This window comes from Ptiloglossa arizonensis, chromosome 6 (genome assembly GCF_051014685.1).
Source record: "Ptiloglossa arizonensis isolate GNS036 chromosome 6, iyPtiAriz1_principal, whole genome shotgun sequence".
Lineage (NCBI taxonomy): Eukaryota > Metazoa > Arthropoda > Insecta > Hymenoptera > Colletidae > Ptiloglossa > Ptiloglossa arizonensis.
The window spans coordinates 20,980,197-21,124,375 of record NC_135053.1 but is presented as its reverse complement, the minus strand read 5'-3'; the positions used below and the strand labels follow the sequence as shown (position 1 = coordinate 21,124,375).

At 44.1% G+C, this 144,179-nt stretch overlaps 1 protein-coding gene across 1 annotated transcript; it reads left to right on the top strand.

Annotated features, from left to right (window-relative positions):
- Positions 1 to 46,510: 46,510 nt before the first annotated feature.
- Mirr (iroquois-class homeodomain protein mirror) lies at positions 46,511 to 137,374 on the top strand. The gene is made up of 5 exons (XM_076314108.1): positions 46,511 to 48,444; positions 91,963 to 92,457; positions 103,189 to 103,301; positions 134,108 to 134,412; positions 135,610 to 137,374. Exons 1-5 carry the CDS (start codon positions 48,406 to 48,408, stop codon positions 136,542 to 136,544), a joined length of 1,887 nt encoding a protein of 628 aa, XP_076170223.1. The 5' UTR covers positions 46,511 to 48,405; the 3' UTR covers positions 136,545 to 137,374.
- Positions 137,375 to 144,179: the final 6,805 nt, after the last annotated feature.

The window sequence follows — 144,179 nt, the reverse complement described above, 5'->3', positions numbered from 1 at the left end:
ATTTAACCGGCGATGAAAAAAAAGATAAGCTACTTACCACCTACTCGACCGGTTCGTTCGTTACTCTCATTCCTCGAGCTAAATTTTCTCTCTTCGACACGAGTGATCGTGAGAGAACCCGTCTGGGTCAAAAGTGACCCGTAACGCGACCTTCCACACTTCGATCAAACATTCCATCATCGTGCCTTCCTGAACTTACCAACTGTGTAATCAATCCAAAAAGCCTGTATGGGTCACAGAAGACCCACGCGCGCGATCCAAGCATCGAAACGTACCCAAATGACGAGAACGCAAACTCGTCAGGTTTCCAAGTGACGATTCCTTTTGCAAATACAAAATTGTTGAATAAATATCATCGTTGTTTCCATCGTAAGAAAACAAAATACTAGGAGTTTGAACCTCGAACCTCGAACGCATGTTCGCGAAACGATTATCCTTGGAAAACCGAAACGACCCAACAGCTCCGTTTCTTATCGCGAAGACGAAACTTATCGAGCAACCCATTAGATACTCGCTCCTCGTTTGAATTCCAACGCTGCACACGCCACCGTTTAATCCTGCCCGCGAGAGGACACACCACCACCACCTCCACCCCCACTCTTCGATTTTCCGTCGCGCGACAACGAGGAACCGAACGGAAGGGATGAAACGACAACGAGGCGGGGGTGGTGGGTGTGCGCGCAGGAACCGGCGCACATTAAATTAAGTCGGCTTTACGAGGCCGGAGTGGAAACGAATACACCGCTCCATGACCGCACGACCCGTGACTACCTCGGTACGCGATACCATAAACTCTCTCTCTCTCCGCTCCGTATCACCGTAACGCGCCTATACGACCACCGGCCACGAAACCGAGCGGTTTCGCGCGTATCTACGTGCCTCCACGCAGCCACGATACTCTGCTCCTTGAACGCGAGGGTACCCGATTTATCGCGGGGACCCCCTTGGAAACATCGCCTCGCGAACCAAGACTACCCCCCATTACCATTTTCCTTATTTTAATCACGATCGTTGACCAGGTTCAAACCCCCTTTTGGTTCGCCGGTGAGTCAAGTTCCAGGTCCGTCGAGTGACACCCGACTCCGTGTCATCGATTTGTTAAGTAACACGTGTCTGTTTCCAGACAATGAACATTGTCAATAGCCGCGTACACTGGTGTCAACGACGAGAGTATTAAGGAGACTTAAAATGTTGTACGGCTTGCGTTGGTTAAACTCTGAGCGTATCGTGTCAGGAGAAAATTGTGCTACTTGGTGTCCATCGAGCGCGTAACAGCTACTTTCTTTTAACGAGATCGAACGAGATTGGCTTTACCTAGGTGTACTTGGGAAAAGATGAAGCGAGTTTATCGGTGTGTTTGTAACTGTTTGGCTGAAGTTTGAAGGATTTTATAGGTTGCTCCGTGGGTGATTTCAATACGACGGTGAAACATGGAGGTTCGATTATAAGCACGAGTCGAAATGTTACTTTTCCTTGGTTCGAAGGAACGAAGAGTTAACCATGCTCGTGTAGGTTCCCTCGTCGCTCGTGTTTCGAATTGACGATACGACGAGGGGGTTCGAAATTAATTCCCGCGCGAAGGTGCTACTCCGAGGGCGCCCTAACCTCGAAACGAAGGCTCGAACCCATCGTCTGTGCCACATTGTCGCTTTCAGGCGTAACGCTCCACGGGAAATATACACGAGCGGGACATACAATATACAAATGTACAATAATGCGAACGAGTGACTATTCTTTCGGAGTTCTGGAGTCGTGACGTGGCATTGAATGGCGCGTTCGTACGGTTCAAGGTTATGTCACGTGCTCGAGATATATATATATAATTTTTTTTGTAATTAATACCTTTGAAATACGTATCCAGTGTTTCTTCGATATTATTGTATCGCGAAACGAGTTCCAGATGTTTTCATCCGAAGACCTTGAGAGTACAAATGTAAGAAAGAAACCCTCTGCGTTTACTTACACGGTTTATTACGTAATAATTGTAGTTTCTAGGGGTACGTTAGGTTGAATAAAGAGGTAAACGATCTTATAGAATTTATTACGAAGTATACAAAGTTTACGTACATTCTATTTCACTCGAGCATCCAGATCTAGATCAATAATGTTACCACTGCTGGAGTGTATCCCAGTGGGGCAATTAACACGTTCCGTGCAGCGTGGCTCGTATACGACTCGTTGTGAAGTTTTCGTTTGAAATTTTCGCTATTAAAAATTTTTCTCGTTTTGCGTGGATTACGCGAGCAATGGTATTGTACACGGTCGGATGTAGACGGTGATGTATTGGATAGAGTGCAAGGAAGATGGTTGTGAATCTATGGTACCGAGAAGAAAACTCGCGAAGTGAAAAGGATGGAAGGGAAATTTGATTTTACGAGGAACTATGTGAAAATGTTTGATGCATAATTGACGAGGAATTTTAACATGGAAGTATCGATATTTTGCGATGATTGTTCCGAGAAGTCGTATTTATGTTTACCATGTTTGAATCAATGGATGTAGGTATATTTTTGCAATTGTAAAAAATGTATAATGCGAATAATATTATTGACGGTATTCGAAACAAAATGTTTTATTTAAATATGTATTCGAACACCGTTAAACAGTGTTACGCAAGAACATAACCTCAAAATTGAGACGGCGCACCTTGAATCGAGAATCTTTTGTTTCAGAATTGGAGGTGCTACACATATTCATAGTTTTTTAATACGAAGTTTATATTCTCGTGTATATTACGGTATTAAATGTAATTACTGTCCCGAAAGAGTTGATTCACAAAATTTGTCGTTTCACATTTACACATTTTGTACAATTAATTATAAGAACAAGCTTAATACTACTATTATATAAACGTATCTTCGAAGTTGATTGGGGAAAGAGAAAATTAATTTACGAGTATCGTTAGTTGTCTGTTTCAACAATTCTCCACGAATATTGTAGGCAAACATAAGTAATTGGAAAAAAAATGTTTGTGACAGGTCAAATTGGCCCCTTGAGTAGTTCTAGTGTTAAAGAAATTTCAAAATTCTAAAAACAAATGTAGAAATATTGTAAGAATTCTAGAAATACAATTATCACTTTCTCTTAGAGAAATCTACGACAAAATTGGAATTTTTTATGATTTTTCTCAAAATCGACGTCTTTGAGTTAAAAAATGTCTAAAAATACAATTATCACTTTTTCTTAGGAAAATCCCTTTATAACTAATGCAAGGTCGACACTAGCTGCAATTTTCTTCAATTTTTCGTAAAATGTTCGTATTGAAAACAAAAATTTCTAGAAATACAATTATCGTTTTCTCTTAATAAAATCCCTTTGTAACTAATGCGAAGTCGACACTAGCTGGAATTTTCCTTAATTTTTTGTAAAGTGTTTGTCTAGGGAAACCAAAATTTCTAGAAATACAATTATCACTTCTTCTTAGTAAAATCCCTTAGTAACAAATGCAAGATCGACACAACCTGGAATTTTCCTCAATTTTCCGTAAAGTGTTCCTCTAGGGAAACAAAAATATCTAGAAATACAATTATCACTTTTTCTTAGAGGAATCTACGACAGAACTGGAAATTTTTATGATTTTTCTCAAAATCGACGTCTTTGAGTTAAAAAATTCTAGAAATACAATTATTATTTTGTCTTAATGAACTCTCTTTGTAACTAGTACAAGGTCGACACCACCTGAAATTTTCCTCAATTTTCCCTAAAGTGTTCGTCTAGGAAAACAAAAATTTCCAGAAATACAATTATCACTTCTTCTTAGTAAAATCCCTTAGTAACAAATGCAAGATCGACACCACCTGGAATTTTCCTCAATTTTCCGTAAAGTGTTCCTCCAGGAAAACAAAAATGTCTAAAAACACAATAATCGCATTCTTTTAATAAAATCCCTTACTAACAAATACAAGATCACCACCCCCATCAATTTCCCCCAATTCTCCTTAAAATCATCCTCTCCGATCCAAAACTGTCTAAAACCACAATTATCGCTTCCTCTTACCAAAATCCCTCCGTACCTAAATCAAGGTATTCACCGTAAAAAAATTTCTTACAAACCTCGCACAAACATCAAAAAATCGTAAAAACGTCGAGATTTTCCGCGAGGAGCTTCGAACCGACGGGAAGAATCGACTCTGGTGGTTCCGAGCGTGTTAACCCCGTGGTCCATCGGGCGGTTACCGGTCCCCGTCGGAGGGGGCAGGGTCTCGCGGTACCCGGGTTACTTAGAGGTGCCGCGGTCGTATACTTACGGGGCATGCGGCACATAAAACGCGGGTTTCGGGTCCCGGGTTAATGCGCCGTGGAAGAGCGGCTCTCGACGGCGTGTTCTGTATCTCGCGGGCATGTTTTGGCCGGCTTATGAATTTATTGGGGGCCATTCGTTAGACATTAGGGACAGCCCGTGTGCGCGTAGGAGTCGGGAAAAAGGGATAGTCCTCTCCCTGCGGGACCCCCGGTTACCAGCGTGCTAGCTACGCGCGCGCTAGCACGCGTATTCCGCCGGCGCGGCTTCGCGGCCCGTATCTGCATATCGTCGTTGGAACTCGCGGCCCGGTATCGCGCCGCGAGAACAAAACGCGCGAACACGCGAGCTCGTTAGAAACCGATCGTCGTCGTTGAACCCTCCCGTGCGCGAGAAAACGCGGCAGCGAGTGAACGAGCCGAGCCGAGCGAGCCGAGTCGAGCCAGCGAGTTTGTACGCTACGATAGCGAGAACCGACCCTAGCGGATCGCTCGCGGATCGGCGCTGATTTATCCTCGCCGACGATGCTCGCCGGCCGCCTTTTTCGTTCGTTCGGGCTTCGTCCCGACGCGTAGATCGCGGTGATTAAGTGCCGTGGTACCGCGGGACCGTTCGATAAATAAATAAACCGCGGTGGGAATTAATTGGCGCACTCGCCGGGACCCGGTCCGTGTCGAGCGTGTTCCACCGGGGGAACTCAAAGCGCGCTCTTTATTTTTCCCGTAATCGATCGACGATCCACCTTGCCCCCACGGCTTGATAAGCCTGAAATCGAATAAACAAGATCCGAGAGCGTACCAGGCAGCGCCGAGGCCCCCCCGACCCAACCCCCTATCGCCCTCCGCCCCTCATAATTTCAGCCTCGTTTTTTCTCGAGGAAGTCGTACCTTTCGGGAGGCAAGGCCTCTACGCCTTCTTTTCTCCAACGATTTCGACCGGAATGATAGTCTTTCAGACGTTTCGACTTTGCGGGCTTTCAGCTAGTTTGTTTGTGTGTGTGTTTGTGTGTTTTTGTGGAAATTGTGACCTTTGACACGGTTGCAAAATTTTGTATTCTACGGGATCGCTTTTGCGACGGTGTTCGATGATTGTGAGAGATTCGTCAAGAGTATTGCTGGATGTGTTTATCGCAATTATCGAATACCATTGCGAGAGCAACTACTGTGCAATGTATCTTTTACCGAATTTTGGATTAATTTACATCCATTGAAAATTTATACGAAATTTTGCACTGTACGGAATTGTTCTTGCGACGGTGTTCGATAATTGTGAAAGATTCGTCAAGAGTATTGCTGGATGTGTTTATCGCAATTATCGAATACCATTGCAAGAGCAACTACTGTGCAATGTATCTTTTACCGAATTTTGGATTAATTTACATTCATTGAAAATTTATACGAAATTTTGCACTGTACGGAATTGTTCTTGCGACGGTGTTCGATAATTGTGAAAGATTCGTCAAGAGTATTGCTGGATGTGTTTATCGCAATTATCGAATACCATTGCAAGAGCAACTACTGTGCAATGTATCTTTTACCGAATTTTGGATTAATTTACATTCATTGAAAATTTATACGAAATTTTGCACTGTACGGAATTGTTCTTGCGACGGTGTTCGATAATTGTGAAAGATTCGTCAAGAGTATCGTTACATTTATGGAAGCGTTTATCGCAATTATCGAACACCATTGCGAGAGCAACTTCTGTGTAATGTATCTTGTATTTTTTGGTCTAATTTACAACCATCGAAAATTTATGCAAAATTTTATACTGTACGGGATCGCTCTTGCGACGGTGTTCAATAATTGTGAAAGATTCGTCAAGAGTATTGCTGGATGTGTTTATCGCAATTATCGAACACCATTGCGAGAGCAATTTATGTGTAATGTATCTTTTAGTGAATATTGGATTAATTTATGTGCATTGAAAATTTATGTTGCTCTTGCGACGGTGTTCAATAATTGTGAGAGATTCTTCAAGAGTATCGCTACATTTATGGAAGCGTTTATCGCAATTATCGAACACCATAGCGAGAGCAATTTCTGTATAGTGTATCTTTTACCGAATTTTTGATTAATATACGACCATTGAAAATTTATGCAAAATTTCACACCGTACGGAGTAGCTCTTGCAACGATGTTCGATAATTGTGAAAAATTTCTTAAGAGTATCCCTGAGTCTTTGCAGAGGGACTATCCGGTCTACGACCGAAGAAATTATTAATTTATCACTATAATCAAACACCGACAATTGCATAATACCTATTCAACTACCAATCCCAACATAACGGATTAATCAATGTCAAATTACGGTTTAACTTCGATTTTCCGATAAAAAGTAACGTACCTCGAGAAGCTTTCGTACGAAACATATCGGACGCGTCGCTTTGAAGTCCGAATTTCTTCCTCGAAGGTTTTCAGTCTCCAAAAATGAAGTTCCACTCGCGAACGGAAGAGAACGTTCTCGTGAGAGAGCGCGCAGGCGCGAGAAATTTGAAAAAGAATAATTAGCTCGCGGCTCGGTCCGACTCCCTCGATAATGGTCTCTACGCGTGCCACGGACTCGTGTTTCCTCGCGCGAGGAATGACAAGTAGATGTCTCGAGTACCGGTAAAATTTCAGGAGTCATCCCCCACCATTGTTCGCGTTCTTTCAAAAGTACACAGCTACGAAAACAAAACCCATTGTATCCCATTCATTGTCCCCTTCGGCCGGTTTCGACGATAAATTCTCCAGCCATGCCTCGCATATTGATAATCGGCGGCCTCGATTCCCGTGCGTCGCGCGAGTCATCGCCGTATAAGCAGCTATTTTGTATTGCGTATCGAGCGGAATTATTAAGACGTAAAATCGTGAAACGTGTCTTCCGTCGCCGATGGAAATACACCTGTAACCATCCGAACGTGTTCCAAGCTTCTTACTAGATTTTTCGTACCGTTACAGGCGTTATTAACGACTCGGTTAGTTTCGAGCGCGAATCAAGTCCCGAGCGATTCTAATTAACATCCGATTGGCTCGCGAGTCGCGTGACCGCGAAGTTCCCTATTATATTCATCGGGGCGTTGATTCGTCGGGAAACCGAAACTTCGTTAACATTCAAAGCGACGCGCATCGTTGCTTAATAGAGGCTGTAATTCGCTCGCGGATGGAATAGATCGTTGGAAGCGATCCGAACGGGGCGTACGCTGCTTGTTAATGACGAAAGTTGTCTTTTAACGGCGCGCATTAAATACGAAGAGCCCCGGGCACCTCGGGAAGTACGAACGAAACGACGAGCGGCCCGATCTCGTTACTCGAGTCGCTTCCTTGTCGCGCTTTTACGGCGGAACTTTCGCAGTTCGCGCATATTAAGACAACGCGACGCGAGGGAAGACTCGAGAATGCTTGCCGGTACCAGCGCGATACAAGTCCCTCGTCGACTCGTTCCTTTGAATTTCCAACGTGAACCACGAACAAAAGAAACTCCCCCTGCGACCACGGAAAAAAGAAACAAAGAGCGTTATCGTTCAACTAGACAGCGATTCGAACGCGGATTATTCGCGTAACTCTACCGGATAATCCGTTTACCCGTGTGTAACGATAGGGATTCAAATTTCCAAGAGAAATAGCCGTGATCGCGATAACAATTTTCAGAGAACGCCCCCTCCGTGACGATCGACGCGTGGGCGGTGTTTCGTCGTGGCGAGTGGTGGGGGTAACCCTTCGGTGGCCTTGAGCGGCCAATTTTGTACGGCTAGACTCACGTGTCCGTCGCTACGTGTTCGGTGCTCTCGAAACGGTCTCGACCCGTTCACCGGCGCGTTGTAACGTCGAGAAAAATGATTTTACGGACAAACCGAAAGTTCCCGATCGCGTCCCGAGTACAACGCCGCGCGCAGGAAATTATTAATAATTAATACGTTCGTTATGAACGTTACAGTCCTATAAATATCGCTCGTTACCATTACACGCATTACGCTCGCTTATTACCACAAGTTTTTCAATTAAAAAAAGGTGTACAAGCACGGCGTACACGGTTCCGAGTCAAACCGGCGGGTACGCTCGGCTTTGAGTACGAGCGATTTATTTCAATCCTAATCGCGAGTCTCGCCCGCCGCGGTTAGCAACGATTTTTCGATCGTTCCCGAGAATCTAGCTCGCGTTCACTGGAGCAGAATAACGCGCGTGTAGCTTTCTGTTCGGGAAATCCACTTAACACAGTGACCGCCAATCCGATCGTCGAAAACATTTCCACGAGTTCGAGCCCTGTCGAATTTTCCGTAACAACGATTTCCCCCGCGACCGCGGAACTCGGTTTTCGGATCGATACTTTCGCGCGTCGTAATCGATCGTTTCGTGATAAGAGAACGACCTCGCCGAGTGGATCGTTCGCTTGTAAATCGTGACTACGTCGGTAAATAAATATTTCCACGACGTTTGCGAGCGAAAGACCGACTCCGTCGGCGAGTAAATATTTCCACGACGTTCCCGAGCGACAGACACGGCTCTGACAGTGAATAAATATTTCCATGACGTTCGTAAACGGCGACTCGCGAGACAACTCGACCCTACTTTTCTCGGATTTTCGTAAATTCTTCCTTCCCGAGTTGAAAAATATCGCACTTTGCAATGGTGCCAATTCTTTTCGTCAAACTCGCTCGGTGTGAGTTCATCTGGGTCCGAACGGACCCATGATTCGATCTCACGGAAACACTTCGAACAAAAATTGTACTTTCACTTAACTTTCTCAATTTTTATGAAAAATCGTAGTTAATAATTTCGATCAACTGCGCACGATTTTAGACAATTCCACCAGTTTCCAAACTGACGCGAAAATGCATTATTCGTGATCAGTGGAAATTTTCAATTTAATCCTAGGATGAGATTCTCCGGGTCTGAGATGACCCACGCGCGGCAATTACCTCGATTCTAACTCGCTCAGCTTGTGAATTTTTTCCACGCGAGGTGGTTGCGTAATTTAACTTTACAGAAATACTTGGAATAAAAATTCTGTTTCTTAATTTTTAAGAAAAATCAGAAAAACTAAATAAGATTTTATAAAATTTCTCCAATTTCCAAACTGACATAAAAACACATTATCGGTAAATTTTCAATGGAACCCAATAATGAGTCATCCGACGTGACAATATTAATTTCTAGCAGAAAGTCGTACTAACCTAAATAAGGGGAATGGATTCTCCGGGTCTGAGAAGACCCACGCGCGACAATTACCTCGATTCTAACTCGTTCAGCTTGTCTCTCGCGAATCTTTTCCATTCGAAATAATTACGTAATTCAACCTTAGAGAAATACATCGAACAGAAATTCTATTTCTCAATTTTAAAAAAAAATCCTAGTTACTAATTTCGATTAACTGCGCACAATTTTATAAAATTCCTCTAATTTCCAAGCTGACACAAAAACGCTTTACTGGTAAATTTTCAATTGAACCCAACGATGAGTCATCAGAAATGACAATGTTGATTTCCTAAATACGGTGAAGGACTCTCCGGGTCCGAGAAGACCCACGCGCGGCAACTACCTCGATTCAAACTCGTTCGGTTTGCCTCTCGCGAACCTTTTCGATCGCGGCCACGTTGTCGAAACAAAGAATAATTCCCGACGCGTCAGGGATGAGGTCAGGACGAACTTAATCCGAGATAAAGTTTCCCGTTGTACACGGAGGTGGGATGGGGTGGGTACAGACCAAAGTTGCGAGGCGCGAACTCGCGCAGTTCGGGGCTGTTTCAGCCACTTCACCCTTCGCGAGCACGACACGTGCACCGCACCTCCGATTTCTTCCTTCTTCCAGCTCTGCCTTACGCCCCTGTTTCCGTGCTCTCGCGAGCGACGTTATGTTTCCGTCGAAGCTGAGTTTCCGGGCGCGTATATTCGCGCAGCCGGTAGACTCTCCGCTCTTTTCCCTCAGGAAAGTTTCGTGTAAGTTTTGCTGCGTTACGACGTTATATATCCCATCCCCGTACCCATCCACCCTCGTACCGCGCATACCTACTCAGTCGCTGTCGAAACGTCCTGTACGGTACAGTTTGTACAAGTACCCGAACTTTCCTCGCGATGTGTGACGTATGCGTCCTCGTCTATGCGCGAACAGACGTGGAAAAAGGAGCAAGTTTATCGCCCTCACCAGACGTCTCGGGGATCGTCTCTGACGTTTATTCGGATATTTTTTCGTCGGGTTACGAGTAATAAATAAATCGCCGATAACGAAGACGAGAATGTAGTGGAACCGGGCTACATAGATTGCGATTTTTACGGAGTCGAGTATGTTTCAGAAACGGGAGTGATTCTTTTGCTGTTGGAATAAGAGTGCTCTTAGATACTCTTCGCGATTGTTGCACGTCGATAGAATTGTATTTTAATGGTGATAGAATTTTTGGAATTGGAGGAAGATAGAATCGAATTTTAATGGTGATAGAATTTTTGGAATTAGAGGAAGATTGTCGATATCGAATTTAGTAGTCGATTATCTGATAAGTTTGTTCCGAATGAAAGAATTCTGCTCGCAAGTGCACTCGTTGCCAACCGATTGCTTCCATTCGTTGACGCTAGGCGGCGCTCGAGGCTCGCGCGCAAGTATCGAGGTCTAGCAAGATTCCATTCGGAATGGATCTGAATATTTTAGACAGTTTTTTAGATCCTTTGGAAATTTTCCAATACTTTGGAAGCTGATGATTCAGATGCAGAGACACTGGATGCATTTTCATACCCCAAATAAAATCTCCTGGTCTTCGAAATTCTTCGAAGTAGACTCAAGACTAAAAAATCCTATTTCGATTCACGAGTCATTGGCAACTTAAAATTCCACCTTGAATACATTCCTACGTCCCAAATCAAAATTGAAAAGAATCATACTCCGATTTGCGAATTGTCAACAACTCAAAATTTCATCTTGAATGCATTTCTACGCCCCAAATCGAAATAAAAAAGAATCACAACTGGTGTATTCCCACTTGCGAATCGTCAGCAACCCAAGACTCCACTTTGGATACATACATACACCCCAAATAGTAATCGTCTGATCTTCCCAATTCTTCAGTTTCCTCACGGACTCTCCCACTCAAAACAAAAGAATCCTCTTTTGACTCTTGACTGGTCAGCAACTCAATATTCCACCTTGCACGCATTCCTATGCCCCAAATCAAAATAAACAAGAATCCTAATCCCACTTGCGAATCGTCAGCAACCCAAGACCCCACTTTGGATACATACTCACACCCCAAATAGAATCTCCCGATCCTCCCAATTCTTCGAAGTAGACTCAAGACTAAAAAATCCTATTTCGATTCGCGAATCGTCAGCAACTAAAGATTCCATTTTGAACGTATTCCTACGCCCCAAATTAAAATAAACAATAATCCTAATCCCACTCGCGAGTCGTCAGCAACCCAAGACTCCACTTTGGATACATACTCACACCCCAAATAGAATCTCCCGATCCTCCCAATTCTTCGAAGTAGACTCAAGACTAAAAAATCCTATTTCGATTCGCGAATCGTCAGCAACTAAAGATTCCATTTTGAACGTATTCCTACGCCCCAAATCGAAATAAAAAAGAACCACAACTGGTCTACTATATTCCCACTTGCGAATCATCAGCAACCCAAGACTCCACTTTAGATACATTCCCACACCCCGAATAGAATCTCCCGCTCCTCCCAATTCTTCGATCTCCTCACGGGGACTCCCACTCCGACCTAACTCCAAACAAAACCTTCCTCTCTGGAACACTCGACTGGTCGGTTCGCACCTCTCGTGAAAACTCTCGACTCTCGGCGTGAATATTTCCTTGAAAGACCATCCAGCCGGAAGGGCTGACTGTCGAGGAAAGTTGCCCGGTCAAGGGTTAATCCCCGCGTATCTCCCATCGGGCGAGAATCGGGGAGCGTGCGGGGTCGGTGCGGGCACGTTGGTTCCCTCGAGATTTCCACCGTCCTTGAGGATGCGTTTCGTCGGCCGTAGATCAGGATCAGGCGCGGGGCAGCGCTGAGGGCTGAGGGGTGTGTGTGTGTACGCGGCGGCGCAGGGATCGCTCGCGTCCTGCTCGGCGCGGCAATAATTATTCCGATGTAGATAGGGCCGCGTAACTCGAGCGTTAATGCTCGCTCGCCGACGGTGCAAGTCGCCGTGAGTGCAACGCCGCGGCCAGGAGAGCGAAACGGGGAGACAGATCACGAGGCCCGATTGGCTCTCGGCTATAACCCGGCTCCTGAACGATATTCATGCCGGTCAACGGTAATAACGATAAATTGCCGGCCCCGTAATGCTCGTACCGCCGTCGACCACGAGTCTCGGAGAGGATGCGCCCGGAACGATGCACCCTCCACGGGTGAACCATTTTTTTACCCCCCCTTCTTCTCTTACTCGTCCACCGAGCCGAGCCTACGAACCGCGGACTTTCACGGAGCCGTCGCTCGACGTTGATGGCGACCGCGGAAAAGAAGAGGATCTACCGACGCCAGTCGTCCAGCCGCGATTAACACGTTTCACCAGTGTGGTGGTCACTGGGTGACCGAGAAGTTACGACACACGTTTCTATGGTCGTCACGCAGGCATTGTGATTAATTGGAAATTTTGCGATTAATCGAAAATCAGTTTTGATGATTAATTGGAAAGTGAAGGTTACTATTTATCGAATAAACTGTTTACTGGTAGTACATTTACTACTAATTATTATTTATTTTAAGAAACTGAATGTTATTATTGTTTTTAGTGGAAAGTAACGAGAATGGTGTGTTTTTATTTTTTGGAGAGGAATTTGGGAAACTGGACGAAGGAGTTTTATATATGATAGCGAAGGTGTTCGTTTTTTGAGGTTATGGGTGGAAGGAGTGGGTTGTAAGCGGGGGGAGTATTGATTTTGTAAGGGAAAGGGGAAAGTGTCTTGGTTTGGTAAGCGATAGAATCTTTTAGAGGAGTGTACGCGAAGTTTTGAGAAATATTTCCGTGTTGGTCGCGTCGTTGAGAAATGTGTAACGTTACGGTAGAAGTGTTCCGGGGAAACCGTAGTCGCGATTAATTTCGCGAACGGAACGCGAAATCCGTGGTCTTTTCTTGTAAACGGGGTCCCGGTGGGAAATTTGCTAAGCGATGGTGAGTCGTGTATAGGATTTTTTCAGTTTGAAAATTATTAATTTCACGGAACGGGGAAATCGAGAGTGTCTCTTGAGCTACGGTGAGCGGATGGTAATAGGTATCGTTCTGTTGCAAAAGCGTACAAGTTGTTTCGAGTAACATTCACACGGGCGATGTTGCACGTGTTACAGCGTGCGTCGACAAAGCGTTAAGAAACGTGTTACGCACGTTACGGTAAAACTGTTCCACGAAAACTCGAGACGCATACGTAGAAATTCCCGCGGAAACGCGTTCAAATACGCCATTATCCGCGCGATAAACTATTTGTAGGTTATGTCGATGTTGGCTCCGGATTAGATTGCAACCGGCGTATACACGAAGTTGAAATGCCATTTCGTGCAATTCCTCGCCGCTTTGTAAAGCGAGAAGGAAAGAGAAGGGAGAAAAAGAAAAACGGAAACGCGAGATAGCGTGGAATTGGAGTATTTCTAGGTTATGTTTACGTTGGGCCTCGATCGAACTACACCGGCGAGTACACGAAGTTCAACTGGTTTTTTTATTCGGATTCTAACCACCTTACCGAGTCAAAAGCACGAGCTACGTTAAAATTAGTTCCGGATTGCTTCTAGTTCACGATTGAACACTGTACGCGATTGGAATATATCGTCGAAAACGAGGATTCGATTCTTTCGAAGAGATCCTGTTGCGATTTAATTAACGACTCGTGAAGAGTGGAAGAAATTTAGATTTAGCTCGTAGTTTTCGACAATACGGAATAGGTTAGAAAATATAAGTAAATGAAAAACAGATGGCGCTATCGTTATTTGGAAACACAGATATACTATTGATGGGAGATTACACTCGCGAAGGGAGGAAAGTAGTTTAGATAATAAAGTGGCTTGGATTATTTTTAGCAACACGAAGTAAGTTACAGAGTATAAATAGAAAAAAGAAACTTAGATGGCACGACCATCACCTGGAAATACACAAATACACAATTTGTGGAAAATTACACTCGCGAAGAGAGAAAAGTAATTTAGATAATAATGTAGTTCGGGTAGTTTTCAATGATACAAAGTACGTTATAAAATATAAATAGAAAAAAGAATCTCAGGTGGCGCCACCGTCATCCGGAAACACTCAAATACACAACTTCTGAAAGATTACACTCGTGAAGAGTGTATTCAGATAACACTCGTGAAGAGAAAAAGAAACTCAGATAATAAAATATCTCGGATAATTTTCTACACAAACTAAGTTACGTAAATATAAATAAAAAAAAAGAAACTCAGATGGCGCCACCGTCGCCCGGAAACACTCAAATACACAACTTCTGAAAGATTACACTCGTGAAAAGAGAAAGAAACTCGGATAATAAAATACCTCGGATAATTTTCTACACAAACTAAGTTACGTAAATATAAATAAAAAAAAGAACCTCAGGTGGCGCCACGGTCGCCCGATGGTACAATTGCACTGAACCAGCTCGCAAGACCCCACTCACGATCTCGAAGCGGCTCGCGATCCCGGATAGTCCCGAAAGCGGAAAAAGAAGTTCCACTCGGTCTCTTCCATTCCGTTCCTCCTCGGTTAATGACAGACTCGGTTAAAGAACGTGAAAATTGCGTTCACAGGTAACGACCCGACGCCACGCTTCTCACCTTTCGTCGCCTCGCTGAACGACAGCTGTAATTACCACGGATACCCGCAACCCGGTATTTTCTGCACGTGATCGTTTCGTTCCGCTTTTTATCGGATTCGTCGATCCGAAATCGGACCGAGGCTCGATCCACGTATCCTCCTAGGGACAATAATTCCATCCCCACCCCCCCTCTACTCACCCTCTACCAGTTTACCTAATTTCGTTCCCGTTATACGTTTCCACCGTGTTCATAGCTCGCCGATAAATTTCGCGGTTTCCTCTGTTCGCGTTCCGCGGTTTCTGGCCGACTCGGCGCGTAACGCTCCGCGCGGAACGTTCCCGCTCAGCCGTGGCCGGGAACGCGCGGCGTAATTTCGCGCGATTAACACGAATCGTTTCTGAAATATTCCCCGGGGGAACGGGCCGCTCCGCTCGTCGTTCATTAGCGCGGGTTTATCGCTGGATCTCGGCCGTGGCAACCCAGACCCGTGTACGGGGCAGTCATTCATCGCCGATAAGACGCACGGGTTTATCGGTCCGAACGGGCAATGGCAGGTTTCGCGTTCGTTATCGCGGCTGCTCGAATGGCAGCCCGTGGCGTGCTCGAGTCTCCGATTCTATGATCTATCCTCGCGCGTAGTCGCGCCCTCTCGAGGTTACCCGCTCGCTTCGATCTACCTACCAGCTCGAGCGTGGAACCGTCCTGTGAAATTCGCTAACGCGTTCGTCAAGTCAATCGGTACGGTCTTTTGTTTTCTTTTGTTTTATTTTATTATCGGTTAAGCGATGGTAACAGTGTAGGATAGGCCGAGAGCGATGCGTTTTCGCGGTTCAGAGCAGGTACTGTCCGCGCGAGAGAAGAAGGCCGAGTGTTTACACCCCCACTCCGGAGTACCGCCCCACTGTCGCGCGTGACGTCGCTGTTGGGCGAGGGGCGTGGCCGGTGATCGACGGAGAGTGGAGCGGGGAGGTGGATACGCGATCGGGAGGCGAGAGTGGGGATGGAAAGACTCGTTTGCGTTCTTCTCGCGCGGAGACAGTAGCGTTTGTGTACGAGGGGATCGGATTGTTTCGTGATCGATGTTGTTAAGTCTTTAGAGCTTCGATTGCAGTCGTTTCATGGTATCGGTGTCTGGGAGCACCTAGGTAGTCGATGATAGTTCTCGATAAGAGGGTAGAACCTTGGAATGTACACCAAGATCGTAATACACTCTCGATTGTTCTCGAGTGCGATGGACCGATTAAAAACGTGTGTAAAGAGCAACGAGCTGCGACAGGAGCGGGTTTACATCGTGCGAACGATAATTGCGAGACGCATATTGGTATTATCGTGACATCGGATCCCTTGTCGTTGCTCGCTGCAACGCTGTCACATCGTCGGTCTTCCCGAGGGACGCGGTCGACGGTTGTCTCGAAACGTGTCGCGAAAGTTTGAAAAATTCGTAGGTAGTTCGTCGAATGAAAGAAAGGAGAAGAGAAATTATAGCGCGTGCTGGAAATGGGGCCGTGTACGATAAATGGTGGAGGAAGTTCGAATAAATAGTGATAAAAGGTCGATACGATCGTCGTTGCACTTTGTTGCACGACCGATCGTAAAATAAATCGTACGACTGATCGATAATCGTAACGATACTGTAGTTGCACTTTGTTGCACGACCGATCGCAAAATAAATCGTACGACTGATCGATAATCGTAACGATACGCGTGTAGTTGCACTTTAATCGTATCCACGATGCATCGTGCGAACTTGCTCGACGCGATAATCGTAATGTAGCGTACGCGAACGAACGAAAGAATCCCACGAGTCGATGCGACAGTCAAGCTTTAATCGCGCGACTTCCACGGATAATCGTAACGGTACAAGCGTCGTTCTACTGTAATCGTACTTATGATTAATCGTACAACATTTGGATACGATAATTGTAATCGTACGTGTGCGAGAAAAACCGCCGCACAAGTCGACGCGACGGTCGTTACGAGTCGACGTACGACTAGTTCTACGATAATTCGTGTGATATTTATCGGTATGTATTACTGGGAGTGTTTGCAATTTTTGAAACAATTGGTTGGTTATAAGTGTACGTCGATTGTTCGATTCTATAGGGTGTCTAGCAACGATTCAACAATTCCACAATTTTTCCTCGAATTAACTAGTATGATACAACGATGGAGCACTCGAAAGTCAGGATTTTTCTATTTGTGCTTTTATAGGGAGTCTCTCAACGAGGAGATAATTCTACAATCTCGTCGAATTAGTCAGATTTGAAATTTGCAACGCTCAAAAGTTATAGTACAATGGGAAAATCCACCATTTGTATTCTACAGAGTATCGATTCTACCTCTTTGGGAACTAATCTGGTTTGAAATCTTACAAAACTCGAAAGTTTACAATCTCTAGTTCTACTTCTACAGGGGGTCTCTCTACGAGTAAACAATTCTACAATCTGTTATCGAACTAACCGAATTTGGTTTGCCCGAAAGTCACAATAAGATCAGAAGTCCACTATCTCGATCGCCACGACCGGACAGTTCTCTTATCTCGATCGTTACGATCGAGCAATTCTACAATCTCTTGTCGCTACGATCGGGCAATTCTACAATCTCTTATCGCACTAGATCTAGATTATGCAACGACAAAATGTCACAACACGATCCAAACTCCACCAGCTCTATTTTCCAGGGTGTCTCTCGACGAATAAATATAATAGTTCTATAATTTCTCATCGAACCAGCTCTAGATTACACCACGATCAAAAATCACAATACGATCCAAACTCCATCAACTCTATAGAGTTACTCTATTCTCTAGAGCGTGTCTCAACAAGTAAACAATTCTGAAACCTCTCATTAAACTAGCTTTAGATTATACAACGTCCAGAAGTCTCAATAGGATCGCAACTTTATCAACTCTATAAAGTTACTCTATTCTCTAGGGTGTCTTTCAAGAAGTAAACGATTCTGGAAGCTCTCATTAAACTAGCTCTAGATTATACAGTTTCCAAATATCCCAATACGATTGAAACTAACAATCTTTATATTGTAGGATGTCTCTCGATAAATAAATAATTATACAACCTCTCATCGAACGAGCTCTAGATTATACAACGTCCAAAAGTCCCAATACGATCGCAACTCTATCAACTCTATAAAGTTACTCTATTCTCTAGAGTGTGTTTCAACGAGTAAACAATTTTACAACCTCCCATTAAACTAGCTCTAGATTACACAATGTTCAAAGATCCCAATACGAACGCGACTCTATCGACTCTATAAAGTTACTCTATTCTCCAAAGTGTCTCTCAACAGGTAAACAATTCCGAAACCCCTCGTTAAACTAGCTCTAGATCAACTTCCAAAAGTCCCAATACAATCTAAACTCTATCAACTCTATTCTCCAGGATGTCTCTCAACGAGTAAACAATGTCTCAACCTCTCATCGAACTAGCTCTAGATCACACAATTTCCAAAAGTCCCAATACAATCATAACTCTATTAGCTCTATAAAGTTACTCTATTCTCCAAAGTGCCTCTCAACAGGTAAACAATTCCTCAACCTCTCTTTAAACCAGCTCTAGATCACACAACTCCCAAAAGTCCCAATACAATCCAAACTCTATCGACTCTATAAAGTTACTCTATTCTCCAAAGTGGCTCTCAACAGGTAAACAATTCATCAACCCCTCGTTAAACCAGCTCTAGATCATACAACTTCCAAATGTCCCAATACAATCCAAACTCTATCGACTCTATAAAGTTACTCTATTCTCCAAAGTGCCTCTCAACAGGTAAACAACTCCTCAACCTCTCTTTAAACCAGCTCTAGATCACACAACTTCCGAAACTCCATCAGCTCTGTTCTCCGAGGTGTCACTCGACGAATCAACGATCCCTCGACCTATTTACCAACGAAATCCAGTACTCGTACCTCCCGAAAGTAACCATGTCCATCGTCTCGATCCCAATGGTCACTTTCTACGAACGAAATCCCTGTTATCGTCCGCTCCGTACCACCGGTACCGCTTCGCGTAGATCGTGGCGAGCGGCGACGGTCACCGGGACGATTCGTCGCGCCATTCATCTTCGTCCCGCGAGTAGGTGCCCCGTGCCGCGTTCCATTACGCGATAAATCATTTCGGGGTAGCCGGGGGATCATTCTCGCGGTGACTTCTCGCCGGGTAGTCGGCCCGCGTACGGCTCTCTCGGCGAAATTTCCGCGCGGGCCGCGTCACACGCGCGAGGGACACACACGTACGGTGAGAGCGACGGGCACGCACACTCGCGACACGACCGAGCGGATCCGAGCGGGTTCGGGACCGAGCGTTGCAACGAGCGTAAAAACGCTTAGTTCCCGCAAGTAGCAGATGGCAGCACCGCACTGCGCGCCGCGTCGGAATTAAAAAGCCGCCGTAGCGGCCGGAGGAACGGCCGCGCGGACGGGGAGGAGGAATGAATGGAGCGAGAATCTCCGCTCGAGCGGAGTAGAAGCGCGATAGGGAGAATCGAACACCGAGAGAGAGAGAGAGAGAGAGAGATCGCTGGATCGGAACCGAACGGAGATAGACCGTAACGAGAGCTAGACAGAGAAAGAGAGAAAGAAAGAGAGAGAAAGAGAGTGAGAGAAAGAAAGAAGAGACAGTGGAAGGGGTAGTAGTCGGAGCGAAAAAAGAACCACCGCCGCGGTGGGTGAGCGGGGTGAGGTGAAGCGGAGCGAACCGTGGAGGGGAGTAAGTGTACGTCCGTGTATACGTGCACACGCTCGCTGGCGTCCTCAGTGTTCAGGTGTGCGCGTGTATACGCGGCCAGTTTAATCTCCTCCACGGTGGAGGAGTAGGAGGAGGGCTGACGGGAGTCCAGTCCGCGCCTCTTAGGAGGGAGATGACTCGGCCGGGCTTAATGATTCCGGGGGAAAATAATGAAACATGACCAGGTATCAGAAAGGGGCGTTACTCTTGGAGCGTAGAGCGAGAGAGGCGAGGTTTCGGTAGGGGCACGCTCGCCCTTTTCCTACGCGTCGTTGATATAAGGACCAGGATACGACGTCTCGTCGCCCGGTGGTAGGTAGGAGGCACTAATGAGGACCACGGTGGAGCGGAGGAGAGCCGCGCCGCGACGCAAAGCGGAGAGACCCGTAACGAGCAGGACGGACGCACCGGTCCGTTCCCGAGCGGAACGGAGAGGGAAAACGAAAGGAGGCTGTGGCTCTGGACCTGGCGCGATCATCACCACGGGGATTGGCCCGTGGGCCCGAGCAACGCCGCGACCTGGTTGGACGAACGGACCCCTCGTTGCACCAGGTGAGAAAAACTCACCTGGTGTAACCGTGCCTCCATCGCGGCCGGAGGTGGTGTCGAAGAAACGGGACGAGAACGGGGTTGCGAGCTACGGAGTCCACGAGGGCTACGCTCAGCGCGGCAACGCGGAACGACGAGAGCGTCGTCGACCATGCTGCTGGATCACCGTGCTACCTGACGCTACCATGTTACGACCAGGGCTCGGGTACGCGCCGCGACGCCGCCCGTTTCGACGTTCCGAGCAATTTATGGAAAGCTGCTCGTGAGAACCGTGTGGGTCTTCATGCTCTAGCCGGTGAACCCCGATACGACCTCGATGGGAAACGGACGATGCTTCGGAGACGGTGGAACGTATCGTCGCGGTTCACGGGAGCTTGATTTTTCATCGATCGTGGGAACACGTCGCGGGATATCGACGTATACAACGGGACACAGTTTTGCTTGATGATCACTTGCAGGAGATTTCGTCGATACCAGGTGTCCGATGAGGGACATCGACGAGTATGCAAAACATGGCGACTACGATGCTGTCGAGTGATTTTACGAATGCCTTGGTCGAGTGACGATGGTGGTAAAGGGTATTTGGTAACGGGCGGATCAATTTATTAATCCGACTGCGATTGACTAACATGGATGATCGAGGTTCCTTTTGTCGATCTTAGAACCGATCGTGCAGCTGTCGATGCATCTCTGGTTTAGCTAATTGGCTACCTGACGAGTAAATAAATTTATTCTCAGTGACACCGGTCGGCTGGGTAAATCAGATGATAAACACCGGTCGACGAATGTCGATGAACAATAAGAGTCGAGTGATTCTAGTTTTTAGACTCGAGCAGGTACCGATGTAATGTTGGTTCAGCTGGTTAATGTTATATCGAGAAAATTAATTTACTTTCGTTCATTCCGGAGCAATCTGACGAGGACTTGTTCCAGTCGAGTAATATCGATGTCTGTAACCGGTCAAAGAAGTTTTGACTGGCTTTCAATTTTCTTATCGCACAGGTGTCAACGCATTCTGGGATCCTACGAGTCGTTAGACGGTTCGTGTGGAAAATTATGGAGTCTATGATTAATTGAAACAGACCTGACGTTGCTAGCTTTCGTCCACTTACCAATTGTCTCAACATGCAGGTGTTAATGCATCCTAGGGTCTTACAATTCGCTAGATGGTTCGTGTGGAAAATTGTAGAGAGTCTATAGTTAATTAAAACACAGCACCTAACGCTACTAACTATTGTCCAGCTACCAATCATCTGACTATGTAAGTATCAACGCATCCTAAGATTCTATCATCCGCTATAGTATTCGTACGAAAAAGTAAACTATGACTAATAAAAATATAGCACATAGGGCTACTATGTGCTATATAGCAAATAGAGTACATAGAGATACTGTGTGCTATATAGCAAATAGAGTACATAGAAAGCTACTGTGTGCTATATAGCAAATAGAGTACATAGAAAGCTACTGTGTGCTATATAGCAAATAGAGTACATAGAAAGCTACTGTGTGCTATATAGCAAATAGAGTACATAGAAAGCTACTGTGTGCTATATAGCAAATAGAGTACATAGAAAGCTACTGTGTGCTATATAGCAAATAGAGTACATAGAAAGCTACTAACTTTCATCCACCTACCAAGTGTCTCAACATGCAGGTGTTAACACATCCTAGCATTACAATACACTATTTTTTCATACGAACGGTACACTAATTTATAGGACGATGCGTTAACACTTGCTCGATGAGACAATTGAAAGACAAAAGCTAGCAGCATCAGGTGTCAAAATTCCTGGTTCCAACTGCTTTTACAGAGAAATTTACGTTAAATTACATAGCATATTTTCAGAAGACGTTATGACGTTTTCTATTGTATACATATAATCAATTTCACAAGTTCCTCTTTTTCCTCGATCGTCGATTTTCCTAAGATACATACGAGGAACATTTTAACCCTCGTAGGAGGAATGTGGGTCACTCGAGACCCAGGTATTACGACAAAATTTCTGTCGATTCTGTACTTGAACCTCCAGGTCGGCGAAAAGGAATTTATGATCATTCGACGAAAAAGTCACTTATTTGACAGACGTTAGCTGTTTTTCAGATCTCACGTTAATTATCTTTCAAACATTCAACAGATTAGTCGAAGTATTACAAGAGTTTTACCATACCTTCAGAATGGCCAGATTCATTTGAACAACGATAATTTTGCGTAGAAATTTTGCAGAAAATTAATAAATATTTCCTATTTCCTAAATATACTGAGTCTCCTTTTCTCTATAATAAATCTATTTCTTCAAAATAATTCGTAAATTTTTATAAACCTATATTTTTCCTCTATAACAAGTGTGGAGACTTGTCACTCCATTGGACTCTACTCTTCCCTAGAATTCGTAAAATTCAAGGGAAAAGATTACACTTTGGAATCTGTTTGTACGCAATTTTGACGTGGGTCGGAAATGACCCAGATTCGACCTCTACAAGGTCCGTCCTCGGAGGGTCAATATACTGGAATCTATCAGTAGTTCAGATTACTCTGGAATGAAAGAAAGTAATATTTATTTGCTCGCCATAATGGTAAATAGCTAAATTAACAATAGACACCTGCTTAACGAGTCACTTGGAAGGTAGACGAAAACACATCCTAGCGTTATCGCGAAGAATTGAAAAGACACTCAGTCAGTAATATTCGAACAAGTGCACTTTTCAACCATAGGGTTAGGTCTGGGTTAGGTTCTTCTATAATGGTAACTAACTAAACTAGCAATATACACCTGCTTAACGAGTCACTTGAAAGATAGCCAAAAACCACATCCTAGCGTTGTTACGAATTAAAAAGACACCAAATTAACGATACTCCAACGAGTACACTTTCCAACCAAGAGTTATAAGGAGGGCAATTGTGATTCCTTCCACAATGATAAATACTTAAACTAGCAATAGACACCTGCTTAACGAATCATTTAAAGATAGCCAAAATCTTTAGCAATCGATGGATCAGTACCCGTACAGGTGGTCGGTTAGGTCTGGGTCATTTATGACCCACGCCAAAATCACGTACAAACAGATTCCAAAGTGTAATCTTTTCCCTTGAATTTTACGAATTTTCGGGAGGAGTGGAGTCCAACGAAGTGACATATCTCCAGACTTATCACAGAGGAAAAATGTAGGTTATAAAAATTTACGAATTATTTTGAAAAAGATAGCCACATCCTACCGTAATCACGAATTAAAAAAACCACCAAATTAACGACACTCCAACGAGAACACTTTCCAACGATAAGGTTAAATGGGTGGGAGGACCAACGATCGTGATTCCCTTGAATAAGAAACGCTCGCGATTTCAGCGTGTACCTTGCGAACGCGGAACGTTGTTTACCGCTGTTGCGGCATCGTATCCGCGGATCGGGGGCCTCCCGGCCGGAAACGATTGTTACTTTGTTATCGAGCGGATGCAAACTCGCGCAATTACCTTTTAATTACCGTTTAATGGCGAGTGGAAACGGCCGGAATGGTAGCGCAGCTGTCTCTCATCGTCTCGGGTACTGATCCATCGACACGGCTGCCGCGATGTGGCTATTTAATTGCTTTGATTATTTGAGAAGATCCCCGAGATACGGATTTATACGCCGCGCGGCGGTTGCGAGCTAAGTAAGTAACCGTGCTCGCTCGTTCGCTTAATTCCGCAAAATGCTCCCCGCTAACGTTAATCGTCTTCTACCGCAATTAATATTAACCGTATGATTATTTGACTCGTTGAAACGCCCGGCGGGCTCCAGTCGTTCGTTTTTAAACCCGTCGATTCGCTCTCTCCCCATCGCGATTGCCCGCGGGGCTAATTGCCCAGCGATGGGGGAACGGGGTTAGAGGAGGGGGGGAGAGACGGAAGAATTCGTCGAGCTCTCTAGAAACGACGAGATTACGTCGCTGTGCGATTTCGCTCCGATTGAGCCATAAATTATCCCGATTCGCACGAACCGCGTCTTCTCGAGGCGAATACCGAATATTTCGCGTTGTTCGTTATAAAAGTTCCCGTAAAGGACGCTTCTACGCGATAAGAGTGAATGAGAGGGGAGATGTGTCCCCCTCTTCTTCGAGTAACCGAAAAGAAAATCGTTCAACGTTGTGTCCGATGTCGCTTTAATCTCGAGGCAATATCCACGCTAATTCGTGTACAAGACGCGACACGCGCGTTCCTCGATAAAAGTCCGGCTTTAATAATTAACGCGTGCATAATTCACGATTAAAGGCGACGCTTATCGGCGTTCGTTCTGGAGACTCACGGTTACGCGTACTCCGAGCCCGATTCGTTCACCGTCACCGATCTCCAGTCGATGTTGTACCACCGAAACGATAAAACAATGTCCTTTTCAATAACGTGAACACGATTAAAAAAATAAAAAAGATACATACACGTTTATCGTTTCTCGCGATGTAACGCTTCCGTGACAATAAACGACGCGTACGTACACGTTGTAATATCATGGATGTTTTAATATAATCGCGATAAAAATTAATTTAATGCTATCATTGGTCACCTAAGAAGCATCTAGGTGAGATATGGTAACGATCGTAACGATTCTCGTGCACGATAAATGCTTCTCGGTGTTCGCGCGCGCGCTCGTACGAATTTACAGGTTTGTCGTTGCGTTTGAAAATCGATACGAATTTTTCCAACAGATCTTGACGTCGTACGCGAGGTAGCGATTCTCGTGCACGATAAATGCTTCTCGGTGTTCGCGCGCGCGCTCGTATGTCGAATACGTGACGAAGCTGGACGAATGTACAGGTTTCTTGTTGCGTTTGAAAATCGATACGAATTTTTCCAACAGATCTTGACGTCGTACGCGAGGTAGCGATTCTCGTGCACGATAAATGCTTCTCGGTGTTCGCGCGCGCGCTCGTATGTCGAATACGTGACGAAGCTGGACGAATGTACAGGTTTCTTGTTGCGTTTGAAAATCGATACGAATTTTTCCAACAGATCTTGACGTCGTACGCGAGGTAGCGATTCTCGTGCACGATAAATGCTTCTCGGTGTTCGCGCGCGCGCTCGTATGTCGAATACGTGACGAAGCTGGACGAATGTACAGGTTTCTTGTTGCGTTTGAAAATCGATACGAATTTTTCCAACAGATCTTGACGTCGTACGCGAGGTAGCGATTCTTGTGCACGATAAATGCTTCTCGGTGTTCGCGCGCGCGCTCGTATGTCGAATACGTGACGAAGCTGGACGAATGTACAGGTTTCTTGTTGCGTTTGAAAATCGATACGAATTTTTCCAACAGATCTTGACGTCGTACGCGAGGTAGCGATTCTCGTGCACGATAAACGCTTCTCGGTGTTCGCGCGCGCGCTCGTATGTCGAATACGTGACGAAGCTGGACGAATATACAGGTTTCTTGTTGCGTTTGAAAATCGATAGAAATTTTGCCAACAGATCTTGACGTCGTACGCGAGGTAGCGATTCTCGTGCACGATAAATGCTTCTCGGTGTTCGCGCGCGCGCTCGTATGTCGAATACGTGACGAAGCTGGACGAATGTACAGGTTTCTTGTTGCGTTTGAAAATCGATAGGAATTTTTCCAACAGATCTTGACGTCGTACGCGATGTAGCGATTCTCGTGCACGATAAATGCTTCTCGGTGTTCGCGCGCGCGCTCGTATGTCGAATACGTGACGAAGCTGGACGAATGTACAGGTTTCTTGTTGCGTTTGAAAATCGATACGAATATTTCCAACAGATTTTGACGTCGTACACGAGGTAGATGCTCGAATCGTTGCGTTTGAAAATCGATACGAATTTTTCCAACAGATCCTGACGTCGTACGCTAGGTAAGTGCTCGAGTCGTTGTTCGAAGAAATGTGGAGAACGCTTCGAACTAGCTGGATTTAAGAGGATCCACTCCTTGGAAGATCGTAGGCAAATGGATGAGCTCGTCTTGTAACTAAAAGTGTCCAGATTTCAACCGGATGACGTACCATCGCGTACCTATTTCCGTTTCCATCGAGTCTCCATTGAATCTTTTAGTATAAAAAAAGTGGGAGTCGAAGTGTCACATATCTATGCAGGTGTGTGATTTAAATAATTAATATTGATAATATTGATACACAAATGATTTAAATAACGATTAGTCGGAATTGAATTGTTTCGTTACTTTTGGAGATTAATTGCAGAATAATTTTTCAGAACTTTTTTCATAAAGTCTCGGGAGATCTCGAGGAATGCGACCGAGTTGTGTTCACAATGCGAGAAAAATCCGTCTTTACGGCCATGAATCGTATTTTCACGGCAGTAACGATGTTAATAATTAAATCTCGGCCAATAGTGGAATCGCGTTTATCAAAAATTCTGATCGCTGAATGTGGATTACATCCAGTGGCGTTCTCTTTATGGATTCTTCGTTCCAGACGAAGTGAAGGGTGTTTCGTTCACGGACTCTTGAAAGTACGTTTGTTGAAAGTTTAACGATGTCGTTGGAAATCTTCGACGAAATCGTTCGAGGGAATATCATTCGAATTTATATCGTCTCGCCTCGAAATTCGACGATCTCTTCTTTTGGGAATACGTTGGTCGAAAATCGCGTGTTAACGATCCACGAACGAGCGAGCAAGTTAGAAACAGTGTTTTAATTGTTATTATTATTGCACGGTTAAAGACACGTTAGTAATAATACATACGTAGATCGTATACAGCGAGGGGAAGTCGGTGTACGAATAAATGTAACAAGTATAACACGAATATGTGAGATTAGACAGTGAGCGTAATTATTGGTATACGTTTTCTTAACAAGTTTCGTAATCTGCACGTATGATCTCTACAGTTCTTTTCACCAGTTGTTGGCGTGTCTGGCTGGTTAGAAAAAAGGAGAAATCTCTCAAGTGTCCTAGGGGGAGCATTAAGTTTAAAAGGTTTCAAAATTCCAGGGTAGTCGATACGTTTAGCGAACAAACTTTAAATGCAAATGTCAAGGTAGCTGTACGTTTGTCCTGTTCGAGTGTATATAGACTTCTAGACATGTCTAGATTCTGGAAATACGCGCGGGGTCTTTGAAACAGTTGGATAGAATCGATGAGTCGAAGTACGGAATTGATCGGTTTTAAATAATCACGAAATTATGCGTAAGATCGAGAACAGTGCGAAAAAAGTATTCTATATTCGTGTTTAGCGAAGTTTATCGACATTGATAGACTGTTTGATAAAATATCTCAAAATATGGTTCTTGGACTTGTACCTGTCTCTCGACTGCACGATGCAATTTAAATGCATCGTTGTGCAAGGGGCACGTACAAAATTGGAGTAAATCGACCCATGGATCGAGAAAGGTTTAAGTGGTCATTCAAAGTGTTTTATAAGGAAGGAAAAATTTCAGATTTCTCGGGTCAGTGCACCGAATCTAAATAAACAATAAAGCACCATGTTGTCCACGTTTCTTTGAGCGTTTCATTTGACTAAAAATTAAAAGTTAAAATAGTTTTCGAAAGGATAGATTTCTACGTCAGTGTACCGAGTCGCGAATCGTGAAACATTGTATCGTTTATACTTTGTTACTTTTTGTGTTATTTAAATAAAAGAATCGATTTTATCGAAACACTCTTTGGAAGAACTCCTTTCTATACCAGTTTACTAAATTGTAAATTGTCGAAAAGGGTTTACACTTTCTCTAAGAAAAATGTGTTTGTTACTCTCTGTTTTATTTAAATAAAGAAATCGATTTCATCGAAACACTCTTTGGAAGAACTCCTTTCTATACCAGTTTATTAAATTGTAAATTGTCGAAAAGGGTTTACACTTTCTCTAAAAAACATGTGTTCATTATTTTCTGTTTTATTTAAATAAAGAAATCGATTTCATCGAAACACTCTTTGGAAGAACTTCTTTCTACACTAGCTTGTTAAATTGTAAATCATTGAAAAGGGTCTACACTTTCTCTAAGAAAAATGTGTTTGTTATTCTCTGTTTTATTTAAATAAAAGATCAATTTCATTGAAACACACTTTAGACGAATTCCTTTTTACACAAGCCTACTAAATTGTAAATCATCAAATATCTATACATTCTCGAAAGAAAAATACCATCGTTACTTTCTGTTTCATTTAAATAAAAAATCGATTTCATAAAAAACACCCTTTGGACGAAGAAGGGTGTCTCCTTTCTACATCACTCTACCGAATCATCAAACATGATCTACACTTCGTCTAACAATAATATCATCGTTACTTTCTATTCTGTGTAACTAAGAAAATCAATTTCATCGAAACACACTTTGGACGAACTCTTTGTTATACAAGCCTTCTAAATTATAAATCATCAAACATCTATATCACATAACATCCTCCAAAAAGAAAAAAATACCTTCGTTACTCTCCCTTTTATTCAAATAAAACATCTATCTCATTAAAACACCCCTTGGACGAAAAAGGGTTTTTCCTACATCACTCCACCGAATAGCAAATCATCAAACATGATCTACACTTCGTCTAACAAAAACATCATCGTTACTTTCTGTTCTGTGAAACTAAAAAAATCAATTTCATCGAAACACCCTTTGGACGAACACTTTTTTACACCAGCCTACTAAATTATAAATCATCAAACATCCATATCATATAAAATCCTCCAAAAAGAAAAAAATACCTTTGTTACTTTCTGTTTTATTTAAATAAAAAAATCAATTTCATCGAAACACCCTTTTGACAAACTCCTTCCTACACCAGCCTCCTAAATTGTAAATCATCAAATATTTATACATCCTCCAAAAAGAAAAAAATACCTTTGTTACTTTTTATTTGATTTAAATAAAAAAATCAATTTCATCGAAACACCCTTTAGACAAACTCCTTCCTACACCAGCCTACAAAATTATAAATCATCAAATATCCATATCACACAAAATCCTCCAAAAAGAAAAAAATACCTTCGTTACTCTCTCTATTACTCAAATAAAAAATCTATCTCATTAAAACACCCCTTGAACAAAAAAAAAGTGTCTCCTTTCTACATCACTCCACCGAATTTCAACTCATCGAACACAGTCTACACTTCGTCGACCAGAAGTATCTCCTCGCACTTTTGTTTTAATTCAACCCCAAAAAAAAACAAGAAAAAGAAAAAAAAAACCCAGAAAAATCCATCACTCTCGTGGAGACCATCCTCGAGCGTTCCCGTCGGTGCAGCGAATCGTAAACAACAAATCACCGTATCGTGTTTATGCACATCCAACAAGCTTCGCGTTTCCTCGTCTGGAGACGATTATCCCGGCGGTGAAATACCTCGCCTCGAGCGGTAGCTCCCCCTTGAAAATTGCCTGCCCCCTTCCGTGTAATTACGGCCTCGAAGCGAACGATATCCGCGAACGTCCTCGGCCGATAAAGCAAACAGCGTTATCGTACTTCCTATAAACGCGTGTACGCGCGGTCCGTGTGTTACCACGTTCAACTAGAGGGGGACGAGGATGGTGCCTAAGGGGGATGATGGTGATGGTGATGGTGATGGTGATGGTGTTGACGAAAATAAAAACTCCCCCCGGTATCGCAAGGAACCTCGTGTCCCGGTGAAAATGGTATCGCACAACGGCCAGTTATCGGCCCCCCTGGACGTTACATTGTTAAGGCAAAGTGGCGTCATTAACGACGATGACGGTGCTCTCGTCGTGGTTTCATTCACTCGGTGGAGCGGTGAAAAAAAAAAAAAAACTGAAGAAAAATAACGAAGGGGCCCCCGTGCGTCAATATACCCCCCGATATATGGGGGAAGTATCACTTTGGGGAAGTATTTCTAGGTTCGTTTTTAATTTTCTTTAATTTCTATTTGTGCTTCCGATTTTGGAGATTAGAAATCATTCTTTGTCGATTTGGAAGATTAGAAACAGTTTGAAGACGATGTTTTCGTGGAAAATTGCACTTTGGAACTTTCCTGTTTTGAATACCGAAGAGAACATTTCTTTCGAAAAGTAGATGACGGGTGAGATCACTTCGGGGAAGTATTTCTACTTTCGTTCATAATTTTCTTTAATTTCTATCTGTGCTTCCGTTTTCGAAGATTAGAAATCATTGTTCGTTAATTTGTAAGAAAGAAAAGTGTAATCACGGGGATGCACCGTGCCCCACGATCGAAACGCGCGTCGATTAGCCCTGTTTCGCGTTCGATCCGCTCGGTCGATTCGAATCGCGATAAATAAACACGATCGTGAAACTCTCCCGTTTCTCGAGCAGCGGGTCAGATTGTAGTTTCTGTCCGGTTTTCGTGTAGCCCCGATACGTTTCCGGCGCGGATGATCCGCGTGGATTATTGCCGCGAGCGAGCTGGCAATCGGGGACCGATTTCTCGTGCTCACGGAAGTGTCTTCTCGAGCGTGACCAGGCGGGGGCCCCCTCCGTGCCCCACTCGCCACCTCGACGGGATACCTGTGCATCGATCATGGCCGTTATCGGCGCGGAGTCAGGAGGAAATTTTCAGTGATGCTTCTCTCTACCCGTGCACGGATAATTTAACGTCCGCCCCGATAACCGAACGACGTTCTCGCGTTGTCGCGCGATAATCGGAGGAGGAAGCTACCCTTGTTCGAGGCCGACGGCCTCCAGAATACGATAATTTAGGGATACACGCTTTCACGTACGATCGTCGCAACCTGGGTACCGTGGAACTTGTCAATCAGAGCGTGGATCGCGATCCATCAGGCGGACGGATCGAACAAATTCGGAAGAAACTCGGGGCTGTCCCGATCGCTGAAATGATGAATCGTCGATGAATACGTGCCCACGCAACGACGGTTCAATCAGCGTCGATACACGCAGCGACGCTCGCGTCTTATCCCGTCGCGAATTCGACGCTTGGGTTCTCGTCCAATCGGATCAAAATCTGGGCGGGAAGGGTTGCTCCGATTCGAGACACAGGAATATTCTTCGAGTAATTTTTCTTTGGTTTTCTTTTTTTTTTTTCGTCTTGTTTTCTTTGTTTCTTCTTTTCTTTCTTTTTTTAGTAGTCGAGAAATCGCCCCGAATTTAATATGCAGGTATTTAGTTCCACTCAGCCGGGGACAGCCGTATTAGAACCATGACGAATCGGTTATCCTCGACGGAGGCGTGTACCCTTACGACCGCTCGGCCAATTCGAGCAACACGAAAAGTCCATCTCTCGTTTGGTTCGTTCCGACGAATTCTCGTATCTTTTACGACCGCCTATCAGCGGTTGTAACGCGTCGCGCCTTGCCGTGTAGAGATTTAAATCCTCCGCTTCGGCGTAGGTGCAACGCGACGCGGGGCATTTTTTGCCCGATCTGAAAGAAAGGAGATTGTGGCGATCGGGAACTGTTCGAGGACGATCTGTACGCGGAGAATCGCGCTTTGGAACTGTACAGTTTTGGCTACCGAGGAAAATGTTTCTTTCGTAACGTGGATGACTGGTGAGATCACTTTGGGGAAGTATTTTTAGGTTTGTTCTTAATTTTCTTTAAGTTTTATTTGTGTTTCCGATTTTGGAGATTAGAAATCATTTTTTGTCGATTTGGAAGAAAGAAAAATGTGATTGGGAACAATTTGAGGATGATCTTTTCGTGGAAAATTGCACTTTGGAATTATACACTTTTGGCTACCGAGGAAAATGTTTCTTTCGAAACGTAGATGACTGGTGAGATCACTTTGGGGAAGTATTTCTAGGTTTGTTCTTAATTTTCTTTAATTTCTATTTGTGTTTCCGATTTTGGAGATTAGAAATCATTTTTTGTCGATTTGGAAGAAAGAAAAGTGTGATTAGAAACAATTTGAAGACGATTTTTTCGTGGAAAATTGTGCTTTAGAACTCTACAGTTTTGAATACCTAGAAGAAAATTTCTTTCGAAACGTAGATGATTGGTGAGCTCATCTTGGGGAAGTATTTTTAGGTTTGTTATTAATTTTCTTTAAGTTTTATTTGTGCTTCTTTTTTCGAAGATTAGAAATCATTCTTTGTCAATTTGGAAGAAAGGAGAGTGTGATTAGAAACAATTTGAAGACGATCTTTTCACGAAGAATCGTGCTTTAGAACTCTACAGTTTTGAATACCTAAAAGAAAATTTCTTTCGAAATGTAGATGACTGGTGAGATCACTTTGGGGAAGTATTTCTAATTTCGTTCTTAATTTTCTTTAATTTTTATTTATACTTCCGTTTTCGAAGATTACAAATCATTCTTTGTCGATTTGGAAGAAAGAAAAGTGTGATTAGAAACAATTTGAGGATGATCTTTTCACGAAGAATCGATTTTTCGCGCATTGGAATTCTCGAGTGTTGGCTATGGAAGAAAAAGTTTTTTTTTTAAATGTAAATACGTGGTGAGATCACCTTGGGGAAATATTTTTAGTTTCGTTCTTAATTTTCTTTAATTTTCATTTATACTTCCGTTTTCGAAGATTAGAAATCATTCCTTGTCAATTTGGAAAAAAGAAAAGTGCAATTAGAAACAATTTAAAAACGATCTTTTCACGAAGAATCACGCTTTGGAAGTGTCAAATTTTGACTACCCAAGATAAAGTTTCTTTCTAAATCTATCTAATTTTCTATTATTCTTCTTTATACTTTCCTTTTCGAAGATTTCTAATTATCTCGTTGAAACAAGTATTCTCCTCTGTTAAAATCGTTCCTTACCAATTTGCAAGAAAGAAAAGTGATTAGAAACGATTTGAGGACGATTTTTCTCACAAAGAGTCACTCGTTAAGATTCTCTTCTCGTCTATGCAACGAAGAAAAAGTTTCCTCCGAAACGTATATATTCCAGTCCATCGAAAATTCTATTTATATACTTTGTAAAGTATTCCCAGCAACAAACAGGAAAGTATCGCGATCAAGAACAATATCGAAACGATCTTTTTTACTAAAAAATCACGCTGTGAGAGTACCTTATGAAGTTCTAACTATCTAAAGAAAAGTTTCTTTCGAAATATACATTTCACGAATTTTACTCCACACAGTGTGCAATTCTCATTTTCGATTCTCCACGCTTTTTATTTTCACACATTCTCCCTCTTTTGTCTCTTTTACCCATTTCCCCCCTTAATTTTCTTTAATTTTGATTTGTGCTTCTGTTTTCGAAGATTAGAAATCATTCTTCGTCAATTTGGAAGAAAGAAAAGTGCAATTAGAAACAGTTTGAAGACGATCTTTTCGCGGAAAATTGCGCTTTGAAACTCTCCTGTTTTCCAAGATTCGTGCACCGTAAATCGCTCGATGCATTCGCGAAAATATTCCCCCGTTGGAACAATTACTCTCCCTAGTCGAACCACCGTTAAAACGACATCCTCTTTCCTTCAACCCTTCCCACGTCCCTCGCGAATCCCTCCCGCGAGTTACCGAGTAACCATTATTAAACTCACGCGGTCCCAGGCCCCTCGCGAGTACCGTAATACCACGATACGTAAGCACTTACCGGGACTAATGATTTCTATCGAATCATCGAGATAGTCGGATTGTCTCGAATCGCATCAGAGATAAATGAAACGTTCGAAAACACAAATATGGAAGAAAACGTCGATTTAGTAATACTTTTATCTCGAAATTAAAATGTAACGTAGAAAATATTCTATTTCGTTTGAATATTCAAGGAAGAGTTCTGAAAGAATTAATAAAAATAATCGCTCCGTGTTATTTCATCGCGTTCTTCGTATCGTTCGATTTTCATATCGTGGAATTTGAATTTATTAATATTATCTCGAAATTAAAGTGTAATACGGAAAATATTCGATTCGCTGAAATATTCAAGCAATAGTTGTAATAGAATTAACTGTGCGTTAAAATGAAGATAATTTCTCCGAATTATACATTGCGTTCTTTCTACCGTTCGATTTTCATATCGTGGAATTAGAATTTATGAATATTATCTCGAAATTGAAATATAACGCAGACAATATTTGATTCGCTCAAGTATTCATAGTAAGAATAACAAAAGTATAAACTGTACGTTAAAGATAACTTTTCCGTGTTATTCATCGCGTTCTTTCCACTGCGCGATTTTCACATCGTCCGATTAGAACTTCAGTCGCAAATATCGGTCACGATTTTACTTTCTCGCGAGTCTCAGACGTCTTACGCAATTTTTGTCTATCCTAGTATACAGGCGAAAATATATCGAGTATACAGAATGTATAGTCTTTAGAGTAAGTCCATAGAGTATACAGAGTTATAGTTTATGGAGTAAGTGTATAGATTATAAAGAGTATATAGTCTTTAGAGTAAGTCCATCGAGTATATGGAGAATATAGTATATAGAGTAAGTTTATAGAGTGAGTTTGTAGAGTATATAGAGTATGTAGTTTATAGAGTAAGTTCATAGAGTAAGTTTATATAGTAAGTTCATGGAATAAGTTCATAGAGTTAGTTTATAGAGTAAGATTATGGAGTAAGTTCATAGAGTAAGTTTATAGAGTAAGTTAATAGAGTAAGTTCATAGAGTAAGTTTATGGAGTAAGTTCATAGAGTAAGTTCATAGAGTAAGTTTATGGAGTAAGTTTATAGAGTAAGTTCATAGAGTAAGTTCATAGAGTAAGTTTATACAGTCAGTTTATAGAGTACGTTTATAGAGTAAGTTCATGGAGTAAGTTTATACACCAGGTTTATAGAGCAAGTTCATAGAGTAAGTTTATAGAGTAAGTTTATAGAATAAGTTTATAGACTAAGTTCATAGAGTAAGTTTATACAGTAAGTTTATAGAGTATACAGTCTATAGAGTAAGTTTACAGAGTTTATAGAGTAAGTTCATAGAGTAAGTTTATAGATTATATACAGTATATAGTTTATAGAGTAAGTGTTTATAGTATACACAGTATATAGTCACTAGAGTAAGTCTATAGTACGAAGAATATATAGTCACTAGAGTAAGTGTCTATAGTACAAAGAATATATAGTCAATAGAGTAATTCTAGAGTACAAAGAATACATAGTCAATAGAGTAAGTCTATACTACAAAGAATATATAGTCAATAGAGTAAGTCTATAGAGTCAGTACAGTCTACCTCGTAAATAACCTATGTACACCCTAGAATTTCGTTTTCAACCCGTGTACCCGAGTGTCTCGCAAGAGCCTAGTACTTACCGTTCCCCGCACCGGCTCCGAAAAGCAAGAGCGGCGGATGCCTCGTCCCGAAGATCCTCGCGAGCAGTCTCGGGGAACCTTTCGCGTACCTCGACCGTCGACCCTTTGTTCCAGGTCTCGAACTGTCCCGACAATTTAAAGCGGAAGGACGAAGAGGGACGCAAACCGGGACCGATTTACGAATCGGTCGATCGACTTTCTGGCGGATGATCGGCCGTGAGCGGTTCCTTCGTATCGCGGGGGTTGACCGGCTTGGAACAAAGGAGAACGAAAGGCATCGGGGGGGAATAGAAGGAGGAAGAGAAGAAGGGGGAGGTAGAGAGAGGCTGGGACCAGGTCCGGAGAGGGTTGGGAATCTCACGCTTCGTTTAATTAACGAACGGCGGCACCTCTCCTCTCTTCTCCTTTATAAGGTCCGCCGGTTGATCCTCGGGTCCGCGGGCCTCGCGTTGGATTCTTCTCACGATTACACGCGCGGCGTCGCGCATGTGGATACAACGATGACGCTGTTTATGGACCGCCTAGGACCGCGGCGATGTATGGGGTTGCGAAGCGAAACACGAACGAATCCCCGAGCGTGGCTTTTCTAAACCACGGTGAATCTTTCATGTTCGCCGCTCGACGACGGTGACCACCTTTCTCGACGAACCGGACACCGACGTCGGCTGGAGACGTCGTTCGTATGTTGACGTTGCTTACATCGAAGCGTTTCTGGTCGCTGAGTTTCGCCTAGATTCGTCTCGATGTCGATGCAACGGAACGGTGTACGAGAATACCCTCCCTCGCTACCATCCACTTAACTATCGTCGCGCAAAAGCGTTCCGTGTTTTTCAGTTTATCGTTGTCCACGAATATACCCGTTCGGTTACTCGACTCGCGACACGGTCGATCGTTCTCGAGTATCGACCATGACCGGATGAAAAACGCGACAATTCGCGATTGTTGCCCCATCGACCGGTCTACTAGCTCAGAGTAGACTCGTGACGCGTCGTCGTCGTCGTCGTGGACGTACGTACGTATTTGCTCGGACCAGATTTCCGATTTATCAGCGATACGTTGACAAAGGGGCGGCCGAAATCCTTTGAAGATATCGCGTATCGGGCGATTCGTTGTTTGATCTGCGTCGAAACATGGACGTGCACTCCGTCTGTCATTGATAACGCACACGGACCGTGATCGGGCCGTGGTTCCGGCGATCGTGCCAGCCGCGCCGCTCGTTCGCCTAACCTTATCGGGCGCGACGTATTTGTACGCGCGTCGCTCAAAGTGTTGCTGAAACGGGTTTCGGTAAACGGACTCGAACGAAAACTCGCGCGTACCTCGCCGGGACGACCTGGCTACAAATGTCGACCTTATCGAAACCAAGGGGACCTGGATACCGCGAAACGAGTAACTATTTCGGTTGTACCGAAACATGGTACACGAGGTTCTCGTCGATACGATTCTCGGATACGAATTTCATCGGATAAGGTTCCAGTTCGGGAAGTAGGCGATTGTGGGAGATTTTGGAGTGTGGATAATTTTGAAACATTGTTTTAGCCCTGTGCCTGGGAGAGAAAGAACATATAGGAAATAGAGTAAGTCTATATTACAAAGAATATATAGTCAATAGAGTAAGTCTAGAGTACAAAGAATATATAGTCAATAGAGTAAGTCTAGAGTACAAAGAATATACAGTCATTAGAGTAAGTCTATAGTACAAAGAATATATAGTCAATAGAGTAATTCTATAGAGTGCATAGAGTAGATAGTCTGTAGAGTAAGTCTATAGAGTCTGTATAGTCTACCTCGTAAATAACCTCGCAAGTTCTTTCGCGAGGACTTTGTAAACTTGGACGTATCGAATTCTAATTTCTCGTGTATTTCGATATTTGTAGAAATTAGATCGGATTGGTAAGGTTACAGCTCGGAAGGTAGGCGATTGTGGAAGAATTTTGGAGTATGAATAGTTTTGGAAAATATTTTAGAGTATCCTGAATGATTCTTTCTTTTGAGAGAACTTTGTAAACGTCGGGTATTTGTAAACTCGGACGTATCGATTTCATCTAGTCTAGAGTATAAAGTATAAAGAATATATAGTCAATAGAGTAAGTCTAGAGTATAAAGAATATATAGTCAGTAGAGTAAGTCTATAGTACAAAGAATATATAGTTAATAGAGTAAGTCTATAGTATAAAGAATATATAGTGAATAGAGTAAGTCTAGAGTACAAAGAATATAGTCAATAGAGTAAGTCTATAGTACAAAGAATATATAGCCTAATTTCTCGTGTATTTCGATGTTTGTCGAAATACAATTGGATTGATAATGTTGTAGATTGAAACGTGAGTAATTGTAGAAGAATTTTGGATTATGAGCAATTTTGAAAAAATATTCCAGCGTACTTTAAGTGATTCTTTGGAAGAAATTTGTAAATCTTGGATATTTGTAAACTCGGACGAGTCGGATTCCAATTTTTCGTGTACTTTGAGTTTTGTGTGTACGGAATCGACGGACCTATAGTGTACGCGATGCGGTTAGGTTTATAGAATTCTACGGTAAAACGCTTTAAAAGTGGATTTCAACTTCCAAGGAAAAATGTACAGAAAGCTGTCAAGTATTTAGGATAAAGTACTTATTACCGAAGCAGTTACGAGAATACTCGATATTGGTATTCTAGTATTCACGAAATCGAACCTATGTGATGCAATCGAATGTACAAAATTCTAAAACCTACTAAAAATAATTCTCATCGTAAAATTCGAAAGTTAGTGAAACATCGAAATTCGCTTATATAGAATTCATTCTAACACCGAAAGATTTCTTACATTCTGATTTTTCTATTCTCGAATTCATCGACCTACGATTCACTCGACGATCTCGAATTTACAAAACTCCCACATGCACCAAGAACAAAAACTTCTAACCTGTTAAGAGAACACGCAAACAGTTAGCAAATGTTTGCAAATTTGTACTACTATCAAAGAAGCCTCTAAGAAGATTCTACATACCCCGATTCTTTAATTTAGAAACGAATTAACCTCATATCTACAAATTGATAAATTCCCTCGTGAAAGAAGAAAGTTTCTTACCTTTCAACGAAACGTCCAAATAACTACCAAATGTTTACAAATTTGTTTTAATTTCAAAGAGGCCTCTAAGAAGATTCTACATGCCCCGGTTCTTTAATTTACAAAAGAACAATCCTAATATCTCGAAATTGATAAATTCCCTCGTGGAATGAGAAAGATTCTTACCTTTCAACGAAACGTCCAAATAATTACTAAATGTTTGAAAATTCGTCCTTAGAGACCAAAGAGGCTCCTAAGAAGATTCTACATACCCCAATTCTTTTATTTTATAAACGAACAAACCTAATGTTTCCAAATTGATAAATTCCCTCGTGGAACGAGAAAGTTTCTTACCTTCCAACGAAACGTCCAAACAACTACCAAATGTTTACAAACTTGTTCTACTATCAAAGAGGCCTCTAAGAAGATTCTCCATACCCAGATTCCTTAATTTACAAACGAATAAACCTATCACAATGTCTCAAAATTGCCAAAAATTCCCTCTTGGAACCCAAAGAATAAGCTTCTCACCTTTCAACGAAACGTCCAAACAACTACCAAATATTCACAAACTAATCCTACTACCAAAGAGTCCCCCAAGAATATCCCCACACCCAATTCCTTAATTTACAAACTTGCAACCCTAAAACGTCACGAAACAGAGAAATTCTAAAACCTAAAATTTTCTTCTTCTAACCTCTCTGAAAACTCCCCCGTACAAAACTAATTTACCTGCAAATCTGATCAACGCAAACTCGAGGAACGCGCGCGACTCCGTTTAACGTCACTCGGTAAACGTCGTGGTCTCGACACGAGCTGGAATCACCCAGTGAAGTGAATCGCGGTGTCGTTAATAACCTACGATGTTTCCTCCAGCGACGATAAGTATACGGCAACGACTCCGTGGTATCTGGTCCCGCGCAAGATCGCGCGCAATCCGCTCGAAATTCGAGCGCTGGATGGATTTCACGGTGAGGCGGTCCCGGACAATGGCGGGCCAGAAACGTCGTCGCGGATCACGTTGTGTCAACCGTGCGCAACAACGGGGCGCGCGCGCTACTGCACGAACGGGGAGGTATTAATTATCCCGGTGCCTCCTTATAACGTAATTTATGGGAGCACGAGGGTAGGACCGAGGGGAGCGTTATCAATCCGGCAAGATTAATCGCTCAAGTTTATACGAGCGTTCCTATCCGCTCTATAAGTAGTACACTTCGCTTTGCTTCCACGGCTTTTCGTATACACGCTGGCTGCGCTACCCCCACTCTAGCGCCACCATTGCGTCTTGATTTATGAACGACCGAGCGTAAGGTCGCCCCGTATCGTTCCTTGACGGACAAACAGTCCCGGTGACAGTTCCCTTTCGAAAAGAAACACCGAACCGGAGTTCTCTCGTTAGGGGGGTTGCGTTGCCTAACTCGTGACACGGGGACACCTCTATGGAGGGGTGGAAAGAATTTTTTCACCGTAGAAGAACGCATCGACGATAATTGGGAGTATACGTATCGGTCGTAAAGGTGCGGCCATGTTGGATAGTATCGAATCAATTGTGGTAAAAAAGAGCTGGTATTTTTTCCTTGGGCTTGTATTTTTGCGATTATTGGAGGAACGTGGAAGAAATATTTATATCAGATTGTTTGGAAAGTCATTTCGTTTTTTTGTTTTAGTGAAAATGAAACACGATTTTTTTAGAGTGTGCGAACATTTTATTAAACCTTTCCACTCGAGAGGCAATCCTCGATTGTTACTTAATTCGGTGCAACGAATCTCTCGAAACTCATACACTTTAATTATTATGTACATAAATTTCCCCCCTGTTATACTATTTAGATCGAAATAAATAATTTTAGAAACATTAATTAAATCAAGAATAAGATTCATACTTATAATAATTACACACCTTTTCGCAAGATTAATTGTATCGTGAGAATACTTAAATATCTCATTAATTAATTTTTTTTCCGAAAATAAAATCAAAAATATACTTCAAGATCGCCACTTTCTCCAATTTGGAAAACCATCGTTTCGAATCGAAATTAAAATTCAATTACTTCTTTCTTGTAAGATGTAAACATACGTATACGAAATGAAAATGCTCCGTTTGAAATTAATTACACAATTTAAAGAATTTCATCGAGGTGCTAGTTTCAGGTAGCAGAAAAGCCTCGAGTGCAAAGTATTAAATTATATATTCTCCATTTTGTAAAACGAAACGACTTTCCGAACAATCCAATAAAATTCGTGTGTATAGACAGTTTGCGTAGAACTTTTCGCGAGAGTCTCTGTGTATATATTACAATTTGTAGCTCGAGGTAGTCCCAATGTTCGACAATCAATGGAAAATACTCACAATGTTCAAGGAGAGTCCACTTGTTTATTTTTTCTCGACAGCAATACGCCTATCGGTCGCGAGATGCCGCTCGGGGAACGTACAGGAGACGATGCACGGGTCGTGGGTACTTGGGGGTCGCTGAGGTCGAAAAGGTGTAAGAAAAAGAAGAAAAAAGAAAAAAAGAAAGAAACGCATAGCCCCGCGACAGGACCCGCACCGATCGCGAGTATTCCATCGGCTGGAGTAACGAGGATTTGGCAGCCGTTCGTAAACGCCAGCGCCGAAGGAGTTTTCGCGGCGAGGGGCAACACTAGAGGTTACACCGGCGCCAATATCCGGCCGTAGAGGAAACCGGCCGTTCCGGAGGAAGGTGCGAGATCGAATTGAAAAGTGCAACGGGCGCGCACTCTGCCGAGTGCAGCCCGAACCCGTCCGCGATTCTTTCCTCGTTGCACCGCGCGGTCCGCGGCGGGCGTTAGAAACGTCTCACTCGTGGCGGAACCTGTCGAAGTGCTGGTACTCAACACGGTGACAACCGTCGCTGCACACACCGTCGGAAAGTATACGCGGACCGTCACCCCACCCCACCACGGCGCCACCCCCCACCCGTCCGTCCCTCCAGGTGCGAGAGGGACGAGCGAGCGCGGAGGGGTGGCCCCCGCGCGAGGCACGGCTACCGCTGGAAAGGGAACCTCCCCCCACCCATACGCCGCCCTACCCTAGACGCGTTCCCCCACCCTAGCGCCGTTTCGCCACGGCGGGCAACGATGCCGCGATGTGCCAACGAGGAGGGTCTATAACCGTCCTTTGTCGAGTCGTGCTGCCACCTGTGCGGGCAGCTTTCGTCGACCTTGCCCGTGACTGGTCGCCGACCGCTTCGGACTGGTCGCGCGACTCCCGAGAGAACTTCTTCACCGTCGATCTTGCGCACGGAAACGTCGCTTCACGGATCTCTCCTCGTCGTCGTCCTCGTCGTCGTCGTCTACCTCGTCCCTTCGTTTTCCCGCAAACGGAGCCGCGCGATTGGTCCGACAGCACCGGTTCTCTCGGATCTCTCGCGCAACTACTCGACGCGTATCACGGTGTGCACGCTGAACGACGCTCGATGCGGACAGAGGTCTCGGATACCTCGTAACGGAGAGCAGTGGATCGAGACCGAGCGTCGATGAAATCACGACCACGGATATGGGGACTTTCGAGGGTGGACGGACCGCGAAGAGGTTAGATGATCAGGTCGGACAGGTGTCGTGCGGACCGTTGACGGTTTTAAAGGACGAACGAAGGACTTCATTGAGGATATTGCGCCCTTCTCGTAGCGTGAGATCCGTAATCGTGGATCTCGACCACCGTGACAGTTTATTTCCTTTTTATATCTACACGTGAGACGATGGTACAGCGCTGCAATGAACTGTTGTCGAGTTTCGGTTCGTCCGAGATTTCTCGGGTGTAACGCGTTCGAGTTGTGTGCCATTTGCTAGCAACCCTTGAGATACGGAACACGAACACGTTCACTCGTGGCGAGCGAAAGAATTGTTCGTCCTTCTTTCAGGTACACGAAGAACACCTCCGATTGCTCACGATAGTACTTCGAGGGTCCGTAGAGGTACTTCGAGGATCCGTAGAGGTACTTCGCTATTAATGTACAATTCGTGGTCGTTGTTCCACGGTCAGCTACATGGTCGAGCAACGCTTACCAAGCTCGCGGCGAAACGCCGAGATACAACCTCGAACAAAATGTCCGTCGGAGGTAGCACTCGCAATCCCGAAAACCGTTCGTGTATCTGTCCCAGCTAGGGCGTCGCGCGTCGTCTTTCGTCGCGGCATTTACATTCAAATTCACGTGGAAGCGGTCGCGCGATTCATCGGTCGAGAGGCGCGACAATGCGTATATACATCCCGATGCATTTAACATGAATCGCATGTACGCGCGCGGCAGACTATAGGGCTACAGAGTGGAACGCATTAACATGTTAATGCCTTGTCTCGCGCCACGGTTAACCGTCTCGTCTCACTACGGGGCTAAACGCGTCGGTTGATCCGCGGCATTAGCGATTCAAAGCCCACTAGGTGGGGAGGAGGACACCCATAGCGAGCGAGCGCGAGCGCACAATCATAATAAAACACCTCCGGCGCGTACCGGGAAACCGATCGGTCGACACTGGAGCGGAATCGTGCTCGAACGGGGTGGGGGCGGGGTAAGGAGCATCGAAATTTCTCGGAAGACGCATCGCCCGATGATGACTAATTCGTCGAGGCGAGTCGATGACGCGGGTTCTCGTGAAAAAAAAAAATGGCCGACCGAGAGACAATCGCGCGTCACGAGGTCGGTTCTCTTCGGCGAACCGTGAACCGTGAGATTCCGTTGACGTACGAGCGATTTCGTCCGCCTGTTTCGCGTACTCTGGTAACAATCGCGCGCACAACAGACCGGGGGAAGACAATCCGAAATCGATGATGCGACGAGACATCGGTCAGCGGCTCGGCTTGGGCGTAGTCGTGGACCGAAACGTCGACGTTGTGTGCCGTCGACAAATTCAGCGTCGCGTTCTCGGAAAGTCACCGATGTAGGGATAGAAGGCGGCTCAGAGGGCGAGCGGTAGGAGGGGGTGGGGGGGGGTTTAAGGTGGAGTCAAAGAGCGGAAGCGAGGACCCGACGGAGACGGACGAAAGACGACGCGTCGAGTCCAAGAGTGGGGATAACCGAGAGAGAGAGAGAGAGAGTGTGAGTGAGAGGGAGGGAGGGAGAGAGAGAGCGAATCCGCGACGAACACACTCGCGCGTGTATCGACTCCGTGCACTCGCACCGCCGAGAGCTTATACAAAGCGTATACGCATGGTAGAGCGCGAGTCGAAGGAGGCGGCGGCGACGACGGAGGAGGGTTTCTCTCTCCGGCGGAGTCGTCGAGGAGAGAGGAAAGGAAAGAAGAGGAGAGGAGAGGAGAGTTCCGCGCGGCTGTGTGTAGACCGCGGTGTTAACAAACGGTACACTAATGTTTCACATCTCGGTGTGCCCTCGGCGTACGATGCGTCCCGTCTCGCTCCAGCCTCGGGCGACCGAGCCATCCAGCCAGCCCGGTTTCGCCTCGTTCCTCCGCGACGCGTTCCTCCGTGGCGTCGCCGTGTGGCGAGCAAGAGCGCGAAGTAGTAGCTCAACGTGCCGCGCACACTGCGGGGTGACGAGAAAGGCGAGCACCGGGGGCTCTTGGTGGTAGTACGGGAGCGTAGAGCCTCCGCGGAGCGACCGGGTGGGGGGCCAGCGCGGAAAGGTGGCACGGGGGCGGGGCGAGAGTTAGTCCGCGCCCACGGAGGGGAAAAAAGCCGAGCTCCGCACCCACCGTGGCGTGTTAGAGGGGAGACGAAAGAAGTGTGGAAGGGGACGATTTATCCGGCTCGTTCTCTCTTTCTCGATCGCTCCGCTCTCTCTCTCCGTTCGTTTCTCCCGCTGGCCGTCGAATCGCACACCACTACCATTCCAGAACGGCGGGGGGGACCGCGTCTCCGCACGGAGGGGTAAAATCGCGCGCGCACGAGTTTCACCGCGAAACGGGAAAAATATTTTCCGCCGTCAGGTAGCACTCGTAGGTGGTAGGTGCGCGTACACACCGTCGATCCGCCGGCCGGCGAAAAATGTCGGTGCGGCTCTTTTTACCCGCCCCGCGTGCCCCGTGGTCGTCCCCTCCGTGAGCCCCCACCACCGTCGGCGTATATCCTCCCCCGCAAACCTCCGTGCTCGCGATCCACCACCTACCAGCCGCCCCTGCCCGCCCCTTTGATCGGCGGTCGTGCCAGGAGGGCGACAAGTAAGCGCGAGGAGGCGAGTTCCCTTGAAAGAACTGCGCAAAACACACTTTCGCGACGCCACGGCCGAAGTCGTTGTCGTCGTCGTATCCGTCGCTCCGCTGTTGTCAACTTGTATATTGTTAGTGATCGTCGGCGCGTTGCCGCAATCGCGCGCCCCACGGTTGTCGATCTGTCCGCGATATTTCGAGGAGAGCGGCCGGATCGCGTGGATCGATTTCTCTCTCTTCTCGTTTTTTCATTTTTTTTTTCCGATCGTTCCGGTACGAACGGTACGATCTCGCGACGAAGCTATTCGCCTACGTCGCGCGGAAGAAGGCAGAGTAGACGCGGTGGTCGTTCGGTTCGTCGGCGACGCGTCCGTGGTAACCGATGACGATCGCCGGCGGCGCGGCGTGATGGGACACCCGCGCAACGTCGACGCGTACCAGCGCCGGGGCGCGTTCATCCCGCGTAAACGTGCTCGCGCGATACGCGTTCGTCGTCGGGCGGTGATCATCGTGCGTTTCGCTGCGTAAGCGTTCGAGCGAGAACGACGTCGCGGCGTTGGATCGGAGCGAGAAGGAAGGAGGATACGGTGGTGAAACCCGGTAGAAAGAGAGAAAGGTTGTGCGTGGTCGAGTGTGTCGCGTTGTGCGCGGAGCGAGGAGGAGGATCTCCGTGGGGGTGGGGGCAGAGGGACAGCGAGAGGTACGAAGTAGTTGACAATCGTCGCGGCGAAGGAGGAGGAGAAGAGAGACGGAGAGAAACGGAGAAAGAGAGATAGAGGGAGAGTGAGAGAGAGAGGTAGAGCGGGAAACCGAACGGGGCGGTGGGGAGACGTCAGAGTGTGCGGTCGTGTCCAAGAAAGAGGTGGAGAAGCGAACAGCGACGGGAGAGAGGGCAGCGAACAAACTACCGGGAAGAAGTCAGCGGCAAGTAAAGCAGCGCCGCCGAGGCTAAACTTCGGGATCTATCGAACTAAAATTGTCGTGTAGTTTCTGCCTCCTCTTCTCGCCCCTCCTAGCGCAACCTACCTCTCCCTTGACCCCACCAGAGCGAACACGCCGGGAACGGCAGCATCTCGGCCCCCTCCGGCTCGAGCACCCATCCCCTCCACGTAAACGAAAGCCCGAACGAAGAGGGAAGAAAGCGAGGCACGGTGGGGCGTCGCGAGGGACGAGGAGCGCGTACCGGCCGAGCGAGAGGAAGAGATCGGAGCACGGTGAGAAAGAGAGCGACGGCGAAACGGAAAGTGGAAAAGGAGAGAAAGAGACACCGGGCGCCGCGGCAACGAGAGGGGGTAGGCAGGGAGCGCGTTAGCTGGCCCCACGGGCGACTCACCATATTTTATTGTCGCGTTTGCCGACGCTAACCGCCGGCGTACGGCTCCGTGCTCGATCTACGAAGATGCCGACCTGACTCGGGAGAAGAGAGAACTACACGGAACATTCGGCCTACTACATAGCGGACCACGGTACGAATTCGCGCGGGTACGAGGTGCCGGTAGTGGCGTCGTTCAGCCACCAGCAGAGGTGGCACCATCACCCCCACCACAACCGCGCGGCGTGCCGGCCTGGACCCTCCCACCCGTCTCGCCGAGGGCAAACCATCTCGCAAAAATCGTCCCCCTTTCCATGGAAGGAAAAGAACTACGGCGACGACTCTGCCACCACCACCGTCGAGCCGACCGTTTCTCGTCACTACCACCACCACCACCGGCGGCACACTACCATCGTTATCGCCAGCGCCACCGTCACTGTACCGCTGCCTCCTCCTACACCGCGATCAACCGTCATCTCGCGGAACGAGGATACCAGAACTTACGGACTCGGATCGCGTTGTTCGGTCCTACGACGAACGCCTCGTCGTCGTCGCCGCCGTCGTCGTCGTGGTCGTGGTCGTCGTCGCCGCCGCCGCCGTCGCCGTCGTCGTCGTCGTCGTCGTTGTCGTCGTTGTAGCTCGCGGCCCATCGAAGCCGGCTCGACCGTAACTCGTTCCCATGTTGTTCGGTGATCGCCGATTGAACGACCCGGCCGTCGGCGGACGATTTACTAAACCAGTGCGCGTAGTGGATCGGTAAATCGGTACATCGAACGGAGAACTCCTATCGTGGTACACGATCAGACTGCCCCCTCGTAGCGCGCGCAAAAGAAGTTTTGCGCCGTGTACGCGCGGACGAGGGAAGAGGAGAGTCGTCGCATGGACGTCGTCGCGCGCTCTCTTTCCCGTGCCCCCTGACCGAGACCACACCGCCGGGAGAACGTTTTACGCGTCCGTACATGTGGACGCGCACACGCGCGTGGTTCCCGCTGAGGACGAAGACAGAAGTGCCGAGACGTTGCACGCGCGTCGACCGTGCCAGTTTGTGGTTGCTTGTTTGAAGAGTGCGCGCGCGCCACCGCGGTATCTCGTGGTCGGGGATCGTTGGATTTCCTGGATCGATAGGAAAAGCGAAAAACAAAAGGGAAAAAACGCTAAAGAAAACAACAGAAGCCGTAGAAGAAGAAGAAGAAGAGGAAGAAGAACAAGAAGAAGAAGAAGAAGAAGAAGGAAGAGCGCCGAGCGCGAGGGGTCGCGATCGGCGCAAAGGGTGCGAAGCGATCCGCCGCGTGGAAGGACTGCCAGCGCCGAGGGAGAGAAAAAAAAAGAAGAGAAAGAAAGGGAAGAGAGAAAGAAAGAAAGGAGAAGGGAAAAAAAGAAGAAAAGAAAGCGGTGCGCGCGACAAGTCGATCCTCGGCTTTCCTTTTTCACGAGCGGCTGTCCTCTCTCTCTCTCTCTCCACCGGTTTCCTCTCCTCTCCGTCACCATCGCTCGAGTTCTCGACCTACCGCTCGCTCCCTCTCTATCGCTCTATCCGCCGCCGCCGGCACGTCCCTCTCGCGGCTCCGGTTCCTCTCGCTCGCTCCTCCCTCTGCCCTCGTCTCCGCTCTCTCCGCGTCGTGCTCTCCTCGTCGCGCTCACGGCCCGTGCACCTCCGCCTTCCTATCCGCCGAGCGGAGGACTGGATTCCGTCGAAAAGAAACGACGATTCGGAGGATAGTCGCGACCGATCATAGCTGGCGCGTCGATCGGATCAACGGGCGCGCGCGAGTTGCCCGCAACGATCGTCCACCCGGGTACGAGCCCGCGTACCAACGCATCGCTGTGTCGTCGAGTGCCAGCCCCCGTGTATCTTCTTTTTTTTTTTCTCACCCCGTGGACCGTGATCGTCATCTCGCGCCACGACCACCGACAATTTCATTTCGCACGGTGGACCGTTTGCGCGTGGGTACGAGTGTTGCTCCCGATCGTGGACGTAAAATCGTCTCACCTATCTCGGACCGCGCTCGCTGCTGGTGTGTGCCCCGCGCCCGCGCCCGCGCGCCTCACCGCAGGTGAGAGCCCTTCGTTGCGTCGGTTGACGCGCGCTTGTCATCGCCTCGTGCCCCGAAACGAAATATACGCGAACGGTGTGCGCGTCCTCCGACGCGACCACAACGTGGTCGGAGATCGGAAAACTGGTCCCACGTCTCTTTGTGCCCGCGTCTGTGACAGTGCGAGTGTATACGACCGGGAGACCGCGTTCAGGGTCGAGCACAGTCTGGACACGCACAGTGCGATAAAAGAAGCGGGTTCGCGCAGTGAAACGAATTTTCTTTCCACCGAGAGAGAGATAGTTAGAGAGAGGGTGGGAGGAAGAAAAAAGTCGTTCCTTTTTTCGTCGGTTTCCCGCTCGCGCGCACCTCGTCGCTTTGTTTTCGTCCGTACGGTCGTGTCACAGTGTATGGAAGAGAGAAATAAATAAACCACCACGGAGAGAGCCGAGAGAAATAAGTGCAACGTTGATACGTCTCTACGAGTGACTCGGTGAGAACCGCGGGACACGGATGCCACGGTCCGAAACGATGATCGCGTAGCGGCGCCCGACCATCACGGCCCTGAGTGGCCGACACATCATGTCACAGTTCTCTTTTCGAGGATCGCCAAATCTACAGGTGAGTCCTCGCGGTGAAACTTTTCCCGTACCTGCCTCGTGATGTCGAAAGAGAGATAGAAAGAGAGAGAGAGGGAGCGGTATCGTACCTCTTTCAGGGAGGATGATGGATGCGTACCGGTCGATGACGATCGATCAAACGCACGAGCGACCGGGCTCGATCTCCGTGGGCCTTTGTTTCGTTCTAAACGACCGATATTTTTCACGCCCCGTGACGAGTCCCGTGGAACCTCGTTCATCGCGAGAACCGGGCGTCTGTGACTCTTATGTTCGCGAGAAAAATATTTAAGAAGACGAAACACAGCTTAGTATTGTTCTCTCGCGCGAGAATCGAAGTAGGTTCGCGTTTTGGAGTAGTCGAGTCAAAAGGGAAGAAACACAGCTTAGTGTTCTTTTCTCGCGCAAAAATCGAAGCAGGTTCGCGTTTCAAAAGAGTAGCTTTGTCAAAAGAGAAGAAACACACCTCAGTATTGTTTTCTCACGCGAGAATCGAAGCAGGTTCACGTTTTGGAGTAACCAAGTTAAAAAAGAAGAAACACAGCTTAGTATTGTTTTCTCGTGCAAAAATCGAAGTAGGTACGCGTTTCGAGGTAGCTGAATTAAAAGAAAAGAATCACACCTTAGTATTCTTTTCTCGCGCGAGAATCGAAGTAGGTTCACGTTTCGGGGTAGCTGAATTAAAAGAAAAGAATCACACCTTAGTATTCTTTTCTCGCGCAAGAATCGAAGCAGGTTCACGTTTCGGGGTAGTCGAGTCAAAAGAGAAGAAACACAGCTTAGTATTGTTTTCTCACGCGAATATCGAAGCAGATACGCAATTCGAAGTAACAGAATATCCTTTGCTCTCTTCCTGGAAGAGAGCTCGCGGTTGCTGTACGATAAGAGTCGCTGGAGTCGCGTTACGAACGATCCCGCGGAACGAAGTAAAAGTGGAAGAACACGTGTGAACGCGTGATCGAGCGAGGCTAACGCGAAAAGAAATCGAATCGCGTGGAAATATCGGTGACGAGTATCCGCGAGAATTTCGAATCGGCGCGATACACGATGAGAGAACTTTCCCGGTCCCGCGCGAATCGTCGGGCCCACGAACGCGTAGGAATCGTCTCGATCTCGTGTTTACGCGATTCGTTTACTCGAGCTACTCGAGATCGTTAAACGGGTCTAAGTGGTGAACGAAATTGGTTGTCTGTTGGTGTTTATTCGATCGTCGCGCGACGATTTCAATCGGTTGCCCCCCAAAATGGCCGCTCGCGTTAGGTGCGATCTTCGAAATCGAACAATATTTAAACGTTCTCGATGCGCGAGATCTCGACGTGTTGTTTCATAGATGCGTGAAGTTTGCATTTAAGTTGTCATGGATTCGGTTATGTTTCTCGTGGATTGCTTTGCAGGGGTTGTCTAGACACGAGGTAACGCGTAAAGTGTTTTTCGATTCGAGAATAATTTATAATATTCTCCCCGTAGTTTTACACGTTAAGTAGAAGAGTATCTTTAGAATTTCTTTTCAACGATCACTCCAATCGAAATTCATTTTTCCCATAGTTTACATCGAACGTGTTTCCAGTAGTTGTACCTGGTAACGAAGAGTGATCGTTTCGGAGTACAAGTAGGTAAAGGTAACGTTTCTTGCCCTACGAAATTGAATTCTTCGCGTGTAAATATACTGTCACCTACACAGCGACAAGAGGGTATCTTTAGAAATTTTTTTTCAAAGATTCTTCCCAAAGAAATCAATTTTCCACTAAGAACGATACATACAAGTTTGGAGATTCAATTCTTCGCGTCTTAAGTTCGTGATTTCCATTAAAATTCAGACTCGAGCAGCGAGAAATTTTGCTCGATGTATCTCGTAACGTATACATTGTAGAGGGTTGGAATAAAACACTTCTATTATTTATCTTCGCGCGTTGATTCCATCGGCCGAGTGCTCGGTATCCCGGGGCGTCGGTGATTTCGCGAACAGCGCGCAAGATTGCAAAATCTATGGCTCGAGCGCAACGGAAGTGTAAAATTTAATTCCAACGAGGTGTAGGGTCAGCTTGACTATAATCGTACATCGACGTGGCGAGGATCGTCGTTTTTCTTGTTCGTTAATTTTTGTCGGCGTAGTCAAAGGAGTCGTGATCGCATTGGAAGCTTTTCACGTTGATTCGCGCCGCCATTTTCCCCGTTGTTGCGTTATTTCTTCGTTGACGGAGAATTTCCACGGTACTCGAGACGAGAAAGATTCTCCTTCGTTCTCACCGTGGAAAGAATTCTGTTCATCGACTCGAGAAACGTTTCCGGGACTTCTCCATTGCGAGTCAAAGCGGTTGGAACTCGAAGTGGTGTGCCTGTGGAAATTCGCCAAGTGTTTTGTCGATTTCTGTAGTGTGGGTCAAAAGATGGTTGAGACTTAAGGTTCGTGCGAGGGAATCGCGAAACTGTACGCGAATTTCTATAGTGTGAAATCGAAGTGGAATTTAAACGATTGTCTGTGGAAATCGCGAAATTTTCTACTGATTTCTACACCTTGAGTTACAGTGGTTTATGTTTAAAAGGTTGCTTGTGAGAATCACGAAACCATCCACCGATTTGTACACCTTGAATCAGAGAGGTTAGAATTCAAATAATTGTTCGTGAAAATTGTGAAACTTTCCACCGATTTCTACACATTGAGTTAAGGTGGTTGGAACGCAAATATTTGTTCGGGAAATTGCACAATTTTTCCTCGTTTTTTACAGTGTGGAACAAAGTGATATAAATTCAAAGGGTTGCTCGAGAAAATCGCGAAACTTTACACCAATTTCTACACCTTGAGTCAAAGTGATTAAAAGTCATATTATTACTCGTGAAAATCGTGAAACTTTCCACCGATTGCTACCTTGAGTCAAAGTGGTTCGAACTCAAATAATTGTTCGTGAAAATTGTACAATTTTCCACCGATTGCTACACCTTGAGTCAAAGTGATTTAAATTCCTAGGGTTGTTCGTGGAAATTTCAAAATATTCCATCCTTTTCCACATCTTGAGTCAAAGTTGTTGGAACTCAAATAAATGTTCGTGAAAATCGCGAAACTTTCTACTAGTTTCCACACCTTGAGTCAAAGCTGTTGGAACTCAAATTGTTCGTAAAAATCGTGAAAATTTCCACTAGTTTCTACAGCTTGAGTCAAAGTTATTGGAAGTCAAATAATTGTTTGTGAAAATCGTGAAATTTTCCACCGATTGCTACACCTTGAGTCAAAGTGATTTAAATCTCTAGGGTTGCTCGTGAAAATTGCGAAAATTTCCACTAGTTTCTACACCTTGGGTCAAAGCGATAGGAACTCAAATAATTGTTCGTGAAAATAACAAAGTTTTCCACCAATTTCTACACCTTGAAACAAAACGATAGGAACTCAAATTGTCGTGAAAATCGTGAAAATTTCCACTAGTTTCTACACCTTGAGTCAAAGTTATTGGAACTCAAATAATTGTTCCGTGAAAATCTCCAAATTTTCGATCGTTTTCCACATCTTGAGTGAAAGTGATTGGAACTCAAATAATTGTTTGTGAAAATCTCAAAATTTTCCACCAATTCCTACACCTTGAGTCAAAGTGATTTAAACTCAAAAGGTTGCTCGTGAAAACTGCGAAATTTTCCACCAATTCTTACACCTTGAGTCAAAGTGATTTAAACTCAAAAGGTTGCTCGTGAAAACTGCGAAATTTTCCACCAATTCCTACACTATGAATCAAAACAATTGGAACTCAAATAATTGTTTGTGAAAATCTCAAAATTTTCCACCAAGTTTTCCTACACCTTGAGTCAAAGCGATAGGAACTCAAATAATTATTAATGAAAATTTCAGAATTTTCCACCAATTCCTACACCTTGAGTCAAAGTAATTGGAACTCAAATTATTCGTGGAAATCGCAAAATTTTCCATCGTTTTCCACACTTTGAATCAAAGCGATAGAAACTCAAAGAATTGTTCGTGAAAATCTCAAAACTTCCCACCAATTCCTACACTTTGAATCAAAGCGATAGAAACTCAAAGAATTGTTCGTGAAAATCTCAAAACTTCCCACCAATTCCTACACCATGAATCAAAAAATTAGACCTCGGAAAATTATCCATGAAAGTCCCGAAACATTTCTCGTATCGCGAACCGAGTGAAACTCGTAACGTCCACCGATGAAAATCTTCGAAATTTCCCGACGATTCGCAACCATCGAATCGAAGTACTCGAAACTGGAATGATTATCCGTGAAAATCGCGGAACAACGGTGGACGGTTCGGTTCGTTTCGGTGTTGCGACCGCAACGGATAATTTGTAGCGTGGGATCTTGTCCGTTGCGAGAATGGATAGCCGTTGGCAAGCCTGAGAGATTCGGTACCACGTGTCCTGACATGTTGCATATAGGTGTACGGCCGCATACCTACGCGGTGTGCATAGCGCCGAGCTGAGAACATGTGTTGCCACGCCTAAAGCAACGTTCCGAAATGATCGAAGAGCTTGCGCGCACGCTAGAATAATTATCTCGTCTTACCATCGACGAGAGCTTTTTGCCGCGACGCGCCGCGTTAAAACCCGTGCCCCGTTTCTGTATACGCGCGCTCTAACCGGAAACAAGTGTGATTCTTTTTTTCTGTTGTCTTCGATTAACTTTGTTCCGTTCGTTGGCCGCCATTGCGCGATCATCGGCCACTCCAAACCCTCCACGACGCTCCTTTGGTCGATTTTTGAGAATTCTCGTTTCGAGAATGGAAACAATTATCAAATAGGAATGGAAGAGTGTCATCTGCGAGAAATTGCGCGCGATTGGGATTCGAAACGAGAGAAAAGTAACAGGGAATTCCCCGAGGGTTTCGTTAAGCGTAGGTGGCCCGATTTAGGAATTTCCACGCGGCGGTATTGTATGGTGATCGGTGTTCGTGTCGCGCGAGCTGGGACAAACGTCTCGACAAAGTGGATATCCTCGCGGAAGGTCGAAGAGGATGTCCCGCGAGTCGGGACTCGCGTGTTGCGTATTTGTAACGCGCGAACCGACAGCTTCTTTTTCCTTTCGAATACTATAGTACCGAGCTGGTGTAAATATCCTTCGGCGTAGGCGCTTACCGTAGAAAGTCGAAGAAACGATTCTGGATGTCCGCGATTCGAGCGAGTAATTATTACCTATTTGTAACGCGCGAAACAACAATTTCTTTTTCCTTTCGAATATTACCGCGCGTTCACCGGGAAGATGCGGAATTTTTCGAGTATTTGGATAGGTTATTTTTTCGAGTAATTGTTTTTTCGTTTTTTCTTTCAAGTGTGTTACAATTTGAGGCAAGAAATGCGTGGGTGGATTTAACGTCGCGGTTGCATCGTCGGTGCATCGTCGGTGCATCGTGCGGTGCAGTGTCATTCGCGAGAAGTTGGAGACGATATTAGGATATGATTTTTTTTTTAATTTAAGTGTCATAATCTGTGACAATTTGACGTGCACATCCCTGATAAATGTGTAAATTTGTGAAATGTTAAGAAAAAGATTATAGAAGTTTCAATTCGAACGAATAAATTTTCTCGTTTGTCATTTTTGTATTCTTTGCAATTCTGAATTCCTTTTTCGGTCAGTAATCGAACAGAGGAACGTTGCAATGACACTTGGGAGGAAGTAGAAACTTTTCGATGGTGTCTACGAAAAATTATTGTACAATATGAATAACTACTACCTTCTTTTAATCATCACAATTCGACACACGTTATAAATATCTGACTCTTATTTAAATTACAATTTCGAGTCCAATTCACCGACACAGACACACATTTCTATTTTAATTTCCTTCTGAAAAATAAAACCACACCAGAGGAAAGTGTAATCTCAGATCGGTGAAAATTTCAGAATAATTCTCGCGCCGCACGGAAACATTTTCCATTTTATTCATAAAAAATACCCGATAGTGTGTCTACTAAAAACTACTGTACAATACGAAGTAACTATTACCTTCTTTTAAACACAATTCGACACGCGTTGCAAATATCTAACCAAATTACAATTTCGAGTCCAATTCACCGACACATACACATTTCTATTTTAATTTCCTTCTGAAAAATAAAACCACACCATAGGAAAGTGTAATCTCAGATCGGGGAAAATTTCAGAATAATTCTCGCGCCGCGCGGAAGCGTTTTCCATTTTTGTCTTATTTATACAAAATACCCGACGGCGTAGACACTCGAATCGGCCATCCTCGACGAAGACTCGCGATCCTCTCTCGCGTTTTTCGCGCGTATCGAACTAACGAACGCGCGAGTGGCAACGATTACTCGATCGCGTGTGATAAACGTGTTGCGTACTTACGAGCGAGTTCCTCTGGTCGATTTTCAACGAAAATTTACCGAGGCGTCGTGCCGTTTTGCAAATTCGTTTGGCGCGAACGATCACGGGGAAATACGCTTTGCACGCGATCCGAGCGCGCTTTCTTTTTTTTTTCTTTTTCTTTTTTTCTTTTCCTTTTTCTTGCTTCTTTGCGAGCGACGAAACGCGTGTCGAAGGTGTTAATATCTATTTCGCGGGACGAGCTCGCTCGACACCGCTTCCAAAGGGGGCCCAATGGAGCACGAGACTCGCCTCGAGGCATACCTCGTGACTAGCGATGGCTTCGAGATCTTTTCGTTTCGTTACTTGTACGTTTATCGCGAGATACTCGCGACGAGAACGATGAAATAACCTAAAACGTGAACACTTGCCGATGAAACGAAGTAAAGTTCAATATTGTCGAAACCACGGTGCGAAGAATGTGTGAAAATCTTTAGTTCGAGGCTGGAACCACCAAAGAGGTTAATTTGAGCTATTTCGAAGTTCTTTTTAAGGTTATGTTTAGGAATGTGTCTTTGCGTAGAATATTCGAGGATAATTAGTGAAATAGAAAAGAAATGGTACTTGTAAATTAATTTGTTTCACTATGTGTTACTGTTAGGATTGTTCTTATAATTAATTGTGTAGGATGTGTCTATGGAGGCACGAGAAGGTTTGAGAATTAACTCTGTTGGGAGAATAATTGTATTCGATACTGTAATATATACGAGAATGTAAACTTTGTAATAAAAAAGATTATGAGACGAGACGAGAAAATATTGGTGTACGTCACCGTTGATTCTGAGACAAAAGTTCTTGAGTTACAGGGCGTCCTCCCAATTTCGAGGTTATGTTTTCGCGTAACATCGTTCAACCCTTTGAACTCGAGAGGAGATCCTCGATCACCACCTAATTCAGTGTACTATTTTCTATCCGGAAGAACTTCGCGGTGTTGGAATTCAAATTAGAATTTAAATATTACGTTCTCGTAGAGTGTAAACGCATGTATGCAAAGTATACAAAAATGTTTCAATCCGGATTAATTTTACGACTTGAAGGATTTTCTCGAGGCGTCGGTTTCCGGTAGTAAAAAAGCCTCGAGTGGAAAGAGTTAAAGTTGTTAGAATACATATTTGTATGAAACGTTTCGTTTCGAGTATCGTTAACGATATTCTTCAATTCTACAATTGAGAAAAGAAAAAGAAAGGAACCGAACGGAGCGGATTGGTTGCAAGTGGTAGCTAGGATCCTCATTGGTCTTTCGGAGCCATTCCTCGAGGTAACTTTCGTAATCTGTGAGCTGTAGGGGAGACACCGACGGGAGACCATTGACGTGGAAATTCGTCTTCCGTTGCGTGTACCGTGGTTACATTGTTCGCGCGATTGATAAAAATTAATGGTCTATTATCTATCGGCCCGTTAATGCTACGCTTATAACGGAGCCGAACAAACAAATAAGCACTTTAGTCACGGTTGTTGTACTATCGTTGACACACTTTTCTTTCGAATTGCGTAGCCCGTCGCAACCTTAAACGCTGATCTCTGTAACGCACCGTGCATCGTTTATTACTCGCGATGCGAGCGAGTATAAGAGAGAGAAAGAGAGAGAGAGAGAGAGAGAGAGAGAGAGAGAGAGAGAGAGAGAGAGAGAGAGAGAGAGAGAGAGGGAGAGAGGAGGGGATGGGGAGCTAGAAAGAGGAGGGGACACGCGGTAGCAGCGTATCGTGTCACCGTAATCGCGGGATTCAATTTCCGAGCACAGCGCCAGTGGGTGACGCGGAGAGGTGGGAGGGAGGGAGGAGGGACCGGTGGGGCGGTGGGGGCGTTGAATCATCGAACGCCACTTTCTCGAAGAGCCGGTGACACTCGTTATCGTAATTATATCATAGTCCGGCTAAAAACGAGCGATAAGAACCGGCGCGCGCTTCGTTCCAACGTCCGTGCGAAGCCTACTTTCCGTGGCGGTACAGAAATTTATTTCCCCGGGTACGTCGCTCTCCCTGTCTCTCTCTTTCGCGTTAATTCTCTCCGTTTCTCTATCTATGCTTCGCTTATTGATAATCGACTTGATATTCAATCACGCGAGACGTTAGTAGACTGTACTACAGTTTTACCGGAAATCTCTCTCTGTTTCTCCATCTATGCCTCGCTTATTGATAATCGACTCGATGTTCGATCACACAAGACGCTATTATATTGTTCTACAACTTTACTGAATACTACTGCAATTTTACTAAAAATCTCGCTCTGTTTATCTATGCTTCGCTTATTGATAATCGACTCGATGTGCAATCACGCGAGACGTTAGTAGACTGTACTACAGTTTTACCAGAAATCTCTCTCTGTTTCTCCATCTATGCCTCGCTTATTGATATTCGACTCAGTATCTAACACAAGGCGTTACTGTATTGTTCTACAATTTTACTAAATACTGCTACAATTTTACTAAATACTACTACAATTTTACTAAAAATCTCCCTCTGTTTATCTATGCTTCGCTTATTGATAATCGACTTGATATGCAATCACACAAGACATTACTATACTGTACTACAATTTGACTAGAAATCTCTCTTTGTTCCTCTATCTATGCTTCGCTTATTGATAATCGACTCGATATTCAATCACTAAATATATTTCTCTGTTTCTTTACCCATGCTTCGCTTATTGATAATCGACTTGAATCTGACACAAGACGCTACTATATTGTACTAGAATTTTACTAGAAATCTCTCTGATTTTCCATCCATGCTTCGCTTATTGATAATCGACTCGAATCTGACACAAGACGCTACAATGTTATACTACAATTTTACTATAAATTTCTCTGTTTCTTCACCCACGCTTCGCTTAATGATAATCTACTCGAATCTGACACAAGACGCTACTATATTGCACTACAATTTTACTAGAAATCTCTCTGATTTTCCATCCATGCTTCGCTTATTGATAATCGACTCGAATCTGACACAAGACTCTACTACATTGCACTACAATTTTACTAAAAATCTCTCTCTCTCTCTCTCGTTATCTCTGTTTTTCCATCGACGAGTTCGTTAATCGTCACCCCGGTCGATCAGCGATCGCTTGTCATTTGCGTCCGCTTTGATGACGCAACGACTCGTGGTTGCGCGCTCGCGGGATCGCACATCGGTCCTCGACACGCGCGACAAACGCATACCCGTGTAAAACTTATCGTTAATAATCGTTAAGTGCGTCACGGGTGTGTTCGACATCGACTTTCGGCCGCGTGCACTTTCTTAATTCCGAGTCGAGGGGATATCTTTCTTTCTTTCTTTCTATCTCTCTCTCTCTCACTCTCTCTCTCTTTCTCTGTTGTCCGTTTCTCGTGCACGCGCGGAAGGGAGCTCTTACTTCTTAATCGCGGCGCGGAAACCTCGGCTCCGCGTCGTGATCAACGAGCGTGTTGCATCGCCCCCGGAGCGGAGAGAGATACCGATCCTCGAGGAATCGTTCCTCGAACGTAGCGCCTCCTCCGCCCGGGGCGTAAAATTGGAGCGTCTTAATTCCAACGCTTGAAAAATTGCCCCGGTCCGGGACCAAGCACCGTGTCGCCACCACGCTTCGTAATATTAAATTTAGAACGCGGCGAATTCATATCGCTAATCTGTGTCGCTCGATCTAATTGAGTGGAGGATCTACGCGCTATCGCTCTTCCGTTGATCCGTCGCGAGGGCGAGAAATAACCGAATAAAAATTTCCTTGGTTCCCGGCTTGTGAATCACACTCACGAGAAGCTCTTCTTCGTTTATTATTTTATATAGAGATAAGTATTACAAATTTATCTTTTGTATTTTTTTATTTCTCGAGATAGGAAGAACGAAAGAAATCGTTCGAAGTGTCCGCTTCGTGTCTGGATACATTCATCGAATAGTCTCTAACCAGTGTACCCTTTTTCGTAGATAGTGTACAGTTGGGAACTGAAAAGATTGCTCCCGAAGCAACGAGAAAGATTACTCCCGAAGTAATTACTTGCAATTAAACGCAAGCCTTCGAGAGTTGACTGAAACGCTCGGCCTGGTAGAATTCTTAATTTTTTTCCAAAAGTCATCTTCTTGGTTTCGCACAGTACATTGTTACACGATAGATTTTACACGTTTTTGAAGTATAAATTTTAAAGGACCAGGAGGACACTTGGAAAATTTTCTTTAGTTATTTGTAACTCGAAAATCGAAGTGTGTAAGACACATGTCAACTTCTCAGTTTCGCACAGTACATTTCTAGCTTTCGTTGGATGCATAGTAGGTTTTAAACGGGATTAAAATGAACACTTTTAAGGACAAAGTGTACACTTGAAAAATTTTCTTTAATTATCCGTGACTCGAAAACCGAAGTGTGTAGGACACATGTCAACTTCTCAGTTCCGCACAGTACATTTCTAGCTTTCGTTGGATGCATAGTAGGTTTTAAACGGGATTAAAATGAACACTTTTAAGAACAAGGTGTACACTTGAAAAATTTTCTTTAATTATCCGTAACTCGAAAACCAAAGTGTATAGAACACATGTCAACTTGTCAGTTCCGCACAGTACATTTCTAACTTCCGTTGAATGCAAGGTAGATTTTAAACGGGACCAAAGTGAACATTTTCAAGTACGAAATATTCACTTGGAAAATTTTCTTTAATTATCCATAACTCAAAAACCAAAGTGTACAAGACACATGTCAACTTCTCAGTTCCGCACAGTACATTTCTAGCTTTCGTTGGATGCAAGGTAGATTTTAAACGGGATTAAAATGAACATTTTCAAGTACGAAATATTCACTTGGAAAATTTTCTTTAATTATCCATAACTCGATAACCAAAATGTTTGTACCCACAGGGCACATGTCAACTTCTCAATTCCGCACAGTACATTTCTAGCTTCCATTCAATGCACAATAGATCTTAAACAGAACCAAAGTGAACACTTTTAAAAACAAAGTGTACACATAGAAAATTTTCTATAATTATCCGTAACTGGAACACCAAACCACGCAAGACATTCGTTCACAGGAGATTGTTTACCCATTTCATCGCGTAGATTCACCCTCGAAGCATGGACCATCGTTTACGAATCGTCCAGTAAGAAATTCGACGGTCTCTCGGAAACATTGTATCAAGAGTAAATCGTCGAATCGACCGGCGGATGTATCGCCCCCGCGTTGTCGCGATAATCGCTCGCGGCGATTGGTTACGCGTTTGGCTATACGGGGACCGAGATTACGGGGTCGTGAGACCGTTGCAGGCGAATTAAAGCAATTAAGGATAACGTCCGATCGAAGGCGCGCGTGTCCGCGCGGGCCCCGATGTCGATAATCGAGCCTGTCTCTCGATTTTTCTCGTGTAACTCTTCCGTGTAACGACTGCCGGTACTTGTCCCGCGGAGTAGCGCTCGCTGATATCGAAAGGTGGGAGTTCGAATCGGAATTTATATGGAATTTATATGGAATTTAAACGGCTTCGTCGAGCCCGATCGTTTTGCAAGGCGGTCTCTTTCACGAACGAAGGAGACAGTTTTTTCGGTGCTCGAGATTGGTACAGACTTGCGTGGTAAGGGAAAATATTAGTAAGAAAAAAAAGGTGTCGTTGCTAACGATTTGTAGAAAATGTAGTAACACGATCGAGTGAGCGATGTGGAAAAAAATTGAGAATCTTTGGAATTTTACTGAACGAGAACTGTTTCGTATATCGACTCGAAACTTTGCACGGTTTTCTGTACGTGTTTTATCGGGTTAGGTGAATTTTTTCGTGTAAATGTACACGGTAGTTTTCAATGTACGTGTACTGCCAAGAGCAGCGATCTCCAGGTTGTGAATTCAATCGTATCAATGGCTTCGAATGCAAATTGCGGACAAATTATTAATTCAAGCGCCGTTTTACGATGCGTATTAAAAGGCACGAAAAGTAACTGTTGCTGTACGTTTTCGTTCGCGTCGTGATGCGTTTTTTATTATTGGAGCACGGGGTGATAAAATTTTATGTCAATCCGGTTGTCGTTCGAGCGTTAGAAAATTCGATTTTACTTATTTTCCGATTGGAATGATTTTTCATTGGGGATCTGTATGGAATATCTTAATAGTTTATCTTGTAATTTACCCTTCACTCGCGGAATTTGCTTTCGAACCGTCGATTTTTTAATGTATAACGAAAGATGTTATTTACAGTATTGACGATACTCGGTGAATGAACGAAACAGGATTGGTTGAAAATTGATACAATATTTGAATAGTTAAATTTTTGCGATTTACGTACCAGAATGGAAGTACATTTTTCTACGTTTAGAAACTTTTCATCGTTCTCCGGTTGGATTCTATAATAAATGTTTTCCCGCTTTGGAGAGCACCGCTGTAATTATCGTGTAACTTCACGATTGTGAACATTTACGCATGCGTAGTTAGAATTGAATAAAAATAATGTAACACGTCACGCTCGCCCCAGGAAATGCGAATCTCGCATAATTTACTAAGTACGTCACGGTTAGATCAAAAACAAGAATCGTCCGACCCCGGTTACAAGTTAAAAATCATTCTGGTTGCGTTTATTCTTCTTGTCGTTGGAATTGTTTTCAAGTATTGTACATATCGATACGTGGCTGAAGACTATAAGTACATTTCTTGTTAAAATTCTCGAGGAATACAAATATTGCGTAATTTATACTGGTAGGTACAAATATCAAGATACAATTAAAGAGGCGAATAAAGTATTCAAACATACATCTTTAAACGGGCAAAGTGTTGAAAGACACATCCTTAGGTAACTATAGTATTGGAAGGACGGACATTTAAGCAACTATAGTATCGTAAAACACGGTCGAGTTCGGACGATCATTTGATTCACCTTCCCCGTTTACAAGTCAAGAAGTGCGTTCACTTCCTCTGTCACTATACTTTTCGAACGTTAATTGATACAATGGTTTCGCGCTAGGTTATTTTTATATATAAAAATTCATTCCATTCGACGTTTTTCCGAAAGGACGCTCACGAAGTTCCTTACCCCGTTTTTAAGTTAAAAATTCTCCTATCGCGTTCTCGGCCATTGTACTAATTTTTGAGCGTTGAACGATAAAAAAAAGATTCACGGAGTGTCGTGTCTCCAAACCTAAATTTCCTTTCATTCGACATTTTTTTGGAGGGACGCTCATGGAGTTCCTTACCCCGTTTTTAAGTTAAAAATTTTCCCATCGCGTTTTTGGCCACTGTACTAATTTTTGAGCGTTGAACGATAAAAAAAGATTCACGGAGCGTCGTGTCTCCAAACCCAAATTTTCTTTTATTCGACATTTTTTTGAAGGGACACTCACGGAGTTCTTTACCCCGCTTTTAAGTTAAGAATTTTCCTATTGTGTTTTCGGCCGATATACTGGTTTTTGAGCGTTGAACGATAAGAAAAGTTTCACGGATTATCGTGTCTCCACTGTGGATTAAAATTTCCTTCCATCTAAGACTTTTCTGTCCGCCCCGTTTACAAGTTAAGAATTTTCCTATAACGTTCTCGGCCGGTATACTGACTTTCGAGGGTTAATCGATAGAAAAAGGTTTCACTCTGAATCGTGTCAAATTTCCTTCCATCTAACGCTTTCTTTAAGGGACGTTCACGGAGTTCCTCACCCCGCTTACAAGTAAAGAATTTTCAATCGCGTTCTAGATACACCAGGCCAGTTTTCGAGTGTTGAACGACCAAAAAAGTTTCATTCAGCATCGTATCAAAGTTCCTTCCATCCGACGCTTTTTCTTATGAACGCTCACGAAGTCCCTCATCCCGCTTACAAGTAAAGAATTTTCCTATCGCGTTTCCTATAGTTACACCAGCCCTGTTCTCGATGGTAAAACTCTAAAAAAAAGTTTCACAAATCGTCGTGTCTCCACCATGACTGAAAATTTCCTCCCATTTAAGACATTTTCGAATACACAATCACGGAGTTCCTCGCCCCGTTTACGAGTTAAGAATTTTTTTATAGCGTTCTCGGCCGATATACTGACTTTCGAGGGTTAGTCGATAGAAAAAGGTTTCATTCAGCATCGTGTCAAATTTCCTTCCATCCAACGCTTCTTCTTACGAACGCTCACAGAGTCCCTCACCCCGCATACAAGTAAACAATCTTCCTATCGCGTTCTAGGTACACCAGCCCAGTTCTCAATGATCAAACTCAAAAAAAAAGTTTCACAGATCGTCGTGTCTCCACCATGACTGAAAATGTCCTCCCATTTAAGAAATTTTCGAATACACGATGACGGAGTTCCTCACCCCGCCGAGAAGACCCCGTCGCGCTTGTAATCCAACACGCGTTGGTCGTTCAAGAGCGATATTGTCACTCGGTTGCTCGCGGTAGTTCGCGTTAGCCGTTCCCGACCGCAAAACGAAGTAAAAAAAAAAAGCGGCTCTGGACGACGGAAGCTCGACACACGGGACCGGCGTCGTGACGCGAAATCGTCCACGGTGGCGGCGCTCTCGCGGCGTCGTTCGTGGAATTCGTGGAATCGCGCCGCGCGGTTAATCGTCACGGACGATTCCTCGCGAACGGGGAACGATTCGGTCCGCGTTCCAACGAATCGGAATGTTCTCTTCGGTAACAGAGGGGGGGACTCGTAGAGTACAGGGGTGTGGTGAGGAAAAGGATTCCTGAATGACGTCGCGGCGCGTAAAAATTATGAATGGCCGTATTATCGCGAGTTGGGCCGAGCGACGATGCGCAGCGTCGCGGAGTTCGCGATACGTTTGCACACGGATACGATTTCCGGTAGTGTATGAGCCCGCGCGGGGCAGCAGCAGGTAGCGTTGTTTCGCTCGCTGACTCGGCGCTACCCGATCCGATCGAGCTGACTCAGATCCTCTCCGCCCTCGTGTCTCGCTCTGGCTCTCGCGTACCACTCCGCTCGTCTTCGTCCTCGATCCTCCCGGCAGGTTGGATTCATTCACTCGCACGCTCGCCCGTGCACGCATCCCTCTTCCTCCGGTTCGCGGCTCTCCGCCGCTCTCGTTCTCCCTCGATCGCGATCTCGATCTCCTTTGGTCCCTCTTTGGCTCCCTTTTGGTCTCTCCTTCCGCCGTCCTTTCATCCTCGCACCACCTACCCTCCCACCCCCACTTTTTTCTCTCTCTGCCCCCGTGGTTCTCGGACTTCTATTCATTCACTCGCGCGGTTCGCGTTTTGCGGCCGCGATTTTCTTTTGCTCCTCTTTTCCCGCCTTTTTTTCTCGCCCACCCTTTCGCCACCGAGTTTCCTGCCCTCGCGTTTCTTTTTTTTTTTTTTTTGTTTCTCTTCTTTTCCCGCCCATTGTCGGGGGAGCCACTTCTCGTTTTTAGAGCGTTCTTTTCTTTCTCTATCTTTCTTTCTCTTCACCGACGTTCCTCGGTCCCTTTCTTTTCTGCGTTTCTGCGAATTCATTCACTCTCGTCCACCGAGCCGCAAGTTTCGTCTTCGCGCGCGTCCTTCGTGGCAACTGCCCCCTCCCCTTCATTCTTCCCTCCCTACTGCCATACTTGTACCGTTTTCGCCATCGGAGAAACCGCGCGCGTTGCACTCGAGGACTTCCGGCACTCCGGTTACGTTTCGACACAACCGTGACCAATAGTCGCCGTTGATGAATCGTTCGTTTCTTTATCGGCCGCGATTAGACTCGCGGAGGTCTACCCGTTCCTCTTCCGGTTCAGTTTCGGTGTCGATACCGCCACCTGGGTTACGCGGAATCGTGAGATAAAGAATTAACCCCCTGAGAGTTCCTGGACACGCGCGACGTTTTCTAGAAACTCTGTTACACTTTGTTACACTTTGTTGCACTTTGTTACAGTTTGAGACGAGGGTGTTTTGGTAACAGTTTGAAAATATCGCGTTTCTATTCTCGCGCCTCGAATTTCGAGGTCGTTGAATTCCTTATTACCTCGATGGAGCATCAAAGTTCTCCTTGAGAATTTTTCAGAACGAATGTATGATTAAAATAGGGCGATTGAATTATGAAGGTACTATCGGTGATTTCGGTTTTGAAGGGTCTTTGGGAATTCATACTCGCGAAATATGAACTGTAATTATGATCGTTGTATTTAAGTAAAGTATTTCTATAATTCATCTCGGTTTTTTTATCATTCGTCGAATTAATTTCTGGTAATCCGCACCCTCTATCTTTTCTTGAAACATTTCGGGGAAATTACCACGCGTGAATTCTTTTTCGACGAGTACCAACGAATTCTCCTCAAATTTTTCAAAAATTCTTCTCCAAATTTCTTTTAAACTTTTCGCATATTCTTCTCAAATTTTTTTTTAAAGTTTTCGTACATTCCTCTCCAAATTTTTCTTAAATTTTTCGTACATTCGTCTCCAAATTTTTATAAAATTTTTTGTACATTTTTTTCAAAATATTTTTCAAAATTTTCTTACATTCTTTTCAAAATTTTTTTCAAATTTTTCATACATTCTTCTCAAAATTTTTCTTAAATGTTTCGTACATTCTTTTCAAAATCTTTTTCAAATTTTTCTTAAGTTCTTTCTTAAGTTCTTTCTAAATTTTTCTCAACTTCTTCTCAATTACTTCTCAATTACTTCTCAAATTCTTCTTAAATAAATTCTTCTCAAATTTTTCTCAAATTCTTCTCAAATTTATCTCACATTCTTCTCGAAATTTTTTTCAAAATCTTCTCAAATATTTTTCCAAATTTTTCTCAAATTTTTCTTAAGCTCTTCTCAATTTTTTTCAAATTTTTCTCAAATTTTTCTCAAATTTTTTTCAAATTCTTCTCAAAATTTTTTCAAACTCTTCTCAAATTCTTCTCAAAATTTTTTCAAACTTCTCTCAAATTCTTCTCAAATTCTTCTCAAATTTGTCTCAAAATATTCTCAAATATTTTTCCAAATTTTTCTCAAATTTTTCTTAAGCCCTTCTCAAATTTTTCTTAAGCTCTTCTCAAATTTGTTTCAAATTCTTCTCAAATTTTTCTCCAAATTTGTTTCAAATTCTTCTCAATTTCTCCTCAACTTCTCCTCAAATTCCTCTCAATTTCTCTTCAACTTCTCCTCAACTTCTCCTCAACTTCTCCTCAACTTCTCCTCAACTTCTCAACTCCTCAACTTCTCAAACTCTTCCAAAACTCCTCCACCCCAAAATACACTCATTTCGCGATACCCGACGTCTAACGAGCCCCACCCGGTAGCGTTTCGGCGCAACCGCTGATATCGCCGCGGAACTCAAAGAACACGGGACCCAGCGTGTCACGGTGCACGGAAACCGTCTGATCGGGAAAGTCACGTGACACCGAATTCGTAATGGTCCGTTTACAAGCGGGCGCGGAATTTATTGCGCGGCGCGCGTACACCTCGCCGTTGCTCGCGAACGCCCGATGATTTATACCGTGAGAAAGATTAGGCATTCGCGGCCTGAACCCTTGCACCACTACCGTTACGCGGGAACGTGTGCCCCCGTCCGCTGGTAAAATAGTAACGACTCCCGGGCGAACGACAATTTCAATAAATTATCTCGGCTGCCGCGCGAACGATCGGAGATCGCCGCCGTCCTCGTCCTCCTCGTCGTCGTCGTCGTCGTCGTGGTCGTCGTGGTCGTCGTGGTCGTCTCGCCTTTCCCCGAATGCTTCGAACACCGATTACACCGATCTCCTGCCTACCTCTCACCTCGCACCTCAGCCTCCCTCGACTTTCGCATTCTCCCGCCTCACCGTTGAATTTGCATCGACGGTGTTCGCTACGCCGCGACGAGAATGCACGGAACGACGGAGACTTATTTCGTTAAAAACTGATCGAACACCGACGCGGTCTCCCCCATTGTTCGCCATTTTTAGATCGGGATAACCGAGAATTTTCGACCACAGACCTCACCACTGTATCGAGGTTCACATTCGCGATTCACCGTAGGTAAACCTTCGCGCGATTCGTGGGCGCTTGAAATTTGCTTAGGCGGTGACAGGTGACAGGTTCGACCTTTGCGGAAAGTCGTCGAGTTGTTTTGTTCATTGGTCGCGATTGTGCGTGGAAAGTAAACATTGGAGGGCGGTTATTAGATTTTAAAAGTGATACAGGGAGTGCCAAATGGCGATTGGGAGCGATCGTTCAGTTTTGAGACATGGATTGGGGGATCGTTACGCGGTGAATAGTTTGATTGTTTTTGGTTGGTGGTTGAGAATCACGAGGAGCACACGATGTTTAATTATATTGGTGTGTATTTTCTTATTGTAGAATCGATGTAATAATGGATACTCGAGATCCCTGAATATTGTAATTAACTACGTATTGTAATCCGAAGTTTGCAACACCTTGGGTGGGTAGAAGTGCAATCGATGGAGTTTAATGAAATGCAACTGTAGGTGTGATTCCAAGTCGATTACACAAATTCTACTGAGTTCTTCCTAATGAAAGTCATTTCGTTTTCCAAAATGGAGAATATATGATTTAATGAAATACTTACATACTCTAACAAAAATCATATTTCATTCTCACCAAAAGAAAAAGAAATGACTTTCCGAATAACCTAATGTTCGTGCAATCTTTGTTAATCTTTATCGAAATTCGATTATTGACTCCTTTTCTCTTTATTTACCCTTTCTTCTAACCCATCGCTGGTTCATTATGCCAAAAACAATTCGTAAAAGAGCTTTGTCGATGTATTCTAGTATCGAATCGAACGCATGGACGAGCAGTCTTGTCGCGAGGGTTGGTCGTCATTGGACCAAATCTCTAACTTATCGATACCTTGAAAACGGTATCGTTCTCAACGGTTACCTCGCTTTCGTGTTCGCCACAGCGAGCAACCGATCACTATTTAAACTTCACCGCGAGTATAACCGTTAATGAAACCTAACGTTGAACAATTCGTAGTTATTCTTGCGTTGGGAAACATTGTTTACGACTTAACGATCGCGTTAGATGTAATGGTCAGCGATACTTTCCACGTGGCGGCGCATCAATGGAGCTTATTATATAAATAAATAAAGGAGAAATAGAAACACTTCCGACAATACGAAAGAAAGCGTGACGAGCGGTGATAATAATTGCGTGCGCTACCGTTTTAGACTAATTGAATCGCGGTGAATCGGTAAACAGCAACGTTCGGCGAATCCACCGGGTGTCTCGCAAGTAAACGGATACGTGGAATTGATGAATCGCGATAACGGAAGTTCACCGTGCGCCTATCCATGGATCGATCACGTCGGTTGGTTTAAATTTACTATCTTTACGAGGCAATACGATTAAACGGTAGAATGCTCGCCACGCGATTCGCGGTGTTTCTTCGATGGTAATGATCCGGGTAGCGTCGGTTGTAAGAGAAAAAGAAGAAAAAGTAACGCGTACGTTCGAGAACGGAAAGTTTCGAGCTCGAATCGCGATTCCACGGGAGCTTTCGCGTCTCGAATCTCGAGCCACGTCGATTTTCGACCCGGTATGGTCGCTTTAAAGACGCGCGTTCATCAAGATCGCCCCGATAACGTTTTACGAGCTCTGTTAACCGAACTGGTTCTCATATACGATACTAAATATAATCCTGGAAACACCTTGCGTACGTTTGCCCGCGTATCGGGAATTGTTTCAATTACGAAGATAACGAAATGTGTATGGGCTAATGGTAACCGCGCGGTAACGTTATTCCAAATGGCCACCTTTTGCAGTGATGCAGACTCGTAAACGACACGACCAATCGGCCATCGAGCTACGTACAGTCTCCGCCGCTTGTTCCCGATGCTATTTTTACCGGAACGTTTCTTTCCAGTTATTTCAATTCCTACGAGGAGCTTCGCGATCGATATGTCAAGACACTATGCTTTTTATCATTCTTCGAGGAACGATACTGTGAATATGAAAAGCGTTGTAATCGCGGTGAGAATGTATCGAAATGATCTGAAACGTTTCCAGAGTGACTATCCAACTGTCTTCGATTGGTCGAATTTCGAGGCTCTTCAATTGGTCGAATTTCGAGGGAACTTTGCTAGACTAGTTTGGAATATTTGGGTGGTTGATTGGTCTTTGAAATATTTTGGAATGTGTGCGTGTGTCGTGGTTCTCGAGACTGCATCGTTGCAAAAGGTAGCCATTTTGAGCAGTCGTTCGCTTTCCATTAACTGTGCAAATAAATTCCGATTAGTTGAAAATGCTAATGTTTCTTATTTTTCTTTTCCAACGATAGTCCAATAGCTGTACTTGTGGCCGAACTTATCGCAGAACTACGCTAATGACGATACAGTTTGTTCAGTATGTGGATACATTTCGAACGCGCTTCAGTCGTGATAAATTATATTCTTCGATGCAAATCGAAGCACGGCCGATAACACATTGGTTGTTCGAGGATAGTGCAATTTTCTACGACTAAGTTGCTATTGTGGTACACCTTTCTACTATCGGGTATGCTCAATCCCGATATGGCGGGAAACACGTTCTTTGTTTCTTTCGATAGAAGATAGATAATATAAATAGTTTTTATAAAAATTCCGATAGAAGATAGATAATATAAATAAGTTTTCCAATTCGTACCAAATAACATTCTCAAAAACAAATATTCTTGAGAATTCGTCTTCTTTCGTTGAAAAATTCTCCACTTACCCTCGTCTCTACACGATCGATTAAATTTACAATTACGGGGGACACAATCGTACCACAGTTAAGTTAAAAAAATCTCCACCCATGTTTATCGATAACTTCGCCAAAAACTTCCCCCTGATCTAGTCACGCGTTCGGTCGAAAAAATTCTCCATTTCTAGGAATCCTTCCTGGAAAGATTCTCCACTCATACCTCGCGTATTGATAATTGACTCAATTCTCCAATCTTGGGTATTTCTTTAAACCAGAAATTTCCTTAGAAAATTAAAAAAAAAATCCTCGCACCTCCTCGTTTATTGATAATTGCCTCAATTCTCCAATCCTGGGTGTTCCTGTAAACCAGAAATTCTCTTAGAAAATTGAAAAAAAAAATCCTCGCACCTCCTCGCATATTGATAATTGCCCCAATTCTCCAATCCTGGGTATTCCTTTAAACTAGAAATTCCCTCAGAAAATTAAAAAAAGGAAAAAAATCCACGCACCTCGCATATTGATAATTGCCCCAATTCTCCAATCGTGGGTATTTCTTTAAACCAGAAATTCCCTTAGAAAATAAAAAAAAAAAATCTTCGTACCTCCTTCTATATTGATAATTGCCCCAATTTTCCAATCCTGGGTGTTTCTTTAAACCAGAAATTCCCTCAGAAAATTAAAAAAAGGAAAAAAATCCACGCACCTCGCATATTGATAATTGCCCCAATTCTTCAATCGTAGTCGAGAAATTCCCTCAGAAAATAAAAAAAGGAAAAAAAAAAATCCTCGCACCTCTTCTGGTATCGATAATTGTCTCGATCCGTAGAACACGCTAACTGGTTATCGTATCGTCAGGGAGGGGAGGAGAAGGTTTTGTTTCTCGGGTGGCGAACCTCGGTGCAGCAACATCTAACACGCCGGTATGCGATTACAAAGTAACTCTTCGCGGCGATAAGCGGTATCGCGGTTAATACGTTCCGGGCCCCGCGCGGTAGTGTATGTTTAATAAATAGAGTAGCGTCACCGGGACGGGGGGTTGATGGAGGTAGTGGAAGGGGGTGGGGACACCGTATACGCCCAAGGAGAATACGATTATGCCGACGAGGACGAAAGTATCGCGCGACAATGCGTAGAGACACAAGGCCCGCTATCGTTCGGCTGACGGCGTTAGCAAATGACGCCGGATGCGCCATTGTATCGTCACCGGTTCTCTCCCGATAACGCCACTCGCGCCGTTAATCGTTTTACGACGAAGCTACGGTGTCCGATGGCGACTCAGGGGGGAGTACAGTGGGGGTACACGGGGTACCGGAGACGATCCTTGCCTCCGCGAGCATACTCGCTTATTGTCGCGAAACGAACGGAAATCTTTTCCGTCTCGAGGACGCGTACTCTCGGTGGTTGGCGATCGTCACGATAGCGTCACGCTCGGTCACTCTGACCGCCGCGTGGAGTCACACGGAGTCAGGAGCGGTTGCTCCGCCCCCTTGCGGTAGCGATTAGTAGCGAGGAGCGAATTAATTCGACTCGCGTACCGCGGGGGAAGAACCTTCCCCGTGAGAACGATTTCGAGGTTTATCAGATCTCGCGCGTTACCACTCGGTTTCTAGATTTTCCACGCGTCGGTTCGATCGTTTCTAGGTAACCTAGAGAGTGTTTCTTTTCTTTTTTCTTTCTTTCTTTCTTTCTTTGATAAGCTCGAAGCGTATAGGATGGGGAGGGGGGAATTTTGTTACGCTCGTATTACCGAGGAAAGTATCTTCGAGCGGGTATCGAGAGAAGGTGGTTCTTAATGCATGGAAAGTGGAAAGTACTGTCGTGGTTGGTCGTAAATCAATCCCGTGCCTCGTTTGAATTTCATTAATTAGTTCCGCAAGGAGAGATAATATAGACATTGATTCTACGTGGACTTACACAACGCGTCGGAGTTTCGCGGGCATCGTGCGCGCTCTTCTCGTCGGTTTCGGTAGATGATTTTCTAATTTATTTCGCGCGGCTTGTGCGCGTCGATTCGCGAAGGAAAGGCCGCCACCCTTGACTCGTTGATCGATTCAACCAAACGATCGGTGATTCCATTTTGTATAATTTCTTTCGGAATTGTCAAATTTCGAAATGTGTCATTTTTTGCCCGGAATCGTAAAATATCTAAATGTTAAACTTTGTGTCTGGAATCGTAAAATAGCTAAATGTTACATTTTTGTTGTAATCGTAAAATATCTAAATATTAAATTTTTGTTGTAATCATAAAATATCTAAATATTAAATTTTTTGTTTGGAATCGTAAAATATCTAAGTGTTGAAATTTCTCTTGAAATTGTAGGATATTTTGATACTAATATTTTTCTTGGAAACGTAGAATATTTAGATACTAAATATTTGTTCGGAATTATACAATATCCAAAAATTAAAATTTGTCTTAAAATTGTAGGATATTTAGATACTATAGCTCTTGAAATCATAGGATATTTTGATCCTAATATTTTTCTTGGAAACGTAGCATATTTGGATACCAAATTTTAGTTCGCAATTATACAAAATCTAAAAATAAAAATTTGTCTTAAAATTGTAGGATATTTAGATACTAAAGTTCTTGAAATTATAGGATATTTTGATTCTAATATTTTTCTTGGAAACGTAGGATACTTAAATACTAAATTTTTCTTCGAAATCGTAAAATATCCAAAAATTAAAATTTGTCTTGAAATAGTAAAATATTCATATACTAAAGTTCTCGAAATCGTGGGATATTTCGATACTAATATTTTTCTTGGAAACGTAGAATACTTAGATACCAAATTTTTGTTCGAAATTATACAATATCTAAAAATTAAAATTTGTCTTAAAATTGTAGGATATTTAGATACTATAGCTCTTGAAATCATAGGATATTTTGATACTAATATTTTTCTTGGAAACGTAGGATACTTAAATACTAGATTTTTCTCCGAAATCGTAAAATACCTATCAATTAAAATTTCTCTCAAAATGGTACAATATCGAAGTACAAAATTTTTCTTAGAATCGTAGAATATCGAATTATTAAAATTCGATACCGATGAATCGGATCCTCGTGTGAATGATGTATGCAAGATATCGTTCACCGGACGATAACGATTTCCTGGTGTTCGATCCAACAGATTTCTGCGTACTTGATCACAAGGTACGAAACGGTGTCGACGATTTGTCGAGCACCTAATCGCGGGATCTCTCCCCGTGGGAAGAATTATTAAACCGCGAAGACTGTAATTACCTTCGAGGTTTCGAATCCTTCGTTCTCCCGCGCGTCAAGAAACAGAACCTATCATCGGTAAACCTCTCGCGGTGAAACGAAAATTCCCGACACGAAAGTAAATGGATCGTAGTCTCGATCTGATTTCGTCGAAACGAGCAACCGAATTTTGCGGGCTAAATGCGTTACGTGTTTATCGTATCGGGTATTTCGCAAGAGTTTTCGGTAACGAGGCACGATTCGCAATCGAACCGGTACGAACGATCCCCGTTTGATAATTATGAATGATTCGTGTTTCCATTCTGTAACCGTTGTTGCACCGCGGTCGGCTCGTAAAGCGGAAGTTTCGATCGATAATAATAACACGTAGCACGCATCGATAAAGAAAATTGCAAATCGATACGTTTCTGAATCGGCACGATTTGTTTCGAAGGTAACCCAGTTGTTGTTCAAATAATCGTTCGAGCATTTCTCAATGGGCATCGAATGGAACAATATTGGTAAGTTACTTAATTGGTTTGTTTTTACGATCAGGACGATATTTCGACAGAAATCGATGCCAACGCGTTTCGATTGCGCGTTGTTTTATTGTTGCGGATGGCATCGATTTCTTTCGTTCCACAAATTGCACAAACTATAACGGATGGGCACGCGCTATGGCCCTGTCGTTAAACTGTTCTGACAAAATAAAAATAAGCGTTACCAAATCGCACTGTTTTCAATTCGTGCGTGTCACGATTTTCCCCATGGGAAAAATTCATTTTACACTATTGTTTAAAACACTCATTCTGGTAACTTCGTATTCGAACTTAAAAAATCGTTTCTCTGTACTTACTGCACCTAGTACCGGTTCTAGATTCGTATTTAAATAAAGGAAATCTGTATCGTTGCTCCATAGAATCACTATTACACTTACTACTTACCTAACACCTACTATTATACCTAACACACCTACTTTCCAAATTCACATGTAAATATAAGAAACATCTATCATCGTTCTTCGACGATAGGTACCACTATCGCACCTATAACTACAAGTGAAGTCTCAACGACCAAAACTCAATAATCGAAAGCATCTACATAAACAGGCACTCCTAAGTTGTAATTTTTAAATGAAAAAATAGTAAAAATTCCTCTGGAATTCTCACGATGGTCCATAACCTCACTTTCTTGCGCAGTTCTGTTTCATTAACGCTCGACTCAGATTTTCGCTGAAACACCAACGGGCCAGGTAGCCCCATTTATCCACGAGGAGTGGGGGTAGGGGTGGGCTAGGAGGTGGGGATAGCTAGACGTGGCTCGTTTCACGTACGGGAAACGAATCGACCGGCCTTAAAATAAATTCCGACGTTAATGTCCGCTCCGTTTGCGCTCGTTTCTGGCCTGAACGGTCCCCGTTTCTCGTTGGTTCGATCGTGCGCTCCGCCGCCGTCGGAATTATGGCAGCGGGAACCACCGTGGCGGCGGCGGCGGCGGGCCGTGGTGCGCGGTTATATCTTTCACGGTTTCTCGGAACGATCCGGAACCAAGGGGATGAACCGAAACGGGGTCCTAACGAGAAGAGAGACACAGGGCGGGTGAACACACGTAAGTGAGTGCCAGTAGGCCTAAACACACATACGAGGTAGGTCCATCAATCTGGCCCGGGGTCAATATTGACTCGGCTGGGCCTCGTTGCAAAGAGGGCATCATCGACGCGCGTAAACCCCGAGAGACGCCGAACGGAGAGTTCCCTTTTCTTCTCGCCCGGGACACGCGTGACAAATGCTCCGTGAGCAAACAACGCGGCGCATCTGTGTCCACAGGATAACCGATTCTCCCTCTTTCTCTCTCTCTCTCTCTCTTTTTCTCTTTCTTTAGTCTTTGGAGAGAGAGAAAGAGACGTAGAAATCGTGAAAATATCGCGAATCGAACGCGTACCGAGACCATCTTTCGTTCGATTTTCCTTCCCGGTGTTTTCTTCGGAGTTGAGCTCGTACAGAGACTATAGTCCGTTTTACTTTTCTTCGAGGAGTTTTCTTCGTGGTCGAGCTCATACAGAGACTATTTTTCATTCGATTTTCTTTTATCGAGTTTTCTTCCTGACTGAGCTCATGCAGAGACTATTTTTACTTTTCTTCGAGGAGTTTTCTTCGCGATCGAGCTCATACAGAGACTATTTTTCATTCTATTTTTTGTAAGCGAGTTTTCTTCTCGACCGAGCTCATGCAGAGACTATTTTTCCTTTTCTTCGTGATCGAGGTCGTGCAGAGACTATTTTTCGTTTTCTTCGTGATCGAGCTCGTGCAGAGACTATTTTTCCTTTTCCTCGACGAGTTTTCTTCGCGATCGAGCTCATACAGAGACTATTTTTCGTTCGGTTTTTTTTCGAGCTTTCTTTCCGGCCGAGCTCATGCAGAGACTATTTTTCCTTTTCTTCAAGAAGTTTTCTTCGCGATCGAGCTCATACAGAGACTATTTTTCATTCAATTTTATTTACGGAATTTTCTTCGCGATTGAGCTCATGCAGAGACTACTTTTCCTTTTCTTCAAGTAGTTTTCTTCGCGATCGAGCTCATGCAGAGACTATTTTTCTTGTTCTTCAAGAAGTTTTCTTCGCGGTCGAGCTCATACAGAGACTATTTTTCATTCAATTTTTTGTAACCGAGTTTTCTTCTCGACCAAGCTCATGCAGAGACTATTTTTCCTTTTCCCCAAGGAGTTTTCATCGCAATCGAGCTCATACAGAGACTATTTTCCATTCGATTTTTTTTTACGGACTTTTCTTCGCATTTCAAATTTTATACAGAGACTATTTTCAGTTCATTTTTCTTCACAGAAATTTCTTCTCGATCGAACTCATACAAAGCTCGTACAATATTCTTTGTTTCACTCTTCTTCACGGAATTTTCTTTGCGATCGAGCTCATGCAAAGACTATTTTTCATTCGACTTTCCTTCAAGATCTTTTCTTCGTGATCGAGCTCATACCAAGATCATCCTCTGTTCGATTTATTTTCACGGAGTTTTCCTCGCAATCAAGCTCATACAAAGACAACTTTTCATTCGACTTTCCTTCGCCCTCTTTTCTTTACAATTGAGCTCGTGCCAAGACCATCCTACGTTCGACTTTTCTTCATAGAATTTTCTTCGATTTTCCTTGAAAGTATTTTCTTCGCGATGGAGCTCGTGCCAAAACTATCCTCTATTCGACTTTACTTCACAGTGTTTTCTTTACGATTGAGCTCGTGCCAAAACCATCTTCCATTCGATTTTCCTCCAACATATTTCTTCACCATTGAGCTCATACCATAACTCTCTTCCATTCGATTTTTCCTTTACATATTTCCTTCACCATTGAGCTAATACCAAAACCATCTTCCATTCGACTGTCCTCCAACATATTTCCTTCACCATTGAGCTCATACCAAATCCATCTTCCATTCAACTTTCCTCCAACATATTTCCTTCACCATTCAGTTAATACCAAACCCCTCTTCTAATCGACTTTCCTCCAACATATTTCCTTCACCATTGAGCTAATACCAAAACCATCTTCCATTCGACTTCCCTCCAACATATTTCCTCCACCATTGAGCTAATACCAAAACCCTCTTCCATCCAACTTCCCTCCAACACACTTCCTCCACCATCAAGCTCAAACAAAATCCCTCCTCCCCTCTATTTTCTTCCACAGAATTTTCTCCTCCATCAAGCTCAAACAAAATCCCTCCTCCCCTCCATTTCCCTCCACAGAATTTTCTCCACGCTCAATCTCATACCGATCGCACATCCTCCCATCGATTTCCCAACCATCATCACAATATTTCTTCCACCATTTATTTTGTTCCCAATCGGTCGAGAAACCAGCAGTCTGGTATCAAACGACGGATAGAACGCGTGCTAAACTCGACCAGGGTTCTTTCATCGCTGAATATGTATACGCGATAAATTCGAACCGATCTCCGGTGGTGCTCTCTCCAGAAAAAAAGAAAAAACCAAAAAAGCATCGGTCTTCGATCGAGCGTCGCGATCGCGTGCCTTTCCATCGGTGTGTCGCCCCCTCCCCTCAACGATATCCATTCCCCCCCTTTTTCATCAGTGTCCATCTCTCTCGCCCCCCCGTAATGGAAGAGGGGACGGTTTCTTACCTAAGACCCGGCCGAAGAAAAGAACGACACACGGGGATCGCGACGTTACGTGTTCCCACGTCGACGCGACTGTTACATTGTGCATATAAATCGCGTCATAAAACGCGTGTATCCCGGGGGCTGCGACGTGGCCGAGCGCCCGTAGAGTACTGGTTACACCAGCCGGTCCGTTCTCTCGGATCGTTCCGTTCACGGTCCGTTTCCACCCGAGGACTTCCAGTTTTTTCCAACGCCGTTCCATCGGACGTCCATCGATCATCCATCGTCGAGTTTCTACGCAGCCGTTGCCGCAGACCGCGCGCACCACGGACTAGCGGTTTTTCGTGGACTCGCGGACACAGGTATGCGAACCGACTCACGATGCCCTTGCCCGTCAGAGGAATCACGGACAATTTTCTACCGTATCACCATCCACCGAGGTGTCGCGTTTTCGGACTCGCTTCTTATCATTTTTCTCCATTTTCGGGAAAATATCGATACTAGAATTTTGTGGAGAATATTCACCAGGGAGAGTGAATGCACTTGCATTCTTGGATTATTGTATTCTTGGATTATTGAATTCTTGGATTATTGTATTCTTGTATTCTAGTATTCTTGGATCCTTGGATCCTTGGATCCTTGGATCCTTGGATTCTTGGATTCTTGGATTCTTGGATTCTTGGATTCTTGGATTCTTGGATTTTTGGATTCTTGGATTCTTGGATTCTTGAATTCTTGCATTCTTGCACTCTTGCATTCTTGCACTCTTGGATTCTTGCATTCTTGCATTCTTGAATTCTTGGATTCTTGGATTCTTGGATTCTTGGATTCTTGCATTCTTGCACTCTTGCATTCTTGCACTCTTCCATTCTTGCATTCTTGAATTCTTGGATTATTGAATTCTTGGATTCTTGCATTCTTGCACTCTTGCATTCTTGCACTCTTCCATTCTTGCATTCTTGGATTCTTGGATTATTGAATTCTTGGATTCTTGGATTCTTGTATTCTTGTATTCTTGGATTCTTGCATTCTTGGATTCTTGGATTCTTGCATTCTTGGATTCTTGCATTCTTGCATTCTTGCATTCTTGCATTCTTACACTCTTGCATTCTTGCATTCTTGGATTCTTGAATTCTTGCATTCTTGCACTCTTGCATTCTTGCACTCTTGCATTCTTGCACTCTTCCATTCTTGCATTCTTGGATTCTTGGATTATTGAATTCTTGGATTCTTGCATTCTTGCACTCTTGCATTCTTGCACTCTTGCATTCTTGCACTCTTCCATTCTTGCATTCTTGGATTCTTGGATTATTGAATTCTTGGATTCTTGGATTCTTGGATTCTTGGATTCTTGGATTCTTGGATTCTTGGATTCTTGGATTCTTGCATTCTTGCATTCTTGAATTCTTGGATTCTTGGATTCTTGGATTCTTGGATTCTTGGATTCTTGGATTCTTGGATTCTTGGATTCTTGGATTCTTGCATTCTTGCACTCTTCCATTCTTGCATTCTTGAATTCTTGGATTATTGAATTCTTGGATTCTTGCATTCTTGCACTCTTGCATTCTTGCACTCTTCCATTCTTGCATTCTTGGATTCTTGGATTATTGAATTCTTGGATTCTTGGATTCTTGTATTCTTGTATTCTTGTATTCTTGGATTCTTGCATTCTTGGATTCTTGGATTCTTGCATTCTTGGATTCTTGCATTCTTGCATTCTTGCATTCTTACACTCTTGCATTCTTGCATTCTTGCATTCTTGGATTCTTGGATTCTTGGATTCTTCGATTCTTCGATTCTTCGATTCTTGGATTCTTGGATTCTTGCATTCTTGCATTTGCAAAGTCTGCTCCAAGGATTTGTAGAACTTTCAAGAGTGTAAGGAACAAGTTTGTGGTCAATTAATTGGGCCAAGGAGAACGAATGTTCTTACAATCGAGAGGTTTGAATCTTTTGAGAATAGTTTGGGAAGGAGAGGGTGTGGAATTTCTTTTCGGGGATGGAGAACTTTGGAAAGTGTGGCCAAGATCATTGGAAGGAGTTCACGTTCGTATAAGTGGGTAAAGAAGGTTAATATGTTTACTAACGAGATATTCGAGTTTGTTGAGAATATATTTTGGGAGTAAGATTCTTTTTCCGAGGATGTAGGGCTTTGAAAGGGGTGACCAAGATGGTGGAAAGAAGTTTGCGTTTACCTAGTTGGGTAAAAAGAGAGAATACTCTTAGAAATGGGATATTTGAATTTTCTGAATATATTTTGGGCGTGCAATTTTTCTTCGAGGATGTAGAACTTTGAAAAGGGTAACCAAGATGGTGAAAAGAAATTTGCGTTCACTTAATTGGGTAAAAAGAGCTAATATTCTTACAAACGAGATATTTGAATTTTCCAAGGATATTTTTATAAAGAGAGGGTGTATAATTTTATTTTCGAGAACATAGAATTTCGAAGGGTGCACCCAAGGCTAAAAAAGGGAGTCATCACACAAACGAGACACTCGAATTTTGTTGAGAATAATTTTCTGAAGATAAATGAACAAATTTTTGTCAACTACCTGTAGAATTTTGAAATGTATAACCAAGATGTTAGAAAGAACTTTACATTCACTTAATTAGATAAAACGAGCTAATATTCTTACAAACGAGATATTTGAATTTTCCAAGGATATTTTTATAAAGAGAGGGTGTACAATTTTATTTTTTTCGAGAACAGAATTTCTAAGGGTGCACCCAAAGCGATAAAAAGAAGTCGTCACACAAACGAGACACTCGAATTTTATTAAGAATAATTTTCTGAAAATAAAAGAACAAATTTTCCTCAAGTACCTGTAGAACTTTGAAATGTATAACCAAGATGTTAGAAAGAACTTTACATTCACTTAATTGGATAAAACGAGCTAATATTCTTACAAACGAGATATTTGAATTTTCCAATTATATTTTTCTAAAGAGAGGGTGTACGATTTTCTTTTCAAGAACAGAATTTCGAAGGGTGCACCCAAGACTAAAAAGAAATCATCACACAAACGAGACACTCGAATTTTATTGAGAATAATTTTCTGAAAATAAAAGAACAAATTTTCCTCAAGTACCTGTACAACTTTGAAGGGTGTATCCAAGACGATAGAAAGAAAGTAGTCTTCAACGTCCAGCTGCGTTCAAGAATCGAGTGTATCGAAGAAACAAGATTCCCAGGAAGCGAATGTTTAACCAGAAATCGGTGTCCCGGGCCAAACATCGCGAAACCGCGTAAATTCTAGCTCGAATCGAGAACAAGTTCCGTTCGAACGTCGTTCTCACGTTTTACGAAACAGCCTCTCGAAGCCTCGTCTTTTTTTCAAATGCATCGACGCGGTTGTCGTGGAATTTACCAGAGCGTAACCGAAGGAAAGATTCTAGGATTTCTTAAACGCTTAACCGGCGCGATACACCCGTCTCGAGTTTCGTCTATCGCGGTCTGTTTCGCGTATCGTTAAATCGCGGGTGTCTCCCCCGAGGTTTTAAGCAAAACTATAATATTACCGGTCGATACGTAACGCCGCTCGGTAAACGAACGATGGTAATTATACCCGGTTACCAATCGGTTTCTTTCTGTTCGAAATCGTCGGTGAACGAATCCTGTAGGTGAACACGAACCGGACCGACGACGAGAGAGCACGCGCGAGATGAAGGAGAAATGGACGCCGCGAAACAATTTGGGGTATCGCGAAAATGTGTAGGTAACCGTTACGCTTAAGTTGTATTACGTGTATAATTCTATTTTGAAATGTCGTACACGGCGATCGTTAATCTCGACCCGAAGCTCTATTTATAGAATTTTAATCGTTGCGCAATCATTCGCTTTTCTATGCTCCAAACGGTCACGCGTCGTGTGCACACACACATGTTTGTACGTGTGTGTGTGTGTTTGTTTGTGTACGCGTTTGTGTTGTTTCGCGAGCGTGAAAAGAAGAGACGAGTCCTTTACCGCGAGCAATTAAATTCGTTTCGGTGATAAAGTATTTAGCAATCGGAACGTTAACCTTTCGCTGTAACGACTGTCTCCCGCAATAGATCGCCAGACGCACACCGGGTCTGAGGTAATTTGGACCGATTCCGCTGATACGAGCCCCGCGCGTATTTTAAGATGTACGATACACCGTTGGGAATAATTTGCGAATTTCGCGTGTCCGGGCGACTATTTCGAGCGCGATAAAAACCATCCCGACGCTACTATCGCGCTCTTAAAATACGCGTGCACTCTCTCCGGTGCGTCGCTGAAACGAACTCGGGTAAAAAATCACCGATATTTACCCGAACGCGGTTCGAGTCTTGCGAGCGTGTCGTTTGATGATTTTCATCGCGGGAGCAACAATCTACCACCGCGTAAGATAATTGTTCTTTGTTTCGGGACACTGTGGAATGTCTCTTTCGATGTGTATTGGAGTCTTTGAAATCGAGGTGGAATCTTCTTTAGGAAAATATTATCAAGGTGATTTTTATCGATTGTGGGTACTCGATGTTTGTAATTGTGTTTCGAAAAGTGAACGAGATGGGTATTTTTATGATAGGGTACAAAGGAATATAGCTTTTTCGAGGTGTGTTCGAATTGTGGTGATCGGTGGAGGAGATTCTTTTGTGAAGAGTTAGGCAAGTGTGTTTTTCAGAGATACTAGGTATTCGATTGTTTTAATAATTGTATTTTGAGTACAGAGTGCGGAAGATAATTAGTTTTTGCGCGAGAATACTTCAGGATGTATCCATTTTAATGTATATTAAATTTGTTGAAATTAGCAGAGAATTTCCCTCTGTGAAAAATTGCTTAAGTATCTCTTCCATTGTTATTAGGCACTCGATACTTCTAATAATTGTATCTTGAGTACTAAGAGCGAGAGATACTAATTTTTTGCGTCAGAATATTCCTGAGCATCCCTCCCTTCTATACATTCTAAGATTGTTAAATTTAGCTGAAAACTTCCCTGTGTAAAAAATTATCTAAGTATCTCTTCTACTTCTCCTAGGTACTCAATACTTCTAATAGTTGTATTTTGAGTACTATGAGTGAGAGATACTAATTTTTTGCGTCAGAATATTCTGGAACATCCCCCCTTGAATACTTACTAAGGTTGTTAAATTTACCATAAAACTTCCCTCTAAAAAAAATTACCCAAGTATCTCTTCCACCGCTACTAGGTACTCAATATTTCCAATAATTATATCTTGAATACTAAGAGCGAGAGATACTAATTTTTTTCTTCAAAATATTCCCAAACATCCCCCCTTCAATACACACTAAAATAGTTAAATTCACCATAAAACTTCCCCCTGTAAAAATTTACCCAAGTATCTCCTCCACCACTCCTAGGCACTCAATATTTCTAATAATTATATCTTGAATACTAAGAGCGAGAAATACTAATTTTTTGCGTCAGAATATTCCCAAACATCCCCCCTTCAATAGATACTAAAATAGTTAAATTCACCATAAAACTTCCCCTTATAAAAATGTACCCAAGTATCTCCTCCATCGCTACTAGGTACTCAATACTTCTAATAATTATATCTCTCGCACCAATTGCGAAAGATACTAATTTTTTTCATCAAAATATTCCCAAACATCCCCCCTTCAATACACACTAAAATACTTAAATTCACCATAAAACTTCCCCCTGTAAAAATTTACCCAAGTATCTCCTCCACCACTCCTAGGTACTCAATACTTCTAATATATACATCTCTCGCACCAATTGCGAAAGATACTAATTTTTTTCATCAAAATATTCCCAAACATCTCCCCTTCAACACACACTAAAATACTTAAATTCACCATAAAACTTCCCCCAGTAAAAATTACCCAAGTATCTCCTCCACCACTCCTAGGTACTCAATACTTCAAACAATCATATCTCCTAAACGAAACACACAAGTCAGTTACTTCCCACACCGGAACATTCCCAGATACCCCCCCTCCAACATTCCCAAAAAATATTCAAAATCAACCGCGAACCTCCGCTCTGAAAAAATAAACATTAACCCCACCGTCCCGAACCATATCTCCCAAAGAATCGTTTCCTGGAGTCTGTCGAGGTTCGAAAACCATTTTTCTCGACTGGTCCGTTTATGGTAGCTCGGTAAACCATGTACCAGGGTGATCGCCGCGACCATAATCGTATCGTAAGGTCGTCCGTCGGTACGCGGCGATCGGGGCCCGCCTTCCGTTTTCACGCGGCGACGGTTGCCACGGCGGAGAAATCGGCGCGGCTGGCAATTAGCATGCACGCCGGAACAAACGAGCGAGCGTATCGGACTAATGCTTCGATATATCGATCCCTCGAACGCGCGAATAATTATCTCTCTCTCTCTCTCTCTCTCTCTCTCTCTCTCTCTCTCTCTCTCTCTCTCTCTCTCTCTCTCTCTCTCTCTCTCTCTCTCTCTCTCTCTCTCTCTCTCTCATACAGAGACACACGCATACACACGCAGCTGTTGGCTACCTAACGCGAGAGGCTGCTGCTCGCGGGGCTGCACGACGCCTCGAACGCTACTTTAAAGGCGACGACGCTCAGCAGCGGGCCACGGGGCCCGGGGCCCGGGGTACGGGGCCCGGGGGTGATATAGTTGCCGACCGGGTCGAGTTTGCACGGTTGCGAACCGGCGTGCGCAGCACACCTCGATGCGATCGCGTGGAGTAACTCAGGGACTGCCGGCTGCTTCCTCTCCCGGGGCCCTAGGACTGAATTATGGCCCCGTGGCCGCGGACACTCGCCAACACGCTTCGTCGTTTAACCCCTTGCCCGATCCTGAGGCCCCGAAGCGCATTCTTGCCTGCCGTCCTCTGCTTTTCTCGCGAACCCGTGGAATCTTACGATTCACGGTGAGAACGGGCCCCGACCACAGTATATCTGCGCCGCCGCGGCGTTGTTGCTCTTCGACCGCTTCTTCTTCCACCGTACACCCCCACCTCCCCCACTAGGGCCCAGTTGAATACTGCCGCGGGAGTCGCGTCATGCGAACGGAACACTGTTCGTCGATTCGACTTTTTCAAGCGGTTCGCGCCTCGTTTCTCCGAGGGATGACGAAGGACGGAAGACGGCACCTCTTTCGATTCGGAAGGAGTGGGGGGAATTACGGGTCGGGGTGGGGGTAAGACGTAGCTGACAGTTGCACGATTGCTGTTTGGACCACTCCGTGCGGAGGGTGTCCCGATCGTTGTTCGAGTTACCTTTTTCTACGATTCGCGCGAATCGTTGGCGTTAAAGATCGCGATAATTCGTGATACGTTTGGACAATTTAGGTGCGTTCTTTCAGCTTGTACTTTTCCACGATCGATTCCCCATCCGTCTAGTCGAAACTGGTAAAGTTTCAGATGAATTGGTTCGGGGTTTTGAAAGTAGCGCGAAATTCAAATCGACCGGTGATGATTGGGACACAATAGTACACTTTGTATTTTGTGCTGTGGATCGATCGGTTCGGGGTTTTGAAAGTAGCGCGAAATTCAAATCGACCGGTGATGATTGGGACACTCTAGTACACTTTGTATTTTGAACAGTGGATCCATCGGTATTAGGTACGTAGAATGTTAAGTGCAAGAAAGGAGGGGTGGTATTGTATTGTAAAATCGAGGAGAGTCTTCTGGCGAGGGAACGTATTTTTTTACGGGGTTGTGTAGGTAAAGTGGACGCTAGATTTTTTTCTTCGCCACGTTGAAGACACACAAGGCGGCGGTTATGGCGGCGAACGAGCGAGGTTCGGCGGCAGATGTTTTATAATGCAACCTGACCGTGAATTCTCGTTCGTTTCGGTACTTTAACGCGTTCACGGTCCCTGTTTGTGCAAAAGGTAGCTTCTTTTGGAAATTATGCGCGTTGTTGTTCCTAGAAAAGCTTCCAGCGCGAGAATATAGTTAACTCGGTATAAAATTCCTCGAATATCGTTAATTTTAAGTTTTCCTACGGACAATTGTATCACAATTATTCACGTGCTGTACGTACATAAATGCGGGTAACTTTCTGAATATTTTATAGATTTACTCCACTTCCACAGATTGTAATCCCTCGCATTGTGAAAGACCGTCTCCTTGTCTCGTTACTAATAATCGTTAAGTAAATTCTGTACAAGGTCGCGTTCTCGAGGCAACAGAGCAAGCACGCAATGCCCCTTACAATATCTCTATTTATATCGTCACGAGGGACAGTGCCAGTAGGTCTAGATTAGGTGACAGCACGAAAACCCAAGATTCCTGAGTCACGCTGACCAAACGGGTTAAACATTTCCACTCTGGAAGGTCGTCGTCGAATCCTCTGTGTTATTACGAATCGTTCAAATCCAACACTCATCGTTACGTAAACTCTAAACATTTTTACATCCCCGTTACAATTACACAATTGTACCTTCACGAGGGACAAGGCCACTGGGTTCAGATTAAACAAAAATGCGAAAGATTCAGGGTCTCTATGGTCGGACAGGTTAGACAGTTCCTATTCTGGAAGACTGGCAAAGCCTCTGTCTCGTTAGCAATCGTTGAAATCTAGTACCAATCGTTACTGAAACTCCAAACACGTTACACACTTGTTACGTCACCATTGATATCGTCACGAGGGTCTGTGTCACCAGGTCTACGTTAGGTAGATTGATACAGTCACGAGGAACAGTGCCACCAGGTCTACCTTAGGTATATTCTGCTCGAGACAATCGATACAGTCACGAGGAACAGTGCCACTAGAGCTACGTTAGGTATATTCCTACCCAAAAAAGCCCTCGAAGCCTCTGTGTCATTACCAATCGTTACAAAAGCTCCAAACACGTTACATCCTCGTTACGTCACAATTGATATCGTCGTTCATGTCACCAGGTCTACGTTAAATATATTCTGCTCGAGACAATCGATAGTCACAAGGAACAGTGCCATCAGAGCTACGTTAGGTACATTTCTACTCGAGAAAACTGTCAAAGTCTCTGTGTCATTACCAATCGTTACAAAAGCTCCAAACACGTTACACCCTCCTTACGTCACAATTGATATCGTCACGATTGATATCGTTACATCCTCGTTACGTCACAATTGATATCGTCGTTCATGTCACCAGGTCTACGTTAGGTATATTCCTACTCTAGACGATTGATACAGTCACGAGGAACTGTGCCACCAGTCTACGTTAGGCATATTCCTACTCTAGACGATTGATACAATCACGAGGAACAGTGCCACCAGGTCTACGTTAGGCATATTCCTACTCTAGACAATTGATACAGCCATGAGGAACATTGCCACCAGGTCTACGTTAGATACATTCCTACTCCAGAAAGCTGTCAAAGCCTCTGTGTCATTACCAATCGTTACAAAAGCTCCAAACACGTTACATCCTCGTTACATCACAATTGATATCGTCGTCCACGTCACCAGGTCTACGTTAGATACATTCCTACTCTAGACTATTGATACAGTCACGAGAAACAGTGCCGCCAGGTCTACCTTAGGTATATTCCACCAGAGGTAGGCACTACCCTTAGGTCTATTCCTACCCAAAAACGCTCTCAAAGCCTCAGTACCATTACCAATCGTTAACCGAGACACAAACCCATTGCATCTTCGTTACATCGCTATCTACACCATCATACCAAAAACCCAAGAATCCCTACCATCGGTGTCCACCAAAAGTCCCAACCACGATCTCGTCTTTCAACTGTCCCGATTCCAGAAAACGGTTCGCGAGAAGGTCTCTCCGCGACTAACCGGCGCGATCTCGTGGGATCTGTCCCGCTCGTGGGTACACCTACCTACCTGCCTGCTTACCTACCTACTTACTACTACCTTCCCGTAACCGAAGCTGTCGACAAACTCCAGGTCGATCGATCGTGGCGAGCACAGCGCCGCGGTCGCGATTAAAATATCAGCGGTGTAAGCCGCGATAGCTTACACATCCTCGCGCATTACCGAACCCGGAGAGGATCGAAGGGCGAGCGCACGTACGCGGTATCGAGTTTTATCGTCGATCGAGACACCACCACCCTCTCTCCCCGTGCCGCGTGTACCCCCTACCCACCCCGTGCGCACCAAACCCTCCCCACCGTCCCGGATCGAAGCAACGATCGGGTAACACACGCGTGCTGGGCCCCCGGGATGCATATACCTACGCGGATCGTCATCCGGCGGGCAGTTGGAGCTGGGAAACGTCGCGTCGGGTAGTAGCCAGTGGGAGTAGCGGATCCGGACACGCATTAACGCCGGCTCTCGATGCCATAATGCGCGGTGGGTCACGTTTTTCGCGTTCGACACAATACGCGCGGCTGGCTTTCGACAATATGTTCCTGGCTACCATAGCTACGGGAGAACGAATGGATGGATGTGGACGGATGATCGTTCGACTGGGACAGAGGTCTGGGTTTGCTAGAGGAGGGTTTGTTTAGGCCCTGTATGCTAGAGAGGGGTTAGCGCGAAAGCCACTCAACCCGCTAATCTATTTAGCCGTGCTGTTTGATATGGAATTAATGAGATCTCCCCTCCCCTTCTATTATGTCCGGGCCTGATTTTCGGTTTACCTTCCGGGTAGGGAATGGATGGAAGAGGGGATTCGAAGGCTTCGACAGTTGCTCTGCCTTTTCAGGCTGCTGGAAAGTACTCACGGGGGTCTCTCTCTCTTTATATACATCTCTCTCTATCTCTCTATCTCTCTCTATCTGTTTCTCTTTCCCTGTGTCTCTGGGTTTTGGGTGTGGTTCTTTCGCGCAGCTGTCGTGCCGCGTTGGCCGCGATTATCGGCATCGAACCGTTCGGTACAGAGGCGTTTATTGTTTCGCACCGATCGGAAACAATCGACGATACAGGCAGGTGTCCGTTCCGAGTGAACTGGGTCTCTGGGTAGGTTGTTGCGTAGACGCAACGCGGACAGCCAAGGGGCTGTCCTTAGCTGGAAACGCGTCCCATAGATCGATGGGATCACGGTGTCGTTTGTTCTGCGCGTTCGCGATACCGGCGACCTCGCTCGAGTTTGAATTGAATTTTTGTCAGGAGGGGAGAGTTGCGAGATTTGTCGCGATTTTTCGAAACGTTGTACTCGCTGGATCGAAGATCACGGAGTTTTAGATTCTAGACGGGTGGGAATGCTTCTTAGATTCTTTCGGGACGCGAAAATTAATCGTCGAGTTCGATTAGTGGGTCTACTTAATGTTGGAGTATGGTGAAACTTTGTTTGTGGATACCTACTGCGTTTATGTGTGTCTAGTTCATTTATGTGTACCTATTTATCTGTGCCTGCTCTATTTATCTATGCCTGCTCTATTTATCTGTGCCTACTCTATTTATCTGCACCTACTCTATTTATCACCACCTACTCTATCTGTATCTACTCTATTTATCTGTACCTGCTATATTTATCTCCAGCTACTCTATTTATCTGTATCTACTCTATTTATCTGTACCTGCTCTATTTATCACCACCTACTCTATCTGTATCTACTCTATTTATCTGTACCTGCTATATTTATCTCCAGCTACTCTATTTATCTGTATCTACTCTATTTATCTGTACCTACTCCATTTATATACACCTATTCTATTTATAGGTATCTACTTTATTTATATGTACCTACTCTATTTATCTATATCTATTCTATTTATCTGCACCTACTTTATTTATCTATATTTATTCTATTTATCTATACCTTCTCTATCTATACTACTCTATCTACACTACTCTATCTGTATTACTCTATCTACACTACTCTATCTGTACTACTCTATCTACACTACTCTATCTACACTACTCTATCTACACTACTCTATCTGTACTACTCTATCTGTGCTACTTTATCTGTACTACTCTATCTGTACTACTCTATTTGTACTGCTCTATCTGTACCTACTCCATTTGTAGATACCTACTCCATTTATATGTGCTCCATTTACACGAACGAGATGTTTTCCATTACCCAATTAACCGAACTTTAGCCAAGCTTTCATTATCCGAACCACCACGAATAGCTCGTATAATAGAAATAGGGTGACCCGCGACCCGAAGAAAACAATCGACGACACTTTGATTCCCATTCACGTTCAATCACATTCTCCATTAAATGGTGGAAAACACCAACCAGAGCCGAACAGACGAGACGACTCACACTATTCCCAAAAACTAGATTCATACAAAATCTTTCACACACCGATTAATATCTCTCGTAGTTACCATTCTTCGTTTTTATAAATCCATACATCTACGATGAAAAAAATAATCGTGCAATCTACAAAACTTTCCTTAATTTTCCTAAAAACGGTACCAATCCGTTCTTCGGATTCTTCGAATCAAAATTATACTGCTCTAAATCGACTCAATATGTACAATATCACTCGTATCTTCTCTTCTCCATCGAATCATATATTTTCGAGCTCGAGACACCGCGTGAAAGACACAGGGTGGATAATTCATGGATTTCGATTCAAGTTCAATACCTCGGTTCCTCTTGGACCGTTCCCGATTCTTGGACAACGACCGTTACCTAGCTCGTCTACGTTCAATTCCAAAGAACAACGTGGCTCGTGTATTTTCGTCTCGTGACCATCCACGGCCTCTTCTTTGACACGAGCCCGCCGCGGATGCCGCGAATAACTCGGAAAATTCCGCCGCGATCGACGAGTCGGTCTCGATCGGTCCTCGTGTCCCTCTGGACTCGGCTCGAGCGAACTAGAAAACCTCGGAGCGTGTCTCTGTTGGCGCGAACGCGGCAGGATACGTGAGATCGAGTGACGATTAAAACGTCAAGCGAGTCGCTCGCTCCGCGAAGGGATGCGAGCACGGTCGAGCTGGCGGTGTCGTCAGCGAATTCTCGGTTGGTAGCCACCTCGATGAGCAAACTTTGGCTATGTTAATGCGCTCGTGTGTACGCTCGTCGTTCCAACGAAACGGGACGCGTGTTACCCGGTTGCTACCAACGACGAATGTGTCACCGTGTACGCGAAAACATCGTGGACGCGGGAGATTTCCAATTTCGTAAACGAGCGTGTCGTCTCGCGCGGGAACAAGATGTCGAACACGAATCAGGAGGTACCGCGATGGAACGGGTCGAGAGGTCGTGGTAAATATTAAGCTCGAGATCGGTGAAAAAGAAACGAAAAAAAAAAGAAGAAGAAAAATGATACCGAAAGTAGTTAACGTGTAACGCGAGAAGTAAAGAGGAAAGCGACGGACGAGACCCGGAACATAAATGTAGAAGCGTTCAGGGTTGTTTGCCCGGGTCTCGGGCGCAGTTTTCCCGCAAACAAGCTCGATGTGAGATTCTATTTAAAATAATTTCCATTAGGACGTCTCGACGTCTCTCCGCCGTTTTACAGCGCGAAATATCGGCCTGGTATTTTTCGCGGCTTTTCTCGCCGATATTACGCGGTAAACGGTGTGTAGGTATCTTGGAGAAGTGTGATGCACGCGTTCAGTCGACAGACGGAACCGTACAAGTGTCAGTTCGGTGTAACGTCGCTGATGACACCGCGCGGCGTCATTTAGTCGACACACGGTATTACGTGATTCGTAAGCCGATTCGTGAGGGGAGTGTTTTGAGGAATATTCTAAAACGTACTGTGGTACGAATCGAGTGGCCTCTCGAGCGCTACTTTTACCTACATTGTCGACGATCGACGTGGTGAAACGTTAGCGATTTCTTGTCACGGAGACACTTGGAAAATTCAACGGACGTAAGGATCACTTGAATTTCTCCTCTTTCGCGCGAGACCGGGAAATTTGTTACTTTGACCCGTGAACTGACAAAGAGAAAGAGAATTTTTCCACCGAGTGGTTTTCGACGAGTGGAACAATCTCTCGAATAATTTTTCACCGCAGGTGTTCGAGTTACGTGAAACCGGAAAATTTCTTACTACAATCGGTGAATCGAGAAAGGGAGAGAATCTTTCTCCGAGTGGTTATTTACGAATTCAACGATCTCTGTGTTTTCCATTTTCCATAGGTGGGAAAGTTGCGAGAAATCGGAAAATTTTGTGCTTTGAATCGTGAGTCGGAAAAGTGAGGGAGGATTTTCTTTTCGATCTCACGAATTTTCCTTTCTCACGGGTGTTAAAGTTACGTGAAACCGGAAAATTTGTTTCTTTAAGCCATGAGTTGACAGAGAAAATCTTTTTCCAAGTCGTCTTGTACATACGCAACGATCTCACGAATTTTCATTTTTCACGGGTGTTAGAGTTACGTGAAACCTGGGAAAATTGTCCCGTTGACCCATAAACTGAGAGAAAGAATTTCTTTCTCACCAAGTTGATCTCTACTACCGCAACAGTTTCTCAAATTTTCCTTTTCCACGGTTGTTAAAGATACGTGAAACCGGAAAATTTGTTTCTTCAACTCGTGAACTGAGGGAAAGAATCTTTTTTCAAGTCGGTGTCTACGCGCACAACGATCACCCCAATTTTCCTTTTCCACGGTTGTTAAAGATACGTGAAACCGGAAAATTTCTTCCCTTAACCCCTGAACTGAGAGAGATCTCTCGAAACAGTTTCTATTACCCCAACAATTTCTCAAATTTTCCTTTTCCACGGTCCTTAAAGATACGTGAAACCGGAAAATTTGCTCCTTCAACCCGTGAACTGAGGGAAAGAATCTTTTTTCAAGTCGGCTCCTACGCGTGCAACGATCACTCCAATTTTCCTTTTTCACGGTTGTTAAAGATACGTGAAACCGGAAAATGTCTTCCTTTAACCCCTAAACTAAGAGAGATCTCTCAAAACAGTTTCTACTACCACAACAATTTCTCAAATTTTCCATTTCCACGGTCCTTAACAATACGTGAAACCGGAAAATTTCTGCTCTCAACCCCTGAACTAAGAGAGAAGAGTTCTCACTTCAAATAAATTTCCACCAGCGCAAAAATTTCTCAAATTTTCCTTTTCCACAGTCCTTAAACATACGTGAAACCGGAAAATTTCTTCCCTTAACCCCTGAACTAAGAGAGATCTCTCAAAACAGTTTCTACTACCGCAACAATGTCTCAAATTTTCCTTTTCCACGATCCTTAAACATACGTGAAACCGGAAAATGTCATCCCTTAACCCCTGAACTAAGAGAGAAGAGTTCTCACTCGAAATAAATTTCTCCCAGCTTAACAATTTCTCAAATCTTCCTCTTCCACGGTCCTTAAACATACGTGAAACCGGAAAATCTCTTCCCTTAACCCCTGAACTAAGAGAGAAGAGTTCTCACTCGAAATAAATTTCTCCCAGCTTAACAATTTCTCAAATCTTCCTCTTCCACAGTCCTTAAACATACGTGAAACCGGAAAATCTTCCCTTAACCCCCGAACTGCGACACAGCGTGAAAATCGTTCCCATATTCGTAGCACCTACCTCTTCCCAACATTCGTAGCACGATCTCCATCTAACGAACGATTTGCTTGTGTGTTCCAGTGCCCTGTGACAGTGAGCTCGTCGTTGGCGTCGTCCTCGGCCTCGCCGGTGTCCGGTGCTATCCTGAGCGCAAGCGGTTCCTCGTTGGTCAGCGTAGCAGGCACGACCACGAATCATCCCCTGGGCGTAGCTGCCGGTCTGTCGAACGCGAGGATGGCGGTGACCAACGCGGTGGTTCGGCCGCCAGGCAGCCCGACCACCTCGGTCAGCCCGTCCCAAGGTCACCCGCCGCCGACGACCGGCGGCCCGACGCCGACCGGAAGATGCTGCGACACCGGAAGACCGATCTTCACGGACCCCTTGACTGGTCAAACGGTCTGCTCCTGCCAATACGAGCTCCTCGGCGGTTATCAGCGCCTCGGAGCGCTACCGACGGCCGCCCTCTCCATGTACAGCGCGCCTTACGCCGCCGCCGCCGCCGTAGCCGCCTCCGAGGGCATAGCCGCGTACTTCCCGAACCTCGGTGCCGAACAAGCGCCCTTCTACACGCCCACGGTAAGTCCACGCTTCATCGATAATTGTTTCTCGTACAGTCATGCTTAAACCCTTTGCTCTGCGATTTGAGTTTCGATTATAAGCCTCGTAATCGACAGACCATGTTCGCGTAATCGACGTGAACCTTTCGTTCACCTCGTTCGATTTTATTCTCGAAGATATTATAGGAGACTAATATTTTCTTAGAATTCTAAGATTTCTAATATTTTCAAGAAAACATGAACGTTTAGTTTGATTTCTGTACCGAGAGCACGATATTGTAAGCGAACGAGTTGGATTTTAATTAATCGGGCATGGTCGTTTACTATTACTGTACTTTTATCGGTACATAATTAATTTTACCTCGTGAACCTCATTTCAAATCGTTCGATTTTCTTCTCGAAGGTATTATACAAGAGTTTCTTTCTAATATTTTCAAGAAAACACGATCATACGAGGACGAGACTCACTCGTGGTTCTCACGTTTAGTTTGATTTCTGTACTGAGAGTCTCGCACGATATTGTAAGTGAACGAGTTGAATTTTAGTTAATCGGGCATGGTCGTTTACTATTACTATACATTTATCGGTACGTAATTAATTTTACCTCGTGAACGTTCGATTTTCTTCTTAAAGATATTATACCAAAGTTTCTTTCTAATATTTTCAAGAAAACACGAACGTACGTGGACTCACTCGTGGTTCTCACGTTTAGTTTGAGTTTTATACCACGAGCACGATATTGTAAGCGAACGAGTTGGATTTAAGTTAATCGGGCATGGTCGTTTACGATTACTGTACATTTATCGGTACGTAATTAATTTACTATCAGTACGAAGTTAATTGTATACACTGATAAAACTAGTCCGATTCGCGTCGCGTTTGGACTCGTTCTGATGGGGAAACCTTCAACGATTCATTGTCACTGTTTGTTATGACAATAAAATGGAAAAATAAAGAATTGTAATTCTTGTAGTCGGATGACTCTACCTCTCGTTTACTCTCTTCGTTCTTATTTGCTCGTCACGACTAGTGTAGATGGAAAAATACACCGAATTCCATGTGTGAGGAGTGGGGGAACATTGTGCAGCTAGAGTGGGAGAAGTAACGGGTGCACCTATTGCATTGATGCACCGGGTGGTGCACCGTGATGCAAGGTATAACGATGCACCTAACCACTATGCAATACAAATATCTTTTACTATTCCTCACACATAGTATTCGGTGTATTTAAGACATTATCTTATATAAATTGCAAAAACGCAATAAAACCACCTAAATTCTTTTTTTAATTTAAAATGATTAATTATCGTTCCGTTAGAATTTGAGAAAAGTTCCAGTTACCGTAAAACGATTCTCGTTCCATTGATCGTTCTCCATCGCGGTGTCTAATTAACGCGTGCACTCCGTTTCGCGAACGATACGGTTACACCCGTCGAACGTTGTTATATAATAATAAAACTTAATTCCCCCGATAAAGCTGTTCCGTGTCGTTCCTCGTTTCTCCCCTTAGCGTTCGATTAAAATAACTTTTGGCCGAGGCTGGTTCGACGGGGTCGTTCCAACGTGGAGAACCCTAGCAACGAGAGGGTTAATTTACCCCGATTATTCATTTATTTATGTATTCGAGCGAACAGCAATCCCATCGATCACAACGTAAGGTATCTCGTCAGATCGGTATCCGAAAAATGCAACGCGATTGCATCCGCGAGTTCTTTTCTTTTTTACTTCTCTTTCGTCGAAACTAAAAAATTGAAGAAAAAAACAAAGAAAAAGAAAAAAAAGAAACGAGAAAGAACAATGATCGGTGCGATTATCGACGACGTAAAGTCTCGCGCGGAGACTTGACACGCGACGTGGAAATCGCGCGAAGGAGTAGTCTACACGGAGGAAGCGTTTAATTAACCCGAGCATAGATGGACCATTAAGATTTTCGTGGAGAAAGATACGACTAACGATCGATGCTAGACCGATAAGGTGCAACGAGTGAATATTTTGAGCGATGCTGACAGCTAACTCGGCCGTGGGCGAAGGGTTAAATGTTCCCGAGTTAGGTACGTGAGAACGCGGCTTTAGTCTCTTCTCTATCCGAAGATGCATCTACCGATTTATTTTTCCTTTTCTTTTTCTTTTTTTTTTTTATCGAAGTTTATACCTCTAAGCTGTTATTACAATCTCGCGAAGAGTTGATTCTCGCTGCTCAAAGCGATCGATCGTCGATTTCGCGACGCGATGGATAAATAATAATTCAATTTACAGAGAGAGAGCGCGCGCGCTGTTAAACGCTCCGATTGTGCATCAGACTCGAAGCAACGGGACGATAATCATCGACGGTGTATTTACTTCTAACGACCGCGATATAGGTAATTTGAACGAACATCGAATCGATTTTCAAAATTAACGAGCCCCGATGAATAACTCGGCGCGGAGGACCGCGCTGCGCGTGCATTATTTCCCAACTAAGCTCTATATCTGTCGGATCTTTCGCGGCATATTTCCTCTCGATTCGACGCGCTGTGTTTAATTATGCTATCGCGGGGCTCGCGCGAGCGTTACGCGTAATAAACATCCGCGCGAACACCCGTGCCACCGTACGATCTTACGAGTTACTTTTACGGCTCGAAACGAGATTTTTTTCGCTTTATTACGGTGGGTTTGTTTCTTGCTTTCTTTTTCTTTTCTTTTCTTTTTTTTATTTACGACGAATCGCGATTTTTGTACGAGATTTGCATTCCCGTCGATCGAGGACCGTGGTCGTTAAGGGGGACAAACGGAGTAGGGTCGTCTTCGCGATTATTCCAGCAGGATAATTATTTTTTATTTATCGACGCCAAGTAAAATGAAACGATTCGAAAAGGTTAGAGTTTAGTCCAATCATTTTTCCGGTGTATCGCGATCGGTGTGTTCGTTGTGATCTTTGGGTAGCTGTGATTTCGAGTTTCGATATTTTGCAATATATTATTGAATAATTGGAGAGACAAATTTTATAGATTTTGTTCGATCTTGTTCACGCTGTGCGTTCGAACTACCTAACATGTTTTTAAAAAATGTACTAATCTTTTTTGCATTCTTGAATTTCAAACTTTAAACTTCTGAAGATTAGAAGACTAATGATGAGTATAAAAATATATTAACCTTTGTTACATTCTCGAACTTCAAACTTCAAACTTTTGGAGCGTGTTAACAAAAATTGAGCTTCCTAAGAATCTAAGAGGCAAGTTTCCAAATTTTTTCTCTATCTCACCAATAGAAGAAAAGCTTCCTAAACCAGACCTCTCCGCTAAAACAATTCCAGAAAGCATAAACATGCAAAAACTGCACCGATTATGTACACTGCCCCAGTAACGCAATAATTATCCTCAAATTACAATCATTTTCGTATCCGAGGACATTTCAAACCCAGTCCTTGTCTACTCTGTAACTCAAAATTTACCGTAATTCGGTATTCGAAAGAAATTATACTCTAATTAAAAAACAAGGATACCTTTCCTTTTGCAATGTTCCCACAATGATAAATAAGATAAAAAATATGAATCGTGAACAGAAAAGTTAGTTTGTTCGATGACACAACAGTCTACTTCTCTCATGCAAGCTTCCACAACGGACACTCTTCTTACTCTATAATATATGTATGCTCTAACTCTTGACAGTTTATAGCAAATAATGTCACATTCATTTCTTTCATTCTGACTCTTCACCCATACAAAATACCTAGACCATACCACGTTACACTCATTATCGTAACATAAACTTAAAACTAGAGCTAATACTCTTCTCACTCTATAATAAATATAGGCTCTAACTCTTGACACTCTATAGCAAGTGATTGCTCTATAAAATGACAGCCACGCACATTTCTCTCACTCTGACCCTCTTCGCCAATACCATATACAAAACACCTACACCACACCACATTACACTCAATATCGTAACGTAAACTTAAAGCTAGAGCTAATACTCCCTTCGCACTGTATAATACATATTTGTTCTAACTCTTGACACTCTATAGCGAGTGATTGCTCTATAAACTGACAACCACGCACATTTCTCTCACTCTGATTCTCGTCACCAATACCATATATAAAACACCTAAACCACATCACGTTACACTCATTATTGTAACATAAACTGAAAGCTAGAGCTAATACTCTCTTCTCACTCTATGATACATACATGCTCTAACTCTTGACACTCTATAGCAAGTGATTGCTCTATAGAGTGACAGTCATGCACATTTCTTTCACTCTGACTCTCTTTACGAACACCATATACAAAATACCTAAACCATACCACGCTATACTCATTATCGTAACGTAAACTTAAAACTAGAGCTAATACTCTTCTCACTCTATAATACATACATGCTCTAATTCTTGACACTCTATAGCAAGTGATTGCTCTATAAAATGACAACCACGCACATCTCTCTCACTCTGACTCTCGTCACCAATACCATATACAAAACACCTACACCACACCACGTTACACTCATTATCGTAACGTAAACTTCAAGCTAAACTCATTCGCGCGATAATTCCATACAAACTAACCACACTCGTTCCTCCCTACGAACATTATTCACTCTTACATCCGAATGCATCACGTTCTGCGCTAACCGGTACCACAATAGGGTACGTGTGCTTAGAAACGACGCGGAAAGCGGTAAACCGATTTTTCGGTCCCGGAAATCGTGTGGGGTCGTGGATAAACGTTCCCACTAAAAACGATACTTAATGACTTTCCACGCTGCGAACAGCCGCGAAGGTACCACGCTCCGCTCCGTGGACAACCTGCGCAATCTGCCGCCTCGTTACGAGGAGGCAGACGCTATACGCTCGCCCCTTAAGCTCGATCATAAAGAGCGACGATAACAGGCCAGCCTCGGCGACGGCTCGAACACGACAGTGTCCCACTGTTACCGCAGGACGGATTCATAAATTTACGCTCCGCGGCTATTTTCCTCGTGTACGCGCTTTGTGTGTGGTCCGATAACCTCTCCCGCGTCCTGGACGAATACACGCGATCTTCGTGCCCGGGGTCCCCACTCCCCCCCTAACTCCACGCCGGGGCCCTCTCGCGCGTATATTAACATCACTGTCCAGAACCTTCATGCCGCGATAACATCTCGATTATTGTATAATGCATCGCGCGTACGCGGAAAGGAGGCAGCAGCGGCGAGATTCGCCGTGAGACACCAATGCGGGGCGAGACTCGCGGCAACCTCGATATATGCTCGGGGCAACGCGGACGAAAGGTACTCTTATCGACGACCAAACGTGTCATGATAATCGATAGATTACTCTCCCCTCCCCCCCCCCCTCTCTGTCATTCGTTGGATTTTTCTGCAAAGCGGGGAAAAAATTCGAAGAAACGATGTAGAGCCTCGGTGTACATTCACGGTGGTTGAATTTTGAAGTTCGAGGAGAGGTCGAAGGCGTGGAATATTTTTTGAGAATTGTTTTATTATTTTTGCGGTAGGTGGAGAGGTTGAGGAATTTGAAATTTGAAATTTGTCGCGTGGCTCGATGCGTTCTAGATGTTTGAATTTCGAGTCGAGTAACCGAGGGAGGTGTGGAACGTTTTACGGGAATTTAGTTGAGAATGGTCGTTGGTGTGTTTAGAACTGAGTGGAATTAACGAATGTGGTCGTTGACGTGTTAAATGGTAACTTAAATTAACGAAAGTGGACGTTGACGTGTTCAAAAATAATTGAAATTAATGGAAATGGTTGTCAAACTATTAACTTGTAACTGAAATTAACGAAAGTGGTCGTTAACTTGATAATAGGTAACTGAAATTAACGAAAGTGGTCGTTAACGTGTTAATAGGTAACTGAAATTAACAAAAGTGGACGTTGACGTGTTTATAAATAACTGAAATTAACGAAAATGGTTGTCAAAGTATTAACTAGTAATTGAAATTAACGAAAATGATTGTCAAAGTTTAATTAGTAACTAAAATGAACACAAGTGATCGTTAACGTGTTAACAAGTAACTGGAATTAACGAAAGTGGACGTTGACGTGTTCACACTAACTAAAATTTAAAAAAGTGACCGTTAACGTATTAACAGCTACTGAAATTAATGCAAATGGTCGTTAAAGTGTTATGTATTAACTAAAATTAACAGAAATGGTCGTCAACGTGTTTACAACTAACTAAATTTAAAAAAAGTGATCGTTAACGTGTTAACAGCTACTGAAATTAATGCAAATGGTCGTTAACGTGTTAAGTATTAACTAAAATTAAAAGAAATGGTCGTCAACGTGTTTACAACTAACTAAATTTAAAAAAAGTGATCGTTAACGTGTTAACGGCTACTGAAATTAACGCAAATGGTCGTTAACGTGTTAAGTATTAACTAAAATTAACAGAAATGGTCGTCAACGTGTTTACAACTAACTAAATTTAAAAAAAGTGATCGTTAATGTGTTAACGGCTACTGAAATTAATGCAAATGGTCGTTAACGTGTTAAGGACTAACTAAAATTAACGGAAATGGTCGTCAACGTCTAACTGAAATTAACGAAGGTGGTCCTTAACGTGTTAACAGCTAACTCAAATTAACGAAAGTGATTGTTAACGTGTTAACAGCTAACCAAGCTTAACAAAAATGGTTGTTAAAGTGTTACCAGCTAAACTTAACAAAAGTAACGAAAACAACCGACCAAAATCGAACGCTTCGTTTCTCTCAACGACCCTTCCAAGCGTTCCTGTACCTGTACACAACCTCTTCGAACCGAGCGAGAAGCTCTCGCAGCGTCACCCGGATAATTGAACGCAAATCGAGTCCGATCCTATTCAGTTATTCAGGGTAGGCAGCGACTTTGTTCCAGGAATCGATTTTTCTTTTTTTTTTCTTCTTTTCCTCGCTCTTTTCCCCCCTCCATCTCGGGCCGAGGCCTCGCCTCGCGTGTACACACCGGTCTCGAAAAAAACTTGTTCCACACTACCGCAAATGGCGCCGGGGCTCATCGCCAATCGGCTCGCGCAACCGAGACAACCGCGTTCCACCGAATCGGAAGTTGAAGCGCGCCTACAACATTTGTGGTAATACGGACAAGCTTTTTCGTGCCTGGTGTTTGCCCACGGAGGAAGAGTAAGATCAGATTACAGAAACGCTGTAATCAGATTCGGTTCTATTCGACACCGCCAGTGCTGCTAGACGAGAAGAGTTCATTTCTGAATAACGAAAAACGAACTGGTAGCTTCGTAAAATGCAGAATTAACAAAAATTGAACTTTTCGTGAACGGTACTCATCTTTCCACTCGTAGAAGGGGTAATTATCTCTCGATACAATACAAAGCGAATTTTTCACCAAATTTCCATCAATCTAATTTTTCAAAAACTCTACTAAAATAAAAAAAAATAAAATTTCTTTATCTTTTGATAATTTATTCTCAATTTTACCCAATTAGATCTAATTTCCTAGACTCTTTTAAAATGTGGTAAACTAATTCATAAAAAAATCGCTCGACAACAATTTCCCCATTCGATTCCTCAAATTACCTATAATTCATACACGCTATAAGACATAAAAAATTCCCACTCGTAACAATTTCACCGTTTGCAATCGTCTTTTTTCTCTCTTCTTTCTCTCTGTTCCTTTTTTCCTCTCTTTTTTTAATCACAGTGGAAAACGCAGCGCGAACGTCAAATAATTTTCACCCCCGAATGTCCGTGAGCGCTTTACAAATTTTCCACGGAGAATTTTATTCCGCGCATTACTCTCTTCCGGTTATCGAGGTAAATCCGTGCATTTTCACCCCTCTCCCCTTGCCCCCTCGAACGCTCGCAACGTCCACTATTTTCGGCTGCTAATTACAGTCGGCCAACGATGACTGCGCGATTCGAACACGATGTATAATTAATGCCGTTAATGCAAGACTAATGCATATAGAAGCGACGAGAGGGAACGTGGTGGATGACGAGAGGGGGATGGGAATGGGCCGATTCTATGGTTCTATTATTCTACCGGTTGATGGAAGTTTAAACGCGGCACGGACTCCGTGGCGTCGGGGTTACGGGTTAGAGAAACAAACAAGAGTCTCCCCTCCCCTTCACCCCACCCCCTCCCCCACCAGCCATCGTTGGTCGAGCGCATCGATTCCAATTATCATTATCGCCGCTCCGCCAGCTATTTTTCTCATTATCGTCGATGAATTAAAGATCCGTGCTCGAGCGATACGATTGTACGATTAATCGAGCGCGGTGTCGAAAAAATGGATTTTTCCGTGGATCGAACCGTTAACCGCACCGTGGAGATTGTCGATCGTGTTTACGTTCGTGCGACGAACGTTAATTGATAATTTTTAACGACACACCACCAGCCCGTGACCGCGATATTAATTTCGACGGAGATCGATGGAGAACGATCGTTTTCCCGCGGAATTTTACAGGGTTGGTGGCAAAGGAGGGAAATATACCGGGATATCATTTGTTGAGGTTCTTTTGGGAATTAGTTTTTGGTATTTTGTTTTTTTTTTGGGGGGGTTGAGATTGTTTCGCGAGAATTTATCAAGGTTTGTAATGGAAGACAAAAAATAGTAAGAGACTATTTGTTAAGGTTTTCTTGCAAATTATATTTTGGTATTTTGTTGGGGTTTTGGAAGGGAGAAAAAAATACCAAAGTATTATTTGGGAAGGTTCTTTTAGAAATTACTTTCTGGTATTTTTTTCCCTAGTTTAGAGATCACATTGAAAGTATTGTTTTACGAGGAATTTATCAAGGTTTGAACTGGAATAAAAAAAATACTAAAGGACTAATCGTAAAGGTTTTTCTACAAATTATATTTTGGTATTTTGTCGGAGTTCTGGAAGGGAGAAAAAAGTACCAAAGTATTATTTGGGGAGGTTCTTTTGGAAATTACTTTCTGGTATTTTTTTCCCAAGTTTAGAGATTACACTGAAAGTATTATTTCGTGAGAAATTTATCAAGATTTGAACTGGAAGAAAAAAAGTACTAAAAGACTAATCGTAAAGGTTTTTCTACAAATTATATTTTGGTATTTTGTCGGTGTTCTGGATGGGAGAAAAAAGTACCAAAGTATTATTTGCGAAGCTTCTTTTAGAAATTACTTTCTGGTATTTTTTTCCCTAGTTTAGAGATTATATTGAAAGTATTGTTTCACGAGGAATTTATCAAGGTTTGAACTGGAAGAAAAAAAAAACTAAAAGACTAATCGTAAAGGTTTTTCTGCAAATTATATTTTAGTATTTTGTCGGAGTTCTGGAAGGGAGAAAAAAGTACCAAAATATTATTTGTTAAGATTCTTTGGTATTTTTTTTCCCAAGTTTAGAGATCATATTGAAAGTATTGTTTCACGAGGAATTTATCAAGGTTTGAACTGGAACAAAAAAATACCAAGAGACCATTTGTTAAGGTTCTTTTGAAAAATATATTTTAGTATTTTGTCGTAGTTCTGAAATGATGAAAAAATACCAAAAAATAATTTCTCACGGTTATTTTCAAAATTATTTTTTGGTATTTTCTTCTTAGGTTTAGAGATCACATCGAAAGTATTGTTTCACGAGGAATTTATCAAGGTTTGAACTGAAAGAAAAAAATACCAAGACACCATTTGTTAAGGTTTCTTTTGCAAATTATATTTTAGTATTTTGTCGGAGTTCTGGAATGTAGAAAAAATACCAAATAATAATTTTGAAAATAACAGTGAGAAATTATTTTTTGGTATTTTTTCCCTAAGTTTAGAGAACACATCGAAAATATTGTGTCATGCAAAATTTTTCAGGATTTGTACCTGAAGGAAAAAAAAATACTAATAGACCATTTATCAGGTTTCTTCAGCAAACGATATTTTAGTATCTCATCAGAGTTCTAAAAAGAAGAAAAAAATACCAAAATATTATCGGTTAAAGTTCTTTTGAATTTTGGTATTTGAAATGACATTTTGGTATTTTCTTTTTCCAAGTTTAAACATTGCACTGAAAGTATTGCTTCACGAGAAATTTCTCAAAGTTTGTACTAGAAGAAAAAAATACTAATAAACCATTTATTAAGTTTCTTCAGCAAACGATATTTTAGTATTTAATCAAAGTTCTAAAAAGAAGAAAAAAATACCAAAATATTATCAGTTAAAGTTCTTTTGGAAATGACATTTTAGTATTTTCTTTTTCCAAGTTTAAAGATTGCCCTGAAAGTATTGTTTCACGAGAAATTTCTCAAGGTTTGTACTAGAAGAAAAAAGATACTAATAAACCATTTATTAAGTTTCTTCAGCAAACGATATTTTAGTATTTCATCAGAGTTCTGAGAAGAAGAAAAAAATACCAAAATATTATCGGTTAAAGTTCTTTTGGAAAAGACATTTTGGTATTTTTTTTCCTAAGTTTAAAAATTGCACTGAAAGTATTGTTTCAGGAGAAATTAATTAAGGTTTGTACTAGAAGAAAAAAAATACTAATAAACCATTTATTAAGATTCTCCAGCAAACGATATTGTAGTATTTCATCAGAGTTCTAAAAAGAAGAAAAAAATACCAAAATATTATCAGTTAAAGTTCTTTTGAAAATAACATTTTGGTATTCTTGCTTGTCCGTTTTGTAGACGAAAAGTATAGTTTCGAGATCGAACGAGCGCTCACGGTTGTTAAACCTCGACCAAAGAGCGCATGGAGGAATTCTTGGGTTTACTCGAGCAAGTTAACGGCGCTAAGTTGTCGCGTGAGGCGCTGTCGCGTTATTAACAAGTATAATTGACGGGTATAATTAGCGAGCATAATCTCGGTTGCAGGCTGCTGGCCTCGATCTGAAGGAAAATCTCGGGGCTGGAGCCGCCGCTGCGTGGCCTTATCCATCCGTGTACCATCCTTACGACGCTGCTTTCGCCAGCTATCCCTTCAATGGGTGAGTTTTCATAAATACTTTATTTCATCATTTTTACAATCGTTGAAACAAGGAAGATATCCAAGAAACTTCCACTGTGAAACAATCACCGATTTTTCTATTAAAGATACTCAATTCTTTCGAATGAAAATTAATTTTGTCGTGTATTCGATCTATCGACTATACTTCGATGATTCGTTTATGGAAAAATTAGTACTGTTTTCCAGTCGAGAATATTAATATCTTTCGAACGGAAATTTCTGAAACACGTTACTCGAATCACAGAACGAAGTATCAATCCTTTCAATCGCGATAAACTCGTAAACGATTACACGTGTCTTGTTAAATAGTTTGTACATTGTCTCGAGGAGGAGCTGTGTTATGGAAAAATCGTCCTGTTTTTCCGTTGAAAGTGTTAATCGCTTCCAAGCGGAAAAATCCGAAACACAGTGCTCGAATCGACCACAGAGCCAAGTGTCTTGTTTCGAGCCCTTCTATCGCGATCCGCGGGCAAGCGATTACACGTGTTTCGTTACATATTTAATACATTGTAAGAAAGTTGGTTAATCGGGTACTCTGCGCTTCCTGTCGAGCGTGGCTTGGCGTTGCGCATTCTGACGTTGAATACTCGAGACTTCTATCAACGCACGGAGGGTGAACACGTATATTTACTCGATGAGTTTAAAAGATTAAAAGCTTTCAGAATATAAAAGAGCGACAAGTCCGTTGCAACGTACTGTACAGTCTATTTATTACGAGGTGATTGCACTTTTTACCAATTCGAGTGCGCCGAGAAGATATTATCGGAATCGTTAGGGGGAGAAATTTATTTAGAGGACAGTAGAAAGAAAAAAAAATACACAATTGTAATATGGTATCGTCTCGTTGAAAAATATTCCAAACCACAATTTCCGTAGAATCGATATGCATTTCGATTTAAATAGTACGTAAAAGAAAATATACAAACGATTGCAATGTGTTACCTGGTTACAAATATCCGAAACCATAATTTCCGTAGATTCGTCGTTAGTTTCGATCTAAATGGTACGTTGAAGAAAATATACAAACGATTGCGATACATCACCTCGTTAGAAATAACCGAAACTGCAATTTCCGTAGATTAGTCGTTCGTTTCGACCTAGGACGTCAAAGAGGAAATATTTACACAATTGCAATGTGATATCCAGCTCGTTACAAGTATCCAAAACCATAATTTCCGTAGATTAGTCGTTCGTTTCAACTTAGTGCACCAAACGGACAAACGTAATTACAGTACAGTATCGTAACGAGTATGCAAAGTCGACACAAGTTGTCAAAAAGAAAGATACACCCGCGAACAGGTATCATCGCGCTACAAACATTCAAACATCATAATTTCTGTAGATTCGTCGTTCAATTGGACCTAGTGTGTCAAAAACAAACTACACAATTATAATATAATAATTGCAAAGAGTATTCAAAGTCGACTCAGGTCGTCAAAAAGAAAGATACACCCTCAAACAGGTATCATTTCGCTACAAACATTCAAACACCATAGTTTCCGTAGATTCGTCGTTCATTTGGACCTAGTGTATCAAAAACAAAATACACAATTGTAATATAATAATTGCAAAGAGTATTCATAGTCGAATCAGGTTGTCAAAAAGAAAGATACACTCTCAAACAGGTATCATTTCGCTACAAACATTCAAACACCATAGTTTCCATAGCTTTGTCCTATTTGGACCTAGTGTACCAAAAAGAAAAACACACAATTATAATATAATAATTGCAAAGAGTATTCAAAGTCGACTCAGGTTGTTAAAAAGAAAGATACATCTACAAACAGGTATCATCACGCTACAAACATTCAAACACCATAATTTCCGTAGATTAGTCGTTAATTTCAACTTAATGCACCAAAAATAAAAACATAATTACAGTATAGTATCGCAAAGCGTACGTAAAGTCGACACAAGTTGTCAAACAGAAAGATACACCCTTAAACAGGTATCATCACGCTACAAACATTCAAACACCATAGTTTCTATAGATTCGTCATTCATTTGAACCTAGTATGTCAAAAAGAAAAATATAATTACAATATAGTATCTCAAAGAATGTGTAAAGTCGACACAAGTTGTCAAACAGAAAGATACACCCACAAACAGGTATCATCACGCTACAAACATTCAAATACCATAGTTTCCATAGCTTCGTCGTTCATTTGGACCTAATATGTCAAAAACAAAACACACAATTATAATATAATGATTGCAAAGGATACGCAAAGTCGACACAAGTTGTCAAACAGAAAGATACACCCACAAACAGGTATCATCGCGCTACAAACATTCAAACACCATAGTTTCTATAGATTAGTCGTTCATTTGGATCTAGTATGTCAAAAAGAAGAACATAATTATAGTATAGTATCGCAAAGAGTGTGTAAAGTCGACACAAGTTGTCAAACAGGAAGATACACCCACAAACAGGTATCATCGCGCTACAAACATTCAAACACCATAATTTCCATAGAATCGTCGTTCATTTGGACCTAGTGTACCAAAAAGAACATAATTACAGTATAAAATCGCAAAGTCAACGCAAAGTTGACACAAGCTATCAAACAGAAAGATACACCCTCAAACAGGTATCACGAGACAACAAACATCGAAACACCATAATTTCCCGGTCGCGTATGAAATTAGCAAAGGTACCTTCGCGAGCTGCGAGAGATCCAGGAGCGTCTCCGATCGAACGGTTTCAATTGGTCGTCGCGATGCGATATCGGGCGGAAAGTTTTTCTCGTTTGATTTTGTAATTATCTCGTCGTTGTCGTCGTGGTCTCCACCACACGCGCCGAACCGCCACGTTTTCTCGTACGAAAGAGCCGCGTAGCATCACGGAGCAACAACGGAACGAACGGTGGTCCCCTTTTACTCGTTCTACGTGCCATCTCGCTCTCTGTTCCCGATCGGTCGTGGTCGATGTGCCCGCGCGCACCAACCGATAACGCGCGAGAGAAACACATAAACATTCCAATAAATTAGCGCTCCGTTGACCCGGGACTGTCGCCTTGGGCGATTTTATTCTCGCGCTACGCGCTCGAATCGGTCAACGCGTGTCACGATGCGACCGGTGAAAGGTCTCGCCCGTTTTGATAAATCGAAATCGTACGTATATCGGCCGCGACCGAGATTACGAATTCGGAGCGCGGGACGGCGGAAGAAGGTGGTGGTTACCCGCTTCGACGAGACGAGCACTCGGCGAGATAATTAGTCACGCGTCCTATCTGCGTTTCCGGGACGTTTTTTTTCGTCACTTCCCCCCGCGTCGACTAGTTTTCAATTTTCCTCCCCCCTCTACCGACGATCTTTCTTTCATTTTTTATTTCTCTCTCTCTCGAGAGAGAGAATTTTTCTCGCCCTCTTCGTGTCTCGTCTCGTCTCGGTTATCGACAACGCTCGCGCGCGCATGTCTCGTCTAGGAACCGAACTCTCGCTCGTAGCGATTTGTAAACGCGCTTTTACGACTTGTTAACGAGATCGTGGACTGTAAACAATTCGAAACGCCGAGGATACGGCTCGAAACGGGGAAGTGTTTCGTTTCGTGGATGTCGTGGACGATCTGTCGTTAAAGACACTCAGGAACTGTTTTTACACGGTTCAATTTCATCGAATTCTCGACAAATTGAATTTCTTCGAATGCATACGGAAGATTCGAAAAATTTCTTTCCTCGTACGCGAAGTTTCTTCGACTCTTCGACAGATTGGATCTCTCGGAAGTTTTCTAGAGGAAAATGTTTGTTTCGCGTTTTCTTTGCTAGTTCTCGCTACTCTCGTCTGATTGATTCAACATTTCTCGGTAACGAATGCAAGTTTAGGAGATTCTCTTCACTGTACTTGAATTTCCTCCATCTCGGATTTTCTCGACAATTTCGTGCGAGGGAAAAATTCATTTTGCTATGTTTCTTTCCGAATATCCACTACTCGACATCGATGCACTCCAGTAAGTTTTAAAGAGGGTTTAGAATAATTAAATTATTAATGGTTTTAATGTACTTAGTATGTACACGTGTCTGTTTTGAGTGTTCTTACAGATTAAACAGTAATGACTCACACTGTAGGTTCACACAAACTCCATCACAGCACACCACTCCATACCGCAACACTCTACATCATACTACACTACACTGCACTAAAACATGCCACATCACATCACATCATACCACAACACTCCACATCACATCACATCACTCCACACCGTATCACACTACACTACACTAAAACACGCCACATCACATCACATCATACCACACCACTCCACATCACATCACATCACTCCACACCGTATCATACTACACTACACTAAACTACGCTACATCACATCACATCATATCACACCACACCACTCCGCACGATACCACACTACACTACACTAAACCACGCCACATCACATCACACCACATCACACATATTCATACATAATACATAGACAATAAAGACAAGGATATTACCGAGGCACAGTTGACGATACCACTTGTATTCGTTCAAAAAAATAACGCGTAGTTGTATCGGTATCGGTGGGCCCGATCGAGTTTTTTCGAACGATTCGTTATCTGGTCCGTGTAGCACGGGGCCAGCGGTCACGTATCCTCGTCGACCTGGTGGTCGATGCCGCGACGCGTCGACGACGTCGGTCACCTCGTGGAATCTACGGTGCCGCGTGACGCACTTCCGGCGGGAACTGCTTCGTATGCAAGGAAGCGATCGGGTAGTACAGCTTGCTTAGCATCCATTCGGTCTGGTCGCTTCGCGCACCGGGTCTTCCTTTACGGTAGACCTACCGCCGGTCCAAACCGGAACCGCGGCCAACAATTACCGGAAGATCGAGGATGCACCTGCGGACCTCGAGATCCGCCGGTATCGATCGCTCGACACAACTCCTAGCGTTCCTGTGACGATTATTCCTTTTCTCTTCGACGTGCAGTTTTCTTATCGCGATCAAACGCGGAGCTCGAGAAACTATTCCTCGAATGTATTTAAAAAGTTGCGAATAGTGTCGAAACTTTTTAATTGTAGATTTTTTTTTTTTATTTTGATAGATTGGGTAATACGTGTTCTCTTTTGTTAGTTTCGATCGTCGAGGTTTGTATTTGGAGGAAAAAATCTTGTAGCGAAAGTAGTCGACATATTTTAGAAATGCACTCACGATAGAATGCATTTCGGTGCAACGTATAGATGACACTGGTGTTTTACGAGAAATTATGTTTTTCTCGAGTGTATTAGCTGTTTTGTGAACAGTATTGTATTCTCTGTCGTTAGTTTTGATCGTTGAGGTTTGTATTTAGAGAAAAAAAATTTTTAACGAAAGTAATCGACATATTTTAGAAATGCACTCACGATAGAATGCATTTCGGTGCAACGTATAGGCGTCACAGGTGTTTTACGAGAAATTATGTTTTTCTCGAATGTATTAGCTGTTTTGTGAACAGTATTGTATTCTCTGTCGTTAGTTTCGATCGTCGAGGTTTGTATTTGGAAAAAAAAATTTGTAGCAAAAATAGTCGATACATTTTCAAGTACACTTACAATAGAATGCGTTTCGGTGCAACGTTTATACGTTACTAGTGTTTCACGAGGAATTACTTTTCCTCGAATGTATTAGCAGTGTTGCAAACGGTATTGTGTAACACTGTTACGAATATGTTTGTTGCGTTATGAATAGAATCGCGATTCGAGTAGCAAGAATTAATTTTCATTAATCAGAATCCAAGTGTAATTCTTCCATACGCAAGAAGAAATTTCTAACAAAAGTACTCGGTACATTCTCCGCGTTTCTTTTCCTCTCGCGAAGCGTATATTTTGTTATCGGCCGCGATAAAACGCATTTCGGTGCAAAATCCACGACGTTTCGTTCTCGCGCCCGAAGGAGCCATTGTTTTATCGAAACATTATTCGAAACGTCGCGCATACGACGTTACGATTACACGTTCTTATATCCGTACGTAAACGTAATTCGTCGGTCTTCCTGTTTCGAACGAGGCGCCTCGTATCGCGCGCATTATTTTTCCATTAATTACGATCGTCTCGTATCTGTTCTTCCCCGAAGCCAAGGACAAGAATTTCGTGCGAATATACCCGATTTGTTCCATCGTTCGCGTTTCGATTCTCGAGTCACCGTATCTCGTATACCGGACGTTGAACAACATTGACAGGTGGCAACAGAATTATTATTTTTCCTATCTTGGACATTGTAACCAGTTTTCGAGCGAGTAAACACCGCCGGCATAAATTTTCCTTTCGATAATTGTTGCCCTTGTGACGGTGAAACGGCGTATCCGCGCTCACTGTTTTCAAATTTAAATTACGTCGCCACGAATCGAGCCATCTCGACGAATCGTATACCGAAAATACTTCGTAGCGAGTAATCGCTGTTAAAAATCTCCAAGATTAGATTAGATTCGGGAGGAAACAAACGGCTCGAGTCGGAGAGAAAAACATATTTCACGATCGAAAATACCTAACACGAATTTCGAAGCTTTCGTTTCACCATTGACATTTATCGCGAACGAAAAACGATCTCGTTGAATGCTCGTAAATTCGTTTCTGGTCTACTTTCTCGTCAAGTTTAAGTTTCTTTGGGTGGTGATTTTCTGTTGAAAATTTTTCTCAACTCTTTCAACTCGTGAACAGACTCGTTGTACAACAAATTGTACAGCAAGGACGGTTCGATTATGTTAATACCGGACGATAACTCCGGCACTACTTAGAATCCGTATACGCATCGAGTTTCCCACGCAATTGATTCGCGCGATCTTCGTTCCGCTAATAACCGTTCGCGTGCGCCGCGCAATTAATTATCCATTTATCCTAATTTCGCGGAAAATTTATCGCGCGGTACAAACCGAGCGGTGTGCGGTATGGAACGGCCGAACTAATTAATTAATTCCTACTTAATTCGAACGTTTAACTCCAGGACGATTCCTTGCGGACGTTCCTCGTTCAACGTTGTGCGTCTAAATTACGCGTAATTTATTCTCATTCGCGTTTTCCTTTTCCAGTTTCGTTCAACCGTGGTAGTTTCGAACGGCCTCGTGAGTGTAACTCGTCAGCGGAAAACTCGGAATAATTTCCAACGGCGCAAAGTGTCTTATCGCTATAGCAACAAAGCCAATATTTCACATCTCTGACGTAAAGTGGTTTCAAAGTGTCCACTCGAGTAAAATTAGCCGGTTCTACATTACTCGCGCATTGTCGTAGAACGTGACCGAACACACAAACGAGAAACAAATCGTTTCTTCCATCCCCGTGACGTTTCGCTTCGATTTGAATTCTTTATTTTCGACAACGAAACTTTCTTATCGTTCGTCGATTCGAAGTTTCCAATCGGTGTAAAAATTATTCCCAATTTCGATATCGTTGCACGGTGGTTTCCAAGTGTCGTCCACTCGAAAGACGAATAATTTCATCGACGATACTTCGCGCTATGAAACTTCGATTTTTATTCGATAACGTAAGTTTCTTATCTTCCGTTCGCTCGAAATTTTCATTCACTTGAAAATCGTCTTATTCGGTATCAATGTAAAGTGTCCAATCGAGTAAAACTATCCGGCTTTGCATTTCGTACGCATTGTCGTAGGAGACCAAATATTTGGATAAATTATTCCAATGTTGATGTTCCTAATTTTTGTTCGATTGTTCTTATCTTCGATATCAACGTATAGTGTCCACTCGAGTAGAACTATAAGGCTCTGCATTTCGTATGCATTGTCGTAGGAAATTAAATATTCCAATAATTTGTTTCATCGTTGATATTCCCAATTTTTGTTCAACGTGTCTCAAAATTTTATCTTCTATGTACTGTTCATTCGTACAAAAATTATTCTTATCTTCAATATCAACGTAAACTGTCTACTCGAGTAAAACTATAAGGCTCTACATTCCGTATGCATTGTCGTAGGAGACTAAATATTCGGACAAATTATTCCCAATTTTTGTTCAATTGTTCTCATCTTCGATATCAACGTAAAGTGTCCACTCGAGTAGAACTATAAGGCTCTACATTTTGTATGCATTGTCGTAGGAGACCAAATATTCAGATAAATTATTCCGAATTTTTGTTCAATTGTTCTTATCTTCGATATCAACGTATAGTGTCCACTCGAGGAAAACTATAAGGCTCCGAATTTCGTACGCATTGTCGTAGGAGACGAAATATTCCAATAATTTATTCCATCGTTGATATTCCCAATTTTTGTTCAACGCGTCTCAAAATTTTATTTTCTATGTACTATTCATTCTTGTCTTCAATATCAACGTATAGTGTCCACTTGAGGAAAACTATAAGGCTCTACATTTCGTATGCATTGTCGTAGGAGACCAAATATTCAGATAAATTATTCCATCGTAGATATTCCCAATTTTTGTTCAATTGTTCTTATCTTCGATATCAACGTAAACTATCCACTCGAGTAAAACTATCCAACAATACGATCGGGACACATTGGCGTAGGAGATCAAATATTCGACTTCGAATAATTCACTCCACCGTCATTCTTTCCAATTCTTATTAAACAAAAAAAGATCCTTTCTTACCTTCCTTTCCAAATTTTCATTAACATAAAAATTCTTCTCCTGGTTAAATCTGAATAACAATGGTGTCAACAACCAACCCACGTAACTCTACCCTCGATAAAAGTTACTTTCTTCCACTCTTTCGCGAATCGTTTGCACGCGTGACTATTTGTCGCGTCGATAAACAATCGTAACATTATCTCCGGCAATAATAAAACCTACACCTCGAGATTCGCTCGTTGTCGTCTCCGCACACTCCTCTCGCTGAACTTTTCCTCGAGATTTCCAACCACTCCTTTCCACCTTCCATTTTCCCATCTCGTACGATCTCTTTTCACCTTCCACTTCCCCATCTCGCACGATCGCTCCTTCTCACCTCCATTTTCCCACCTCGGAGGATCTCTTCTCGCCTTTAAAGTCCCGTTTCCGGGAGCTGCGTGCGCCAATGCTCGAACTTCCCCCCGATAACGCGCTCGCAACATTTGTTGCAACGATAATTCGTTGAACGGTCGTGCTATCGCGCGACGGTGGTTACGCAACCTCGTTCCTCGAAATAATCGGCGAGAACAACCGTCCGAAACCGGTCGAATCCTTGTTCAAGCGCGAAATGTAACGCGAACCGCTTTATTAGACGTCGTCCGACGGTGAACGCGCACGTTCCCCCCCATTCTATCCGTAAAACGGAATTTACTCTCCCACTCGAACACCGGGGCGCGTCGTGTTGCTCGCTTTGGAGTGTTTCAGTGGTTTTCTTTTGCACCCGTGAGTCCGTCGCGATTTAAAGAGCGATTCCGAGTGCGTTTACGCGGCCACAAATCAACGCGTTTAAACGGGGAACCTGTTCCCGAGCGTATCTCGCAGGGGCGTGTCCGAGAACTTTGTTGTATTCATATTACACCCGATACAGGATGTAAGTAAATTACAGGTACAAACACGGTGAAACTTATCGACGGGCGTAACGAAGTTCCGACGATCGTCCCCGGGGAAACTAGTAGTACTCGTTTTATTTTTTTTTATTTTTTCTCTTTTTTCCTTTTTTGTTTTTTTTTTACGTGTAAAAACCGCCAATAACAAGACACGTCCGTTCGGCGATCATCTATCGGTTGTTAACTACGTGCAACTTTCTGGGATATCGATTACAAACGCGCTCGTGTAAATAATCGTTTACACAAAGTGGGGGGGGACACGGTATCGCCGAAACTAGTTCTGTTACCGGTGTTTATCAATGACACTTTTCGAGGTTCGTTCAACCTCGAAACTTTCTACGTGTAATTCGTGTTCAACGTGTGTAACGTTGAATTTCATTTCAGCCGATACAGAACACGAAGATTTATCGTGGTTGGGTAACGGTCGGTAGATATAAGAATCTTGAGGGGAACCTTGAGTGGTCAAGGTTTAATTATTTCGCTTCTCTGTCGATGATTTTCGGGAGAGGAAATATTGACAGGTGTCTCTTGTCAATTGAAATTAAGACTCTCGTTCCACGAATCGTCGCTCTAACAGTGTTGGCTTTCGATCAATTGGAAACTTTAATTAATTTTCCACAAGACTGTGTTAGACTTCCATTATACCTCGATTCGTTGATAATTTTATAAAATTTACAATTTTGTCACGTGTATCAATTGCAAACCACAGTTCGATCTATTTAAGAATATCAAACACTCAATTCTCTATTTATTTCGCATATCGTAATCCAGAGGTTAAATTCATCGTTTCTTCGTGATTATTTACAGTTAAGTTTCTCAACGATTGAACACACGAAGAGACGAACGTCATCTTATCAAAGTTTCTTCTTCGTTTCGTGCAAAACAGTTCCTTCATCGACGATTAAATCTAACGAAGGAGTGGAAAAAAAAACTGTCGAAGAAGCGAGGGAATATCTGTCTCTACGCCAATGGGTTCTCCAGTTTCCTTGGGGAAAAAAACCTGACTACGTGCTCGAGCTAGACGGTTTTTTGCACGCTCGGTTTTTCTACCGCTCGTACTCACTTCCAGTTTTTTCCCCCATTTTTTTCTCTATCGCTCGCACGAAGTTCCAGGAATTATTGTTTCATTTACGCAGTCGAGCTTTCATTCACCGATGGCTCGAGCCATCGAACTTCCAGAGCTCGTAATTCGTCCATTTGCATCATTCTCTTCGAAGAAATTTCAAAATGGAGATCTCGAATTCACAGATGGATAAATCTGAAGTTTTCCTCGATTTCTCGTACCCTAATTTCTCGACCACCTAGTTCGCGAATCGATCTCTTTGAAAATTGATTTCTATTAATAAGTGCTCGACACTTTGTCGAGATTGGAGCAGAAATATTCACCGAACGTACAATTCGTCGATACGTGTTCTTTTTCCATTATTGGCTCCAAAATGGTACTCGTTCAACGTGGTACGAAACGGTTCTCGTCTCTTCGAAATGTCTATATTTGTTAAGAGTTAACGATTTTCCCATCGAGGAAACGACACTCGCAATTACCGAACGAAGTTACATCCACTCGTGTGTACTTCTTCGCGAATGTTCTCGCTAGTCTAGACGCGTATCGTTCAACTGTAAATATGTGTCTCTTGAATCTAAATGTATAGTCGTGCGCGAGAATAAATACAAAGTATATAAATTTCGACGAGTTTAATATTCATAGGTAGAGAATCTTCTTCTGGGGCAGAATCGTGGAACATAATGGAGTGTACTTGGATAAAATTGAATAGAATGTTGCATTTCGAATTCGTACGAGAAATGTGTTTATTATTAGTTCGTTAACAGCTTGGTAAACAAAATGAATTGAGTATATCTGATAAAGTAAAATGACAAAATCTTCCACAGAATTATAAGGTTGCAATGCTCTTAATACATTACCTAAATTTTGTAAAGCAACGGTGTAAGAAAAATAAAGAAAAATAGTAGCTGGTAAATTTTGTTAACGTTGAAAAAATCTAGTTGCTCGTGTAACTTCGTCGACAAATTGAAACGAACTATCGAAGCAACTTACTATAAAATTTCGTCGATCGACTGAAGTGTGTTACAAATGGTAGATTATACTTGTACGCGACTCCCTCGTTAAAAGTACTCAGTATCGAAATGGTCGAAAACTCTCTGTTCGTAAGATGAAAAAGATTGTAGAAAATTCTAAATGAAACGAAAGACGAAAATCACGTGATCTGTGGGAAAATGGCGTATTTGGGGCAATCTCGCTTTAAAGAATTGTTACGTTTTTTATGGAGCGTCAGCACGAACGCTCACGTGTTAAAAGGAACGTTACAATTTTCTAAAAGAGTTCGTAAAACTGTCTATATAACACGGAAAGGATTAGAAAATTCTAGAAGAAACGAAAGACGAAATGAAAATCACACGATCTCTCTTTAAAAAATTGTTACAATGTTTTTTGTGGGGCATCAGCGTATTCAAAGGAACGTTACAATTTTCTAAAAAAGGTTTTTAGAACTCTCTATGTATAACACGAAAGGAACCAGAAAATTTTAAATTAAATCAAAGACAAAAATCACACGATCTGAAAATGGCGTTTTTGGGGCAAACTTTGTTTAAAAAATCGTTAGAATATTTTCTGTATGACGTCAGGGCGAACACTCTCGCGTCTAAAGAAACGTTACAATTTTCTAAAAAAGGTTTTTAAAACTCTTTATATATAACACGAAAGGAACTAGAAAATTCCAAATAAAATCAAAGACAGAAATCACATAATTCGTGCGAAAATGGCGTTTTTTGAGCAAACTCTCCAAAGAATAATTTATAATGTTCTCTGTAGAGTGTTAGGACGTTAAGAAACATTACAATTTTGTAAAAAAGATTTTTAAAACTTTCTATATATCACACCAAAGGAACCAGAAAATTCTAAATAAAATCAAAGACAAAAGGGCGTTTTTGGAGAAACTCTCCAAAGAATCGTTTATAATGTTCTCTGTGGGGTGTTAGGACGTCAAGAAACGTTACAATTTTCTAAAAAAAAATTTTTTTTAAACTCTCTCTATATAACACGAAAGGAACCAAAAAACACCAAATGAAATCAAAGGCAAAAATCACACGATTCGAAAATTGCATTTTTGGAGCAAACTTTGTTTAAAAAATCGTTAGAATATTTTCTGTGGAGCGTTAGGACGTCAAGAAACGTTACAATTTTCTAAAAAAGGTTTTTAAAACTCTATATATATCACAAAAGTAATTAAAAAATTCCAAATAAAATCAAACACAAAAATCACGCGATCCGTGAGAAAATGGCGATTTTGGAGCAAACTCTGTTAAAAAAAATCATTACAATATTTTCTGCCTGGCGTCAGGGCGAACATACACGAATCTAAAGAAACGTTACAATTTTCTAAAATAGATTTTCAAAACTCTCTATATACAACACTACAATTCATTTTAGGGGCAAACTCTGCAAAAAAAAAAATCGTTAGAATGTTTTCTGCGTGGCGTCAGGGCGAACATACACGAATCTAAAGAAACGTTACAATTTTCTAAAATAGATTTTCAAAACTCTCTATATACAACACTACAATTCAATTTAGGGGCAAACTCTGCAAAAAAAAATCGTTACAATGTTTTCTGCGTGGCGTCAGAGCGAACGTTCTCGAGTCTAAAGAAACGTTACGATTTTTTTCCGCGAAGTGTCGGGGCGAACGATACGTTTCCTCTTCGCGGGTAAGCGGCCGAACGGGACCCGTGAGCGTAGATCCGTGCGTAGCGATAGCGGCGCGGAAAATCGACGAGGTGTGTGCGTGCGCTCGCGCCAAGGATCCGAGAGCATTATGCTCGGGCGTGCGCGGCGCTCGCTTAACATAAGCATACAAAAAGCCAATAATGCAGAGTTGGCATGCACGGCGTTGAGGTCTCGGGATCGTGCGGGTTAACGGTCTCGTCTTTCCGGCGGATTGGCCCTGCTTCCGGGGACATATAGGGTAAACAATAAGAAACAACTGGCCCCTGTGTATCGGAGTCGCTCGTTGTACGAACACAGACCGCTTACGTGGTGGCTCGCTCGCTTACTTACTCGCTCGTTCGCTCGCTCGTTCGCTCGCGTTGTGTCCGGCTACGTTTCCTCCTCCGCTTCGTCCGCGATCGCCGACACGTATTATTAAGTGTGTCCGTACAACGACCGATGTGTCGGCACGCGCTCCGGGAACCGAGCTCGTTTAAGGACGTAGGGACGATCCGCGAATCTTAATCGCGCCGATTCTCCCCGCAGCTGCGTGACTCGGACGCCCATTCAGCGCGAGCTGACGCGCCGCGGGATTTCACGGAGTATGTAAAACTGACGTCGAGCGTAGGTGCACCGATTGGAAAATTACGGGTTCGTTTGCGGGGATATCGACGGCGGAGTTCTCGATCGACCTAAACGCAAGATTTTACGAAGGGATACATTGAGAGAGGTTTCTTGGGTCTTGTGAAACGAGCTCGAATAACGTTCTCTTTGCAAAGTTGTAGGTTTAGGTGGTCAGTGTGGGAATTGAAAATGGAGTTTTGGATCGAGAGGGATTTTTTAAATTTTGTAAAATAGGTGTAAGTAATGTTCTGTTTGCAAACTTGTAGGTTCAGATGTCCAGTGTGAGAATCGAGAATGGAGTTTTAGATAGGGAGGGTTTGTTTAAATCTTGTAAAATAGGTGTAAGTAATGTTCTCTTTGCAAATTTGTAGGTTTAGGTGGCCAGTGTGGGAATCGAGAGGGATTTTTCAAATCTTGTAAAATAGGTGTGAGTAATGTTCTCTTTGCAAATTTGTAGGTTTAGGTGGTCAGTGTGGGAATCGAGAAGGATTTTTCAAATCTTGTAAAATAGGTATGAATAATGTTCTCTTTGCAAACTTGTAGGTTTAGTTTTTCAGTGTGAGAATCGATGGGTGATCTTTGGATCGAGAGTGTTGAGATCTGGGTACTTGTGAGCTCTATGGTGTGGAACTTAGTTCGAGATGAATTATTACATAATATAGGATGTTGTGAACATTGTAAGACAAATATAAACTTCCTTTGCAAAATTTTAGGTTTACTCAGTGTGTAGGTTTACTTAGTCTTAATTTTTGGATCGAGAATGTTACGAGTGTTGAGATCTTCATATAGCGTGGAATTTGGTTCAAGGTGGATTATTGCCCAACGTAAAATTTTATAAATAATATAAAACTATTGTAGAGTTGCGTGTCATTTGGAAAATTCTAGAGCTAGTTCGTTAGAGTGAAAATCAATGTGTAAACTTTGTATCGAGAGTATTACGAATGCTAGAGCCTCTATACTTGTAAGCTCTATCGCTAGAACTCACACTCAAAGAGTACTAGATATAGTTCGTTACAGTTCAATTCTTATTCAATCTAGTTCAATTCTAGATCTAGTTTGTTAAAGTGAAAATCAATGTGTAATCTTTGCATCGAGAGTATTACTAATGCTAGAGCCTCTATAATTGTGAGCTCTATCGTTGGAATTCACACTCAAAGTATACTAAATCTAGTTCGTTAGAGTTCAATTCTAGATCTAGTTTGTTAAAGTGAAAATCAATGTGTAATCTTTGTATCGAGAGTATTACGAATGCTAGAGCCTCTATACTTGTGAGCTCTATCGTTGGAATTCACACTCAAAGTGTACTAAATCTAGTTTGTTAGAGTTCAATTCTTATTCAATCTAATTCAATTCTAGATCTAGTTCGTTAGAGTGAAAATCAATGTGTAATCTTTGCATCGAGAGTATTACGAATGCTAGAGCCTCTATACTTATGAGCTCTATCGCTATAACTCACACTGAAAGTGCACTAATGTGTATCACAAGAGTTTGCAAACAATGTAAAATAGTTCCCAACAGTGTTCCCTTTGTAGAATAGTGCATTTTGGTCATCACCGAGGAAATCAGTGGAATAATGAACACTAGAGTCTCGGTACCCACGAGCTGAACTTACACTTAAGTTGGATACTCTTTTGAAGACTGTGTGAAACTGTTGTAGCCAGTATTCCGTTTACAAAATCCTGTGCTCCATGTGCATCCAATCAAACACCGTTGAAGTAAACGCATTAGGTCTGGATTAGATGGAATTCTATAAAACTGCCGCGACAAGACGAGCCAAGAGCAAACATCCTTGCAACAGCTGGAGACCGTGGACTGGAGTCTGGGGTCTTCCATAACCGTCCTCGATGATCCGAATATAATGAGACGTCTAATTATTCCGAGTCAAACCCTCCTGGTAGTGATGGATACCAGAGGGTAGATATTTTTAAACCTCGATCTTCGAATCAACCTATGTCACGAACGTCAGAGTCTCGATACCCAAGAACCAATCTCAAAGTGAACCCCAAGAGACACCCAACAGAGAATTTTGCACCAAACGTAAAACGATCTTGTAAAGTTTCGTTTCGTTTGCAAAATTCAGTCCTGGTACCGTATGCACCGATACCGTGGATAGGTTAGGTTCGGTTTAAATGGACTATCCGCAAGGGAGACACAGCACAGGGTGTTATGAACGATGTAAAACAATTGTACGCGGTGTTTTGTTTGCAAAATCCCGCGCTTAGCCCGATACCGTGGAAATCAATGTGTTAGGTACGGGTTAGGTTGACTATCGCGCGGGGAGACACAGCGCAGGATTTTTCGAACGATGTAAAACAATTCTACCCGGTGTATCGTTTACAAAATCCCACGATCGTGCTCTACCTAGCCTGGTACCGCGTGGAAAACAATCATTTGGGTCGTGGTTTCTTTCGTTCGGCGGGTAATTCGATTTCATCCGCGTGTTATCTATCATTAGATCCAAATTAAGAGTCTAAATATTCGTTCAAACATCCGTGTGAAGTTAACAGTAAGTAACAGTAAGACCCGAGCACTTGGTAAGATATATCTCGTAGGTGAACGCTAGAGCCTCTATACTTGTGATCACCTAAACCTACAATAACTCGAAAGTCTTGGCCCCTTTGAAACGAAAGTCTGGAATCTACGTAGCTCAAATTTGACCCATTTCCATCGCCTAATGCAATTCTGGACACGTTTAACTTCTCGTCTTACCACTTAATCAAAAAGAAGATCAACTGCGAGTTGGGCACCAGAGACCATTCGATAACGAACTATCGAAACCGTGGCTGCTCCACGATCCTCTGTTTGCTCGTGTGACAGAAATTGGCTCTTAGTCGAATTGATTTTCACCGGTGTAGTGTATCCGTTTCCCGTGAATTTCGATAAGATTAAAGATACTCGTTCTTTGTGTATACGGAGTAGGAGTCCCTTCGGTACACGATTGTGAAACTATAGACGTGTAGTTCGACGAAGGGCGTACGAAAGATACTACCAGGGTTATTGTGTCTATTATTTACCAACCGTAGAACGATACGTCGGCGATCCTATCATAGGCCATTTAGCGTTGCCAACAGGCGGTGTACGTTCCGACGATAAGATCGCTTATTTGATTTACGCTTCGAGTACGTTGCCAACCCCTTCCGAGGTCCCCGCCAAATATTTGCTGTCTTCGGTCGGAATGGAATTATATCGAATCACGGTGCATCCGACGAGATTGTCGTTCGACCTTAGACGTGGAACGCGCCGGAGTATTTCAATAATTCCGCGCTTGTGTCTGTAAATGCACCGCGAAGTAGTCCGATGGTATTCGGTATTGAGATGATCCTCGGTTAGGGACGGTATTCGAAATTAATATCGATGATACCGTTACACGTTTCACGAACTTACGATCCGGACACTTAACAGGTGTGCTATTGAGTTGCCGAGAGTTTTTAGAGGCGCTCAATCAGATAGTTGCTCTAAAACCACTCGAACCGTGTGTAATTTTACTGGAGGGTATTGTAAGATTGACTTTTGATCTCCCTGAATGTTTATCGTTGATCATTTCTTTCGATTAACTATTTAGTATCTGGTATATTTTTGTATTACGAGAATAATATTAGTTTCTTTGTATTTAATGTCGACCTAGGTCTGTGTGTCCGTTATTATTATCGTGGAGTTCTAAAGTGTGAAAAGTTCGTTCTTGAAATACTCGATCGCTGAGACTTCCGAACACCTTGTATTCTATTGAAAATGGGTAACCATTATTGTATCCAGGGATTACACTCTCCAGGACAGATATTGCTTCTCGAAGCAACCTGTTTATCGTTGCTAGGTCGGCGAAGTACCCGAAACTGAAATAGGTCGAGTGCAACGACACGATGAAAGGATGGCTACGTTCACGGATGGCTAAGACCAAGAAGTCCTCTGAAGATGCATCTTCTCAGCTTCTGGTATTTCCGCATCGATCTAACCGATTCGAAGAATCCGATATATTTATACCAGGAGGAGTCTATATTTTTGCTCTATCGATTTACAAGAGACACTAGCGTACAGATTGCACAGTTCATTCCAGCGAATAAGGTTCTATTGGTAACACTGTCCAAGCATATGAGAAAATAAATATAATATCTTGAAAAATCCATATCAACTTACTAAAGACTCTAAATCTCTGCTCTAACGATACGTAGCTGTCGCTAGCGTAAACGTTGCTAATCTATTCTCTGGGATAACGTTCCGTTTGTAAGACTATCCAAATTTTAGGTAAAATAGATGTCCAAAAATCCATGTTGACGACTCTAAAGACTCTAAAGACTCTAAATCTTCGCTCTATCGATCCCTCAGAATTTCTAGCGCAAAGGTCGCAGATTCGTTCTCCTTAATAATTTACTAACAGTAACACTGGTCAAATTTAACAGATAATAACTGTCCAAGAATCCATGTTGATGACTCTAAAGATTCTAAATCTTCGCTCTATCGATCTCCCAGCATCTCTAGCTCAACAATCGCATACTCACTCATGGTAATAGTTCACCATTCCTAACATTATTCAAACCCAAGTATAGTAGGCATCCAAAACTCCAAATCGACGACTCTAAAGCCTCTAAATCTTCGCTCTATCGATCTTCCAGTGTCTCTAACTCAAAGATTACATACCTGCTCTCGCTACTAGTCTACCGTTCCTAACTCTACACAAACCCAAGATAAAACAACCATCCAAAACTCCAAATCGACGCCTCTAAAGCCTCTAAATCTTCGCTCTATCGATCTCCCAGCGCCTCTAACTCAAAGCTCACATACCTACTCTCCCTACTAGTCTACCATTCCTAACTCTACTCAAACCCAAGATAAAATAACCATCCAAAACTCCAAATCAACGACTCTAAAGCCTCTAAATCTTCGCTCTATCGATCTCCCAGCGCCTCTAACTCAAAAATTACATACCTACTCTCACTACCGTTCCTAACTCTATTCAAACCCAAGGTACAACAGCCGTCCAATGCTCCATATCGACGCCTCTAAACACTCTAAATCCCTCTATCGATCTGGCAGCGTCGCTAGCTCAAAGCTTGCAATTCCGTTCCCCCGTAGGAGTCGTTCGCTCGTCAAACTTGGAACGTTCCCTCTCCCCTCCCGGTCGATCCGGGCGCAAACTGGGAATATCCCGGGGCTAATGAGTCGGGCCCCGGGTATATCCGCGGCTGGCAGCGTTCAGCATCACGGATGTGTCACGTCCCGGCGATGATGTACGGCCGTTTAATGACCCGGTTTTCGTCCCGCCAAAGGGGCGGGGGTGCTTTTTGCCCGGCTGTGCGGCAAGGGTTGCGCCGCTCGGCGTCAACCGTGGAGGGGTGGTCGGGGGGGTCAGAGGGGCACATCACGTTGCTCCCCGAGCGAAAAGTCACGAGCGACGACACACGTTTTTCGCTCCTCTCGTCCAGATTCCACGGACACGCGGATGACAGCGGCTCGTCGTGCCGCGGGCTCCACGCTACTCGCGCTTTTCCCATTAGCCTTAATGGAGGCAGATTAGTCCTGTCGGGGTGTACGCGCGCGCGCGCGCGCAAAGATTTAACGACTCGGCCGCGCCCCTCGTCTTTCGATACTCCGGGGCCTCTCGAGCCGCGCGGCTAGCTTAGTAGAAACGCTTTTACGGATAACGCGTGTCGAACGAAAGGTCACGCCACGTGCACGGACTCCGAACGGGAGTAGAGGGAACTAGGGAGGGAAATTGTCCCGAGGGCCGTGTGATTTATAGGTCGATCGTTTAATGAACTTTGCGTAAGTACTTGTCGAGTTGCCGCGGGTAACGACAACGAATCGTTGCGAAACGGGACCGTTTCGAGACAGGGCCTGGATATCGACACGTGGAAACGATACTTTACGAAAAACGAGCCACTCGGTGAACGGAGAGAAACAAACGTGTACGAAACGGGAACGAATCGTTCTGTGGAAAGTGAATCGGAGCACTGACTGACGAAGACCAGAAATCTCTAGCGACGTTCGGACGATTTCGCTGCTATACATTGTTGAGGATGCTCTATTGTTTGATATTTGAGTAGAAGTACTATCGAGTAGATTTCTCAAGAGTAGTTTTACTATTCGAGTAGATTTCTCAAGAGTAGTTTTACTATTCGAGTAGATTTCACAAGAGTAGTTTTATTATTCGAGTAGATTTCTCAAGAGTAGTTTTACTATTCGAGTAGATTTCTCTAAAATGTATACTGATTCTTCTCTAAACTTATTTTAGATATCAAATTATTTGATATTTGAATAGAAGAACTATCGAGTAGACTTCTCAAGAGTAGTTTTACTATTCGAGTAGATTTCTCTAAACTGTACACTCATTCTGCTCTAAACTCTAGCTACTATATCACAATTATCCTTCTTAAAGATGCTCTATTACTCGAGTAGATTTCTCTAAACTGTACACTCATTCTTCTCTAAACTTTTGCTACTATACCACAATTATCCTTCTTGAAGATGCTCTATTACTCGAGTAGATTTCTCTAAACTGTACACTCATTCCTCTCTAAACTTTTGCTACTATAGCACAGTTATCGTTGAGAGATTTAATCACGTATATTCTTTCGCATTTGTTGGCGTTTGAGTGAACACTTTCGTCGGGAGTGGATACTGTTTTCGCAACAGTTATCGGGTTTTCTTCATTTCGCTCGAAGCGACGAGTGTACGTCTCGGATCGGTCGCGGATAAATTGCGAATTCTATGGCGCGATAAAAGGGAAATTCTCGACGGTGTCGAGCAGCGCGAAAGTCAGGCCTTAGGAGGGTTGGTCAGGGTGTCGTAAATAACAACTCGAAGACTTGGATGGCGTCGTTGGTCTCCACGGACAATCGGCTCGGTTACTTTCCTCGTGGGAGGAAATGCGAATCCTGTTTGCGGAGTCTTCGAAGAGATTCATCTGTGTGTTGGTAACTGTCGAAAGTGTGCGATGTGTTTATCTCTCGATACAATTGCCGAGATTGTCCTAGGCCTTCTCGCGTCGATGCATCCCTCTTTCGTCATCGTGGACGATCACCAGATGGCTCGTGCATTCCAAATACTCGGCCGGGGACCGCGATTCCGTCATCCAAACACAAGAAACGTCCCTATCTTGCACTTGCGGGACTGTTGACGGTTATATCTTAATCCACGCGTCGACAGAGCACCGTAATCTACCAGACGACAGATTTTACGAAGGCAGAAATCAATTATCGACTCGAGACGATCGTTACGTCTCGCGAGATATCCAGGAACAAGCGCCTCTCAGAAGGGTGTACGTCAGAAACGGTTCTCAACGATTTTAAATTTTCTCAGTAGTTTGGTACGTTCACTTATACGACGATCGTAACCGGAATTATAGTCGTAGGTGGCCAGTCAGGTACGAATATAGTAAGTGTACTGTTTGAAAAAGTCTACTCGACTAGAGTAGCTCTATGAACTATAATTATAGCGTAGTAGCTATAGAAGTGTACGAATTGTTTCTCGAATTTAAATTCTACTCTTACCACTACGTCACAGGCATTGTCAGTGGAGATGCTATACTATTCGAGTAGATGTCTCTAAATTTTACACTCATTCTGAAGTTTTGTTACTCGATTATAGTAACCGTTTTTGAGAATGCTCTATTACTCGAGTAGATTTCTCTAAACTGTAAACTCATTCTCCTCTATACCCTTGCTACTATTCCACAATTACCCTTGTTGAGGATGCTCTATTATTTGATATTTGAGTAGAAGTACTATTGAGTAGATTTCTCAAGAGTAGTTTTACTATTTGAGTAGGTTTCTCTAAACTGTACACTCATTTTGCTCTAAACTCTTGCTATTATGCCACAATTACCCTTGTTGAGGATGCTCTATTACTCGAGTAGATTTCTCTAAACTGTACACTCATTCTGCTCTAAATTCTTGCTACTATACCACAGTTATCCTTCTTGAAGATGCTCTATTACTGGAGTAGATTTCTCTAAACTGTACACACTCATTCTGCTCTAAACTCTTGCTATAATACCATAGTTATCCTTCTTGAAGATGCTCTATTACTCGAGTAGACTTCTCTAAACTATACACTCATTCTGCTCTAAACTCTTGCTACTATACCACAGTTATCCTTCTTAAAGATGCTCTATTACTCGAGTAGATTTCTCTAAACTCTACACACACTCTTCTCTAAACATTTTCCACTAAATCCTCGTGAAGGATATTCCACTACTCAAGTAGATTTCTTCCAAACCCAATTCCTCGCAACCTGACCATCTACAACCATAACTCACGTTACAATATCGTATGTTAAACCACTAAACCTGCCAATTTTCGTTAAAATCGGCAAGAGTCACTCCGTACGTTCCTCTCGTCAGAGTCGAGTGTTCGGTCGCCCATCGCGAAACGGCCCTACAACCTTTCCAAGAGGAATCTTTCCACGGTTACGAGCACCTCTTCGTTCCGTCCTCTCGATCCACGACGATGGTTCCTCGCGAGCAATGGACCATCTCGCGACCCGTGAAACGGTTACGAGTGCAGTTCTCTCAGTGTTCCGTGCGTGCATCCGGGCGAGAGCGGCTCGCCAATCGGAATCGCCACGGAAACAATGTACCGCGGACACGGGTCCCTCGGTGCGCGTTCTTTATCGAGTTAGCGATAAAGGTTCCTCGTAAAGCGCATTGTAACGACGGAACAGGGACAAGTGTAACTCCGTGAACGGTACCACGCGCCGCGTTTGTCCACCGTTAACGTGTGCGTGACGTTGCGTTCGCTTAGATCGCGCTCTATCATTCGGGGTTTTGTAAATTTTCACGAGCCAGCCATAACAGCCAGTACGTAGTAATCTCGGCTAACGATAATTCAGCGGTGGCTGACTTTAATCGCGGTGGGCAGGGGCCGGCCGGTGTGTGTCTCCAGATGAATTTAAACGATCGTATGACAAAGTAGCGGGCCGTGTATCATTTTATATAAACTCGGTTACATACGCCGAACGACTGACCGAGAGAAAGGGAGAGAACCAGAGAGAGAAAGATAGATAGAGAAAGACACAGAGAGAGAGAAAGACACAGAGAGAGAGAGGACGAGAGATTGTATAATCTCTGGTCGGGTCGAGGGACAGACGGTCGTCTCTGTTTCGTATGGGTGAACGGGTACGATCGTGTAGGTACCCGCGAGTGTTCACCTCCGGCGAAAGTTCCAACACGCGCGTACCACAGGTACCACGGATACGCGTACACGCGCGCAACAGGAAGTTTACGATCGATCTGTCACGTTGCGACCAACTGCTAATAAAGTTGGATGTGGAACAACCGACTGTCACCGGGCTCGCGAAACTTGCTCGCGACGCGTCCGCGCGTCTCCCCGGAGCGCTTCTAAGAGCTTAACGCGACATCGGTACACGCTCCGCGCGTAAACTGCCCGTGCGTGTACACCGCGAGGCTGGTTCTCGTTACGCGGTAACTTGTCGCGGGATTCTCTATTTTTCGGGGAAGGAATTATTCACGATTCTGGTCCTTTCTCGACGTTAGAATCCGGCGAATCGTGGTGATATGAGAATTGGTTCAGCTGGGGTGGGGTTTGGTTTGGGTGAGTGTCCTGTGTGAAAAATTATTTAGAGCGGTGCGAGGAATATAGTTGCAGAGAAACGTTAACTATTCGAGAGTACGGTTCATGATTTGGGATGATAGTCTTATCCGTAGTGGTTTACTTGGGTCCTCTAGATCTCGTAGAATTCTCTTGTTGACCGGTTCGATCTATAGCTGCTCTATCGCTATAAATTTGCGGAGTGCTCGTCGACACTTTTGCACCGATTTATGTGACGAGTTTTAGAGGTTCTGGAAAAGGTTTTCTAAGTTATAGCATTCGAATACAGAGTTGTTACACTTATGTTGCGGATAATAGTCCCTCCAGGTTAGTAGATTTCGTAGGAATTTGTAACCAAGTAGCTCTAGAAAAGCTCTAAATTACTTATTATTCGAGAACTTACTATAGTTCTTCTATAGTATCAAACTTATAGTACTCCACCTAGATCTTGCATCGTTACCAACTGTAGTCTCGGTGGAACCTACTCGAACTATTCTTGGACATCTCGGTACAAAGAATGCACAGTGATGTATATAGTATTCTCTCTTCGAAGAAAATATCAAGCATCGAACCACAATTCCTAAACAGTCACACTGTTTGAAGATCCAATTGTTATCAAGTAGTTCTAGTTCGTAGGTTCTAGAAAAGGTTACTTATCCAAGAACTTATTAAGGTTCTCTATAGTATCAAACTTATACTACTCCACCTAGATCTTGCATCGTTACCAACTGTACTCTCGATGGAACCCATTCGAACCGTTCTGGGACATCTCTGTGCAAAGAAAGGACAAAGAATGCACGGTGATTCTCCCTTAGAAGAAAATATCGAGCCACGATTGCTGAAGAGTGACGGTGGTTGAAGTTGCAACGTAAAAAGCTCGAGGGTAACTCGAACCGAAAGGAGAGAGCGGTGCTTGTCGTCGAAACGAACCGCGTGAACAGTGACTCGAGGTTCGAAGCACGGTTTCCGTCGTGGAAACAATCGTACCGTGTTCGGATTGGTCGTGGATCGAATATGCCCACGGATCGACGACTAGCCAGGCCACGGGCGCCGAGACAAGGAGGACGGACGGATGAAAGGGACCGCAGAAGGCTGGCGTGGCTTCGCGGTTGATTAAACTGAAACGCGACCACGAGGCAGGAACTTCTACACGAACGGACGCGCGAGTAGAGCGGGCTCCGTGTGCGTGCACACGTATCTACCGAGGGGGAAGATGGCGACGCGAATGAAAATGGCTGCACCTTTGCGTTGATAAAAGCGCGCGAAGCTCGCGACCCTACCTGGAAAGGTGCGCGGTTGGCAATAAGGGGGACAGACGGAGGGAGGAAGGGAGAAAGAGAGAGAGAGAGAGAGAGGGGGGGCCATGCGAGCCAACGCGAGAAGGAGCGGGAGGGTAGAAAGAAGTCGGATATCACCCCTAGTTACGAGTGGTAACGAGGGGCGGAGTCGCGCGAGCCGCACACCTGCCTCGTTTCGAGCTGGCCATGGTCACTCACCCCTGTTTTTATCCCCCTTAAAGGCTACGCCTTGACAAACGCGTTTATGTTAACCGCCGTGCGACAGAGGGTCGCGAGAAATGGCCGTTTCGGTGGACTTTAATGGTCGATCGCCTTCGAGGCTCTCGGGGGATGCTAGGAGGAGGAGGAGGAGGAGGGATGCGACGGAATTTCGGGATAGCTGCGATTTCGAGCAGTCGGTTTCGAGATCGAGTGAATTTTTTGCTTGGGATCGAGAGACGTATAGGGAGCAGAGATTAGAGATTGGAGTGAGAGACGAGAGAGTGGTATATAAAGTCTGGAGAATGGAGGTTAGAGTCTAGATACTAGAGACTAGAGTGGAAAATCTAGAGATTAGAGACTACAATTTGAAAATCTAGAGATTGGAGACTGGAGTCGAAAATCTAGAGACTAGAGTCAAAGGTCTAGAGACTATAGTCGAAAATTTAGAGGCTAGACTCTAAAATCTAGAGACTAGAATCGAAAGTCTATAGACTAGAGGCTAGAATCGAAAGTCTATAGACTAGAGGCTAGAGTCGAAAGTCTATAGACTAGAGGCTAGAGGCTAGAGACTAGAGACTAGAGGCTAGAGACTAGAGACTAGAGACTAGAGACTAGAGACTAGAGACTAGAAATTAGATATTGGAGACCACAATCGAAAGTCTATAGACTAGAGTCAAAAGTCTATAGACCAGAGGCTAGAGACTAGAGGTTACAGACTAGAGTCGAAAGTCTAGAGGCTAGAGTTTAAAATCTAAAGACTAGAGTCGAAAATCTTGAGATTAGAGACTAGAGTCGAAAGTCTAGAGGCTAGAGTTTAAAGTCTAGAGACTAGAGTCGAAAGTCTAGAGACCAGATTTTAGAATCTAGAGACTAGAGTCGAGAGTCTATAGATTAGAGGCTAGAGTCGAACGTTTAGAGGCTACAGACTAGAGACTAGAGTCGAACGTCTAGAGGCTAGAAACTAGAGAATAGAAATCAAAGACTAGAGATGAGCAACAACAGTAGAGTAATCGATGAAACTACAATTCCCGTTTTCGAAACTAGCCCCAATGTATCTACACTTTCCTAGAGACGGCGCACCAATGTTGGACGAGAGATCATAGGTTTGCAACTCCTGTTTTCCCAACTAATCGCAATTTTGTACTACCCTACGACTTTGCTGGAGAGAAACGCTTCAAAGTCAGAAGTTAATCTCGTCAGGAGGAGGGTCACCGTTCTTCCAGTGGTGCCCCTTGCTCGTTCCAGGTCTTCTCTCGCAATCCTCCAAACGATCCCACCCCTCGACCCCACCTCTCGATCTTTTCACCGGCCACTCAACGCTATCCGACGACACAGAGACTCGCGCTATCCGTCACGCGACCGTTGGAACATTCTTCGACGAGTTTCGCCCGAGATGTTCACACTGTCCCTCCCCCTGCCGGTAGAAAGCCTAGACCGAATCCAGTTAAACTCGTCGCGAGACCTTGCCGGCCGAGAACATCCTCGAATCGTGTCTCGAATCGTGTCCGGTTTGTTTTTTATTTCTCCGCTCGGCTCTGGTACACTCTCGGGTGAAAATCTATAAAAAAGTCGCGAGCCCCGGTCCGCTCGCTGGAAAAACAAGACAAAGCCGTCTCGACGTCCAGCTCGTCGACAGCTCGTGAGTTCTTCCCCTCCTCCCCCTCACCGTGGAGGGAGAATTTCGCCCTTCGGTCGTGGGGGTAGGTGAACCGGTCGAACAAAGGCAACTCGACGCGACGCCGGAGAACGAGAGGAGATCGTCCCGATTAGCGATCGCTATGGAAACAAGCGGGCTGATGCGATTAGCTCTCTCGCGCGAGAGGCAAGAGGCTGATCGCAGCCGCGCGCGGAGCGGAGGCGCGCGTAGCTGCGTATATACGCGTGTATAATACGATTTGTATATAGATAACGCGAGACGGGTCTATATTCGAGCGGACGGCGTATTTAAAGCTGTCGACGGATGGCTCCCTCCCTCCCTGCATACTGCGAACGACGATATAGCAACGCGAGAGGGATGAGGGGGAGAGAACTCGAGAGCGAGAGACGGATCGGGAGAAGCGTGCAGAAACGCCAACCGGGGAAAGAGATCGAAAAACTCGCCAGGAACGTTACAAAGAAGACAGAGAGAGGGTGAACGGGGAGCAGAGAGAGCGATGGTAGGGTGTAGGCGGCAGGGGGTGTGGGGGTGTCGGAGAGGGAGACAGGTGGACGCCAAAGAGGCGGAGAGATATAGGGACTCGACACGCGGGTGGTAGGGAGACGGAATCGGGTAGAAAGCAGCAGTTCCCGCTCTCGGGGGCGGCTGGCTGTTATCATGAGAAACAAGCTTCCACTCTGATTTTTTAATCCGATCCGCGCGCACCCCCAGCCGCCACCCATCCTCCCCCTTCTGCCACCGGAGGCTGAATTTTAAAATAACTGCAGAACGCCATTTGCTCCTCGCAAACAGACCGGGGTTAAGCCATCCTCTCCTCTCGCCCTCGGCTCTTTCCTGTCTTCCTGTTCCTCTCTGTTTCGCTGGCGTGCGCACAGGTCCACCTCGGTTTCCTTCTCTCTATGCCGTCATACCCCGACTCCCATCTCACCGGTACCATCGTCTCTCCGGCTCTTTCGCTCTCTTTGCGCCCGTGCACGAATCCCCGAGCCTTCGACCCTTCACTCGACGCTGGATGGATAGGATAGGATAGGATCGAGGGATGGAGAGAGTTTAAGTTGGAGAGAGAGTCAAAGTCGGAGTCAAAGTCACAGTCAAAGTCAGAGTCAAAGTTAGAGTCAAAGTTAGAGTTAAAGTTAGAGTTAAAGTTAGAGTTGGAGTTGGAATTAGAGTCACAGTTAGAGTCAGAATTAGAGTTATAGTTATAATTAGAGTTAGACTGAGAGATAAAGTTACAGGTAGAGTTACAATCAAAGTCAGAGTCAAAGTCAGAGTTAGAGCTAGAGTTAGAGAAAGAGTTACAGTTAAAGAAAGAGCTAGAGTTAGAGTTCGAGAATGAGTTAGAGGTAGAGTTAGAGAATGAGTTAGAGTTACAGTTAGAGACACAGTTAAAGTTCAAGTTAGAATCAAAATCAGAGTCAAAGTCACAGTTACTGTTAGAGTTAAAGTTATAGTTACAGTCGCAGTTAGAGTTACAGTCAAGTTAGAGTCAGAGTTAGAGTTATAGTTACAGTTATAGTTACAGTCGCAGTTAGAGTTAGAGTTAGAGTTATAGTTACAGTTATAGTTACAGTCGCAGTTAGAGTTAGAGTCACAGTTAAAGTTTGAGTTAGAGTTACAGTTACAGTTAGAGTTAGAGTCACAGTTAAAGTCAGAGTTAGAGTTATAGTTACGGTTACAGTTAGAGTCGCAGTTAGAGTTAGAGTCAGAGTTGCATTTAGAGTTAGATAAAAAGTTAGAGTTAGAAAGAGAAGGAGACAGAGGTTAGAGAGAAAGTTCGAGGGAGCCAGGAGAGAGAAATGATACTCACCGCGCGCGGATGGAGAGACAAGAGCCAAATTGAAATGTTTAGCGCCTCGTTTCATCCCGCTGGGAATCCCCCGCGCGTACACACCGCCCGGAGGGTGGAAGCGAGACGGGCGGAACACCCGCGAAGGGAACAACCGGCACCCGGAAAGATAGGAAGGCGAGCCAGGGGGGCGGAAAGAAGACAGAAGAGTCCGGGAGAGATACCGCGTGTAGGCCTGCCTCGGGGAAGGGTAGATAAGTGACAGTTTTATTAATTTCCCATCTCCGCATCCAACCCCCCGGTCCCCTGATCCCTCTCGATCCCGACGCCCGGGTAACGTCACTCGCGCGCGTCCACACACGCCTCCCTCTTGGTTTCCTTTCCCTCTCCATCTCCCTCGCCCCCCCTCGTATCTCTGTCTCGCGCTCGTTGGGGTCGCGAGAGGGTGAAAATAAAGCTCAATAATGGCGGCTTCCCGTGACGGCCGGGCAGAGAGATCTCTCGCGGCCAACAAAGGTGCGCTTTCGAGTCGAGTCTCTCTCCCATCGAGGGTATTCGGGATCGGCGATATCTCGTCGTTTGGGGTGTTGCACGCTGCTGCGACGGTGGGGTGACTTCCAGGGAAAGGGATCCTTTCTGCGCGGAGATTATTCCGGAACCGCGATTTTTCTACCGGCTGGAGAATACCACCACCCTGGATTCCACTCTCGGTGTATAGAGGATGATTCTTTCGTCAGACCCCGAAGCACTTGCACCTCGTCTTCTCTCACAAATAGAACCAAACAGTACTCGTCGATCACGAATCGTTAAGAAACACAATGTTACTGTTTCTTGACTCGTCTCGTCGGACCGAGTGTCCGCCCACGACAAGAAGGCAAACGAGTCTCTCCGTGCCCACTTAGAATCCACCAGTCCTCGATCAACGACGAGTAACCTGGTACGTTAACGTAAGCGCTCTCGTCGCTCATAGACGGTACATATCCAAACATGGAACTGTTGCCATACTCTATTGGAATCTACTTTCGCGAGAGAACCACCCTGTACACGTAACAGTATCTCCACCTTCTGAGGAGGAATTTTTCAAGCGGTTCCTGTCCGAGAAACTCCATACGGTTGCAAAGAAAAAGGGAACCGGAGGAGAATCGCCAAGAGACCGCAACCGAGAGGAAGAACTCGAACGGTGGGCGGAACGGGGAAAAGAGCACGGAACGAGGGAGTGGGAACGAGCATCGCCCCCGGGGGCGGTGGAAAATTTAATTTCGATCCCGTCGATTCAGCAGTTATACCGAAGTTTAATCTTTGATAAGGGTTAGTCTTTTAGTAATGGGATCCCAGGGGTTCGGTCGCTCCGGTCCGACTTGGGTGAGCCGTGGTGTGGAGAAGAGGTGGGGTACCGGGCGTTGAGGGGGAGGGGGGTGGGGGGAGTACGCTCTCGACTCCTTTCCACTCTCCACTCCTCCAGCCAGGATGGAAGGAAGGAGCTTAAACCGTTAGATAGAGATCTGCTCTCGGGATGAAAGTAGTAGCTACCCGCTTATATCGTTCCTCTAACCGAGCAGGACTCGGACTTTTCTACCCGGGTCGGGGGAAGGCGTAACGAGCCTCACGATTGGATAAGTTTCCCGACACGAGGTTCCACCGGAGACTTTGCCGTATTCTCTTCTTCCCCCGTTCCGCGGCACTCTCCACGGTCGCGGTGTCTCTTATTCGGTTCGCTCGTATAACGTACCGCGACTTGTGTACGTCCCCCCACCGAGCGTCTTATATCCGGGTCACGTGCATCCTACGACGACGAGAACGATCCAAAGTTGGGGAGGGGGCAGGGTTTGATAAAAGAACGGGCCGTCTCTCCCCTCAACCGTTTCCATTAAAGAGTTTCGTCGAGGTCGATTCGTCATATTGGAAGGGCTTTCATTCGTGTCACCTTCTGGTTTAATATGCTTTCGAGTGGGAGGTTGGGGGATCTTTGTGGAAATCCAAGGGCAATTCTTTCCTATTTGTGATGTTGAGAGTCTTCCTCTACGCAACGTTGATGAAAGAATGCACTTCAGATGACGGGTAATGTGAAATAATCTTGCTCAGGACTCGTGAAGGTCTTTCCATGTAGGGGGAATCTCATGCTTGACACTTTACGTGAAAGATCTTTGCAGTAGTAGGTGAACAGTAGCCTAAGTACTACTAGAGAACTGTCTTTGGAAAAATATTTTCCCTATGTAGAAAAAGGGGTTTGTGAACATCGAGAGGATGAAGGTAAGTGCCACGACTAATCTCGGATCGCACAATTCCCAATTTGTCGAAGCAAGTGTCGCATTCCTATGGTGGGATGTTCCCGTGTCAATTGACCTGTCACGATTCGCGAATCGATTGAAATGATCTCTCGAGAATCGAACGCCAGTCTCGAAATCTGCTCCAGTTGGCATCGCGCGGGGTCAGTGGTCTACTCGTAAGCGAGAGAGATCGTCCTCGGTGTCAGGGAGGACTTTGTTGTTTAACCGGTGTGAAATTTGTTCGTTCTAGTTACGGTATGGACCTGAACGGCGCGAGACGGAAGAATGCGACGCGAGAGACAACGAGTACACTGAAGGCCTGGCTCAACGAGCACAAAAAGAACCCGTACCCGACCAAAGGCGAGAAGATCATGTTGGCCATCATCACGAAGATGACACTCACGCAGGTGTCGACGTGGTTCGCGAACGCGCGGAGACGTCTCAAGAAAGAGAACAAGATGACGTGGGAACCGAGGAACAGGGTCGAGGACGAGGACAACAACAACGAGGACGACGACAGTGGCAGGAAGAGCGTGGACGAGAAGGATCGACTAGGTGAGGATACTTCCAGACATCTTTGTCGAAAGCTACAGAAACGTCACTTTTTCAAAACGGAAGATTCCATTTGGGAATTCCAAGGTCTGGTTTGTACTGGTCTGGGTTAGATATTAGAGTCGATAGAGGCTCTATATTGGCCGCTATAAGAACAGTAGGTTCTCTAGTGTCCTCTAGTGCAAATTCGTCACATTTTCAATATGGAAGATTCCAAGATCTAGTTAGTATAACAGGTCTGGGTTAGATATTAGAGTCGATAGAGGCTCTATATTGGCTACTATAGAAACAGTAGGTTCTCTAATGACTTCTAGTGCAAATTCGTCACTTTTTCAATATGGAAGATTCCAAGATCTAGTTAGTATAACAGGTCTGGGTTAGATATTAGAGTCGATAGAGGCTCTATATCAGTCACTATAAAAACAGTAGGTTCTCTAATGACTTCTAGTGCAAATTCGTCACTTTTTCAATATGGAAGATTCCAAGATCTAGTTAGTATAACAGGTCTGGGTTAGATATTAGAGTCGATAGAGGCTCTATATCAGTCACTATAAAAACAGTAGGTTCTCTAATGACTTTTAGCATAAATTCATCACTTTTTCAATATGGAAGATTCCAAGATCTAGTTAGTATAACAGGTCTGGGTTAGATATTAGAGTCGATAGAGGCTCTATATCAGTCACTATAAAAACAGTAGGTTCTCTAATGACTTTTAGCATAAATTCATCACTTTTTCAAAATGGAAGGTTCCAAGGTCTGGCCAGTATGGATTTGGAGTCGATAGAGGCTCTATATCTTCTGCTATAAAAACAATAGATTCTCTAATGTCTTATAGCGCAAATTCGTCACTTTTTCAAAATAAAAGATTCCAATGTCTGGTCAGTACAGATCTGGGTTAGATATTAGAGTCGATAGAGGCTCTATATCTGCCACTATAAAAACAGTAACTTCTCTAATGTCCTCTAGCGTAAATTCTAGAGTCGTACATTGCTCGAACACGATAGAGCATGCACAATGGGTTACGACCTTGTATCTCCATCCCCTCCAATCCATCTAGCAAACCAAGATCCCCCGATCCTTTCATCTGCACGATCCCTCTTCGATCCATCGATCCTTCCACCGAACCTAACTGTCCAACCGGTGAGAGTCTCTCCACTGGCCTGGTGGTCACCGAAAGACAAATTCCGTTCCCTGTTCCAGACTCCAAGGACTCCGGCACCGGTTCGAGCGAGGACGGCGAGCGACCCGCGCACCGGATGGACCTTCTCCACGGCACCAGCGGTGGTACCGCGGGCGTGCAGGGTCGAACCGAGAGCGAGTGGAGCGAGTCGCGCGTGGACAGCGGCCCGGACAGCCCCGAGTGTCTCTACGACCAAAGGGAGCCGAGGCATCCGTTGCAGCTCCAGCACCCGGCGTATCTGGCGTCGACTCACGGCCGGCTGTTGCGTCATCCGTCCCCGGAGAGCACACCGCCGAGCAATCATCATCTACCGGCGAGCACCAGCGCACCGTCCACCGGTAGCGTGGTGACCACCAAGCCTAGGATCTGGTCGTTGGCCGACATGGCGAGCAAGGACGGCGAGCAACAGAGCCCGAATCCAACGACGATGTCCGGTCTCTCGTCCCCCTACAGCGGTAGCAGCGGCGGCGGTGGTGGGGGCGGGGGCGGTGGAAAACTGGTCAGCCCTCTGGCGAGTCGTTTGCCACCCCATCATCCCCTTCATCCGGCGATGCACACGGGCACGCAGTTCGTGCGACCGCATCCGGACTTCTACCGGAACCTCTACGGTGCATCTCACCTCGGATCCGGGGACATGTCACTTCTGGAGACCTACTCGAGGACACTGGGCGGCCTGAGCGGCGTGATGCCCCCGTCAACCGCCCCGAGCATACTGACCACCTCCACCGCCGCCTCGGCCGTCTCCGCCAGCGGTAACGTTAAACCTTTCTCGATCAACGGTGGCGGCGGAGGCGGCGGTGGTCCCGGTGGACCGGCCGTACTCCTCACGACCGCGTCATCCGGTCTATCCCCGTCCTCCTCGTCGACCGCCTCCTCGGGTGGCTCCGACCAGTCGCCCCATCCGAGCGGCAACCTGCTCCCGACCCAGGAGCTAAAGTCCCCCGGGCGAGTGTGATTCCCCGGTGAATCCGTGGACCGATTTAACTGACTCGATACACGAGAAACCCGAGCTGAGCGGAACCGCGCAGGGCGGCCCATTACGCGCGCGCCAATTACGCGCGGCGCTGTTGTGTGGTGTGGATGACAATAATAAGAGACTACGATCTTGTAATTAGTGTACAGTAACTGAACGAAGAACGACGGAACGAGATATACTGCCCCCCACCCCTGGATACCGTTCTAACCCCCTGCTCCCCATACCAGTTTCAACTCGCGACGATTCCTTCGATACAAGTCCCCTCCCATGTACGTTCCTAGTCTCTCCCATCGTCTTTCGGGCTCCCCACGTTTCTCCTTTGCTCCGACGGTACCCCAAGGCTTGTACCCCGGCCCCCCTCTGATCTCTCGTGTCCCTCCTTCGCGTCGGTTCTCTCCTCTGTCCCCGACGAGAAAAGAAAGGGAAAGGAAAAGAACAGGAACAAGAAAGGGAAGGAAGAAAGGAAAAGAAAAAAAAAAAATCTAAAAGGGAGAAAACGAAATCGTAGGGCCCCCCCCCCCCCACAAATCCCCTCCAACCTCCCATCGCCCCCTTGTTTATCGTCCGTAGGCAGCAGCAAGCAGCTATCGCGGTTAAAATGGAAAAAAAAAAAACACTATCCTAGGCGTCGACTCGACAGTCATATTATACATAAAGTACTATATATATAAATACACGGTAATAATAATAATTATTTATGCGTTTGTAAATAGTAGAGAGGGCCCAGTAGAGAGCGTCCGGCCAGTGTATGTATTGTATGTAGAGTAGGTACGATATTATTATTATAATATTTGAGATCATAATTCATACTAACGACGGCGACGACGACGATGATGATTATTATTATTATTATTATTATTATTATTATTATGATTATGATGATTGATTGATTAATTATTATTATTATTATTATTATTATTATTATTATTGTTATTGCAATGTTTATATAATATTATCGATTCACGTCGACTCGGTCGATCATGACGGGGTATGGATCGTTTGATCGCTGCGACGGATTACGGGCGACGAGCGTTGCTCCACGCGAAATGGAATCCGCGGCGGGAGCCACGGTTATCTCCCTTTCGTAAGTATTATTTATTTATTAGTTCGACGCTCGGGATCGTCGCGAGTCTCGAACAAACGCGATCGACGACATCCACGTGATGGACGCGCGCGACCCACTCTCTTTCTCACTCTCTTTCTCGCTCTCTGTCTGTCTTTCTCTCTTTCTCATTCTATTTCTCTCTCACACTCTCTCTCTCTCTTTGTTTCTTTTGCTTCTCGTCTCCATCGCCGCCGATTATCGCGTAATTTCGTCGAAAGCCCGCGATCGATCGCTCCCCGCCCGTAATCCGCGCGGAACTTAGAATTCGCGTTGCGCCCCGCTGCCGCGCGATACGACGAGCTTCCGGTACCTCGAGCCCGTGACCTTGGGGAGACGAAAACTCAGAGACGTACTATACACGAAACAAACTCGCCCGTACACCGACAGCGCGGTGGGGCGAGCGGAACCAACGCTCGCGTACACGCGTACTACATGCGCGCGCGCGCGCGTGACAACCGCAGGGCGCAGCGACTGTCAACATATCATGTCATGTCGAGAGTGAACGATCGCCATCACCTTTTAGTCATTCGTGTCCAAAATTTCACGCGAGCTCGCTGATGCCACATTGGCAGATGGCTTGCAGACTGTGTCCTTTCGCAATAAACGAATCATTATAAAAAAAAAAAAAAAAAAAAAAAAAAAAATACACATGTGCCAGGCCTCGTCATTCATTCCCCGCCCATTCCGCGTCACTTGAACTCGATCTATGGTTCAATGTACGCGTCTCTCGTGGTTCTGGATCGGTGAGAAGAAATTCCTTGGGGGATCCTCGGATTGCGGAAAGGGGTGAGTAATCTTGGAGAAGACGCTTGATATTCGATGGTGGAAGGTTCGTGATCGTTTGGTTCGCTTTTCGATCGTTTTCCAATTTGCGTTGCACTCTGGAAGCTAGTTCTCTGCATCGTGGTTGCGGCTAGGTTCGATCGTTCCTTGTTGCGTCTTTGGTGTATCGGTTTGCTGGGTCTCGCGAAGAATGTGTGTCGGTGATCACCGCAGCTTCCACGTGCACATCACCGAGAACAGAAGAGATCTGACCTGGAAGGAACAGCTCGGAAGATTTATTCCTCTTTCGTAACATCGCTGTGCTAGGTCTACGCAGAGAGCGTCTCGATCGGTGTCAGTCGACTGTGAAGGTCGCCACCGAGTCGAGGAGCCTTCCTTTACTTCGCGATGTCTATCGGGTCCTTCTTCCTTCATCCTGGAAGGAGCCGCTCGGAAGATTTATCCGTCTTTTGTAACATCAGCGAGCTAAGTCTGCGCGAGGAGCGTCGCGATCAGTGTTAGTCAACTATGAAGGTCACCACAGTGTCGAGGTGCCTTCACTTCGTGATATCTCTCAAGTTCATCGTAGCTCGAGAAAATCTTCCAGTACCTATCGAGGATCGTTAGATCGCGAGTGTAGCTACCCACTTAAATCCACAGGTAGTAGGGCCCAACTGTCTACGGACTGGACACGTTCGCGAAAGGATTCCCTTTCCATGGATTCCGCTACCGTGGAACAAAGAAATCAAAATGTCTGATCGAACGAAGGACGCTGCGCTAATTTTCCACAAGAGTTCGTATCGATCGTGCATCTTATTGTACACCACGGTAATACCAAGGAGGATAATTGGAGCTCGACGCTCCGGTGTCAAATTGTTAGCTCACGTGGAAGTACTCCACATGGCCGGTCCGATCGAGCGTACCTCGATCGAGCGCGCCCATGCCGAGCTTTCGAGACAGGTACAAGCACGTAAAATACAGAGTGATTCTCTCCTCGATGGGCTCAAAGACAGTGCCGCCCGAACACCTCGGTGATAATCTTCGGTTTGCGTGCAGCGACCAAGTAGCCGGATGTCTTTGTTGCCTCAACGGTCGATCGGCTACTGCAGCGGTTACTGCTTTGTTTCTAACATCTGTGAACTGAAAATGAGATCCTAGACGAGGTTATCCATCAATTGGAAAACAAGATTTACACGAGATCATAGTTAACATCATCACGCTGAGGTTTTCAGGCAATGGGTCTGTGTTTGAATTCACTGACGAGGTAACCCTGTACTGTACATTGCTAGAGAGTTAAGTTAATTAAATCGAAGATAATGCAAGTATAGTTGGACAAAGTGGAGAGTAGACACACCTCTACACACGTTTCTTAATCGCAGTATATTATTGTTAGGAATTGTTTTATATACTGCTAATCGCGTCATTGAACAAGGAGGGGTAGAAACGAAGCAATAGTGGATGCTACAAGAGGGTTAAAGGGGTTAGGTGGTATCAGCAAGGTACTTCTTGCTTCTGTGATGTTTTGCAACTCATCACTCCAGGGACGTATACTACGTGTCTCCTGGTTCTACTTGTGAAAAATTCGAATCGAAATCCTCTGATGAGAATGGAACAGGTGTTCAGCTAGGATCTGTATGTCTAACATTTGTGAACTAAAGGCAAGACATCGTCAGTAGGATGTTTAGCTAAGTGTCCTTGAGTTCACTGAACATCTGAACATCTCTAGGTCCCACTTGTAGAAAATTCGAATCGAAATCCTCTGGTGATAACAGGACATATGTTCAGCTAGGACCTGTATGTCTAACATTTGTGAACTAAACGTGAGACATCGTCAATAGTATGTTTACCCAACTGCCTTCGAGTCCACTGACGGGAGAACTGCTCCGAATAAACTTCCAGGTCCTACTTGTGAAAAATTGTAATCGAAATCCTCTGGTGATAACCTCTGGGACAGAAGGTGTTCGTCCAGGACATGCATCCGGACCATGTTACCGGGCAACGTCCCACGGACGGATTCCCTTGGTCTCGTTAAACGACTCCGATCCGCGGGATCATTATGCCGTTGTCCGCCTAATCGCGGCGCATGCATCCCGACGACGAAGACAATACGCGCCAGGAGAAGGCCCCGGGCAACGTTGGGGACAGTCGGCCTGCAGCCGGCGGCGGCGGCGGCGGCGGCGGATGAATATGAAACGTCCCCGTTCTCGGAACCGGCCGCAAGATGTACTTATAAAAATGCAAAGCGACCGACTTCTGGGTGGTTGCGGGACAAGCTTGGTTATTAGTAAACATTTAAATCGACAATCGCTATAGGTATACGGTGGACAGCGGGGAATGCCTGCGTGCCCTGTCCTCTCCGTTCCCTTCTTTCGGGGTCCCTCTTTCTCTCGCTAGCCACCCGTCCGGTACCCTGTCTCTGTCGCTGTCCAGCCACCCGTGCCCCCGTCGGCGTCTCCCTCTCGTTCAACGGGGCCTCCGCGCAACGGCAGCCGAGAGGAGGAACGACGCACAGGCCCGGGATCGCTCGTGGTGGAGGAAACAAGAAATCAAGCCGCGGGACCACCCGCCACGGCCTTGGGGGCACCGAGCCGCGGATCCCAAGGAGGTCCATCCCGTCTTCATGAATCAACTCGTTCCTGAATCGGCATAAACCTTCAAAGGGTTGTGGGGGTCCTTCCCTCCATTCGGTCCTCTCTCTCTCTTTCTCCCTCGATCTCTCTTTCTCTCTTGATCTCTGTTTCTCTCTCGATCTCTCTTTCTCTCTCGATCTCTCTTTCTCTCTTGATCTCTGTTTCTCTCTCAATCTCTCTTTCTCTTTCGATTTCTCTTTCTCGCTTGATGTTTTGATTTCTCTGTTGATTTCTGTTTTTCTCTCGATCTCGATCTCTCTTTCTCTCTCGATCTCTCTTTCTCTCTTGATCTCTGTTTCTTTCTCAATCTTTCTTTCTCTCTCGATCTCTCTTTCTCTCTTGATCTCTGTTTCTCTCTCGATTTTTTTTTCTCTTTCGATTTCTCTTTCTCTCTTGATCTCTGTTTCTCTTTCAATCTCGATCTCTGTTTCTCTCTCTCTCTCTCTCTCTCTCTCTCTCTTTTTGGCACAGCTCTCCTCACGTATACTCTCTCTCTCTCTCTCTTTGGGACAGCTCTCCTCACGTATACCCCCTCTCTCTCTTTCTTTCGAACAGCTCTGCTCACGTATACTCTCTCTCTCTCTCTTTGGGACAGCTCTCCTCGCGTATACTCTCTCTCTCTCTCTCTTTGGGACAGCTCTCCTCACGTATACTCTCTCTCTCTCTCTCTCTCTCTTTCGATCTCAATCTCTCTCTTTCTCGATCTCGATCTCGATCTCGATCTCTCTCGCTAGATCCCGCAGAGTTATGTGAACACAAGCTCGTCCCTTCTCGTTTCGGCTCCTTCTTGCGACGTTGCCCCCGCCGAACCTGGAGTAGCGCGGGGGGAGACCGCGACCCGAACACGGTCTAGGAAACGATTCGCTCGATTCGAACATGGAGCTTCCCGTTACGCGGTTCAATTTCGATGCCAGCTCCCTCCAGAGGACGGATAGATACGATTTTACGGGGCACCGATTTGCCAAACGCTGCTACGGGAATCTCTGAACTCGACTCGAGGAGTTCGATGAAACAGAGTGGGTGAAGTTCGAGTCGAGGAGTCGGTGAGTTTCCAGTTGGCTTCGCTGAACACTAGATGCATTGAAACAGAGAGTTCGATAGTGTCCAGAGGGATGGGATGTCGTGTTATCCACCGGTGGATAATTATAAGTTGACTCACGTTGGACGTTTCATAGAGGCACGATTTTAGAGGCTCTAGCGTTCGATAGAGCGGGTAATTCGGTTCGGTGGATCTTGAATAGAGCTGGAATAGAGGATCCAGTGAACTTCGAGTCACATTCCAATCACTATCGATGGAGCGAAATGTTTGTCACGGTGTTTAGGGGTACATATGTCCTGTTACCTAACCTTTGACTAGCGTTCCATAGAGCAGTAAACACCTTAACTCCGTGAATATTAAATACACCAAGTTGGGGTCCAACACACGTCGTAACAAAAACTTTGACAACTTCTCGACACCACTCGTGCAAACGTTCTGTTGTCTAACGATAGATAATTACGAGTCGACATTCGTTGCATCCTCCACGCTGGAGAGTACCGAAGATTCCAAAGGACGTTCTGGACAGTGTCGACGCGAAGCACCCGGCACCCCGAGGCGAACGAAATTAGTTTGTATCCAAACGTTATTCTCCCTTCGAGGAAGAGGGCTGGAAACGATCGAATGTCTAATTTTAGAATTACAAAAATGTTTTCTGGCGCGCCGTTAGTGCCGTGAACGGCATTTAAATTGCCCGGTAAACCCGTTTTATGCCACCATAAAGATACCGATGTGCAAAAATGCAGGTGTATACAGAGGGGGGACGAGTGGGGGGCGGTTGAACGTTGTGGCAGCGTATCCCCACGGGCGAGCAGTACCTGTCGCAGATAAACCGACCCATTACCAGTATAGTAGCCCTGTTGTAAAATGATCGTGTCGCGGGGTACTAACTGAGACAACACTATCTACCGCCAACGGGGATGCAGTTTTTAGCGGCATTACCGGTGGGGGGACGAACGATAATCGACCACTTATCTTGCAAGTACACGCGGATACTGTGGGAACACCCTTAGAGCGTGCAACGATTCGATGGAATAACCCTGCGATTAATGGAGCCTGTCCCCCGCAATGTCTCTCCTCCCCACATGGTACTCTGACGATTGCCGCGACATCGGTCGCCATCGACGTTTCGCTTCGACCGTTGCCATACGGTTGGTTCCGGTTATCCGTGAGATACTCGGACGTAGGACAATTTCCAGGGTACCCGAGGCTCCAGTGTTCAGCGATATTCGATACGAAGACGACTCGGAGCGATACGAAGACGCTATCGATGTACGTACGTGGTGCACGTTCGCGATCTTCGGGATGTTCGGTAACCCGTGGAACGGGATTCATTTTACGGCTGACGAATTTGCGTCCCGTGAAATTCCATCCGCGTTGCAACATGTGAGAAACGCTCGGAGTGATGTTCGATTTTGGAAGAGAGACGGTCGATAGAGGCGACGATGAAAATCGGGGAACGTGTGTTTGATTTGAGAGGAAAGGTGTCAGATGTGATCGGTAGAATGTAAGCTCGAGAGGGATACGAACCCCTTTGGAATTATTGATAGCTTTGTAGAAAAGTAGAAGTGAGAATAAAAATTATTATGCACGGTTATTATCGATTCTCCATTGCTACCTTATTCGCTCTAACTTTTCTAGAGATCAGTATATAGTATCTCTAGAGTACATGAGAGTATTACTAACCCTCTGCACTCGAGACTCTCAATCTCCACCTAATTTGCTCTAATATCTCTAGCGATCAGCATATAGTATCTCTAGAGAACGTAAGAATATTATATTACTAACCCTTTGCACTCGAGAGGTGACTCTCAAACGCTATTTAATTCACTTTAACTTCTCTACAGATCATCATGCAGTATCTCTAGAATACATGAGAATATTACTAACCCTCTGCACTTGAGATTCTCAATCTCCACCTAATTTGCTCTAACTTCTCTAGAGATCAGTATATAGTATCTCTAGAATAAATAAGAATATTACTAACCCTCTACACTTGAGACTCTCTCTACCGAATTGACTCTAACTTCTCTAGAGATCATTATAGAGTATCTCTAGAGTACATAAGAATATTACTAACC

What these genes read in the sequence shown, in the direction of transcription:
- Mirr (XM_076314108.1), top strand. Translation starts at nt 48,406, where the DNA reads ATGTCACAGTTCTCTTTTCGAGGATCGCCAAATCTACAG. An exon ending in CGCCCTTCTACACGCCCACG is followed by an intron (nt 92,458 to 103,188) that starts GTAAGTCCACGC and finishes TCTCGGTTGCAG; the next exon opens with GCTGCTGGCCTCGATCTGAA. An exon ending in GCCAGCTATCCCTTCAATGG is followed by an intron (nt 103,302 to 134,107) that starts GTGAGTTTTCAT and finishes TGTTCGTTCTAG; the next exon opens with TTACGGTATGGACCTGAACG.